The sequence below is a fragment of the Onychostruthus taczanowskii genome, unplaced genomic scaffold, assembly GCF_017590055.1.
Source record: "Onychostruthus taczanowskii isolate IOZ18803 unplaced genomic scaffold, ASM1759005v1 scaffold40, whole genome shotgun sequence".
In the NCBI taxonomy this organism is placed as follows: Eukaryota; Metazoa; Chordata; class Aves; order Passeriformes; family Passeridae; genus Onychostruthus; species Onychostruthus taczanowskii.
The window spans coordinates 1,873,297-2,017,030 of NW_024501460.1; the positions used below are offsets into that span (position 1 = coordinate 1,873,297).

A 143,734-nucleotide genomic window follows, 5' to 3' on the forward strand; every position below is an offset into this window, starting at 1 on the left:
GGGGGGTACCACCAACCCTGGTGTCACCCTGGCCACTTCAGCCACCCCTGCTCAAGACAAGGGATATTTTTGGTCCCTGCTCAGAGCAAACACTGTGGATTTAGCCCCTCTCAGGGAGGAGGTAGAGCTGATGGCAGCCTGTTCTCTCCAGAGTAATTGACTAAAATTAATTAAATGAACACAGATCAATTAGCAGTACCATCTTCCTGAAGCCAGCTGTTGTGTGACCTGTCCATGGCTGGGATGCTCTCCATTTCCCTTGGGAAAATAATGCATTTCTCCTCCAGAGTGACCTGATGTGTTTATCAGGTGAGGGGAAGGATTATTTGAAGGAGGCCAGTGCTTAGGTGAAATCACTCTGGTAGGCTGCATAAAGAACTTTAAAGCACACACTCCTGAAGCAAAGCAAATTTCCTGCAAAATTTCCTGCAGTGCTTCTGGCAGTAAACAGGTTGTTAAATGCTCCTGGGTGTTACTCCTCATTATTTTTGCCATCAGTGTGAAGGTGCATCACTTGTGCAGTTGAAGGCAGCATACAGGTGAGGCAGGGGAGAGCTGTGCACAGCTGGGAAGGGGCTGATGGCTCTCTCCAGGCTGGGGCTGGCTGTGTCCCACCCTCCACAGCCTCAGGCTGGTGAGTGTGGCTGCCATGGGACACCTGACCCATGAGGGAGCAGCAAGTGGACCCCAGTGACAGCAAGAGTGTGGCACCTGTTTGAGGTGCAGATGGGCTTCCTGCCCTGCCTTGTGGGTTTGAAGTGTTTTGCCACTGCAGGCAGCAAAACCACAATTTCATAAAAATGGAAGGAAGGGAGATAAGGGATAAAACCCACCCTGGCTGGTTGGTTCTCAGTAGAGACCTGCCCTGAAAAAGGAACCAGCTAAACCCAACCAATCAAAATTGTGAAATTCTAAGTCCAGGCTGAGCTGCTTTTCAGTGTTTGCTGGCATGCTAGGGGGTGGGGAACAAAGAGAGATCCTGGAGCTGCCACTGTCTGGCTCTCAGAGGAAAATACTGATCTAAGCATATTCAATGTAGTTTGTATTTTCCCTAATGTGACTGTATTTTATATACAAGGATATACACTATATTTTAAGAAAACATATCTCTGAAGAGAATTAAAAAAACATTTACTTAACAAATCATGTTTGTTTCTCAAATAAGTCTGATCTAAGGCAAGGAACCATACATATTTAAACCTGGAAGCTGTTTTTCTATGTATGATTAACACTGATTTCTAATGTATACGGTGTCACTTCTCCAGCTTGCTGCAATCTGCTTCATAACTTATAAGGGAAATTTCAGTGCTCTCTACTGGGCTGTGACAGAGACAAAGGAAATTTTAGAGGACAAATGAAGGATGCTCTTGAAAACCAGGGCTGTTAATTGGTACTATGTTCTGTATTGATCTCACTCTGCTCCTGAATTTGACTGAGATTCTGTAACCCCAGCTCAGGCAGGTTGCCATTAAAGAGTTTTTTCTGCATTAAACCAGCAGTATTAAACCCTCAGAGGTTCTCATATCCACCTTCTGAAGCACCAGAGATGTCCATCCAACAGACTTGCTTTCATTCCATTGCCTGCCATAAAAACTCAGGAATTTGCCCATCCAGCTGCTCTCTTAAAAATTAGCCAGCATTCCCTGAAAAAACCCACCCATATGGCTTGCAAAGCATCACTTAGTCTTTTTGCACTGTTATGCTTCATTCTGCAGAATTGCTGATGGTGTTGTAGCTTCAAGTTTCTCCACATTAATTGCAATGATATTTTTCAGTCTTTTCCTGCCAGCCAAGCTGCTGGCTTTTTATCACACGTGTTCCAGAAAGAAGCAGTGCATTGCTGTCAGCTGGCTCCCGTCTGTTTTGCCATGGAGGGAAGGGTGAGGTGCACAGGACTTCTGCAACTGAACAGAGAAAAAAATATGATACATGGGTTATATTAAAGTAAATGATATGTAGGAGCTTAAAATCCCACTAACCAAACCCAGGAGCCTCTTTTTATACAATATTGAATGGAGTAGAAATTGTTTCTATCCCTACTGCTGGGCTAAGACTGACTCCAGACTTCCACCTTCCTGTGCTTCATAGGTGAATTAGAGATAAAAATGCCAGATTTCTATATAAAGTGCTTTGGAGCCTGCTGATGAAAAACATTCTTTGTGGTGATGTGCCCTATGGGCACATAAGAATTATTTCTGTGGAGTGAAAAGGCACTAATAGATATGTAACAAATAGGTGATGTTGCAGTCAGAGGTAAGTAGAGATCAACAGAGCTCCCACTGCTTTGGCTGAAAAGAGGCACCACATGCAGCCTGTTGGAGCCCAGCCTGCACACAGATGAGTTATGGATACAGGGATGTGCAGGGATGTCTTTCAGCAGGGACAGAGAAGCCTTTGATATTTGCAGATAAAGGAAGATCCATGTGGAGGGACGTCACGTTTCTCCCTAGGAGATTCTGGGTACAAAAATGCCCACATGTGTGACAAAATGCCTCCCAGTTCCTGGAAGGCCATGGGTGTGTGCTGTACAGATGGTTTTTTGTGCTGGGCACCAGCAAATTTTGAACCTGTGGTGATGCTGTGCCCACACATGTGAAAGGCTGTGTTTACTGGGCATCCAGTGGACGCCTGGTCTGCCAGACAACCAATAAGATGACCCTGGATGAAAGTAAAAAACAAAAAATCAAATGCTGACTTGGCATAGTGTGCGTGCAAAGGCAACAGGAGATACCTAGGCACCTTATCTGTGGCTCCTCTTCTCCTGCACCTACATGGCTCTTGGTGCCTTCTGGGCTCGCTCCTCCCCAAGGAAAGTTTTGTTTTGTGTGTATGAGTTGCCCAACTGAAAAAAACACACTATTTTGGGCTTCCAGTCAAGGGAAGAGCTGCATGGCTAAACCTCTGCTGGGGGTTTGGGAGACTTCGTGGGCTGCTCCTCAGATGGGCGTGCAGAAAGCATTACAGGCAGGGCCATGGCTGTGTGGGCTCACAGCTGTCCCCAGGCTGGTGACCCAGCTCTCACACAGCCCTATGGCACCACTGCCAGGCCATCACCACTGGCACTCACCCTACTCATGAAGGGCATGAACCCTGGTCCCCGCTTTGCCTCTCAGCAGCTCTGTCATGGCAAAGAGTTGGGTTTTGACTTTGGGGGGAAGGGATGAGAGCAATTACCAGGTGTGAGGTTATCTCCAGCTCCTTTACATGGAAGTGCTGTAGGGAGCTCCTTGCAGATCAAGGGAAGAGAGATACATTAGGGAGGGAGGCTTACCAAAATACTCTGCAGTCCAGCTCACTGGCAGCAAACATTGTACAAGCCTCTTTCCAGGGGAGTTGCAGGGAGTCCAGCTTTGTTTGGAAGGAAGAAAGGTTTGACAGGACTTGTGTGATGGATAGTGTGGAAAGTTCCCAGGGAGCAATTAAAAAGGGTAAGGGCAGGCAGACTCTTCTAGCATTTTTCCATTGCCACTTGGGTAACTGGAAGAGCTACTTTTGAAACTCTGAGGAAACCATAAATTCCTGGAGAGAGGCAAGATGCTCCAAATATTTTTTTCCTGACAAAAACTGTTCTAAGTTTTGCTCCCTGCAAACAAAAAGTGAGCAAATGCCAAACCAGTCATCCAAGTAACTGTACAGTTCAGTGCTTGTTTTGTGCTGTCTCTTTTGGGCGCCTCTTCTAAACTGAGGGTTTTTTTTCAAATCCTCTTCTTTCCCTGTCTAGCTTGACATTTCTTTAGAACATCTTCATATTCACTTTGTAAGGCAACAAATTCTGCTTCTCTGTTCTATTTTGTCTCTCCCCTTCCCTTGTGTCTTCTGAGAAGAGCACAGAGACATTTCTTCCACATATTAAGCAGATATTCCTGCACCAGTAATTTCTGTTTTGTCTCAGGCAATCCATCAATCTTGTGTGATTAAAAGGTAATGTCTGTATGAGGCTTGTATCTCTTTCTACTGATAAGATATTTCTATACCAATATATTGGGCGAGGCAAACTTCTTCCAGCTATGAATATGAAATTAATGTAAAAAAACTATCAATTTGAACCAGACTTCCAGAAGTCAGTTGAAGGAACACTAAACAGTTACATGCAGGAACCTGCCAGGATCACTGTTTTGCAATGCAAACTGAAATTTTATTAATTTGGCAGCTTTTTGACTAGAAATCACAGGAGAGTTTTGAGAATCATGAGCGGAAATCAGGGAATTTTTTGCTTTTAAAGCTCTTTAAAACTCAGTGGTGCTTCTCTTCCCCTGGAGGTTTACGAGCATGCAGCAAGTTCTGTGTTTAATAAAGAAAGCAAGCACAGCAGAAAGACTGAAAATATTTTCCAGGGGTGGTGGGGCTCAATTTTCATGTGACAACAGACTAGAAAATGTGGTTTCTGGAAATAAAGTCTTCAGCATCTTGGTCTGCATAGTCCAAATCCACAATCATGTATCTTGCTTTGTCCAGTGCTGAGGTCTAATTTAGAAGCACTTCACAATGTCAAGCACTGAACATGGCCTGACTGACACCTCTGGAAATCTTGGCCTCCCTTGAGAGGGATCTCTCTGGAGGTTGGACAGCCTGGCCAGAAGAGTTTAAATTCCCTCCAGTGGTAGGAAGGTAGGCAATGCATATGAATGGTGTGGAAGAAAAGGTTGCATGGTATGAATAATCTACTTCTCCTGGTGGAAACAGGATGGTTGTAATCAACACGTTACAAAAAACCAGAGAAACATCTTTCTTGAAAATTATCAACATATGCCATCTGTGTGACAAGTCTAACTCAAGAGCAATAAATTTGGAGTAAGTCAGGAGTGTTAAGGATGCCTTGGAAGCTTCTTGGTGTTAATGAAGGTTTCACTGGGAATTAAGGCTTTAAAACTGTGCTTTTCTACCAGGTGTGGGAATGCAAAATTAATGCAGATGCAGTAACCATGGCTCAGTGGAGAGGCTGTGGGCTGGAACGCAGATCTGGTTTCTGTTTTGGGATGTGCTATTGTGACATAGAAAAATACTTTATATTAGATTTAGGAAAGTTTAATATTTTTGGCAGTCACAAATCCAGTTTTACCCTTCTGTGCTCCCAACCTTTCTCTACAGTTAGTTTTCCAGTTGTTTTCCAGGGTCAAAGCTTTTTACCCTCCAGTCTGGAAGCTACTAACAGTCTGCAAGATATCAGAAAGTGATTTGTGGGAAGTGCCATAGTTTAAAAACAAAATTAAAATATTGCCAAAGGCATCATGAACAGTCAGAATGGGGAAAATACAAATACTGAACATCCCGAGTTGTATTTGGCTGCAAAAAGAACCTGTTGTGATAGTGTCTGCACAGAACAGCCTCTCGATTTGTTTCCTAAAAGATGTAAGTTGCTCAGGGTTTGGGAAGCATCACTTTCAGAGGATGCCTTTGTCACTGTCATGCCCAAACTTGTGTTTTTCAACCTGTTCTGTGTTTGGAGTCAAAATGCATCTCACCTCCCCTGGCAGCAAATCTGGAGGTGAAAGTATGTTCCCTTTTATGCATGAACTCTGTAGTTAAGGCATTAGTTCAAGCTGTAGAAGAACTGAATTCCAACCCCCCATCTGCCTTGAGGGAATGTGAAATCCCATCTCTGACCTTTTGGAAAGCTGTTCTTGCATTCAGGCTCCCAGCAGCTCTCAGTCTCTCCCTCCTACTTCCTAGGGAGTACTTCCATCCTTCCTAAGCCAGGTGTGACCTTGCAGCTCACAAGAGAAGGTCCTTGCTTGTGAGGAGGTGGGCACACCTGAGGTTCAGTGTTTGCTCAGACTAAAAGCTCAGCATTTCAGTAACATATGTGCTAACAATGCTCTAAAGAAAGGCAGAGCATGGAAATGGGGAGCCAAGGCATGAAGTGAACTGGGACAACCACTTTTGGAAGTGATAACCAAGCATTCTTCACTTGGAGTCTTTATTGCAAGCGAAGAAAGTGTATTTCCTGTATTTCTGTTTCTTCTTTAGCTTGGTCAAAAACTTGTTTATTAGAACTGAGAAATTAATTACAGCTTAAAAAGATCTGTAAACTTATTTTTCCTATGCACCAGTCCTCAAATCAGCTGAGACATCAGGACTAAGATCTACTCATTCCAGGCTGTTTAAGCACTAATTAGCAGTTATTTCATAAGCATCAGTTTTCTTTGTATGATAATACAGTCAATTTTAAATCCAAAATGTATTTTGACATCTTCTTCTTTCATATTCCAATTTTTTGATATGACTTTATTTGATAACAGAAAGCAATCCTGCCTTTTGGTATTTTATTATAGCCTAATTTCTATCCAAAGGCAATTCAGCATAACTACTAAGAAATGAAATTTAATTACCTTGTAAGTAGAAAACATAATTTACCCTATTCTAATATAATAAAAGGTAAACATTAAGCATTTTAAAGGTAAAAACATAAGCATTTGAATAAAAATGTCATTTGTTTCAGTATTTGAGCATATACATATCACATTTTGAGTTAACAAAACAAGAAAGTATGAAAGACAGCAAAAGTCTTCAGGTGCTGTGGAAGAAATCTCAGTGGATCACCAACTACTAAGCATCATCTGCTCTTTGGAAAAATGATTAAATGCAAATTCAAAACAGGAACAAAACCTGATAACATTAGCCGAGTTCACTTGCTTTCTCCTTTAAGTGACAGTTAAAATATATTGTTTGAATCCCACACACATGAATCACTCCGCCCAAGCTCATTTTTCACAACAGGAGGCGGCGAGTTTTCGTGCCTCTGCGGTGCGGGAGGAGGAGGAAGGCGGCAGGCTGCTGCCGTGTCACTGCTGCCTGCGCTTCGCTTCGCCTCCCCTCGCTCCCGGCCCTCCCTCACAAACAGCTTCCAGAAAATGCACTTGTCTCACCTTGCTCTCTATTGCCTTTCCCAGGAGCAAGGCACTGGTGTTTTCTACCTTTCACCTCTCCAAACACACCTCTCCCTGCCCTTGTCCTGTTTATGCTTCCCACGCGTCTTTGGTGATGGACAGGTACCTCTGAAACCATCACGTAGGTCTGACCACAAATGCTTGAAGCAACCTGAGATTTCCATGGAGAGGCAAGTTCCAACAGGTCAGATTTCTAGGACACACAGGAAACTGGGACCTAGTGCATCTGAAGGGAGAAAACCAGAGAGATGGGGTTTGGCATCCTGGGGAGTTAGGAGATGAAAAGTAAAGCAGCCTTGATATGATGGTTCACCCCAGGGCGAGAGGCTGTTCACTGTGCTGCTGCTTACCTGGGATTTATCCACTTCTTTCTTCCAGCCCTTCTGTCTGACTCTCAGAGTCACTCCACCATTGCACATCCTGCCCACATTTTGTACTAAACCAGCCCAGCCCAAACGCAGCATAACTCCCCTGGATGCCTGTGGGAGAGTTTCAAAATGCCACCAAACCACTCACTGCAATTATACCTCCTTCCAGGAATAGGAAGTGAGCTCTGGGGCATTTCCAAGGGCAGCCACGTCTTTCTGCTGGTACATTGCTGTGCATGCAGGTTACCAAATTCCCTAATACCAGCTGTTGTCTCTGAATTATTCCAAGACTGTTTGCCATTCCTTTTGGATTGTGTTGTTTTGTTTTGGTCTTGTGTTGTTTTTGTTTGTTTTTTTTTTAAATAAACATTCTGAGTGTAGCGTGCTGGCAGGCATCAATATTCAGATCAAATACCACTGTGTGATGTGCTGCCTGGGGGATAAAGAGAAACAGGAGATGACATTGGGTGCTGCTAAAACTTGTTATCTACTGCTTAGCTCCACTGCAATCCTGGTGGCAGAGAACTGACTGAAGGCAGGTTTGTCTGCCTTGACTGAAAGGCATAACTGTAGGATTCTAAAGCCTTGTGACCATGCATATTTTGGGAGTTTAATGCAGAGAAGAGCAGGATTTGCACCCACGTGAAACTGCTTTGAATCTAGGCTTAGGGCATTTTCTGTGAGAAAAGAGTTGATATTTCCTCCTCCTTAATTGTCATGAAAATGAGTCACAACTTAATTCTGGACCATTTTCTATGCCAGATTAACAGCACAGTGATTCTTTGTTCAGATATCTGAAATGATAAAAACAATGCAAGGATGAGAAATCAAATTTCAGTGCTTAAATCACAGAGATTCTCCTTCCCTCAGTTGGTATCTGAAATGTCTGCATTTTTCAAGTGCGAAATTAATGAAAGAAAATGTGAGCATCTCTCCTTTTGAGATGAGCATGATTTCACTGCAAGTGCTTCATGCATATTTTTGACTTGCCTTTGAGCCTTGCCCAGTCACAAAGTTCACTACACTGGAAAGTATTTCTCTGTGCAATCAAACCTGGTTAAGTCTAAAGTCTGAGGGTAAAGGCTCTAACCTGGATTTCTAAAATGATTTGCAAATGTGATTAAAACCAGCCTAGTTTTTCATGGTAAATTATGAAAATTATGCATCTGACAGAGATATTAACCTGAGCACTGCCAGTGATTGCATTGCTGTATTCAGCACTCTCCTTTGTCTTTTGTTAGAACAATAGGAGCACAGTCACACATTTGACAGTGTCCCACATAGGGTCTATGTGGGACACAGCCCGATGTGTACTGCACTAGATTCGTGATTCCATACTGTCCTTAATAAAGCTGCCCTACTTTCCTTGTTGCTGTGGTTTTCTAATATTAGAAGTGCTGAGTGCTATCACGTAGCCTTATTAATATTAAAAAAAAAATATTCTCCTCTTACTGAGAGATCCTCATTCATCCACTTTTGGTCATTTGTCCTACACTGAAAGGTGGTGTGTCCTTAAGCATTAGAAGACACATACACAGCTGGAACATTATCCTGTGCACTACAGGTGAGACATGGCACAACTGGAAGTTCCCTGCCACAGCCTTCATTTGGATGCAAAATTATGAAGTCCTTTCATGAGGGTTTATTTAATAAACCACAGTTGCTGCACCAGTTTCTAAAATGCTAGGTATCCATTTTATTCTTAATGATTAATGCCTGAAGCCTGATGATGATATATATAGTTATCTGAAGTATTAAAATACTTTTGAAGAAACATTCTTCTCTTAAATAAAGTTCCTTTGAAGGACATCTTTTAATTGCAAGATGAAGATTAAGCCTCTCTTAAATATTAACAGGGAATTCTGGTGTGGAAATTTTATCTGTTTATCTTGAATTGGGAGTCAGTCTCTAGCAGCTGTGATTTCAAAGACCATCTCAAAGGCATAACCTCATTAAAATAGGTGCCTGGCTGCCTGCCTCGATTTGCAGATTTCATGAGAGTCACTCTCTCCTATTCATTTTGATGGCGATGATTCAGGCCTGGATATCAGAAATCATTTTACCATTGTATTTGTTTGGGCACACGAGGGCAGGACCTGTTCTGAACGAGGCAGAGACAGGGCAAGACAGAAAGAGGAAGAGGAAGCAATTAAGCCTGATTTTAAGAAGGAAGTCTCCAGCTTTGAAAAAGCCAAGAAATAACCTTTGGCTCTTAGGAGAGAGAGAATAGAAAAACCATCTGATGGTTTCTTTGTTATCAGGAAACTGGTGCTCCAAGTTTCTGATTCCCTGAAACACTTGACAGTGCACTGCCCTCACCCCATTGTGGATGGGGACCCAAGGGACCCCAGGAATGGACAGGCTTTCCTCCCCTGACCAGCAGACATTGCTGCTTTCCTGAGGATGACAATGCTCAACTTCTTCACTGCAAGCATTGCAAAGGTTCAATATTTGCCTGGATTGAAGAAAGAACCTCCAGAAATAACACAAAAGAATAGGTTTACTATTGCAGATAAAGGAGAAATAGCAAAGAGCCAACAGCTTATAAACTGGACTGGACTGAATTTACCCTTTGTGTAATTAAACAAGACACGACTGGCCATTATTGATTTAATGAAGCAAGGTCACAGAGCAGGTAATGCAGGCCAGACTTCAACATAATAACATCAGTACAGCTGGCAAATCTAAGGCCTGAGATTTAACAGTTTTACAGTCTTAAAGAGAGTGATTTTAAGGGAGCAATAGCTGTGCAGAGGCACACCAATATCTGAAAATGTCTGAAAGCAAACTGCACTAACCTTGCTTGTGCTACAATCCTAGCATGGACCTAGCTAATGGGTTTTCTCTATTTTATTTTCTCAATGCATAAAAAAGAAAGTTAATGAACTTGCTTTTTTTTTTTTTTCAGATTAAAAATAACCGCAGTACCAATCCAGAGCTCCGATTCCTTGTGCCATAAATTGAAAATTGAAATGGAAACAAATGAGAAAGGCTGCCTAGGATCATAGGATCATACTTCAGGCTGGCAGGGAGCTCAGTAGATAATGCAGTAAATACCACTGCCTCAGTACATTTCCCTTCCTAGCAGGGAAAGAGAAGGCTGGCATTTCATTGTGTCCAGGAAGCTAAGGAATCCAGACCTTTGGACAGATTACAGGAAAAGTGCAAGTTTCAGTACTGAATATCATTAAAATATATGTATGTAAAGATCAGCAGCAGGACAGAAGCCTTTATTAGATGAGAGCACTCTCCAGAGGCAATTAGTTGCGTTAATCTGTTTCCAAGAAAGAGATTGGGATTCAGTATCAGCACCTGGGATTCAGTATCTTTCTAGTAAGCAGAGGATATGGGCTTGCTTCAGCAGGTGGACAGACATTCCTTCCTACTCTGCCTGAATTACCAAGCTTTTGTTAAACAGCAGCAGGTTTTCCATTGTGAAATGGAACTGATTTGCAGCACCCTGGAAGGCTGTACAAGTTTGCAGTATTTAGCATACCTGACAATTAAAAATTATTCATGCAACAGATACATTTTCCTTTAAAACCTGTTCCATTGCTCTTTCCATTAAGGTTTCTTGCAAGTCACATTGAAATCCCAACTACTTTCTGAAACAGGACAGTTAAGGAGGGATTCCAGCATGGAGCAGTCTTGAGTTACACTCCTTGGCCACTTTTCTTAGAGCACAAGAGCTCTTTATTCCAGTGTGTAGGAAATTGAGCAAGGCAGGCTGGAAAATGGCATGGCTGAGCACAGATCTGCTCCTCACACTGAGGAGTGAGAAAGAAATGCGCAAGCAGTGGAAGCAGTGGCAGGTGACCTGGTGGAAGAGTACAGGGATAGGGTTTGTATGTGTAGGGATGGGGTCAGGAAAGCCAAGGCAAAGCTGGAACAGGACTTGGCGAGGGATGTGAGGAATAACAAGAAGGGATTCAATAAGTACTTAGGGCAGAAAATAAAGGCTAAGAAGAGTGTATCCCCCTTACAAGCAAGAGGGGTGAGTTGGTGGCAAGTGATATGGAGAAGGCTGGGGTACTCAATGAATTCTTTACCTCAGCTTTCACTGGCAGTCAGGCTTCCTGATCCTCTCAGTGGGTACGGGGGAAGCGGAGTCCCTTCCACTGTAGGCAAAGAGCAGATTCAGGTTCACTTGATGAAGCTGAATAATCATAAGTCTGTGGGATTGGATGAAATGCATCCCAGGGTCCTGAGGGAACTGACTGCTGTCACTCTCCATCACATCTGAAAGGTCACAACAGTCAGATGAAGTTCCTGGTAACTGGATAAAGGGAAAGATTGCTCCAATTTTTAAAAAGGTGAGGATGGAGGATCTAGGAAACAACAGAGTGGTGGTCCTCACCCTCATGCATTGAAGATCAAGGAGTGGATTCTCCTAGAAGATATGCTAAGGCATATGGTGCAGGGCCAGAGGAGGCTATGAAGATAATGAGAGGGCTGGAGCACCTCTCCTGTGAAGACAAGACTCAGAGAGCTGGAGTTGATCAGCCTGGAGAAGAGAAGGCTTCAGCAAGACCTCTTTGCAGCCTTCTGTTGCATTAAGGGGGTTTATAAAAATAAAGGGAGAGGGACTTTTTCCATGGGTAAAGAATGATAGCAAAAGGAGCAATGCTTTTAAATTGAAAAAGGGCAGGTTTAGATTAAGTATCAGGAAGAAATTTTTTACTGTTAGGGTGGTGAGGCACTGGAACAGGTTGCCCAGGGAAGCTGTGGCTGCCCCATCCCTGGAGGTGTTGAGGCTGGGTTGGATTGGGCTTTGAGCAACCTCATGTGGTGGAAGGTGTCCCTGCCCATGGCAGGGGTGTTGGAACTAGATGCCCTTTAAGGTGCCTTCCAAGCCAAACCATTTTATGATTCCATGACTTCATGATAAAATAGGGCTTTCTAAGAAACTGAACCCTTTGAAATCCCACCCTGCATGGCCAGTCTTAGACATCTAGAAATCACAACACATGCTCGCTTTCATCCACTCCAGCATGAGTTATAAAGTGATGAGTCTCTGCTATTTTCATCCCAAAGTAACATCTCAGATGCCCTGCAAGCAATGTGCAATGTAATATTGCTAAAGTAGTAACCATTTCAGCTGCAGATTACAGCTATTTGCACAGCACTTAACAAGTGTGGTATGACACAAACTACTGCTTAGGCTCCAAACCATTTTTCAGAATTAAGAATTTCTATATGACTCATTCCCACTGTTGGTTTTTTTCCCCCAGTTAAGTACTAATATGACAATCCCCTTCTCCGTGGATCTACTTATATAGTTGAACAACCACGGATTTGCTAAGGTGGCTTAGGGAGTTTTAGCTATTGCTGCCCAGTCCACGGAATTTTTCCAGGGCTTCTGGAGGCCTGGAAGAAGCCCAGGCAAGGCAGTAAATGGATCACGCACATAAAGTTAAATATGCTGTGGGCAGGAATCATGCCTCCTCTGCAGGCCAGTACCTGGTGCTGTGCTCTAGGTCTGTCTCAGGAGTGGCTAGTTTGCTGAAGGAATGGCAAGGATTTCATACGCAGGTACGTAGCAACACATCTGATGATGCAGTGCTTGCATGTTTGCTGGCTCCTGCATCCACCCATGTTTCTGTCAGGAGGGAATGACTGATGTGAGCTTTAAGCACCAATTACACCATCATGGCTCCTGGCTGCACCCATGTAGGTGTGTGTCTACTCCCTGCTTTCATCAGTGATCCATGTACATCTCTGCTAACAGGTTCTCCACCTGCTTCCTCATGTTATTGAACTGTGATAGACAGGAGCTTAGAAAAGCCAGCCAGACCAGAACTGTAAATGTGTACCAGCTCAGTGTCCCATTTTGGGTGCCTAGTTGTCCTCAAGCACCCAAAGAGACCCAACAGAGAACAAAAGAGAACATTACGCTTATTCTCTCTGAGCCTTAATTTGTCCACATGTAAAGTGAGAATACACATTCTTGTCTTCATGGGATGGCACAGGTTATCAAAGAGTGGAAATTGTGCTTGTTTAGATCCTCTTCTGTGCCTTACTGAACAGAACAGCAATGCGCTCACAACTATTCTGTTGATGATGTGGTTTCTTGAAGCTTTGGTGGCTTCCTCACAGCCCAACCACACTTGGCAAACACATCTTCTAAATAAAAGCTCTGAAAAGTGGGAAGGAATAAATGTAAAAATCATACTGAAAAGGCTCAGAGACCCCAGGCATGGTCACAGTTCTCACTGATCAGAACAGAAAAGGGCTGAATGTATTATTAACCCTTTGCTAGCAATGTGGTCTGCTCTAGTTTTTTCTGTTGCAATGTTAGACCATTTAATACTAAAAATGTTAAAGCAATTTCTGCCTTCAGAACTCGGAGTGGGAACTTCTGTGGATTCTCAGTGGAAATGCATTCAAAGAGACGCTAAAACAAACTTGCTCTTCACAAGAACAAATTCCTGTCAACTTGGGAAACTGCCAGTTGTGTGGCATTAGATGTAAAAGAGGACTTGAGCAATTCATCTCAGACATCCTTTCTCATGCTGCGCATTGAAGCTGATGAGTGGATGAGTCAGTACAGCTGAGTAGGAGAACCAGACAGGTTTGAATCACCACTTTTTCACCATCTCTGAAGCAATACTATTTCCATACAAATAATTTCAACCTCAGAGTTATAAAAGAAGCCCAGTAGTGGTGATCACTAACCTCATACCAGAGAAGGAATTGACTAGTTGATGAAAATTCACAGCTGTTTCATGTTTAAAGACACTGGTCTATGTAAAAGGAAATGAGCTAATTAATTTTAAAATCCTGGAAATGGAGAAGTATCTGAAGAGACAGCAAGCTGCATTTCAGCGTTTCTCTGAAGCTATGTCTTATTCAGTTCTTTCCCTTCTTGTTCAGATGGATGTATGAAAGTTTTGAGAAACACAGCTGAGGAGTCTGACTGGATAAATATTTAAAAACCCAAGACAGAACAGATCTTTAAGCACAGAGAAGCAAAAAAGAAGCAGTGTGGGTTCCTGGTACTCCATCAGGTGGATCTTATATTTGTCTTGAGTTGGGCAGACTCTGGAATTGAAAACTCTGCAATAGTTGGGAAGATGCGTTCACACATTTGGAAAGTAAATGGAGAATGTTTATTGACTAAGTGCTATGTGTATGTGTGAGACCACCAACTTTCTGCACTTTACTTATGCTAACAGATAATGCTTATTCAATGCTTGATTGATTTTTATGCCTTTTATTTATACTCTTTAATCTAGTACTTTCAACCTAAAACTACCTTAATAATAATAAAACTAAATACAAAAGCTAAATAAAACATTTCTTTAGATAGTTAAGTAGAACAGTTTTTAATTTTTGCAAACAACTGTATGAGAATTCTGTAGAAGTGTAATTGAGCTGGAATTTCTCACAAAAAGTTGGTAATATACCTATTACAGCCATTGTACAGTGTAGAGACCTGAAGCCACAAAACTCAGCTGAAATAAGTAAAAGAAATAGAATTGTAACTGCCACATTTTATTAGTTTCCTGCAGGATTCATTACAGAACTTAGAAACAGACAAAGGATGTATGAGACTTTCATGGTTTTGTTTCTTTTTCTATGTGCAACTTTATTCTAATAACTTCCTTCTGTTTCCAGAAGAAAAATCAAGAATGAACAAAATCACTGTCTCTGTGTGAGAAATCTCTGGGTGTGTGTCTTCACTGAAGGAAGTTTTAGCAACCTTAAGAACAAAATGCTGGCACTCTTGACAAGTTTGACATGTTTAGAAGTGTGAAGGTATGACATATGGAGTACAAGAGGCTTTGTAGTTCAATACACTCAACCCAGGGAGCCTTGGTCCTGGTTAGACAGAATCTTCAGTGTGAGGCACTTAGTTGTTGTCTTGATCTCTTTTGTTTTGCACAAAAAAAAAAAAAAAGTCTAGCCCAGATTTCTGATTTCAAGTCAGAAGTAACTGTAAGCGTCAGTGATGTGGATTTGAGCAAAGATTCTGCTTTCACTCATGTTTGCAGTTGCCTACAGCGTAGTGAGGACATGGTCTGTATCCTGAAAGGCCAATTGTCCTTCACTGCCTTCCCTCAGTCCTTCTGGGTGCTCATGAGGACAGGCAAGTGTGGCAATAGGTGACCCTATTTCACACAACTAATTGAGAAAGGTTTGACCCTGCTCAATACAATCAGTTTGCAGTATGTCCCCAAATGTCCCTGCAAAAAAATGAGGGGGAGCATGGGGCTGCTGCAGATGTGATAATTCAGGTTACTCACAGGCTGACTTGGCTGCTGGAATGATGAGGGTCGGGTACCATCTGCATCTACCCAGATTAAAGCTTCAAAGTTATGTTAACTTAAATGGAGAAAATAAATTAAAAAGTAAAGCAAGGAAAATTTCTTTCTAGGGAAATAGTGTGTGGGTGAGGATCTGTAGGGATGCAGATTCCCCAGGCAGGTGCAAAGGAGAGCTGCTTTTTATTGCAAAAACCAGGCCTTTTTAAGCAGTCAGGCCTTTCTCAATTACACAGCTTTAAACCATAACAAACATAATTCAACCAACCACCATACACCAAGATATGAACACATGATGGTTATAGAACTTGTTTTTCTACCCCTAATTCAGCTGAGTCTCTTTGCCATAGTCCTTTTCTGCTTAGCCAAAGTAATTGGCCTGAGCCATGATTTTACTAGGCCTTCCTTTTGTAAAGTTTTACTTATTGCTAACAACAGTGAACATAGCAGAATGCATTAATTTCATTGCCTAATGTAATAATTTCATTGCCTAGGCCTCCATTCCCATTTTGAATATGTTACTGGATATTTCCCAAAACCAGGACCTTACATAGAACTTCATAAAGTGGCTGGTGCCTACTAAAACAAAAGCTATATATTGACTAAATAGGCACATAGCATCTACTTCTCTTCAACCATCACATATTTAGCCTGTTACTGTAACCTAGCTTCTTTTCCAGGTTTTTTTATTGTGCACAGATAAGCAATTAAGGCATATATTTCAAATTCTCATCCTGGGAACAACCCCTATCAGCAGGTTTGAATGTTTGATGGAGAGCCCAAAAGCAGTCTTTATATTGTAAAGAAAAGTAATATCCCTGTGGTTCTCTGACAAATAGATCTGGATTGTATTTCTATTGTCAGAAGCCAAAGACATCCACCTCCTTCACTTCAGTGCTAATAGTGCATGGAAAACAAAATATGCTTAACTTGCATCAAGCCTCTCAGTGTCTTAGCTTTTTGTAATAATGAAGTGATGTGAGATGGTGGCAGGAAAAAAAATCACCCTACCTCTTTACAGAGTATGACAGAAGAGTGCTGCCTTCCAAGCATGGTTTTTTGGAACACTTGTGGATTATATTTCCAACATTGTCCCTGGCACATTTCCAGGAGTCTCACATAGGAAAGATTTTTAATTTCTTTTGTCTTACTTTCCTTTTCCCTTTACTTTCTTCTCATTTCTTCCTCCCTTTCCTTCCTTCCCCTTCTCTTCCTTTCTCTTAGGAACTGGTAAAGAAAATAATAAGTGGGAAAACATCTTTATTCTTATCCTCTAATTGGAAGTAGGATGCTTTGTCGTTTTTCTGTCAAAGAGCCAGACAGGCAGCGAGGTAACTGTGTGGCACTCACAAGAGCTGCTGTGCTCTTGTGCCAGCCGATCTGTGCGCACAGCAGGGCAGAGATTCCCCTCTGTGGGAACGAGGTCTGCACAGACCTGCATGAGGCCAATGGGCACACAGTCCTCACCTGCTCCCAGGACCACCTGGCAGCCTCCAGGTTGGTAGGAGGGTGGCTCTGGAGGCACAGCTTTCAGCCCAGACAGGGATGAGCAGGAGCTGGCACAGGGCACCATGCCAGCAGTGCTGGAAGGTTTTCTCTTCTGGAAAGGGAGATTTACAAGGGCATATAGTCATAGGACAAGGGGCAATGGTTTTAAATTGAGAGAAGGTGGGTTTAGATTTGACATTAGGAAGAAATTCTGTGCTATGAGAGTGGTGAGGCACTGGAACAGGTTGCCCAGAGAAGTTGTGGCTGTCCCCTCCCTGGAGGCGTTCAAGGCTGGGTTGGATGAGGCATTGAGCAACCTCATGCGGTGGAAGGTGTCCTTGCCCATGGCAGGGTGACTGGAACTAGATGCTCTTTAAGGTCCTTTACAACCAAAGCCATTCTATGATTTTATGATTCTATGATTCGATGTGTTGCAAGCTTCGTACCTGCTTATGAAATCCCTGACACGCCTTCAGCAAACCCAGCATTCCTGAGACAGACCTAGAGCGCAGCACTAAGTATTGGGTCTGCAAAGAACCCATGATTCCTGCCCACAAGAAATTTAACTTTACGTGCCTTGTCAGTTTACTGCCTTGCCTGGGCTTCTTCCAGGCCTCCAGACACTCTGGACAAATGCTGTGCACTGAGCAACAGTAGCTAAAGCTGCCTAAGCTGCCTTAGCAAATTCGTGGGTTTTGAACTGTGTTAAGTAGATCCATGGAGAAGGGGATTGTCATATTGACGCTTTGCTAGGAAAAAAAAAGGGAGAACCGATGTCCCAGTAAAGCTGAAGAGTCTTGATATTTCTAAGGGAAGTGAATGAACAACAGTCCAGTGTGCCATGGGTGATGAAGGTATTGGCTGGGCATCCCGGGCGAGTGGATGTGGTGGGAAGCACAGGTAATGGAGCTGGAATCCGACCCCGTGCACGGCACTTTTGGGGTTCAGGGCAGCTCCCCTCATGCTCTGGGACATCTCTGTTCTGGAGGACCGTCCCGGGAGGAGACAGAGGCAGGGCGATGGGCACAACCAGCTCACGCCAGTCTGCCGCTGCTGCTCTCCCAGCACTCCTGTGCTTTCACTGGGTCGCGACTCCGACGACTCCCCATCACCACGACCCCTCAGAGGCTCTCCCGTGGGAGAAGAGGTGGGGGAAGGAAGGAAGTCTCCGGAGATGCCGCGATACCGACCCTCCAGGCGGACAGCAAACCCCGGCGGTGCCGCGGAGCGGACCTGTGGGCGATGTCTGCACCGCGTCCCCGCATCCCGGGCCGCTCCGCTCCGCTCCGCGCGGCCGGCCGGGCGGCGGGCGGCCGCCAATGGCGCGGCGGGGGCGGTGCGGGCGGTGCAGGAACACCCGGGAGGTGACAGCGACGCGCCGCCCTCCCGGCGGCGAGCGGGCGCCGGCGAACATGGCAGAGGAGCGGCGCTGAGCCCGCGCCGCCGCCCGGGGAAGGGCGGTCGCCCCTGCGCGCCCCGCGTCCGCCGAAGGGAGCGCAGCGCCGGCGCCTCCGCGGGGCTCTGTGTGATGGTGGGGGCATGGCGGGGCAGCCGGCGGCCGCGGCGCTGCTGAGGCGGGGGGCGGCTGGTCCCGGCCCCGGCGGCGGCAGCAGCAGTAGCAGTGTCGAGCGGGGGCTGCCTCCCTCTCCCCGCTGAGAGAAGGAGGGAGCGCCTCGCCTCGCCGTGCCGCCCGCCGCGCCGCCGCCATGCTGCCCGGGGTGGGGGTGTTCGGCACCGGGCTGACGGCGCGGGTGATCGTGCCGCTGCTGAAGGCGGAGGGCTTCGCCGTGAAGGCGCTGTGGGGCCGCACGCCCGAGGAGGCGGAGGAGCTGGCCAAGGAGATGAGCGTCCCCTTCTACACCAGCCGCATCGACGAGGTGCTGCTGCACCAGGACGTCGACCTGGTCTGCGTCAACCTGCCGCCGCCGCTCACCCGGCAGGTCGCCGTCAAGACCCTGGGTGAGTGCGGCCGGCCGGGGGGCGACCCCGCCTCGGGCTCGGGATTCGCGCTCGCCTCGGGCTGAATGGAATTGAACCTCCCCCCTCGGCGCGGAGTTTTGCCTTCGCTTTACTCTTCAGCCCTCTTCCCCGTGCCCCGTGTCTCCGGAGAGGGGCTGGCCGAGCCGCGGGTGCAGGCCGAGGACCGGAGGGGCGCGGGGGATGGCGCTGCGGCAGCTCGGTGTGACATCCCGTATCTCCGGTCCTCGCCGCGAGGTCCCTCGACACCGGGGACCCGCCCCTCCGCGATGCTCGGTCAAGCCTATGCAGAGCCGGGCCTGACACCCGAGGGTGCGGGAGGAGGGAGCAGGTGTCACCCGTGTCGTGGTAAAAAGGAGAAAGTCGCGGTAAAAGGGAGGAAATAACCATCCCGCCCGCCGGTTCCCATCCCCGCCTGGCCCATGGGAACGGGGATCCGAGCATCGCGCCCGCGCTGCTCGGGGTGCGCGGATGTCCCCGGGACCCCAGCTGCGAACCAGAGAGGGAGGCAGGAAGCGGTGACAGCAGAGGAAACGCTTAGCGAAGCTCACGTACAAAGGGAAGGAGGGACTGAAAAAGTAGGCATGCACTGTGGTGAGCTGCTCTGGTTTCAGGCGTGCAGAAGCGGGCCGCATCTCGCTTTCTCCTCTGTGAGCGCAAGTCTGGGCTTTACTCTTCCAGCTTCGGGATCTCTGGTCCTCGGACAATGGCTTTCCGATGGATTTAAGTGGAAGCACCCTGTGCAGCAAGGCAATCTTAATTTGTCCCCTCAAATATAAGAGACAAAAGGTGAAAATGAGAGGAAAAAGCCGTGAGGTGGTGTGAGCCAGGGTGATTGCTATTGCTCTCAGCCTCATAAACGTGTGTGGTGTGTCGTAGTGTTAAATTGCTACTAGCATACTCATTAGAATTAGTCACCATTCAAATGCTGCTAATATCACAGCCAGCTAGTGTTTTCAACATTTGAAATTATGCAATTAAGGAAATTAAGTCAGTACCTAAAGAAAAAATCCTGCCTCAAGTACAGTGTAGGCATTTGTCTGGAATCTTTGCTCAGTGTTACTTTCTGTACTCAGAAATGCTTGTTCTTTGAGTCAGAACATTTGCTTTTCTTTTATAATACACTTGACTTTTTCCTGAAGATGCTATGCTTGCACCAGAAGCCTGACTTGCTTGCCAGAATGACATGTGAATGAATTTGTAATATAGAAGTCCGTATCCCACTAAACACTATAAAGGACAGTATAAGGTAACAAGGTTTCACATTTGACACACATTAATTTGGCAACAGTTGTGTCAGTTTTCCTGTGACACACTCTTCCTGCAGGTGTTGCTCATGGAAGTGTCCAGGCTTGCCTTGTGCTCTTAGAGGTAGAGTCCCATGAGATTTCAGGCAGACACAAGGCATCTGTTAGAAGAACAGCATTTCTGAAATAATAAAGAAACACAGTTGGTGTGCTTTCTCGCAGAGGGCCAGACACATATCTAGCATGATAATGTAATAATGTTTTGTCCTTCTCCGAATATTTGCAGATTAAATAAGAAAAAAAAAAGTCTGGTCTCAAACATGAGTTGAATTTATGAATGGTTCTATGAATTGATGTAGCTGAGATGTTAATGGTAACTTGCTGATGCAATCTGCGAGCAACAGACTAGAGCAGAAAAAAGGTGTTTTCTCCCTGTTTATTAGAACATCACCATTCTTGGTTCCCTTTCACCTCTAGTTAAAGGGTTTCCTCCCTTTCCCCAGCAGGTGTTATTTGTATGTTGTAGGGATAATAAAGTTTGTGTGAAAAATGCATGGAATGGTCATTAAACAGGAACTAAACAGGTTACAAGATGATAATGTGCAACATCTGATAATTTTTTTAATAGTGTTTTACTTAAAAGATTATTACAGAAATAACTCCTCTCACAGTTATCTCAGAGGTAAATTTTCTTAATTTTTTTTTAATACAGACATTAAGTCTGTAACAATGAAAGTTCTTGCAAGGCGTGAACAGGGAGCTAGAGCAGCAGTTCCCAAACTGCTGAGAGGAATATCTCTCTGCTGGCAGCTCTGTCTCCTGGTCCTGCTTGCCCTTCATGGCTTGGGAACTGCTGTGCCCTGGAGTGATTATTTTGCTTTAATCAATGGATTTTCTGGTTTGTGGGAGAGACTGCAATTAAGTGGGAGGTTCAGAAGTCTGTGGTAAAGAGGGGCAATGTGTAGACTGAGGAAAGCAAACGATGGAAAAACATTCCTTACTCTTGAAATCTCACACAAAACTATTATGTAGCAGCTAGTGATAGGACATAGATGGGGATACCAGAGGCTTTACAGATGGAGATTTCAGGAGGTCTAAACATGATGTCCTGCATTGCAGTAGAAGAAGTTGAGATATCATGAGTTGCTTGTTAGTAACACGAGTATCTGGCTTCTCTATTACAGAATGAATGTCTGGCCTGGGAAGAGACAGGGACCAACTTTTCTTTGGTACACACGTTTTATTTTAAATGGTCTTGTTTCCCAAAGCTGCATTCTCATTTGGTGAAGTTTCATTATTAAAAAGTGAAAGCCCAAGGAAGCAGTTGGTGGTGTTTCCATCGTCCATCTGGAGCTGAGTTTACCCTGTGAATTTGCAGCACATTAAGTCTTGTCTGGCCTATTCCTGATGCAGACTCCAGAGGTGAAGGTGGGGTGAGACAGGTGTCCCCACAGCTGTGTTTAACTCTGGCCACTCGGCAGGAAGGATTCAGTTGTTTTGTTTTCACTCGTGCACCTGACATGTAGATGAATTGCTGCTTGAAATGTGTTTTTGGCACAGCGGCCCATCAACTTCTGTTCAAACAGAAATGTATGAATACAGTCCCAGCTGAGGAAGTCCCCAAATGGTGGCTTCCTGGCAGCTGTCGAGGGGAGAAAATGGGAGAAATAAAGCTTCACACTTGTCCTATTAGCTTTTCCTATAAACCTCAGCTGCCCATCACTATTAGAAATAGGTTCCTGAGCTGCATCTGACTCTATGGTAGTTTTTTTAGGAGTAGGATCAATGTTGGGCAAGTCTTTGGAACCAACTGAGAAGTCAAGAGAGAATTGGAAAGCAGGCTGATTTGAACAGTGACCAAAAGCACAAATAAAACCCGTGGTGTTTTATGTGAAATATGCTGATGGCCTCTGTCATTTCTGGATACAAAGAATCAAATTCCTTGTTTGCTTCTACAAAATGGGCCTGATTGACCCTTTCCCTTTCTTGCCCCTGGTCTGTCCTGCTCACTTAGGAGCTCTTTTTACTATTGCTTTATATTTGCTCCCTGGAGCATAATACAAAACTGATGTCCTGACTGACTTGCTGCTTGGTGGTCAAGAAAGATCCGTGGATGAATATTAAGGTAAGCATTGAGAATAAAGCTGCTGTTGAATAGGGGTGGTTTCCCTTCTCACTGAACTGGAACATTCAGTGTGTTTGCTAGGAGTTGTCCTCTTTTCCCCTCCCTGTATGCTTCAGTAGTACAGTTGTATCCCAAGCCTGATCAGGAGGGGAGATGTGTTTGCATAGAAGAATGAAATATGTCACATGTTGAGTGCCTATTTGTGCCCAGCATCAGAAGAGCTGCTAGTGCAGACAGTATGATATGAGCCTCCACTTAGTTCAAAACTGTCAGCCCATGACTTTTCCCAGTGTAATCCCTCCTCAGTCAATTAGATATGACATTCATCAGATCCTGACTGAAACACTTGCTTTGTGAGACTGAGTAGCTGCCACATCAGGTGAAGTGATTTACTGCCTGTGGTTCTGAGAAGACCTTGGTGACATTTCATCTTGAAGGCACAGATGTTTCTGTGTGCCTGGTCCTGTTGGTGTTTGCCTCAAGTCAGCTTGGATAAAGAGAACTTATTCCTGAGCTCCACATGCAGTGTTTCTGGGGAGCAAATGTTTTGCTTTTGAGAAGACTCAAGTACCAGATGTTTAGCATATCTCTGGAGATGTTATCCTCCATTCTATTTACAGTTGTTTTGCTTACTCTTTCATCCCAAGTTAAGGACAGGAACACTGAGCCGTGTGTTGAGTATTTACTGCATGTGTTTGCAGCCATGTCTATGTAGTATTTGTTTTTAAAATGTTTATGTTGTAGTAGCACATGGTAGGAGTCCATACTGCCTAGGGACTACACAGAGTATGATTTTCCCAGCCCTCCAGAAGCTGCTCCTCTTAAGGAGCACTTAAAGTTTTTTGCTGATTGGTAGTTCTTCTATACTTGATCGTGGTCATGAGGGAGCATCTTTATTTAGAGGGGAACATAAATAGTACTGCTCAGATCCTTACCTTCCCACCCCTTCACAGGAAGCACTGGCACCACACAGGCGTGCAGTATAGGCCTGCTGTCCAAAATGTGTTTGTGAGAACTCCTTGTTAAAGCACTGACAATATTGTTGCTGCATCTATCTCTGAGGTGGGAGGAACACCAAGTTGCAGTGAAGTGATTTACAGGTCTGATGCAAACTCTAATTAATTTCTACATTCCTCTGCATCCATGCAAATCAAGCAGAAGTTAGGGTTGTAGCAGTGGATAAAACTCGGTCCAGCATTTATAAAGCATTAGGATTCTTGGGGAAGAGATGCCCTATTAAGGGAAAACATTATCATGACTATTTATTATTAATAGCAATGTAATTTCTGTCCTGCAATGCTGAGTTTAAATTTGACCTAAGAGCAGTGACTTTCAGCAGAACAGCTCTTTTCAGCTCCTGTGCTTGGAAGGCAGATGACTTTGCGGCATATTAAATGTGAATTATGGTCATCTTAGTGCGAAAGGAGTCAGATGAAGAGCTGTCTATCTTTAATCAGCAGAGCTAGCAAAGGCTGTGATGCCTTTATTTCACATTTATTCTAAAGGCAGTCCAAAGAGCCTGTGGGCAGTCGGCTGGATGTCATCTTTCTACTCAAGTGATGAAGGTATACCACAGAAAATGGCATCTAACTCTTCCATTGACCTTTTTCTTTCAGTACAGCAGACCTTTAATGCCAGTATTATTCCTGTAAAATTCCTTCAGAGATATTTGGCCTCTGAGACAGTTGAGGTAAAAAGACCAGTGTTCAGGTTTAAAAAAAAAAAAAAACCTAATAAAAATAATAATCAAAAACTGGAAACCCCCCCACCTCTTGTTTCCTTCATGACCTTCAAATCAAAGTCATGTTTTCAGTTTTTCACAGTTGCTCTCTTCTGTGGGGAAGTAGCCACCAGTTCTGTTGTTACACTCTAGGTGGTTTGGGAGCCCAGAATGGACCAGACTTGGAATACTGGGACACTGAGCTCATGCTATGATGACACACTCAATTTTGCCTAGCCTAAAAAAAGCCAGTTGTGATGGAAGAGGTTGTTTCAAACAGTGCTAGATTTGGAGATCCTACTGCAATCCTGTGTCCAGTCAGGTCAGTGTATGTTGCTGCATTTTTTCCCTATTTAAGCAAGAGTGCTTGGCCTTGGGGATCCCAGGATGCTGTCTCCAGACCAGTGTGGGCAACTGAAGTGCGTTGGGCTGGATCTCCTCAGGATGCCTGCAGGTGTGGCCTTGGCCTATTCAGCTGGAGGAGGTCAGATGTGGAAAGCAGCATCTCTCGAGTTTGGTAGGTTACTGTCTGCGGTCAGATTTCACTGTGCACCGTAGGTGACTTGGTTGAAACAAATGGCAGCCCAAGCCCTCAGCAGCCCTGCTTCTCCCCGTGGTTTAAATGGCAAAATGTGCCAGAGCAAAGATACCCTTCTTCCATCTGCTTCACTGCTGGGGGCTTGGACCTTTGACATGGTGAAGTGAAGAAAATGAGAGCAATGCTGACCTCTGCCAGTGTTTGATTTGATCCGTCATGCTTTGTTAGGCAGAGCCCATAGTCAGGGGTAATACTTGGAAGAGAAATCTTCCTTTTAATATATGTGTCAGGGCTGCTGCTGTCTGTTTTTCTTTTTTTGGTTAATCTTTATGTAGGCAAGTCCTTATGACCTTTATCATTTCAGTGTGCTTTGAACACTATTTTGTGCTATTCTGCTCTTGCACTGTGTTAGCAGTGGTGGTAAATGCAGCTTTTTTTTAAAAATTTTTTTTCTTTACTGTCTCTGGTGCTGGAAAAATTCATCTGTTCAAAGACTGGTACACAACAACACACCAGGGCTGTGTCCAGCACAGATTCTCCCTGGCACCCTTGTCAGTGCTAACAGTGACAAACCAGCATTACCAGCACAATAATACCTTGATTTGGTGTTACAAACAGGTAAGAGGTAAGTAGCTCTCTGGGATGTGGCTTCTAGCATGGCTGAGGAAGACTTGACTAGTGTGAGTTAAGTAAAAAAGAGCTGGAAGTAGCAAAATATCTCCCATGAATGAAGTGAGTATTGGTGCTGAAGCTGTAGACTGCATGTCTAGCCTTGTGGCTGTGCTAATGAGAGTCTCTTTCTGTTTTTCACTTGATGGCACAGTTTGTACAGTGGATATCACATAGACAATACCTTGTGCAGCTGGTTTTTTTTGTTTTTGGTTAAAGTGGCACATCTGTGCTGTTGCACAAACAGAAAATGTGCTGCATAGTTTGATTCTATGAGAAGATGAGAGAAGGTATTGATAAAAGGCGTGTTTATACTGCTAGAGCTGTGCCCAGGTTAAGTATTGTAATTATTTAACTTGTAGAGTAAATTATTGCATTCTGCTAACATGGGAAACATCAGTGACAGATTTTATTTTTATTGTTGTTATTCTTTCTTGCATTGCTTTGTGCCTTCATTCTTAACAGACAGTGGCTACTTTGATGGCCTACTGTGGTACTGGGCTGTCTGATCCCTCTGTGACTTTGTATTGTTGCTTGGTTTTAGGAAGGACTTGAGTTGCTGAGTGTTCAGTTGCGCAGGTAGGTAAAAGGAAGGACTTGCAAACTGCTTTTGTTATTCCAGATTAATATTAAATAATAAAGGAAGAATATGTAGATAAATGCAGAGAAGGGAAAATACGTTGAACAAATAAAAATGACTAGATTTTCAAGCTTTCCATAGTTGCTTCTTTTCTCTCTTTTGTTTGTTTATTTGTTTTTTTTTTCTTAAAAGCCCTCTCATGCCTGAGATTGACAGTACGTGACCGAGGTTTGCTGTATGCTCCAGACAAGGATAGCTGAGCACAACCCCTGATGGAGGCAGGGTAAAAGCTCTGCAAGATACTAAACATGTTGTCCTATCTGCTTTTGTTTGAAAACTAGGTAAATTGTGTTGGAGCATATTGCAGCTTACTGTCCTTTTCTTCATATGTGCAGCAGATTTTGCCCACGGTGCTGTAGTGATGGCAGAGCACCAACAGTGAAAAAGGAGTTAAATTTCAAGGATGGCCAAGATGGGTGTTTTTCACACTGCAGTGCAACAACCCTCTCCACTGTTAATATCTGTTGGTCACAGCACTATTTCTTGTAGCTATGAATTGTTCTTGTTGCTTCAAACTGCTGAAGCCGAAGTGTTTACCCTACTGCTTTTTGTTTATTTTCCATGTAATAAACTCTGAGCTCCTAAGAGTGAGCTAAGTCAGTGACTTCATTTGCAAGGTCAGCATGCGTGCAGGTAACAAAACCACACTCCTTTAAAAAAATTATTTCAAGTCCTAAGTCTTGATTTAAACAAATTTATTTAAATGGCTATATAATTAAAGAAGGACAATTCCTTGTGTAGGTTTCCTAAATTGATTTAGGGCTTGGTCTGCATGTAGATTTTTGTACCAGTATAATTTTGACTGCAAGGAGTAGATTTCTTTAATGCAGTAATTGCTGTGTGGTCATTAGAAGTCCAGCTGGTGTGACTTGGCACGAGCACTGTTCTGCCAGCACAGTGGCACCTGTCTGTGGTACAGGTTATTCCTGCTCCTGTGCAGGCATAAGTGGTCAGTTGCACACATCTTTTGAGTGTTCAGCTGGCGTGGTGTATGTGTGTTGCAGGTATAGTCCAGCTTTGGCTGTGTTGTTATGGCTGTGCTCTGCATAAAGGTGGATCACATACTCATTGAAGTGGTTTATGGTTGTGGACACTGTGAGGAGTTCGGTTCAGCTTTTGGGTCACTGTGAGTTTGGAGACCTTTGAACAAAAGTCTCCAAAAGGTCTCCAAAATTCTTGTTCAGGAGGTGGCTGTGCTGAAAATGTGGTGAAGAGCAGGGGAGGATGAACCTTGCTGCCCTGCACCGCTGGTGGTGACCACCCGTGTCAGAGAAGGCTCATCCACCTGGCAAGTGTAAGTGTAATTGTCCTTGGCTGCTGTGCATGCCTGGGATAGCTGCACTTCCAGATGGTGCAACTGGAATCCAAGATATCATAAACACCAGATCTTATTAATACACAGGTTTGACTTGCAGAGTAACAGGAGTTACAGGGAATTGTGGAGGATGAGAGATTATCCCTTCTCCTTTGGAAATAGACCATAGCATGCTTTGTTTTAGTATAGCCAGGGCTAATGATAAAAGTTTGGTTTTTATTTGGCCTAACGTTTGAGTATGAGCATGGTGAAGAGCACAGAAAATGTGAACATGGTGTGAGGAACTTGCTTGGTAGTGATGTAAGAGTAAACATAGTGATTTAACACCGGGAGTAAAATTGCTTCTGTCATTTGCTGCTGTACTAGAGTTTATCTCAGGGTGAAAACTGGTGCCTTCAATTCCATCACAGCAGCAGTCACAGCTTTAGTGAAGCAGATGGAAGTGAAAAAAAGGCAGCACCTTTGTTTTGCATTCTGATGTTTCCATGGCTTTTATCAGCAATAAAGACCCTTGTTTTGGCACTTCCTTGCAGTGAATGTTTGGCTGTCTTCAGCTATTCCAACTGGCAATTTTTTGCCAGGAAATGCCCAGAAGGGAGGGCATGGTTGAATTAAACACTGTTTCTAGGGTACTGGGCTTCACATGGCTAATGAGACGCTTTAATATAGAGAGCTTTTCAAAATCCAAATGGAGTCAAGCAAGGAAAGAGAACTATAAAATAGTAATTACCCTTGCTGTGCTGGAGTGATGTTGCTTAAAAATGTGGAACCAAGGGCTGGGCTCAGTACTCCAAATTCTGTCTCTTGGTGTCTGTACATATAGTTTCATATATGTATAAAAATCTAAAAAACCCTGTTAAAGTGAAAAATATATAAATTAAAAATTCCTGGAAGTCCCTCCCCTTCCTTCACTTCCTCAGCCCATAAAAGACAATGCAACTGTTAGTGTTTCATGTGGGGATAGGAAAGGGGAGAGAAAATAGCTGGGAGAACATCTGAAACAATTGCAGCTAAGCTTGTGTGCATCAAAATGAATTCCAGAAATGTTTGCCCGAAAGTTGTATGTAAAAGCTTTGATTCTGATCGTGCTTGCTCCACTGTAAATGCAATTAAAACCCTGCTGGATGAAAATAAATAGTTGAAATATATGATCACATTATTGAGAGCACATTGTGGCCCAAAAGAAAAACCAAGTGTGCCTCAGGGAGAGGGGCCTGGCCTTGCAGATCTGTGTCCTCTCAGCAAAGACATCTCTGTCAATTTAGGAAATGATTGATGGGAGTCTTGGGACACAATTCTGCAAACCTTTTATTACAAGTAGTCTTCTTGAAGACAAAAATCACTGATTCCTTATAGACAATATTTGTAAGGCACAGTAATTATGTAGGTAGGAATTTGCTTGCAAACTACTTTTTTCATCAAAAAGTCTGAAGATATAGCTATGTCTCTGTGTTCTATAGCTCTATATAGTTGTGTTTCTATAGCATATTATGGCAGCATGCCTGCAGGAATGAAAAGTAAGATGGAAAATATTCGGAGCAGAGGTGCATAGATACCTTAGCCATAGCCTACAAAAACCTATCACTCAATGAGTGTGACAGAGCTTGCAGAACTCTTGTGGCTTGCTGCTTGCCTTGAAGGAACTTGACAGTTTAGTGCTAGGAAAGAGGCTTTGTGGTTAAACAGTATGAGATGCTTTGATAAAGACTTTCTTCTCAGGCAGAGTGCTAAGCAGCACTCCCTGAGAGTAGTTTGTGGATACAGTGTTACCCGAATGCATGAGAAGGTGTCCTGAATTTTAAATTCATGTTGCTGAAGAATTCTGTTTAAAAATCGGTGTCATGAGATGCTTGTTTTGCAGGGGTGACATCTTTGCTAAACTAGCCAAAGTATGTGTGGACATGGCCTGTGACTGTTGGTGTAGCCTGGGAGAACCATGGACCTGAAATGTGATTCTGAACATAATTTTTACTCTGCCACATAGCCATTAGGAAGAAATACTTTGACGCACTGTATGCCTGAAATGAGGAAATTGTGTTCACAAGCCATCTTGCTTCTGTCTCATGAATGCTGTTCTGTTTGCTTGTGAGATTTGATGCTGTCTAGCAGACTTATTTATGCCTTTGATTATAGTGCTGTCTCTCAGCTTGTCATATAAATTTAATTGTGATGGTACTGTGGTTGTCGTCGTTTGAAATTACAGATTTGTTCACGTAGGCAAAGGTGATCCTTCACAAGGCCTGATGATGTGCACAGATGTTTTAGCAGCTGCTGAGACCACACCTGCCTTCCATCTATGTGCAGAGGGACCTGACCCCTTACATGTCAGATGGGGATAAAATTGTTCCACTGTACCCTTGCTGTGTGTTTGGTGAGATCCTGTTTGCTCTGAGCAAGAGTGGTCTGATGAGAATTAAGCCTCAGAACTGCTGTCCTGAGCTTCCATTCTCTGTAACATGGGTTGTGTGTTTTAATTGGATTGCACTTACCTGCCTTCCTGAAGGTGAAGGGGTATAGGGAAATGAAGAGACTGGCTGAATTTTGTGTGGAAGCTGGTGGCAGGGGCAGAAGGTGAGGCCTCTGAGGTCTGCTCTTCTCTCTCACTGTGGGACCTGCTGCGGCTGAATGCTGCTCATGGATGATCATCGCAGGAAGCACATCTGAGCTGCTGGAGGAGGACCAGTCACTGTCACTCTGGCTGGGGCTTTTCCCTGGATGGTTGTGCAGGGACTTTAAAATCAGGGTGGGAAGAGAGGGCTGGGGAGGGTGCAGAGTAACCTGGTTCACAGTGCAGATTAACCTATACTGCTACTCTTGTTGGTGTCCCTTTTTGATGTATACTGGGCAGCTCGTCAAGGAATTGCAAGGACTGCTTGAGGCACTGAATGTTTTGTGGGCTATTAATATCAGTAATCAGCTTTCCAGTGTTGGAGCTTTATCTAACAGATACTAAAAAAAAAATCTTAATAAGACAGTTTACTATGAGCAATGATGGCTCAGCAGCTGGGAGACTTGTGTATTTATTTTTAATGAAGTATGGAGTTTCTCTTTAGTATTTGTTATGGCTCTCTGCACACTGGGAACCCCCTTTCTTTAGGAAATGGGCAGGGCCTTTTTGGGCTGACTGGAGTAACTTGTTTTGGAAGATAGAGAGAAGCATACATGTCTGTAACGTTGGTTGCAAATACAACCTCGAGCATCAGCTCAAGCTGATATGAGCAAGTTCAGATGTGCAGCTGCTGTTAGAACAGGAAGCACATCTGACACCAGTCACTGTCACTCTGGCTGGGGCTTTTCCCTGGATGGTTGTGCAGGGACTTTAAAATCAGGGTGGGAAGAGAGGGCTGGGGAGGGTGCAGAGTAACCTGGTTCACAGTGCAGATTAACCTTTACTGCTACTCTTGTTGGTGTCCCTTTTTGATGTATACTGGGCAGCTCGTCAAGGAATTGCAAGGACTGTTTGAGGCACTGAATGTTTTGTGGGCTATTAATATCAGTAATCAGCTTTCCAGTGTTGGAGCTTTATCTAACAGATACTAAAAAAAAAATCTTAATAAGACAGTTTACTATGAGCAATGATGGCTCAGCAGCTGGGAGACTTGTGTATTTATTTTTAATGAAGTATGGAGTTTCTCTTTAGTATTTGTTATGGCTCTCTGCACACTGGGAACCCCCTTTCTTTAGGAAATGGGCAGGGCCTTTTTGGGCTGACTGGAGTAACTGTTGTTTTGGAAGATAGAGAGAAGCATACATGTCTGTAACGTTGGTTGCAAATACAACCTCGAGCATCAGCTCAAGCTGATATGAGCAAGTTCAGATGTGCAGCTGCTGTTAGAAGTGCTTGAATGAAATATCAAAAAATATCTGTAATTTCATATCTGGGCATTTTGTCAGCCTGTAGAGTGCTTGGCCTCTTGCATTGTGCAGAATCATTTGATAGTGCTGGGTGAAATTGAGTAGGGTGCTGGTAGATGCTGGAGCTGCATGTACTATTCCCTGGGCTCACAGGGAATTTGCACTAGATGGAATTGCACTGTACAGAATCATGAATGATGTCTTTCTAGTAGATATGAGTGTTAGTGCTTTTCAATGCGGTGGTAAATAAATAAATAGGCATTAGTAAACATTTCCTTTCCTTGGTGCCCAACAGAAAACTGTGGGATGATGCTCTAACTGCTAAATCAGGTTTTGGCAAATAATTTAAGGCTTTCTTCAAGAGTCTTAAATGTCATGCAACAAGTGAATTATTAATTGGCCTTGTGTGTTCTTTAGGTTAATGACAAAGCACTGGATTTTGAGGCTTTTGCTTACTTTGGGGAGGAGTTACTTTTACATTTCTTTATTGAAAAGTCTACATCAAAGAATTAACAGCAGAGAAGTACACGAAACTGGTTTTCTACTCCTAGAGAGTATTGGTTTTACTTGCACTGCAGCTCTGGACCAGGATGATGGACACATCTAGGTTTTGATGAGTGTATTTCTGGTCTTAGTACATTAGCCTGCATTCCATGTGGTACTTGCAGCTAGGAAGTCTGTAGGAAACAAGCAGATCATATGGACTATGCTCTCCTGAATGCAATGAGATGTATTCTTCATCTCTGTGTGAAAAATATCTAGAACAAACTTCAGATGGGATTGTGCTGTAACAATAGGCTCGTGAAATTGCTGCAACTGTTGCTGCAGGAAAAAATAAGAGTGTCACATTCTTCCAGTCCTGCCAGGAAAAAAAAAAAAAAAAAATTGTAAATTAGTATTGTTCACAGAATATATATCTGTAGTAATAAGATCACCTTGGCAGTCTGTCTGTTTCTCATAATCTGTTCTTTTGTTCCCAGGTTGGTCTAGCATCATAAAGTCTGCCAGAGCCTGAAACTAGTTTTAGGGAAGTCAGTGTGGGTGATTGTGCTGCTTCAATTTTCTTGTAGCAAACAGTGGGAGTAGTTTCTTCATTGGGGAAAAAAAAATTAAGATATGGTCAGAGAGGAAGAGAAGTCAGAAAATTAGTCTTAGACTGGGACAAACTCTGTAACTCTGGTAGGAGAATTGTGTAGCATGAGCCTCTGTTGTGATTTAATGCAGCTGTACTGTCCCAGTCTCTAAACCTGTCATTTACGAGATTGTGAGAGATTAATTGATCGGGACAATAGGTAGGATATTAATTAAAATGCCGTGCATGATGTGGGGAACATAAAGCCGTATGTGCTTTAAATAGAGAAATTGGCGAATATATAATCCAAAATGCCTGGAATTATCAGTTTTGGTCTTGTTTCTTATTCTTTTGGATGTTCAAGTAACTGTAAATTGCTTCACAGGGCACAAGATAGTGAAAATTTAGGTATTTATGCTTAAATGTTCATTTTGGTAGGATTAAAGTGATTTCAACCGGCCTGTTTATTTTCAGATATGGAAACCAGAAAAAAAAAGCCTGTGTGGAGCAATCTGAGATTAACCTCTACATTTCCTAGAATTTCATCTCTTTTTTCATGTCGATATCCCCCTGTGCTCATGTAACTCAGTTTCTTTCCCACAAAAATATGGATGCAGTCATTCTTTATTCCTCCTTGGGATTAGAGGTGGAGCAGGTGAAGAACACTGAACAGTTGGGGATGGGACTCCTGTGTGTCTCTGGTTCTCAGTTTTGCAGATCCTATAGCCTTTAACACATCTGTGGCATTCCTTTTTTCCTGTTCTTATTACATGTCCCATGAGAAGTTTTACAATGCTGGGAAAACTCTCACCTCTGTTGGTAGCTGCAGGTGTTGGAGCCCGTTCATCTGAAGCACATCAACAGCAGTGAGTGATCACAGGCAGAAGAAGCTTGCAGAGCTCTTATTCCAGACTGCCTCAGGACAGCAGTGGGTGTTCTGGGTTAAAGTGGGAGAAGGGGGTTATTCACCTGGGTTGGACCCCTGGGCAGCTCGTCCCTCTCTCTATTTGTGTAAAGCAGTGGAACAGATGCAATTGTCCCCTAGGCAGTGGGTTTGTTAGGCATCAGTGCAGAGGTGTCTTTCACTTGGTGAGAGGCTAACTGTGAAAATTCAAGCAGAATTGCATTCAAGGTTAAATGCTAAAAGATTCACAGCCCTGAAGATCTCGCTGTCTCTGAAATCTTTGGCCATTCAAAATCTTCCAGACTTTGCTCCTGAGAGCTTGATCAGGAGTGCATCAGGCGTGACCCTAATGGAACTTCCACATGCCTGAAGCCCAAAGACTCGAAAGCCTTCTGATCTGCTATTGGCAAAAAGTCATCTGTTTGAAGTCTCTTTCTGTTTAGCAGTTGTTGTTTTGTCCAAAATTCCAAAGTAACTGGTCTTCTACTGAAAACAGCATTAAAAGAGATGGAAAGCCAAACCCAGTTGCTTGCATTGTTTCAGCATTTCCGTGGGATTGAAAGAAGCGGCCAAACCAAGTTGTTTTTCTGTACATACAAATACTTTTTTTTTTTCCTACTGCAAAGCTTGTTTTATGGCTGATGCCTTCTTGCCAGGTTTTATCTCAGAGGAGTAAAAAGCTGTAAATACTGGGAGTGGGATAAAGAGAATGGAATTTGTGATGGAAATGTGCAGTGAGCCATAGTTGGGCCACACTGCCACTGCTATCTCCACAGCAGCAAATTTGAGTCAGATCAGAGAATATTGTATTTCTTTCTGCATGGCTGACTTTCTTACATTTGGTGGCCTGTGTTTGGCTTTGTTACCTTTGTTTGGAAAGAATGCCAAAAAAAGATGAGAGTTATGAGGGGTGGGGAGTAGCATGGGCTGTTGAGGTTAAAGTCCTGTATTAGGAGTAGAAACCACCTAAGTCTTCCTTCTGCCCTCTTTGCAGGAGGCAGACATTTGCTGCAGGTTCCCTGAATGTCACAGCAACGTGGCAAGCCATGCCCAGCCTTGTGGGAAGTGGTGGAAAGGCTTAGCAGTGTTCTTTGGCATTTCTTGTCTTTGAAAACGCACTGCTTGAAAACTTCAGATAACATTTGCCTGGAAGAGGAGGATGTGTTTCAGTCAAATGATAAGAGGGGAGGGGCTGCTCTCAGGGCAGAGTGGGAGACACCTCCCTTGTTAGAAACGGGAAAAATAGATGAAAACACAGAATGGAAAGGCACCCTGTCATGCTGACAAATTTGGCCTGAGAAAGCCAGCTGAATAAAGGCTGGCAGGGAGGGGATGGGAGACTGTTGGAGCAGTAGGGAGCAAGTGTCAGTGCAGCAGGCTGTGTGCTTCTGGGACGAGGCTCGAAAAAATGGAAGGGGAAAGAGGGTGTAGCTCTTTTTTACTTTGAAATTCCCTTGTCTGCCCTCCCTCTTGCCTGGGAGCTGTTCCCTGTCTCCCTCCCTCCCACTACAGGCTGTGGGCTGCTTGCCTGGAAAGGGCTGTGCACCAGTTGCCCCTAGGATGTGCTGCAGGGGCTCATGTGGTGGTGGTGGTCCCCTGACAGTGAGATGCAGCTGGGAGCAGAGGGCTGGAGCAGGACCTGAAGTGGGGTTTGCATTACTCTGGGAAAGGGTAAACTGAGAGGGAGGAAGACATCATTGACCTCAATGAGAACCGTCACACGTCTCCGATACGAAGATGCAGTGAATTAATGAACCTTCGCTGGAAGTGAAAATGCTAGCCGTATGCTTTGGTGGTGAAAAAGGTTAAACCAAGTGCGTTACCTTTACTTTCTTTGCTTCAAGTTCTCTTGAACTTTCCAGAGAAAGACTCTGTAAAGGCTCTCTCCCTGTGGAGATGAACTTCAAAGATCAAGACTACTGAGTGGAGGAATAAAGCAACCTGTCTGGCACTGAAAACTCCCCACTGAGGTACCAAGAACTGTTCTGGTCAGGCAGAAAACGCTTTGGGCACCAAGTGCAGCAGGTTACTAATGACATCACTGTGATGTTGAAGAATGGAAAGTTAGCCTTCCTTTAAGAAGATCAGGAAGGCAAAGAGGAGCCAGACACAATTAGAAATTCTTGTTTATTAAACAGAGGTGATGAATAGGTATTTCAGCATCAATAAGCCATGAGACATTTGATAAGAGCTTGTTGAGTAATTCCAGAAGTTTTTGCCAAATAGGGTAAGGTCTGTTTGAAGTGACCTGGCACGTGTCTGTGTGTGCCACAGCCTCCGTACTTTCAGGTATATGAGCTGTCCCCCAAGATGATTGCTGGAATGTGCTGTGGGCAGATGGCCAGTGTCACCTAACCTGAACTCAACCTGTGTGTAGAAAATGGGTTAAAAAGTCTGTAAATATTTCAACTTGAATTTTTTTTTTTTTTTTTTTTTTAGGAGGGCTTCCAGATCAATGCTTTTCTTCATGTTCTGGAAAGGGAACAGCACTGGTCCAAGCTCCATCAGAGCTTGCTCTTGGTTGCTACTTTTAGCTCTGTGTCACAACCCTGCCATCTACCTTGTTTTGTTGAAGCCACCCAGCTCCTCATAGCGAGGGCCTGTAAAGATCTGTGTGTTAACCTGGCCTGTGCTATGATGCTGCTGATTTGGCAGTGGTTCCCATGCAGTGTATTTCAGGTTTGCTGCAAGCTTTACAGTTAGGTGGGCTCAAACTTATTTGCTGTTTTTTGAATAAAGTTAAATGCCCCAATGATGCTGTTAGCCCTGCAGCTTTCTTCATTGAGACACTTTCCTAGTGCATGCAGTACTTGAGTATTCTCCAGGCAGCTCCAGCTAGTAGCTTGTAGGCAAGAAATTGCTTGTGGGTGTCTTCAGATTGATCTGTGGTTCAGTCATGCCCAGTGTAGAGAGAGAGCAAACAAAGTGCTGTCCCTTTCTCACTAGGTTCACAGCCTCTAGTGGCACATATTTAAACACTGGGCTTGGAAGGGGGAGCTCAGAGAGCTGTTACTGTGACTTGCTTGACTTGGCCCCGTGAACAGCTCCTAGCCTTTTCCTAACATGGGTATGTCTACAGTATGCATGACTTTGTATAGTTGAGCTATGTTTTTCTCCTCCTGGCTCCTCTTTATGCAAGTTTTTCTCATGTGAAATATTTTGGATTAGATGAGGCTTACAAGGAGGAGTTGACATTACATTTCAAGGTTTGCTTCTGCTATTGCACTGGCATACTGACATCATATCCCCTGGGGTCAAACCTCTGGGATGAGAGCCAGTATTTAAAAAGATTTTTTTGCAGGGTGGAGGAATAGCTTGTAGTTTCACCCCCTATGAGTTTGACCTCTCCCTCTTACGCTGCTTGTTCATTTTTTCAGATTCCACCTCTACAACAAGTAAGAAAAGACTCTATTAGCCCTTTCTGTGATAATTCGTGCTTAACCATCTGCTTAGGAGGCACCGATGATACTGCATGCAGCTTGATCTCCTCCTGACTCATTTCTGAATTGCTGGTACATCCCTGTATGCTGTTAAGCCATCTTTGAAGCTTGCTGTGTTGCAGCAGCATACATGAGGGGTAAATCTACTGAAGTCAGCCAAGTGGTACCAGCGTGAAACTGGAGTGACCAGAAAATCATGTCTCCTTTCTTCTGGATTATGTATAGCAGAGAGGGGTGAAAGCTTCAAGTGAGCAGAGAAAATTTTGAAAGCAGCTTTTTGATTTCCCTACCAAAGAGTCTGGCCAAGTATGCTGAAAGTAATTCTGGAGACCACAGGCCGATTTGAAGTGGATCCCTGGAGCTGCATAAACAGACAGTGCATTATTCATGAGGTAACTGAGCCTTTGCCCTGCTCCAGCAGCCTGGGACAAGCAGAAATGTGCTTGCTTCCTTCACCTGGTTGACTGGCCCTCTGGGAAGGCTCTTTGCAGAGTGGAGTGGAGAGCAGAGAAGGCTGCTGATACAATTAGGCTGATTTTCACTGTGGCTTAGGAGCAGTGATGGGAAGCCCATATGAATTAACTTCCTACTTGTTAGTGCTGTGTTTGTCAGACAGCAGTCAGTGGGGATCAGAAGTCTGGGGTGCACAAAAATGGTGCAGGAGGGAAAGACTGCCTAGGTACCAGTGTACCTGTGTGCTAGCTCCATGGGCTCAAGCATATCCCATCCTTGTTCCTCTTGCACTCGTTTGCAGAAAACAAAAATAACAGTCACGTTCATTAGAAGCTGTTGAATGTGACCTCCTTCAGTGTATTTCGGAATCATAATCTTGTAGGAAGCATACCTCACCCAGCAGGAATTCAGCAAATCCAATAACAGGCTTATGATGCTGGATCTGGCATGAGAGATTTTGGCTCAGCTGACCATAAACTGACTGGAGAGCAGAAGGGGCTGCCCTTGTTTGTACCCACAGCTATGATGTTCATGTGGGATGTGTTGGTGGGAGAACTGGGTGGTGAGTGTGGTTTCTCCATGAAACATCTTGTCACAGGGAAGCTAAGTAGACACAGAAACATGGATGTGGAGCAGTTGAAGTGGCAACAGAAAAAGGAATCTGGTTGGTGGCTATTGCCCTTTTCCTTCATGCTATGTTTGTCAGTCTTGCAAGTTCCACGTCTGACTACTACCTTAGTAGCTTCTCTCCTCTCTGATTTTATTCTAGGCACAATGCTAAAATGACATTTTGCTCCTCTCCCATCCTCCACTGCTTACTTTGCCATCTAAGTGCTGATCTCCAACAGTTGTAACATTAATGTGCCATGAGCGAAACCTACTAAAATACCATGATCTGACAGGGAGCAGATGAATGTTGTCATTTGAATGTATTCTGTATTCTATTTATGTGTGTAGTGGTGGATATTTTAGTTGGTACAGATGTGCAATAATGTTTTTAGTCCCAGGACCGCACTCTCTTGTAATAGTCACAGATCATTGGAAAAAAATAAAGGTGTTCAGAGAGTGGGATAGCATAATCATATGATTCCATAGTCATACAATTCCATAATCATACTGGAAGAACAGGTCTTGTATCTTTGGAATAAGCTGCTGTGGATTCACCATGAAAACAACCACTTAGGTTTGGGTTTGTCTCTGACAGACCAACTCTCTTACTGTGTCATATGTTCTTAGCCATTTGAGACAGACAGAACTGTTGAGGTCACCTAACTAATCTCCTGGACAGAGAAGAGTTTTTTTCTACAGCATATTTTTGTGATATGTCTAATCTTAAATATTTTCCTTTATGGGGATTCCATCACAATGATCTCTCTGCTGAAAAAGGTACTTTTTAGTCAGGCTATACTGTCCTTTATTAATTTAATCACATTGTTTCCATGTAACTCCAGTTTTTAATACCTTGATGAGTTTTCTTCAATCCTTGTTGTTCCATTCTTTGAATTCACTTATACCTGTACTTCTGAATTGATGTCATATTGTCTGTTGGTGTGATTGAGGAAATTACCTCAGTTTACTAATGCCTCACGTAATCTATTGAACTGCATTCAGATGCCGTTAAAATGGGCTGGGGGTTAGACCACTGTGACAGAAAAGGTCGGAGCTAAATAATCCCCCAGATCAGTTTCCAACTGAAACCATATCCCAGTGGTGTAGTAAAAAGCAAAAATAATGCTGTGGTCACAGTCCATCTTCTGGTGTGTGGTCAGATGACCCACGAGAGCATCTAAACTATTTAAGGCCTGCGGAATCAATGCTGAATGTGTAAGCAGTCACTGCTGTAGAGCTGTGTGGATCAGAGAAACATGCACAAGAAAATTGTGTTTTCCCACACCTTTTGCACTGGCTGTTACCAGGGGGTTGTGTTTTCCCTCTATACCCCTCCGAGTGGTCTGCAGGATGTGCTTGCTGTGCTTTCACACTGCTCTGCTCTCTGTGGAGGCAGGCTGCACAAGGGTGTTGGGTCTGATGTGCCTGTCCATCTCGGCCGTGTCAGATAGGTGGGTACACAGTGACTGAGATTTTTCTTTTCAGGCTCTTCAGTGAGCAGCTCAGTCTATTCATTGCAAGCCTGCCAGCAGCTCTTGCCATTCAAGTGGGTGATGTTCTAGCAGCATCTCAGAGCTGGCAGAAAAGAGCGATGATCAGATGCAGCCAGTTAAAAAAAGTAAGCATATGCTTCACAGGAACATTTGTTCTGTGTGCCTGAGCTGAAGATGGAATTTCATAGCGTCAAGGCAGAACAGTCTCACAGGGGGAATAATGGCCTTTTGGGAAGCCTACTTAAATATTAGATGGACTGAGATGACATGTCAGCTCTGCATTAAGAAGGTCAAGGATTTTGCTGCATCAGGAAACCCAGAGGGGGACACAGCCTGCTGAGCACAGAGGTCTTGTTAGTGAATGTGCTGTGGGTGTTACGGAAGCATAACTGGAGAGGATGGGATTATGTTAAACATTAGAATGGTAGTGTTAGACCCTGGGGATTTGTAGGTTTACTCCCCAGATTGAATCAACACATTATAAAATATGTGTAAAGTTGTAGCTGAGGTGATACCTGATGATGGGAGAGGTTCCCTGAAAGGAGTTCCCCCTTGCATGTTGAGTTTTGAGGGACAGTTTCTTCTGTCTCTTTCAGGTGCTATGGGAAGCCAGTCTCATAACATAATGAAGTTAGGTTACCCAGCCTGACTCAATGCCTTCAGTCATCTTCTCAGAAGAATGGCTGAGAGCTGCATGAGGATGGAAGCTGAAACCCCCATTCTCTTGGGCATTTGGCCTGTTCTGGGTTGGATGCACTGGTGTGAATGCTGTGGAAGAAATTGTGGTTGCTCTTCTGTTCAGGAGCACGTACAAGTCTCTGGAGATGTCAGTCTCGTGCTTCCACCAGCTTTACATTCACAGAATGTGTGGCACATTAAACCTGTCTGGTTCATACAGAAACTCATGTATAATTCACAGTTTTTGTAAATATGTCAGTTTAATGCTTCTCTGCACCTATCAGCAAAGCTCTGTCTTCCATGGGTTAGTCAGACCTGACAGCTTCTGAAACTGGACCCTGAATTGTGTGACAAATGGTGCTGAACTCTGAATACTGCTGAATAACAACTAATTTCAAATTCAGAAAAAACGTTCTTACAGTCAAACCCATTTATTGAAGTTCCTCATTGTCTCCTTAGGGCAGTTTTAAGACTTCATCCTTCTTATGATGGAGGAACCCTTTACTCTCTTAGTAGAGCAAGACTGTACCAGCAGTAACCAAGCTTTGATTGTTCTTCCCTGGACACATTCTACCAGCATCAAGAAATGTAACATAATGCAGCTGTTGGTCATCTTAGAGTTCTTTCAGATACTTATTTGTAGTTTAATTCATACAATATTTTCTTGTAGACTGTAGCTCCTAAATAAGAGTCACTTGCTAACCTGTGACAGAAATAGCCACAGGCTTTTGGTGACTGGTGTGATGCGTGCCTACTTCTTATTAACTGGATTGCCTGTATTCCCATGGATAAATTGAGTTGTGCTTTTGTAAAGCCTGTGAGAATGCATGATTTTGTATGTTTGGTGCAAGCCCTCCTTGTAAGTGACAAGACTGCTCTCTTAGGTACTCCATAGTAAGGAACAGCTTGGTTTAGTCACTGCTCCTCGGAAAAAATTCCAAAACACACTACATGCACTATGAAAATAATGTTAAATAACAACGTGTTTTATTGTGGCTCAGTCAGAGATGCTGAGAATTTTAGGAGCTGTTGCATGGTAAATTGTTAAAACACATTGCTCTGCAGGATGCTAATGTAACCTGGACTGAAGCCAAAGTCTGTACGAGTCTAAATGAGTTAGTTGTCCAGGGAATTAGCCTGCTGTGGACTGGGTCCTTCGGATGAGATTTTCAGAAGCAGTCAGCAGTGCTCAACTCCATGACCCTAACTTCAGTGGGAGTGGAGAGCCCAATGCTGACTTTTCCTGCTGTTAAATCCTACTGGATTTAACATCATCTTTGAGTGACTCAAAGGCACTGAAGGGAGGAAAAATAATCTGCATTTTCCAGTCAGATACGGTATAAATTCTCTCAAGAACTGGTTTTACAAGTGACTGTACAAGTTAAAAAGCTCACTTTACCACATGGTCAATATAAGTTATTTTCCTACACACAAATGAGTCAAACCTAGGGCAGTAAAAGGTGTGAGTCTGCATTGCTAAACAGCTTTTTGGTGGGAACTGGGACCCCTCTTCGGGAAATTTAATGTGCATCCATGTGAAGGGAGCTAGAGCAAGAGGCTTTAACATCTGAAAGCCCTCCCAGGGCACATCTTAAACTTTACTTGTTTTCCTGAGCTCTGGTTTCTTATCCAGTTTCATGCTGTCAGTTATCACATTTAACAAGCTAGTGGAAGTTGTGTGGCTACCTTCCTACTCTGTTGGAGGGTGTCTTGGTAATTCTTTATTCTCTCTTGAATTACTGTAATTCCTCTCTTTGGGAAACAAACCAAAACCTATCTGTAATAAAAACAAGAGCAAGTCTTCCTGCAAATACAACAGCACCAAAGCTGGCTGCTCTTTGCCACTGAGGCTATCTGACCCAAGCAGCCTTTCCCCTATCACCTTCAAAGCCCTTCATTTAAGGGAAGGGAGTGATTACTGAATCATTAAGGATAATGGCTATTTACTTTTAGAAACAATGGGCTTCATGAAGCACAAAAAGTAGCCTGATTTTTAGAAGTGCATTTGTCTTGGAGAAAACTAGCTGAGTTTTGGGGTGGAAGTGCGTACATTTTAATGAGGTGGCAAAAAGTGACCTTTTGTTCTGAGGTAAATCACAATTTTTTTTTTTTTTATCTTGAGGACTGACATCCTCAAGCACGGACCCAAGCTTGGAAATGTCAGGCTGAAAAACAATACTAACATTTAAAGTAAAGAGCACAGAATTTAAAACTTTATAGTGAGTAGAAGCTGTCAGAGTTATCTGACACCTTGCTAGGAGTTCCTGTTTTTTACCTTGTATGTTTTTACCTCTGTATGTTAACATACAAATTTGCTCTGTCTGCAGTAGGATTCTGCCATGTAATCATCAACATATGGAAAATTGTTCCTATTTGGTAGAATCACAGAATGGTGTGGGTTGGAATGGACCTTTAGATCTCAGCTAGTCCAACCCTCCTGCCATGGCAGGGGCACATTCCACTATGTCAGTTTGCTCAAAACACCTACCTGGCCTCTAACACTTCCATTGATGGCATACCCACATTTAGGCATTTAGTCACGTCTGCTGAGATTACAGTGTAATTAAAATGTGCTGAGGCAAGGGTAATAGAGAGGGTATTACTGTGCTAATTAGCATATTATTGTAAAATAAGGGATACTGCTGGATTTTCTTTGTGATCTAGGTTGAATTACAAACTGGAGGTAGTGGTGATGGGGTAGCAAAATTTATTTCCTTCCAGTTTTTCTCATAGTCCTTCCAGTTCCTGTGAATCTGGAGCTTGAAAGATGTGAGTGTTACCTACAGCCTGGGCTGAAACAGTGACTCCTGCTCTGTTATAATTAATTTTGACATTTATATGGATTCATTTCTCAGGACGTGTAGTCTTAGATTCACTCCTGACTTGAAGAGTGGGAATAAATGCCTCTGCAGACACAGCTGAAGAGTGTTTGGCCTTTCAGAAGAGATCCTGACAGTGTGCTTGACAGTGGTGCAGATGTGCATGGTAGAGACTTTAAATGCAGGATCCTGCTGCTGTTCATGATGATTGCTGTGAAATTAATCACTAACAGCTGCATGTTAACCTAATGAAGAAATACTAATAACAGACTGCACAATGGCAAGGAGATAAATAACACAGGATTACCAAAACTGGGAGAAAAAACCCAACAGGGTTTTTGAGCTTATGCAGATGGTTCTTCATAGACAAGTGACTTGTGAAAATCTTAGGTGAAAGAGCCCTAAAGGTGGAGGTAATCAGAGTAACCCAGATCCTATGTGCATTTGATAAATAGTGTTGGCTGTACCTTTCACTTTGGTAATTGATGTTTGCAGGTTTAAGCCCTTTGCATTTTATGAACCCTAAGTACCCATGCACGCTTTCTTCCTGTGGAGAGCTCCAGCAGCATTTCTTGTCAGGGACAGACAGATATGCTATCATTGCCTTCTGCTGAGCCACTACTGGGGTACACAAACCCTAGTAAATGATAAAATGTGAAATTTGGGATCAGTGTTTGAAGACAAAGTCTCCACCAGTCCCAGTATTGAATTCTGTAGGGCAGCTTGTGATTGGATTTTTTATTATTAGACTCCTTGCTTATTCAAAGTTTTTACATAAAATACCCAGTGATTTCACTGGTAGAATATGAGGATATGAATCTTATTTATGCTACTGCATTCCCTCCTATGGTAAAAATACTTTAAAATGCTCTGTAATAAGCATATAAATATTTTAAAGTGGTTTTGAACTTAAGGGAATGTAGTGAAGTGACCTCTGTGCTCTTAAGAATCAGACTCTATTATGCCTGAAGGGGATTGTTCTATTGGCATCTGATAATATGCTCCAATTTATAGGGAATCTGTTTTTCAGTGAGCATTGCAGTCTTAACTCGGTCAGCTGGCTGAACTTTTGGTATAGGGACAAGGTCATCATTCAGTGCTTGTAGCCTGAACAAGTAAAGCTTCTCCACTTCTGCTGCTGTCTTTGCCCTGCAGGAGACACATGAAAGACTTTGGCAGAGCCTCTTTTAAATTTTTTTTTCAGTTCCATTTTAGATCATTTCAGCATTTGTTGCCCTTTCTGCTGTTGCTTAGATCAAGTGGCATTATGTGATCCAACTTGTCTTCGTACAGTGGATGAACTTCTGTCACATGTGTGATATCTCCCACATTCTAATGGGATAATGACCTTCAGAAAGTAAATGCTTATTATTTCCTGGTTAATCACAAGAATTAGATGCTTAATAACATGTATACTGACAGTTTCATTTCACACATACGTTCCTAAGGGCTTCATGCTAAATCAAAGAAGTGATTCTAAAGTATATAATGGCTAATTTGTCTCACAAAAAAAGCATTTTTATAACAAAGTAGTAACTTTGTGATCTTTCTTTAGAAAATACAAATAAGTATGTGTATATAAAAAGGAGGAGCATCACCCTTTAAGAATTGCTTTCAGCTTTTGGTTAAATTTTAAGCTGTTTTACTGCAAATGCTTTGTTTTATAGGCAGTGTGCAGTCATGGTGCTTACAGGTGATTTAAGGTATATAGAAAGGCAAAATATCTTTTATCTGATGGACTGATGAAATTTGAGAAAAACTCCAAGCTTTCAAGCACACAAACATTTATATTTTTGAGATTTTTGTTGTTGTTTTTGTGTTTTGAGATTTTTGAGATTTTTGTTGTTGCTTTTGTGTTTTGTGGGGTTTTTGAGTGTTACAGGAGTCTTAGTGAGTGAGACAGACACGCTAAACTTCTGCAGACTTTCTGTTCTTTAGTTTAATTTTGCGTTCTGGCAGTGAACCATTCTAAAACTCTTTCCACTTCACTGGTGCATGCTGGAAATTGTAATGAAGAGCTTATGTAGTTTTGAGCAGACACTGCAGTAAAATTCCCTTCTGACCCTTTTTGCCTTTCAGGCTTTTGCCAATCCTGCCAAGTCACCTAAAATGCTGGATTAAAAATATGTCGCAGAGTCAGAGCTGGTTAATCTGTGCTTGGTTTATATGTCTGGACAAGCAAAAGGTTCTCATTGGTGATTTGGATATGCTTCTTGCCATTGCCTTATTTTAGGGCCTTCTTGTACTATAGATTTGGTGACATATGGTTGTGGTTCCATGCCTTCAACACACACAGAAGACAAGATTTTTTTCAGGCAGGAGACATAGCTTTCCATCTCAAGCATTCGAGACCACAGCAGCTGAGGGCTCAGGCTTTCAATTAAGAAAGGTGAAAGCACAGCAATAACAAGAACAAAACCAGGGTGAGAGTTGTATTTTCCTGCCTGGAAACTCAAAACTGCCCCCAGATACAAAGATGAGTGGTTGGTGCCCTGCATGCCCTAACCGAGCCAGGCTGATGATTAGCAGCAGTGAAGCTGCAGTAGCACAGACATCAGCACACCCTGTGCAAAGTCACCAGGCATCCTCTGGTCTGTGAAACTCCGTGCTGCTGTGGTTTCACTGCTTTTGCTGCTAGAGAAAAACTCACTCAAGTGTGTCAGCACGTGCAGCAGTCATACTGTGCTGGCAGGGTAGACATGAGCTCGGAAAGCGGTCTGATGCTGTCTGCAGCGGTGTAAGGGAAACACCAAGCATGACTCCTGTGACTTGGAGGGGGACTTTTTACAAGGGCAGGTAGTGACAGAACTAGGGGCTGTGCTTTAAACTGAAAGAGGATGTGTTATTAGATATTAAGAAAAAATTCTTTACTGTGAGGGTGCTGAGGTACTGGAACAGGTTACCCAGAGAAATTGTGGATGCCCCATCCCTTGAAATGTTCAAGGGCCAGACTGGATGGTGCTTTGAGCAACCTGATGTAGTGGAAGGGGTCCCTGCCCATGGCAGACAGGTTGGAGCTAGATGGTCCTTAAGGTCCTTTGCAACCCAAATTGTTCTATGGTTCTGTGACTCCAGAATGTGTTACAACATCTGACCTTCAAAATGGGGACAAAACTTAAAATAAGGTAGATTAAAGGTAGGAATATCCATGTAGGCTTTCTTGATTGTTCTCATTCACGGTGGTGATTCCATATGATGATATTGTATATGAGTTTATGAGTGACTGAATGGGCTAAACTCAGGCTTGGCTTTCACTTGTTAAGCTATGCTGAAATAGTTACAAGAACAGAAATAGTAGTGCTGTAGCTGTTTAGTTATAAAGGTGGTTTACACCAGTGTAGTTTCTTCCTTTAAGAAGAGTGGAATAAGCTATCCTAAAATAAAGCATGATACAGATAAAACTGTTTCTACAACAGACAACCTAGAGAATCTGTGAGTATTTGGGAAACATTTTAAGAATTAGTCAAGGATTTAGACCAATTTTTTTCCCCATTCTGTGGGTGGCTAATAAACTGAAATAGTATTTCTCCTCTAAAGTATTTATCTTTAAAATTCCAGACTTACATTCAAATAGCTAAAGTAGTGGTGTGTTTTGTTCACTCACTTCTATCACTTGACTGTTTTGGTACACAGAGTACTTGTATCCAGAACAAGTGAAGATGCATGTGACCATATATTAGATCTGCACATGGAACATACATACAACATATTGTCATTTTACATATTATAATACCATAGGCCATATTTGGTGCATGAGCAAGACTGTACTGTGCTAGGCATTGTATCAACACAGAGCAGAAAGCTGATTCTGTCTGAAAGCTTTCCATCTTTTCAGAAATCGGTATGGACGGTACATAAGGGAGTGCGGAGAAGGCAAGGGCATGATATTTTTCTGAAGCCAGATGTCAGTTCTGACACAGAAAAGTTGACACAGAAAATAAAGTGCAGGAGAGAAGCACTAGCAATGGGAAAGGCAGGATGAAGGAAAGCATGAAAGGATTTGTTGTAAAACCAGATATTTGGGTGATAGCGGAAGCCTTCAGAGAGTGATCAGAAGCAGGAATCAATGGCTCAGCAGTGAGGAATGACAGAAAGGATGAGGGTAAGAGATAAGGAAGGCTTGAAACCAAACATAAATTTGATGCAAGAATGCATCTCTGAGGGAGAGCTGGTGATAGTAGCAGGTTTGGGCTGTGATATTTGCCAAAGCCATTTGGGTGGAAGAGAGCAAGCTTCTCCTTATCAGGACTGGAGGAAATGATGTTGGAGTTGCTGAGATGTTCGGTGCCGGATGCCTGAGAAAGGAAGAACTGTACAAACACTGTGTGAAAAATACATTCAGGATGTGCTGTCTACCCCTCTGTGTTAACACAGGTGAAAATAGTATGTGAATTTAAAGTGAGTTTTCTGTTACTAACTACACTGCTTGCAGGTAGCTCTGTTTGGGAACAACAGACCCATTTTTCTATTTAGCTTAACGCTTTTCAAGTGAAACTGCAGAGAGGCATGTTTCTGGTCTGGAAGAAAAGTATCCTCCTTCAGAGAACTGAGGAAATCAGGAGAGGCTATTAGGATAAGCTCTGTCTCAGCAAGAGCTTCAGCGTAATCCAGATCTGCAGTGCATATCCAAGCTGACAGCTAATGGTACAGGGATGAGCTATGTTGTCCTTAGGCAAGAGGAGGCAAAATAAGCTTTCCCTTTTACTATGTTGTACTTGAGCTGAAGGCTAGATACTGTGGATGTGCTGTCCAAAAGACAGGCCAGGCATTTACTGAGTGCTGAAAGGGAGTAGCCTGGGAGTAGTCATACATTAGTGTGTCATCAGTTCGGATACAGTTGAAACTGTAGGTAAAATTTTCCAGGGCTAAGATGAAGAGGTAGAAAAGAAAATCTAGTCAGAGTATTGTATGTAACAAAACCACAGAACATGGGAGAGAGTGTTGAGGAGAGCATGAGTAAAGCAGGAGAAGTAAGGTTTGGACAGAGTTATAAAATTATGGCTTTTACATGTCCTGAGAGACAGCATGAGCAATTGTATTAGTACTGTTGTAGGAGTGTAAGGTCACATTAGTGATGCTGCATGCTATATGGTTAATACTGCTGTAATGTTTGTGTGATAAGGAGTATCAGCAATCAGTGGTTATATTAGCAGTCTAATCTTGGCAAACAATTGAATTAACATCGTGTGTGAGAGTAATGAGACACGAACCTTATGCAGTGATTGATTGCTCAGTGCCTGCACTACTGCTCAGTTAGGGAAAAGTGCAGGGCTTTTTTTCTGGTGCTGTGAAGGATTTCAGCTGTAATCAATGGGAATTTCTGCCCTCAAGAACCAAGCAATGTAGCACTCTTTTGTTACACTGTGATTGCATTAAATATTAAACTTCCCAAGAAATGAACAATCTGTTAGTCAAATATAAACTATAAACATGGCATGAATTCACTATTCTGTTTGTCTGTTTCATTCAAAGCAGGTGTAAAGCTCCTGCCATTTTGGTGGGATAGCAGTTTGTACTGTGCTTCATCTCTGTGCTGGTACACACAGCAGCACAGAGTTTGGTGTAGACAGATATGGTTGAGTTCCAGAAAAAAAGGCTGGAGCAGAAACAGAGGCTTGTGCACAAGCAGAATCTCATCTCAGATGAACCTGTGTTTTCTACTGGTTTTTGCCTCGACTTTGCAAGAGTGATCAAGATCTGTTGAATACCCAGTGAGGAATGCTAGTGCCAACTTGCCTTACTGCTGTTTCTAATGGACTTGGTGTAATCCAGTGCAATCACTGGCACTTGGAAGGTATGACAAGTTCATTCTTATTTTCCTTCCTATTTTTAATAATCTTTGCCCTATTCTTCCTCAGCTTGCTACATCAGATGGGTTGTAGTCATAGGGCTTCTGGCTATGTTCTCCCAGAATTCTAGTTCTGTTTTTAAAGGTAAAAAGACAGACATTCAACCACTTCTCTTTCTCTTTAATGGAGAAGTGTTCTCTTTTCTGAGCAGAAAGGTTTGTGGTGCTTTCTGGAAACATTCAGACTGAGTTCACAAGACTTACTTCTGGGAGCTTCTTCAGCCGCTGGATCTCCTGTGCCTTTGTAAATCTTACAGAAAATATTTCTAATCTACCGCTTATCACAGAAATTCCTGAGCTGTCAAGAAGCAGAATCAATTTGCTTTGGGAAAGCAGTTATTGATCCAGAAAAGCAGAATAATTGCAACAAGCAGTAATTAGCGAAATCAGATTTCACTCTACATTAACTGCCCTTGCATATTTATTACACTGCAGTTGTTGGCTCTTTCCCACATAATTTTGTCACTGTTCTCTCATTAATAAAACGGTTTCAAATCCATTGGTAACAAACTGGTCAAGTCATTACATTTCAGTTTCCATTCCTCAGTCTTGCTTTGCAGAGCCATGGTAATTCGCTGTTAGTTTGTTTTGCCAAAGCTTTTGCAAAACTTTGGCAGCGGTTCCCACAGACTGTGGTAGTGGCACCATGCTGCATCCCAAGATTTTCTGAGTCACGTTAAGATTCAGGAAACAACCATATAAATAGAGCTCTCCAAATAGTACCTTTACATCATCATCATGTGTTTCCAGTCAGAGGATAAATACTTCCTCATTCTAGTGATGATATCACTTTTCCAGACCCTCTGTAAAACTAAATATAGTCATAGAAAGTGTCTCTGCACTTACCAACTTAAGTGGTTGAGTCATTTAGGACCCTGGAGAATCAGAGACGATGTGCTGTGTCATATATCACTGACAGTAATACAGGGTGGCTTCAGTGTCATTAGTAAAAAAGTGAGATGTGGTCTTGATTCCAGAATCTAAGTCTGGAGGTCAGTGGTTCATTATGTACAGACTGGCTTTGCACAGTGATTCTCTTTGTCCATCCAGTTGATCCTTAGACTTACAAAATGCTCTCCATCAATGGGACATCTGGGTACCTGACACCTGGAGAAAGTTGCAGATCCCCAGGCAGCTTCTTGGCACTGCTGGTAATCAAGAAAAGCTAAGGTTACAAGCTAAGCTTCACTGTCAGTAGCATTCCCTTTGAAGGGACTAGTGAGGAAGAAGAGGCATCCTTTGGGCTTGATTTTGAGGACTGCTGAGCCTGTGAAGTCATTTCATCACTCAAAACTCTGGAAGCAACTGTGCTGCTGGCTTCCGTGGTCAACTGTCAAATCAGAATCATCAAAATTGATGGCCAGTCCTGAAAGTCTTGACTTCAGATGTTCTCTTCCGCTTAAAAAGAGACACTGGGTAAATAGTATTACAGACAGAATAAAATCTGATCAGGAATTTGGACCCTATGCAAAAGTCAGTAGCTTTAAATAGGTCAAAAGCACTAATGAAGAGTTATGTCAGTGAGCAAATCTCCTAACAGCTAACTCTTCCAGGGTTGTAACTGCTCATTCCCCTGCCTTTTATCTTCTTTTCCTACTGACTTTGGTGGTGTCAGGCTAGCTGTTCTTGCAGTGCAGTTCAACATTGGAAGGCAAGCAGTAATCGCTCTACATAGACATCACTTCAGCCTGAAGGGATGGTTCCCTTCCAAGTTTTGGATGTAGAAATACAAAGAGAACAGGATTGTTCAGGCCTGGCATTTGCCAGATGACCAAGAGAGCTGATATCTGGAGAGATCAAAGCTCTGCAGGACTGACAGCACTGCCACCAAAGCCTGGGGAGGAAGGCCATGCTCCACACTGGACTTTTAACTGAGTTGAGAAAGAATGTGAGGACAGTTTTTTCACTTTAAAAGGAGGAGAGGGTTAAAAAGGACTTCCAATTTGGGCACAAAATCATCAGGCTAGCCTAATCAGCATACTTGGTTTTGTGTTGATATCCGGAATGCTTTTCTGCTCTGCTGCCTTTTCACAAAAATACTGCTGTTTGAGGCACTAGGAAAAAATAAAGGCATGCCAGGTGAGCAAAGAGCATGTTTCCTTGTCATATGCTTTCCAAATAGGAATGTCAGGATCTCTCTTTATATCTGGCTTTCCACAGATTTCTAAATGGTACTTAACTGCAATATTTTTGACTCGTGTTCTGAGAGAATTAAATCCTTTTTTGAAAAAGGAGGAAGTCGTACGAAGCTTCAAGAAGACTTGGGAGAAAAGTACAGCTCTAAATCCACCTTTGAGCCTCAAAAGGAGCACCTTTTCATTCTAGGATGCCTTGCAGTCCTTTGAGACAGTGGATTCCAAAAGTAGGCAGAATCCCAGATGTGTCTGGGAGGAGTAGTTATCTGGGAGTCTAGCTGATATTTGCGACAGTGAGCTGGGCAGAGTGTGATATAGCACCAAATGCAAGTCTTCTAATCAAAAGATTTGGAGAAACCCACTGCCCTAAGGCTTTTTTTTTTAATGCCAGAGTGTTGTATTCTTTTATAGTCATATGCTCAGATAATCTGATTGTACAGAAATGGAAGGCTGCTTGTGAAGTTTTGCACCTTAGCTTGTAAGGACAAATATTTGTGGGACAGACAACTTGCAGGTGCTGCTTAAGTCTTCAGAATCATGGAATTGTTTAGTTTGGAAAAGATGTTTTAAGATCGTTGAGCCCAGCCATTAACTAAGCACTGCCAGTTCCACCACCAAACTGTGTCCCTAAGTGCCATGTCTACAAATCCTAAAAATCTCCAGAGATGGTGACTCAACCACATCTGTGAACAGCCTGTCCCAGTGCTTGAAACACTTTTGGTGAAGAAATTTTGTCCTAATTTCCAGTCTAAACCTACCCTGAGGCAATTTGAGGCCATTTCCTCGTGTCCTTTTTAGCAAGAACCAAATGCATCCTGAAGTTACAATTTGTGCTTCAGTGATTTCCATCCAGAATCCCTGTTACAATTCATTTGGATCTGGCAAATACGTGTTAGGTAAAGCATATGTTCTGATTTATCATGGTATTTCTGATCTCTGATGATTTGTTTTCCACACACAGTGGGGGCTCAATCACCAATTTCATAAATGTTTTGGCTTTTCAGTGCTGAAAGGTGCCTCTTTGTCAAGCAGCACAAAGAAGTGCTGCCTGTGCTAGCTGAGCCAAGGGAGGGAGTTGTACTCTTGCTGTCATTATGAGGAAGTTTGTAGGTGGTAATTTTCCAAACCAGAATTTGGCACCATAAAACTAATATATTTTTTCTCTGGAACAAAAAGACTATAGCTGTTACTGGGCATAGTGATTTATCTCTCTGAGACCCAGCAGGAAGCAAGTTGGGAAAAAACAAACAGCAATATCTGCCCATAGTTAGCTCTTGCTTACAGAAGCCTCACCAGTGTTTGTGTGTTATCTCGGTGTTGCAAGGAGAGTGTCCTTCTCCCCAGCCTTCAGGTTACTCTCCCTCTATCAGTAACCAGTCTTTGTGCTGCCTGAAGAGATCTGCTGTGTGTGAGCCATCAGCTTAACACTCCAGGCACAGAGAGGCTGGAAAAGCTTCTTGTGAATTGCCAAGAAATACTGTGCTATAGGGACAACAGAGGGAAGTTAATGTTAGTGTAAATTCAGCATTGATGTGTTCAGCTCAGTCTCGAAGGGAAGAAATGTTCCTTGTTTCCTTGCTGGTGCCCTTGCCCTCTGACCCAGGGGATGCCATGACTGAGGGCTGCTCTGCGCTGATGTCTGATCTGTGTCCAGAAGGGATTCGAGGAGGATGGCATTAATTTCCTCTATCTCATTAAGCTAAATCAGGCTGTGCTTACAGCTTTTGCATTTCAGCACGTGGCATTCCCCTGGTACATACCTTCTCTCTTTCCAAGACACCTCGTGAAAGGAGACAGCATCTGGCATGAGCTCAGGGAATACGAACATTTAAGATTCTTATAGTTAGTCCTGTTTCTGTTGGTGTTTGTTTGTTCTTTCGAAGCTTTTGTAGGATACAGGGACTGGCAGGATGTGGAAGCATATGATGTGATCAGCCCTGGATTACGCTATCTATTGTAAAGTGTTTCAGCCTTGAGTGACATTAATTCTCTTGCCTCCCCTGGCTGTAAGGAGCAGGGAGTTTTGCCACAGACCAGACCAGATTCAGGTCAATGATCTAAACAAGTCTGTCACTTATTTTCCTGTAGCATCCATGGGCACCTATCAAGGCCAAATTAAGGGTATTTAAAGGGTGTAATATGTACATATGCACATGTATCTTCCTCTGAGGGTTTTTGACCGTATTGGGCACAGACACAGGCCAGGAGGAATTGTGAGTTAAACAAAATTGCTTAAATTTTAACAAGGAAACACATATCCTGATGCTGGAAGAAGGAAATACCAGGAAACTTCCCAGCCATTTTTATGGCAGAGTTTTATCATTGCAGCATTTTTGGGGCAGTGCATTTGAGAGAGTCTATGGAGTGGAGCACTACTAAACTGCTTACCACCTCATATCCATGCAGACAGTATGTGCTAAATCATCAGGAAATATCTTCTGCCTGTATTTCCAGCTGGAGCAGCATCAGCATGAGCCCTGTGTGCTTCCAGGAAGAGTCTGTTGCAAGCAAACCACAGCTAGAAGAAGAAAACAGCTAAAGAGCCCCTTTCTCCTTGCAGTTTTTGGGGAAAATCTTTGTTTAGACAAAGGGAACAGCCATTAGTGCCTGGAAGGATTAAGGCTTCCTGCTGAGATGTAAATCACGTTTGATTCTGTCTGGAAGATACATTATGGGAACAGAAACAAATGACTGAAGAAGTTGTGGGATGGGAACAGTAATTGGTGACAGCCTTCACCTGGTATAGGAGAATAGTGGTCTGAAAGGAAGAAGTTTCTGGTCCTGTTTCTGAAGGGGTGTGATCTCCTTGCACTTAACTCAGGTTGGAAAAAACAAGTTAAAAGCCTTGCCCTTGGCTGGCATTTTTGGGTCACCGACTATTACACATGCACTGTGTTAGCACACAGGAGTCCAGGGCGTACCCTGTAAATATGGAACAAGAGAGTAGCTCCCTTGTCAGATGGCTCACAGCCTTATTTTTCGTGTTTCTGTGTTGTTTTTAAGATGACTTTCTTGCCAGTGGTGTTGTATGAAAATCCTGTGCAAACGTTGGGGACACATACCTGCAATGGGCTGAGATGCATAAACAGCAAATGGGAGGAGCAATGAGGGGGTAAAATTTTCTAGTTTTTCTTGCTTTCTTTTCCTCCTGTCCCAAGCAGAGCACAGAATGTTTCAGCTATGGATGATGATGACAGTAGTGAGTCACCACTTCTTCAGGCAGATGTGGAAACTTCCCACATGACGGAATTTCTAAAAGGAGCTGTCCTGCCAGAGGCCCGTTGGTGGCAGAAGCTGCCATTTGGGACAGGATATTTTTGGTAAGCACGAGCACCTGTGGTGCTGGCTCCCTGGACGGGCTGGGCTGATGCTGCATGGCCATTCCTAATCCTTAATGTAGTGAGTGCAGTAGTGACATCAGTGAAGTCAGAGTAGCTGGGCATATTCCGCTCAGGTGGCAGGTAGTTGATACATATCCAGGTCCCTAAGGAGACCTGTACCCTTGCTGCTCCCTGTGATGGAGTCTGTGTAAATCAGGAGTAATCCCAAGGAAGTAATTGGCAGTTTCCTGGTGTCCATGGATTCTAAGGGGCTAATTGCAAAAGGTGTTTGCATATTAAATTGCTCTTGAAGGGAATGGCCTTATTCTTGTCACCTGTTGCCAGGGAAGGTGCAGTTGTGTGACCAAGGAGACAGTAAAGGAAAGGGACTTGATCTTGGACTTGTACTGTGAGTGCCAGACTTCTTGAAACATCAGTGCTTTACAAAAGAATCTTACTGTCTTTACAAATGGAATTGAGCTGCCTAAGGGATGTTTTGGCTATGTAGCAAGTTACAAACTTTCCTAACTTCAGGGCAGGACTCTGTCCTGGTTTTAGGAATGTTCCCACACAACAGCTGCTGGCTCCACTTTAAATAACCTTCTCTATTCCCTGAAATGAGATGTTTCTTTATTCATTTTTATCATAACCCATGAAAAAAAAGCTGCAAGCCAATAAACCACAGAGGCTTAAGATGCTTCAGACCAGGATGAATCAGAATTTTCAAGTTTCGTAGATCATGCTCTTTTCACTGACTCAGAAGTTTGTCTCATCCTTTCCTGAGGCTCAGGATTTGGCAGTAAAGTTTGTCATTGTGATCAGTGTTTCACATGAATGTTCGTGTGACCAAATGACGTGGAGCTGAAGTTTCAAGATCAAAAACCAAGAAATAAGACTCAAAGTCATTCCCACCCCCCCCAACTAATATTTAACTTGACTGGAGTCACCTGGAGTCTTGCTGACCTATTTCTGTGCTCCTAACAGTGTGCTAAAAGATTAGATGCAGGTAAAAGATAGAATAAGAGCCAACTAAATTCTCCCTGCCACTGGTGTCAGTCATCACTAGATAACCACTAAACAGAAAGTAGTTCCTTTAAAAGATGGAAAATGCTGGGTTCATACAGTGCATGTACAGAGGCTTTGCATGATAGATAATCCTTACAGTAGAAAAGCCACAGTGATGGAGTCAGCAAGGGAGCTACCCCTCCCCATCCTGTGACATCTGTTGAAGTCCCATCTCAGTGCCCTTCTGCTCTTTTTTTTGTTCAGATCATGTGAGCTCCAGGCCTGGCAGGCATGTTTGTAATTAATGTTTCCAGCATCACCCTGATGCTGCTTGCTGTGCCATGGCGAATGTGTGTTCCCATGAAGCTGGGATGCCACGTGGGCTGCTCAAGGGTAGTGCTGAATTTTCACCAGGCTGCTGCATTATAAGCTGGTCTCTGTGCAGAGTAATAAAACCAAGCCTTGCTAGAGAAATGGATGAGCTGGGATTCTTAGGATAAAAGCAGGTTTGAAGAAGGAAGAGCACCGGCCTGCCAGGTTGATCCATGAAGGGAGTTTCCAGGAGTCTTAATGCTGTGAAAAGTGAAATAACTTCAAATATATGGTTCTATAAAATTGTGCTTATGTGCCAGAGAAGTAATTCCCCTGGGACAGCGTAAAGGAAGAAAATGTTTACAGCCTTCCTATTTAGTAGGCTTCATGAATTTTGGCTGCTGCCTCTTTTGGATGCCCATTCATTACCAGAGCCTGTTACAGCACTCGGAGCTTCAAGTGAGGCAATGGGCACTGTGGAAATCAATCCGCAATCAGGCGAAAAGGATGAGGGACATACCCATTGGGTCACACCAATGTTCATATCTGGCTCTGGATTCTTCTTCATCAGTGCCCAGAAGATGTGCTGATCAGGTAGAGCATGGGAGGCTGGCCCTTGCAGTCTGCAGTCTGCTCCCTTGTACATTCCTGCATCCACCATTCTTGTATTGGGGGTATTAGGAGGAGCATCATTGCCTGTTCCCTGTACTGTTTGTTTATGGACCTATTGTGCCTGGATTTGTCTAATCCCTTTTTGAACATGCTGATACTGTCTGCCTGTGGCAGATGTTCCAGGTCATCACTGTGGCAACAAATTCCAGAAATTCACTACTGTCTCACTAGAAATATATCTTCTTTTATTAATTTTAAATTATTTCCTGCTAGTTTCAGTGAATGCCTCCCACAGCTAATAATACTGAATTTAGTTTAAAACAGTTCTATAAGTACCTTGTCCACAGGTACGTAATTTTGTAAACGTTGATCATATTTCCCATCAGACTTTTTAAGCTGAAAACTCACGGACTTTCCAGTCCCTCTTGGTAAAGCAGCTCCTCTGTTCCCTTAAGCATTGTGCTTGCCTGTATGTGTACCTTTTCCCTGCCCACTTTGTTCTTTAAATGCAGAAACCAGAAATTCCCCCAGCGCTCAGGATGCCTTTGTGCAGATTGAACTTGGGAGATGGAACCATAGACCTGCAGCATTCACTGCACACAAGAACTATTACAGATGCCAGTTTGAAAATTTACTGTGCATAGAGATGGGAAATATGTTTGTAAAACACCGTTACAAAATGCTGTTATTATTTCATATTTGATGTTAAGTACTGTAAATATTCATGGCACTTCTCAGAAAAACAGAGGTGGGGTGGGTTGGAATAACACGGTACTACGTCACGCTTTGTGAACAGAATGGTTTACCACATGGTCCCAGCCCTGCACGCATTTCCAGCTGTAGTGTTGCCAGGAACAATCACATGAATTTGCAGGAACTGTTCGTGGCAGCAAGCAGCACTGTGGCCTCTGAACCCGTGATGCCTGGGTGTGTAGGTACATACATATGTGCATATATAGGCAAGGGCCTTTTTTAAGCCTCATTTTATTTTTCCAATATAAATGTCAGTGCCTTAAAAATGCAGAATGAAGGTTGGCTGAATTGTATAGAATGACTACAGGAATTTCCCCTTTGTCTACATAGCTTACTGAGGCAATATTTTACACAGTCTAAGGTTAGTAATGGATCTGAAGGTCCCTAAAAATCCTTACCCATATGGTCAAGCTTAAATCTGGTGATCTGTTTTGTAGTGAGAATTTTTGTTTGCCAGGCTTTGTTGTGTGGTTGTTGCCTGCATGTGAAGGGTTCACCCTGAGGAGGTGACTGTGTAGTAACAAGGAGTGCATTTTTTGGCATTGCCCACTGCAACAGTGAAGGAATATCCCGTGTTCTTGCTGTGTTATCAGCTTTGTGTGATTTTTAACCACTTTATACTCTAAATGTTGTTTTTATGCTTTCAACCTGGTTAGCTGTATCTTGGTTTTGGTAGATGCTTTCTTGAAAGCCTTAGAGACCAGTGCTCTTGTCAGAGATCAGAGAAGTTTTACCTTATTGGTCCATGCTCCAAGGATATTCATGGGTATATTAGGTTTGATTTACTAATAGGCAGGGAAAAAACTGAAAGAATCATTACTTGTTGGCTTTCACAGTCCTTTGTGCATAAGGTGAAGTGACAATATCCATAAATTTGAATTTCATTTTATGTGATGGTAACAGGAAAACTAATTTACAGTCAGCATTTTGTCAACTAAGCTTTGTCTTATGAATCTGATTTCATAAGATTCAGTGTTTTCACTGATTTCAGTGTTAAAAGAAAAAAAAAAAACCCAAAACATTTTCTAGTATAAATATGGTTTACTTTGGCATCTCTTTCCTTCATTTTTCTGCCTTTTCCCTCTTCATTATGAATTATAATCCATACAAAATCTAGAATGGCTTTATGGTACAACTGTACTCCACATATAAGCAGTTTGGCTGCCTTCCCAAAATGGCACATTTCAACTGTGACTGCCATAAAAGCTACTTGCAAGGATTCTAACCATACTGATCTGTTTCAGTCAGCTTCATTATATTTTTAAGTCAGGTCACATTCAAGAATATTTCTGGCCCCTGGCTACACAGTACAGTAACACTTTGAAATTTCATCTCTTGGGATATCAGCTGTCATTTTTGAGTCATTGAGAAATGTGTTTGATGGTACCTAGCCAGTCCTTGGTGAAACATTTGCTCCTAGGACCATCTGCCCCTTTAATAGAGTTGTCATTTCAGCATCGCTTTAATTTCTGCAGCAGCTGCCCATTGATAATAAGTCAGATGTGGGGATGTCGCAGAGGGGAACAGCAGAGCCTGACTGCAGTGCTGTTGTTGCCTTCAGCTCACTCTGTCAGAACATCATTTCCCCAATTAATGAAATCCCCGTTGCATGTTCTGACAGATCCATCCTTCAGATTTCTTCTTGATCCGTCTCCAGGCAGAGAGGCGAGTCATGCGGCAGCTCAGACCAGATGCCTTTTTCATGGCCTCCACTTGCAGTGAGCATCTTTCTGTGCCTGCTGAGCTGTGTTTTTAGCTTGGCTCGGCTAACTCAAATTAAAACATTGGCAAAGATACGGGAATTTGCTGTTTCACATGGATTAGCATTTTTAAGTTCTTTTTTTAGGCTTGAGCTTGAACTGATAATCTCTGTTTATTCTTAGACTTGACAGACATCTGCTTTCCAGCTGTCCAAATGAGCATCCTACAGAACCCCTGCAGTTTGTAGCACCCCAACACTACTGAGCCCTGCAGTGACTCCCACAGGGCACGAGGGACTGGCAGTAATGCTGTGTGCTTTGGGACACAGGCATCTTGTTCAGCCTAAGTGAAAAACCTTTGCTTTTTAAAACAGGCCCGGTGTGAGTGACTTCCAACAGTGTTTCTCTTACAAGTGTCCTCTGTTAGCAGGGACAAACGTGCCAAATGAGGTGTTATGAAATAATGCAGTGTAGGAAGGGTCATTCCAATAGTTTGCCCATTACTCTGAGATCTGGGAGAAGCAAATTAACTTTTCTGTTTTGCTACTGATTTTCTGCCTCCCTTTTTAGTGGAGGCCTGTCTTAATCGATTAACTTTAGACAGTCTCTGTTTAGACGTCTGGTCTAAAAGTTACTTATCTAATGCTGGCTGGTAACCACAATGCTCTGTAAATGGTAGAAAGACAGGCACCGTCTCAAAATGTGTGCCTAAGTTAGTTAAGTAAATAGCCTTGTGGTGATGTGTATTTATGTCTGTTGGGAAGTCACAGATTGTTATTTTAGACTAGATGCTTAACTTCGTGATGATAGAAAGGAGCAGAAATGAATCCAGGGCTTGTAGTCTCTCTGTGCCTCTTTTCACAGGCTGTAGAAATCATTAATGATTATCTGGTGTTTCACAGGATGTTGTGGTTGGTAAAGATGAAAGTGCCCAGAGATTTTATAAGTAACTAAGTTACGCAAAAGGGAAATGTGTCCCTGTGTAGGCAGAGGTGACCTAAATAAAGTGACAGTAGCTTCTTTTGAATAGGAAATATAAAAAGAGGACTTTTATCATCTTCCTAAATAGCTAGCCTTATGAAATATATAAAGCCAAAAGCATAAGCAGCTTTTGTGACAATCTTGGATCCATCTTCTGCTCCTCTACACTTGAAGTCTTTCATAGATGTTCACATTTCTGTACATACACTGTCTGTTCACAAATCCTCTACCTTCACTCAGGTGTTGGGAGTGAATGAATTCCTTTTTTTTTCTTTCTTTTTTTTTTCTTCTGTTCTTTCCCTTCTCTGATGTGAGTGCTGGTTTTGGGGACTAAGAGGATAAATTTCAACAGCAGAGTCTCTTGATTCTCTGATGGGTAATTTAGTTGCAGACAGACTCCAGATATCACTTTCTTTGATTTCTCTTTTTCTTTCTGTTCTTCTGTACAGGCACGTGGACGGCTGTGAGGAGCTCTGTGCACATTGTTGTGTTGCTTTTCCCAGGACTTCTGTCTGTTCTTTGGGCCTCTTGCTCATCTTTCAGGCAGAAAAAGGTTAGCAATTGCTTTTATGGTTGGACAAGTCGTTGAGTATCAGCAGAACAGACTGCTAGGTAGAGGTGCCACGTTCTTCTGATCCTTTTGGCATTGTAAGAACCCTTCCTGTGAGAGAATCTCACACCCTGCTTTTCTGGAGTTTGTGGAAAAGACACTGTCGTCCTCTGTCTTCTGGGAGCATGGTCAAATTCATTGTGCTCCACTGTCAGGGGAGTCTCCCTGGCTGGAGCTGGCTGCATGAGCAGAGGATGAGTTGCCCCATGGGACACCGAGCACTTGGTGCATTCTGCACGGTGGTGGGAGTCGTGAGGCTCTCAGGATTTGTGTTTGGTCTCCCTCAGCCCACCAGGGGAGCAATGAAGGTGTACCCCACCAGGTGGTTTAGCTCAATACCCATCACTGAAAGGAGTTAGAAGGCATGACAGCATTGCCTCATGGGTTTTGGCTATGTGTTTCATGCCACCTGGAAAGGCTTCAAGGAAGTTGCAGTCCACGATCCCTCACATGCCAGGTGAGACCTGCTTGGTTACAATTACTTGGTTTTTCCTTCTAGATCAGATTCATGTTTTTTAGCACAAACTGACCCTCTAGAGCCAGACGCTGTATTCATTAACACCCCTGAGGAACTGTTTGAAAACAAATTCACCAGTCTGTTTATTTTAGTGTGAGATACAGTGTGTAAATGATGAATGGGTTTTTGCTCACATTATCCACTTTCATCACAAAAATTATTCTGTTAAAAATTTCCTGATTGGCTATAAAAGCCACCAAAGACTTTAGAAGACACACAAAGGCAAATACACATTAGAGCTCTAATCCCAGCAAGACATGATTCATGGCTAATAGGGACTGCTGAAAACATTTTCCCACTCCTTTGTGCCTGCACTTAGTGAGGAAACTGGGGAATGGAGTAAAGACTTAAATGCTTTTCCCTAGAAACGTGCTATGCTGGCTTTCAGTTGTTGTCACAACCAATACATCACTTCCCACCAGGCAGTTTGCATACCCTGCTGTCCTTGATCCCCTCAGCAGTACTGCCTTCCTCACCGTGAGCAGGACATGTGGCACTCCTGGTGGCACATCCCCACCACGTGCTGTGTGACGGGAAGAGCCTTTTCCTTGTAGGTGCACATTGTGCTGGTGTTGCAAGGGCTGCCTGTAGGGAGGGTGGCAGATGTTGTGGCACTGCCACAGCTGGGGTTGTTTTGAAGCTGTGTGCAGTGCATGTGAGACCTTTGCGGGTGTCCGGCTGTTGGGTGTTTTGCGCTTCGTCTTCCTCTAGGGAGCTGCCCCTTGCAAAACAAAACCCTGTGGCACGCCAGGGGAGTTGACAGTCTGGTGTGAGTTGAAGAAAGCCCAATGTTTTTTTAACTTGTTTCCCCTTTGCATCTCGCTCAGACCCACACGCAAAGGTACATGAAGGGACACTCTGAGCTCCTTTTGTCATTAAATTTTCAGATTATGACCTGGTCTGATCTGAGGCTGTGTGCCTGTACCTCCACCATGTTTACCCGTTTCACTCCATTTCGTTATAGCAGTGCTGAGTCTTTATCTGGGGCATGGAGCTGGTGGATGTGGACTCTGAGCCCTGAGATATGCTCCCGTTTCTCTGACTGAATGCTCACGGATCTCACATTTTGGCATCTGTCCGCAGATTGAAGCCCTTTCTGGCCTGCTGTGACCCTGTAATTGCATAAATCAGCCCTAGCATTTGGCTTCTAATTGTCATTTTTTGTTTTATTGTGTATTGTATTCCTAAAATTGTGATGTGTAAGGAGACAAGAGTTCCTGAAAGAGGATTTAGGTCAAGCTGAAAAAAATCTCTGTTAAATAACATTGGGGTTTTTAAAAATATATAACTGGGACTCTTTTTGAAGTAGTTTTTTAAATATGTAGTGACACTTTTTCTTCTTTAGCTCAAGGGTCAGTGTCTCGTGTCCGACAACGGTGTGGGTTCCCTTGCCAGCCTACAGAGGTTGCCAATTGTTTCTTTTCATTGTACTAGGCTTGGCTTTCCACTGTGTCTGTAAGCAGGGCTTGACTATTGTATCCAGATGATGGTCGAGCGCCCCGCAGCTAGACACTGCTCACTGACTTCCTCTAACAAGCTTTGCTGGCTGGGATACTCTAAAGCCCTTCTTGCATTACTCAGGATGGGTCAGGGAAAGGCCGTATGTTGGCACAGTTTTTTGTTTCCTGCTTATATATTTTCTCTGCTCACTACCTTGTATATTACTCAGCTTCTCTGCAATCTGAAATTAAATCCCTTCCTGGTCAGAATAACTGCATTTTCTAGAAAAGAGTGTCTTAGGGAAAAAAAAAAATACAGAGAATTGAACCTCTGAAGCTTTCTCCTGCTGAAACTTGTTTGCAGGTTGTTCACAAGCTGTTGTGAAATGGGAGCTTTATCACCCCTCCTGTGCTATTCTGTTAGTTTCTTTAGTCCCTGATTCATGTTTTCAATGGCTAAACCTTAGAGATTTGAATGAATGAAACTTTACTAAAAAATCTGCCATATAACTCAATAGCAGACTCAGAAATATTTTATCCTAAATATTCTCAATAGGATTGGCAAAAAAACCAAAACAACAAAAATCAACAAAACCCCCCAAAATAAATAAACCTACCTCCCCCCCCCCCCCAAAAAAAAAGGAAAAAACCACTCCAAAATCTTGTAGGCGATACTGTAAATGTATTTAATTGTAAGTTGAAATAATTTCTAGGATCTGTGCTTTCAAGATGTTATGTCCTGTCTCCAGTGTCAGTCACAGATGTGGAATACAGCTTTTGCAGTGTAGACACCAGCCTCACTGGTTTTAAGGGTCCAACATGAAAAATAGCCCAGTGTAACGATTTATTGTGACCATTTGGGTTTCATGTAGTTAAAACCTGCCTAGAAACCCAGCATGATATCAGTGATAATTTATTGCATGCCAAGACAGGATTTAATTGCATGCTTGACAGGATCTGGCTTCCAAGACAAACCAATATTTGAAGCACCTTCTCAAGGTGGGCCAGGCATATTTGGGTGCTCCTCAAGAGTCTCCCTCACCTGTCTCCTCTGGGCCTCTCAGACATTCAGATGGCAGAGAGTCAAGCTGCCCTTTCTCAGTGCTGTGTTCACTAATGCAGGGGGAAAGCTTAGTCCCCTTTCTACAGCCACATTTGTATGCACTGAAGTGGTCAGTGAAGGCTTTAGCCCGTCTCGACTGGCTGCACAGAAGCTGTGCACAGCCAAAATTCACATTTGTATGCGTCGGGTTTCTCCTTACTGTCACTTCTTTTTGATCCCACTGTGAACTGACAGTAGAGAGGGGCAAACGGGGACAAGCAGTTCTTGCAGAGGGAAGTGAAGAGAAGAAGCTGGGAGCGATTTTGTGTGGAAAATTAAATTAAGCCCTAGTGAGGCAAGTGGAGCAGGGCCTTGTCCAAGGTGGAGGAAGGCATCCTCTCCTGCTCCCCTGCTTCTGCGACACTTGGGAATCATGTTCTTTCCCAAGGACATTTTGAGCAAGTTATGCCAGGGTCATCTTCCTTGTGAGCTTCAGTGGAAATGTCAGATGAGTTGCAGTGGGAAATGAATAGCCACAGAGGAGAGAGGGGCTGCCCAGCTCCCTTTGCTAAAACTGCCTGATCCTATTGAAATGTTTTATAGGGAGACAAAGCCAGCATGACAGACAGGACTTAATTGCATAATTCCTTTGGGGGAATCAAGAAGTGCTTCCTGTGCAGGTCTACTCCCCTAAAGGGACTGCAGATTGATGGCTGAGAAGCCTTAGCCAAACTCAGCCAGTGGGAAGTCATATTGTTCAGGGAGGCAGTCAAAGTCATTTCAGTTTTAATTGGATATGGCAATTCCTCTTCCTTTCCTAGGCAGCATCAGGGGCTCCTGCCCTTGCAGCCTGGCCATGTGGGTGTTTCGTGGTTGACACAGATACTGGCACTCACACCCCAGTGTCATCAGCGTGTGTGGAAGCATTCCTGCAGCAAAGCCATGCCAGGCTGCCTGTGCCTGCCTTGCTAATGTGATCACCCTTGTGTAATCCAGGTGTACCCCATACTCCTCCGGCTGCTCTATGGTGAGGTCTTTTCCAGCCAGTTGCAGCAACTGGAGGTGAATGTGTGTGCTGCACAGGCCCTTCACAAAAGAGTTGGAGGTTGGTTTGCTGCCTTTGCTGTTTTGGCTCAGGAGCCAGCGGAGTTCAGACTCTAACTGGTGTCACCAGCTGTTATGTCCCATGGCATGCTTCCACGCCTGAGTGAACAGGGTTTTCTTGGCAGAGGGGGAGAGGTCTGAGATGAAAAGTGCTTGCAGTATGCAATGGAGGCACCTGCAGCTGCCTCCTTGGACAACTGAAGACATGCACTCTGGAGTTTTGACATCCTGCTGGGAGTGGTGGGGTGTGCTGGATTCACACCTGTTAGATTATCAGAAAAGCTTGTCCTGTTGTACTTCTGGAGAGCAAGGATAGCAGTTGCCTTCGCCCTTGCACAAGAGCATCTCTGTATAAAGCTGGCTGGAGATGGGCAGGACCAAGTCCTTGCAGAGACCTTTTCTGTAACCACAGTCAATAAAATTAATATTTTTTTTTAGGCAGAAACCACCAACATACATTCTTGAATATTCACTGTAGAGAAAGTAGTAACATTCTGATCTGCTGTTTTAGCTGGAGGGAATAAACCAGTCTGTCTAGCAATTAGAAAAGAAAGCTGAAAGATTCTGTGTTTTCATACAGTTAGATGGCAGAATTGGATAGAGAGCTCTGTGCTCTTCGTTTCCACAGCCACCCTCTGTCCTCTGTATGGGATCCCCTCCAAAAACCCTGTGCTTGGCAGGACAGCACAAACAATTGAATTAAAAAATCACATAACTTTAAAATTTTGCCAAGCTAAGGTAGCAGCAACTTGGCTGTTTACATATCTGCATGGGAGTAGTCACTAATCACAGTGAGCATGAGTTTCATGTGTTTCCTCCTAGGAAGGGCTGTTTTCATACTAGTAATTGCTTCCATATGAGAGTCGGAGGTGTGTTGCTCTGCTCTTGTCTCTGTGAAAGGATGTGCTGGAAAGCTGAGCCTGTGGTGGATACTTGCTGTGAATTACAGGTCTTGTTTGCATCCTTTTAGCTTTTTTCAATGGCTAGTGAAAATGTCCAAGGCTTTTTGAGAGAAAAAAAAATCCTATTAGGTTACAGGTGTTATTAAACTTCTACTTCTCTCTAGTCAATCCTTTCTTCACTTTATCTTGTGTAGTATTGTCACCTTTTTTCCTAGCTTCGTACAATAATGCCAGAAATCAGAAAGCCGACTTCTTTCTTGCCTTCTTCCCTTCTCTGAAACTAATGTTTCATTGCCTACCCTCAGATTTTCAGGGCAGCTGACTGAACTAAGGACCAGATGTGTTGTGGCCCGGTACTTTGTCTGGATGTGTTCGCTGCTTGCAGTGCCCTGAAGGGTTCTTTGCATGGCAGTGAAAACTCCTCAGTAACATAGTGAACACACACACAGGGAATGTTTGTTTTCTGGAAATTAAGGGGTGCACTAGAGTCTTTTCTGACACAGAAACTAAAGAGCAAGAGATGAGCTGGGATATGGCATTACTTCCCCTCAATATTGTGAACCGGTGACCAGATTTCTGTGTTTTGTCAATTCTCTCTGTGGAAAGGACAATTTTAGATGAGCCAAACCAAAGATGACAACAACAGAAGCTATGAACCATACAGTTGGAGAACAAAATATTCTCTGTAGACTTAGGAGAGCTAGTTTTGTTGCAAACAAGCAGCACAAATTTTTTCAAAAGGATAACCCAACTGGATGTGACTCAGAAGAGAACCATCCAAATTTCTCTGAAGCCCAGTTCCTTTCTGGTGTCACTGAGCCAACTGAAACCTGCTGTATTGTGAAAACACTGGCATCAGCACAGGCGTGCGCTTTGTTCACCCTTGAATATTGTAGCATTAAAAATAAGTTTTTTAAAGGAAAGCCACACCTATAGCATAACAGTATTGTTAAGGCTTGTCCAAGGTAAAGCAGTTTGTATTGCTGTGATGACATTCCCTACAAAACTCCTCTGTCAAATGTGCTGCTGTAGTGCAAAACAGCTTGCAAGCAGAGAGGCTGTTCCGGCATGTAGCCACATTTTATGTCCTGTCATACCTCAAGGACAAATACAAGCTGCACAGTTTAGAAAAAGCATTTTTGAAGCTAAACACATTTGCAGTGAACAAAAAACTCACTTAAGGAATCTAAATATGCAGGCAGCTTACAAAATTCATGCAGGATTTTTGCAGCACATACAAGAAATCTTTAAAGACTGAGCAATATCTTGTCTCCTGGTACTCCGGAGTTTCTGGAGATGTGAGCAGCTTGCTACAGCCTCTGCTGCAGCACTCTGCCCCAGCCCTGGCAGCAGGACACTCTCAGATCCAGTAAGTCATGTCTCTCGCAAGGTAGCAGTGCTGTGCCAAGGTACATCAGCTGTATTTCCCTGTGGCAAAGACTCATCCAGCTACAGATAGACTACAAGGTCTGTCTGACCTTGCCCATACATTCCTAAATCACCCTTAAGAAAATAGGAGGCCTGTGTGCAGATGCTTCCTCAAAGAAAGGGAAGGAAGGGATACGTACATTCTGTGTACATCTTGTGCCGACGTGTCCTTGGAAGGTAAGGATGCGTTCAGTAGGACAGCTGAGGTGTCCATGCCATGGGAAACTAACTTTGACTTGTTTGGGCACTTCCCTTGCTTTCTGCCTCAGGGCAAGTCCAGCTGTTATAATGTCCTTGACAGAAACACATAGGAGTGTGGGACAATGCAGCGTTTGGTAGGACATGCTTATTTTGCAATAGAAACACCTCTTCAGCACATGCTGCTACTTGTAAAAAGTTTGCTCATAGGCTGAATAAACCTGGGAAACTAAAGTACTCATGATGAGGACAGCCTCTGGTGCAGGGTATGGTGATGTGAGCATCTAGCATGTGCCTGGAGTTTGAGGCTGGCTGCTGGCCTCTGCTTTTGCCCTGGCCAGCATGCTGGAAGGGCCCTGAGGAGAGTCAGTGGTCTTGTCAAGAATGGTTCTGGTGACGGTGACACTTCATGACTGGCATCTAGAGGCAGGGTGAGCCTCTCATTTCACCCAGGCCACCACATTTTTGTCAGGCCTAACGACATGCAGTTGGCCATGACTGAGATGAATTTGGGCTTGGGGGAGGAACACATTACTGCAGCAGTTCTCTGAGCCACCGAGTGCCCTGCGGTGCTGCAGTCGGACCAGGCTTACCTCCCCAGAAATCACAAAGAGTTGTTTTGGCATCCCCCTCTTGCTGCACTGAGTCACGGGGGTGAGTCTCCGCAGGCACTGAGTTGCCTGTGGAAAAATGATCCTTTCCCAGATTTGGCTCTCTGTTCATTTCTAGTTAGGTGGGGTAAATATTAACCCTTAGCTTAGCTCTCTGCAGGGCTTGTATGACTAAGTGGCATATTTCCACGTGGGCCTGTTGCTGCTGATGGGTATAACCACAGCCAGGTGGTGTTCCTACCATGATTTTAGGGAGTGCTCTTGTCTCAGCACCCTCCTCGTTTTTTTTCTACCTGTTGGAAAATGCCCAGAGATGAATCTAGCCTAAAGCTGGCATTTTCCCTTGCCTGCAAGGCACCCATTGTCAGGTGTGTGAAAGCAGGAAAACAAGAGCCTGGCAGTTTTGCTACACAACAAATCTCTGCCCTCAGGCAGTCCAACAAACACTCCTATAGCTGAGGTTTGGTCTTTTCACTTTCAGCTAAAGTTGAGATACTCCAACAATCTTCGAAGAGCAGATATGGTGCTTGTTTTAAAGAAAAGAGTAAATCATGGCAAAATTGGATGTAAAAGCTAAAAGGATGGTGTAATGTAACCTTTCTGCATCTTCCTCTGTTACTAGTGAGGAAGGGGTTAGATAGATAGGTAGATAGATAAGATGACTGCTTTTGCCACTTTGGCAATATCTGTACCAGGAGAAGTCATCAAACTTCTTGACTCCTCTTTCCTCTGTCTTTGCAGTGTGAGGGTAAAAGCTGCTCGGCTTTGTTGAGCGCTTTGAGATCTGAGAGTGAACCATAAGTGACTGGTGGCAGCTTTCAATAATACTGTGATTACCTGTTAGTAATCCTTGTTCCTCCAAAGGGATAATCTGACTACCAGTGTTTTCTGTGGTGGGTGCAGGTACAAGCTCATAGCTTATTTGAAAGGAGGTAATGACACTGAAGGGTCAAAAAGCTCATCTCTCAAATGTCCTAGGGAGCATTTTTTTGGCATGTGGGGATTCCCAGGTCAAATTTAAATAGACTGGTGTCATAAATGAAAGGGAAAATAAGAGGTTGGTTTTAATAAATTTTCCCCATTCCTAAGCAGCAACAAATAGATGGATTTGGAATCAACCCCTTGCCACACCACACGTGTGGCACCCTTCTGTGGCTGTCCAGGAGGATCCTCTCCAGTGGCACAATGAGTGTGTGATCCTTGGCCAGAGTCCAGAGCAAAGCTCTTGTTCAAATCCACCCACACACACTCATGTTCAGGTTTCAGACTGGAAACTTCATCCAGACTGAAGCACATGACAAATAATGCAGAGCTCCCAATGAGCTGTACGTCCTGCCTGCAAATTAGCCCTGGTGTGAGATGTGGGACATGATGGTTTATATACAGAGTTGTAGTAGTGTGGCTTCCCATGTGGCTGGTTATACTGGAATAAAGATGACCTATTGAAATGAACCAAAAAACCTATAACATGTTTTTAATCAGGAAAACCATGTGTGTACTCGGGGGTGGGGATGGTATATTTCTTAATGAATGGTTATGAAATAATAATGAACTCTGTGTAGATGGGGCATAAAAATCCAGAGAATTCCAGGATAACTTTCAGTCTGTACTTATTGAAGTGTCTTTTGGGCTATTAAAACCCTGGGCTATATTAAATGATTTTAAATGTACAAGCTTGTTACCGTGAAGCCACTTGAGATATTGTACAATGTGACTGCAGATATATGCAAATTGGCATAATTTCCATTTGACATATGCACTGTAATTATTGAAAGCTTTTTTCCAAATTTATTTCTCATGTCTGCTGTAGTTAATTCACTATCTCCTTTTAACACTAGCAATTATAATTATTTGCCAAGAGCAAATCCTTGCTAACAAAAATCCAGTTTTCTCTAGCCTGCAGCTTTTCCTTTGAATTCATGATGAGGTACTGTTAATCAGAGGAACCAGTGCTGGCCTCTGAGTATCCAGCAGGGCAGGAAAACACTGCTGTCAGAAAAAGAAATGCAATTAATTAGCCTAAGCTTCTTTCTAGCATCCCAACCCAGCACCTCCTGGGCTGCCATTTTTGAGCGAAGAGGTGCTCTGTGAGATCAGAGTTAGCATCTCAGTAGAACTTATATTGAAAACTGTCTGTGAGACATTGTGAGATTTCTCCTCACAAGTTCTTGCTCATTCTTCTCTTGTAGGGGCTACAGGTAGAAAATAGCATATATTTGGGGAAAACAGTGTTTTTAGGTTGAAAAATAAGCTTTCTAGGGTTGTTTTGCATAGGAATCTGAGCCAAATCTGTGAGTGAAAATGGAACAGTTGAAGAGCTTTGGGATTCTAGCTGCATACTGTTGTTCAGAAATAAAGCAATTCTTATTCCCTTGAAAATGCCTCGTCCTTTGTGCCCTCCTTTCCCTTGGAGATCAGTGTGTTATGCAGCTTCTGAAAGGAAACGCAAGTGCAAGAGCTGTCTAAGAATTGCTGACCTACTTTACAGGTGTTTTATTCTTCATTGAATCAAAAATGTACCTGCAACAGTATAGATGGATGAAAATTACATTTCTTTCACTCACTGTGGCACAGGTCAAGTGCAGGAGAGCTCTACCCTTGAAGTTTCTACCCCTGGAATATTACTTCAGGTTCTCCTGGGGCTTCAAAGGGAGGGATGAGGTCCTAACATAGCTTTGCAGTGAGCTGAGAACAACATAAGGTAAGGCAACCTGGGCTGCCCTTCTGCCACAGCAGTAGGTGGGCACAGTGAGAGGAACTGCCCATGTTGACCTGTCTTTCCAGCCCGGGTATCTGGGATGCAGATGATAAAACAAAGCCTGCTGTGAATAGGGGCTCATTTTCCATTGTACGCTTGTGGAACACCTGGCACAAGAGGGTCCTGGGATTACAATATAAATGCAACAAAATCAGGCATTGGGGCTGATGAAGAACACAGCAGATTGGGCTGCCATAATTAACTATATCCAGCTTAATGAACATAATGGGGAAGTGTTTTCGGTGTTGATCTGTTTTCCAGCAGTTTTTCAGTGGTGGGGAAAGGTTTCCAGTGTCCTTTAGAGCAAGTGGAAAAGCATAATAAAGTATGACTTCAGCCGCTACTGTGCCATTGGTGCATCTTGTCTGGTGCACACTTAGCCAGTGTGAGTGTGAATGGCATTTTCCAAAAACTTTTGGGAAGGTTAGTTTACAGATTGACTGCAGGCAGGACGATCTGGCATCCAGGCAGATTGCACCCGATGAGTTACTGCTCTCTGAGTCAGCTGGTTGGGCTGCTGCTGAGTCCTTGGCTCTTGTGTAAGCTCTGCAGCCTGGGGAGTAATTAATCAGACCTCCATCATTCTTATGGACCCAGGGTTGGAGCCAGGGAAGCATGATGTCAGCGTCTCACATAGGCAGAATTGCTGATTCATTTGATTCATTCTTGCTGCTGCTTTTCAGAATGGGTTTATGGCTCCTCTTTAGCGGCACTTAGCGCTCACTGACAGGAATATAAAATACTACCCAAGAAAGCACACCAATTCTAAGATGACTGCCTTGAGGGGAGCACTTAATAATTTATTTAGAAGTTTCTCTAAGGACCTGAGAATCATAAAATATTGTTGGATGAGAAGTTAACAAAAGTACCGTTAGTTTAAATCCCCATTTGCTTGTCATCTGTTCACTGTTCTATTGACCAGGTTGCTCGAAGAGCCAGACCAATGGCCAGTGTGACTGCTTTAATTCATGGGATTACAGCTGAAGTAAATTTGGCTTCAAGTTTGCTAAGGCCTGATGCCAGCTCCCTGGAAAACTCTGTTACCAGAATTCTCACTAACTTCAGAATGGGAGTGGGGCTGGACTGAAGGAACCCAGCTTGGTTATGGGTAGGGTAGAACTGCACTACTCAACACCGACTCGGAGAAATGGGGGTCCTCTATAAGAATGCATTTTGTCTTAAAAGGATCCCAACAAAGGGATTTCATTTTGGTCAGGATTTTGATTTAGCTGTCTTGATTCTTCTTACGTGGGCCAAGCTACATTTATTTTCTTAGCCTGTGTCTTCTGTGGTCCTGATCCTTGATGTTGTTGGCAAGACATAAAAACCATCTCTGGTCTGAGCAGAGGACTGACTTAGACTGTGAAGAGGAAATGAGAAGCCATGAAGAATCCATGCCATGGGCTCACCTATAAACAGGCTTAGGCAAGCTCTGATGAGCTAGGCAGGTGGGAGAATATTGTCCTGCAGATTCACTGTTTTGTGTATGGTTTTGTAGTCTCCCAGGTCCTGGGGAAGGGGCACACCAGAAATGAACAGATGGGAAAGGCAGCCTTGAGCCCTCTGGGTGAGGTTGGGGAGGCTGGACCAACTGCCTGGTTTCATCATGACACCTTTTGTGGCACAGCTTTTCCTCTCAGCTGCAGCCTTTCCTGAGGGCAGAGCAGTCATGCCAGCCTCTCCAGCTCTGCTGCCGCTGCCCCTCAGTGAGCAGAGAGAGCACCTGCTGACACAATAGTAGGAAACCACTGACAGAACATTCTCTCCAAAATGCATTGTGAACCCAGTGTTTGTCCATTCCTGCCTTACATGCTGGAAAATCCAGTTCCACTGCTAGGCACAGCCTTACGGGCTCTAGTAGGGTTTGCCTAGTGATTATAAAAGATGTTTTCAATTTTTGCACCTGCGTATGTGAAAGAGAAAATGTGACCACAGGGTGCACACAGGGACACACAGGGTGTTTGTGCACTCACTACGGAATGAAAGGAATGGCACTGCTCACCTCCACCTGCCATGTACCTTATCTGTGTGTGTGTGAAAGGGACTCTCCTGCTCCTTGGCATGTGTCTGTGTCTATGTGCTTCTGTACTGAAGTCAAAATTTTGTGGGCACAGTTTTCAAATGAGCCCAGTTATGTTAGAGTGTCCCAGTCCGTAGCTGGGTGCTTTGGTATCTGTAGTCAATACAGTATTTGGGAACATAAGCAATGATCTTAGAATTTATTTTAACCACTCATATCAGAAAATTAGGTCAAGTGCATGCTCCATTCATCCAGCACTGCAGGGATGACACACATTTTCTTCAGCACAGCAGTCCTTCAGACTTCACTGGGCAGGAGAAGAATGAGAAATACCCCAGCTGAAAATATTGCAGAGATAAGATAAGGAAAAACATTTGCAGTAGGGTCTGGGCTAAGTGGGTAGTGAAGCTGATGCTTCATACAGTTGTCACACAGAAGGGATCATACTGGAAACTTCAGTGCTTCTCCTGCAAAGAGATTGCATGGCTGGATGTTTACTGAAGAAAATCCTGAAGTATAAAGTGCAGGGGGAGTACTGGTGCTGCTCTGCATAGTGATGCCATGGGAGATGCAGATAGGGATCTGACACTGCTACTTGTAGGCCCAGTGCGGTTTTTTTTACTGTCCCTGTCACTTGGCTGATGAGATGTAATTTTTCAATGTTTGTAAAGCTTCATGAATCCTTTACAAATAAGTGCATTAACTACTCACCAGCTGTAGTCTGATGTTTATCTTCTGTCAGTTTTTTATTTAGTACCGGACTACAGCTTGCTAGTTTTACTGGGGTAGAAAGGGTAGGCAAGAGATACATAAAAAAAAAATTAACTCTAATTAACAGACATAAATTTCTCTGACTCAGGAAGCGTGGACAATTCTGTGATGGAAAAGCAAGCCAAAAGAAAATTGAACTGCCTGATTTCCTAATCCTCCCAAAGCCTTTACAACAGCTGGGCATTTAGTTGTTGTCAGCCAACACAAAAAGAAACATATTTAAATACAGATAACAATGCCTCAGGAGAATAGCGATTGATCATAGACTGTGATTGCTCTGTGACTTCTTTTCTGGGGAAGAGAAAGGTATTATAATGTACTGGACTGATGACATGCACTTTGCACTAGAAGTTGAATAAAGGAAATGAGAGTAGTTGGAAGAAATAAATGACCAAACAGAGATTTACACTGAATCCTAAACTCACTTTAGTCCTAAAACAGTTAAAATCCCCTTGGAATCAATGAGTGCTTGCTTGAATAAGGTCTAAGTAGAATGTCTGGGGGATTTTTTTTCCTCAGCCTATCTGAATACTTAGTGCAGGTCTTTTGATTTTTTTCCCTATATGGGGAAGTACTCAGCAGGAATGTGATCATGCTGTTTTGATGGGGATTTGAAGATAAAAGAATCAAACAGAAATTTGGGAAAGCCAGCATGGTTTGTCCCATATACTTTTTCCTAAGCATGTATGAGAGCATGGAAAGCACCCAAGTAGGGCTCAGGGAATGTAAGTCTGAGCATGTTTCAGATGCCTGAACAGATAATCTCAAGCCGAGACCCCTGAAGCATTTCCCTGTGGTGTGCACAAAAAGCTGGTTTGTCAAGGTGTATTTGCACCTCCTCTAGATTTCCCAGCAGTTAAAGGTTTTAAGTAGTTAAAAAATTACTAAGTGCTTCATTTATTTCAGGTTCCAGTGCTGTTATTTGCATAAATGCCTACATAGAAGAGATGAGAATGACATGCTAGGTGGGCTATAAACAAGGAATCAAGGTCTAGCCTGTGTTAGGAAAGAGTTAGAGAATTTTGCTTTGCCTTCCAAAATGTGCTGGCATACACAGGAGTGCAGGTCTTGCTTGCTTGGCTTGCTCTTAAGCACACTGCCCATGGACTGAGTGATGCAGAAACTATAGTGCCAAATCAAAGGCCCCAGCTTGACAAAGTAACAGAATAAACACTCAGAAATTTTTAAGGACTTATTAGGAAAGTTACCTTCAAGTCAGCACATGTGAACTTTGCAGAAGAGGTTCTATATCATGGAATCTTAGAATACCTCAAGTTGAAAGGGACCCATAAGGAACATTGAGTCCAAATCCTTGCTCCTTGCTGGACTACCTGAAACTTTCCTATGAAGCAAATGTGAGTCCAGTGTCAAGCATGGAAGAAATGCCATCTATTTCAAATGCCAGGAACACTGCCACAGCAACATTTATATCTGCTGTAATATATGCAGAGACATGGCCCCAGTCCATAACCCTAATGACTACCTCCATGCAAATAAAATTAATGTAATATTAGCACATAATGAAAATTGATATCATCATTACAGTCTTCTCTCATCCTGATGAACTGTCCTGGTTCTGCTTAGGTGGCACTTCCTTACCTGCAGGCATCATTATAATCTTTCTGGAGTCAGCAGGGGTATTTTCCCAGCCGAGGCACCATATCTCAGGAGCTATGTACAAAAGAACCCAGAATAACTTTTTTTTTTTTTTTTTTTTTTTTTTTTTTTTTTTTTTTTTTTTTTTTTTCAAGAAAGGCAATTCCTTGTTTTTCTGTTTGTTGGAAGGGGTTTACAGACTGCTAGCCCCACTGCAATCACTGGTGTGAGCTCCCAGCTCATGGCAACCCTCTTACCTCTGGAGCCTGACTGCAGTTGTGGCACTGCACGTGTGAGCTGCGTGTGTCTCGTTAGTGAGTGACACCTACACTGTCACTGGAGATGATGCTCATAAGTCAGCTGCAGCAAGGTGGCCTTGCAGGTTTTCGTCTCATCATGCACACAGTTGCTTAAGTGAAGTTTGGTTTAGCCTGTGATTACAGGGCAGCCAAGGCAGGGACACTCACAAACAGCTTTTCTTCCCCAGTGTATTTGAATGTTTAAGTTTTGTTTTCAAAGGAGTTGTGTGAAAGATAAATTATATCAGTGAGGATAAACCAGCATAAAAACTGGAATCAGTGTGATGGACCAAAGCTATAAATGAACTGAGGCCGTGCTTTAGGGATGTACAGTTCACGTATGTGTATTTTTACTGTAGAGATATTTCTCATCCAATATTTGTGAAGTGTAATTTGTCCCAGTTGATGTAGAATTTAACAGTGCACATGTTCTTTAACTTGATAATATTTTGATGCAGAAGAAGAGGTGTAGGGTTTGTAAAATCTGTGTAAACCATTGGTTTGCTGGGGCCAAATGAGCTGTTGCTATCAGCAGGGCAGTGTATTACTGCCTGTGTGCATTCGCTGTCTGTTCCAGTCGCAAAGGAAAACACGTTCCTTCAGTCACTGTTATTTTCCTTCACACTTAGAGCGGACTAGGAATACACACATGGCCTGTTAATACAAATCAGATCGTGAGCTGTGATTCACTATGTTGTAGTAACTTGATTTTTTGCCACAGATATCCATATCTGTGGTTAACAAAGATTGTCTTGGCCAATGTTAGAGCTGTGACTAAAGCCAATCTTGTTAGACATTCATCATCCAGATTTATTTCCTTGTCAAAAGGTTTCTTAAATAAGGCTTCTTCGAAGAAACATTGTCATGCTATCAATTTTCCTTGGCAGATATACTGATTGAAATAAATGTATTTTTTCATGCCACTCAAGAACTGAATGAAAGATCATGCACCAAATACAATAAATGTAACTATTGTTTTTATTGTTACTATGATCATTACTATATCACAAGATTGATGGCAGCAGCATCTCATAAGAGCAGAGACACATCTACATATTAATAAAAATCCTACTCCCATGTGAAAAGGTTTTCAAATCACCTGAGTGATTGTTTTTTTGAGATGGCCCAGACATCATTCCTTATTTCCCAGAACGGAACAGCCTTCTATCCAGTTTTCCACTCTTCCTGCACATCTATTATTTTGTGAGGGATTCAAAAGCTTTTAGCCACTGTGCAGCATGTGATTCACACATCTCCACATGTAATGCATCAGAAAATAGTATCAGCCCCATAGAATAGCCTGTCCCAGTATTGCATTTCTCTAGGCTAATGTACTGTTGGGCAACAGGTTCATTCACATATCATAGTTTAACACAGATACTTTTTCTTAATTGTCCCTTCTTCCTGTCCAGTCTTTGGGTAGAGAAGGGTGCTACATTTTCTCTGAAATCTGTTTCTTTCTCCTCCATTATTTCTTTCTTTTGCAGAAAAGATGCTAGCAGAGTGTACAAAAAATTGGACTGAAGGTGATCCTTTCAGGATGAGCCTCCAAAGAGTGGGGATGTTGCTGATACCATTAGGGCTGGCTGTGTAGCTCCTGGAGTGGCAGGAGCACCTCTGGGTTTTTGCACCAGCCCCTTGCAGTGCCTTTCTTTCCACCTTGGGAGTGTTTTTACTTCCAGCTCCCTCTCCTTTCCCTTTCTTCATTTACTCAGCCACTTCCTGCTTTTCTCTGCTGGATTTCTGCCGATGCTTGCTCATCTGGAGTGACTGCAGTGGCTGCCTTGGATTCCGTAGGGAGCCCCAGGAGGGACGAAGGACTATGGACTTCACCCGGGTCTTCCTCATGCCCATTTTGTCAGTCCCTTTCCATTGCTCCAACATGCAGATGGGTTTGTATCAATGAGCGCGATATCCCTCCTGTCCTTACAGCAGTTTTGTGTCAACAGAGCCAAAATGAAGGCAGCACTTCTTGCAAAGATGCCTGTTTGGAAGCTGTGCCTGGGATCTGGGCGTTGTCTGCTCCTGACAGACAGGGACCATGGTAGCCTTGTAGTCATCAACTGCAGCTAAGGGAGGAAGGATGCCTTTGCAGAGCTCTAGTAAAGAGAGGGCACTGCTCTCCAAATAATACTGCAGAGACTGAGGAGCAGATCAGAGAACTGTGATTTATAGTGCCAGAGGTTTATGGCTCTCTGTGCATGCAGCAGGCTAAACTGGCTGTATCACTGCTTATCTCTGAGCTACCCCAGCTATCTAAACTTAAAATGAGTGGCTGTATGAGCTTCTGGTTTTGAATTCTGTATCTGTGTACAATTTCCAAAGAGATGGTCTCAGTTTGTGTCTCTCAGATCTGCTAGAAATATCAAATAGTACCAAATGGTTGGCTCCAGCTTTATACAAAAGGGACCATGACTGTGTGGTTATCATGAAGACACTTTTGAAACGGAAGAAATAATGTCACCTTCTTTTATGGCTGTGTGTCTCCTTTGTAGTCAATGGCTCACTATGATTACAGCTCAGATCTCTTAAATAGTCTTCTGGATTTTCCAGGGAGTGATGAACTTAGAAAGAAAAGAGAACTTCATTACCAGCCTCTGATTTTCTTCAGACTGTTTAAATATTTTGAATGAGTTGATAAGATAACTGAGAAAGTTTTTTTACAGGTCCTGGCAAAATTAAGCCTCCAAATGTTGTATTTTTTGCAAATTCCAAAGAAAGGGATAGAAGGGAATGGTTCAAATAACTGTGAGGATTTCCGAGGTCCTTGTTACGTAAAATATGCAGCTCTCTCTACTGATACACAGTTGGTATCAAAGATCAGTTTGACTGTAGGGAACTGCAGGCTGGCTCCAGGTGCCTTACTTAATTTCTAAGATGGTTTCTGTGCACAACCCCAGAGTTGACAATGTGTGTACATGTGTGCAGAAGAACAAACTGCTGGGTATCAATTATTTAAATGAAAAGTAGTGTATTTTGATTTAAGCTATTTATTTTGACCATGGTTTCTGATAAACTCCCAGGGAAAGGTCTTCCTCTGATTGTGCATAGGATCCAAAGGCAGCAGGAGCAGCTGCAATGGTGAAAATCTGAGAAGAAAAACTTGCCCATATTTATTGTATGCTTATTAATGATAGTGTGGATTGTTACCATTTGGAATATAGTTTTGTTTAGTTTATTTTTTAAAAAAAAAGTGTTTGAAAAATATACTATAATAAGTATAAGTCATCCATTTGAAATAACCTGGTAAGCATGCTCTTTTCACCACTCCAGTATTTTCTGAAACCCTCAGACTGTCCTTTGAATGTTGACAGTTCCTCTTTGCTTTTAGAAAGATTTTATTGCTTTCTTTTTTTCTGATAACAAATTTAGCTCAGTTCACCAAAACCTTATTTTTTATTTCTCTCTCTCTCACTCCCTCATCCTGACAAACAGCAATAGGTAGCAATTGCTAACTAATGAATCTTTCTTGTGCCACTGAAGGATTTGATTATATGCTCAGACTCCAAATAGAGCCCTTTTTGATTTTCTTGTGAATAGGAAGAAGAGAAAATATTGTATTGGGGCCTCATGTTTTAAGCAGAACATATAGAGAACTAGTCTTACTTCAGTTCAGAGACAGACAATTGGTTTTTTTAATTAGTTGGAGGTTTTTATATGTGAAAATATTTCTCTCCTTATTTGAAACAATCACAGCAGATGGGGAAAAAAAGCTGACATTGAAGGTTTCAGAATTGATGATGCCTGTGCTGGTTACAGCCATTCTACCTTTCCTGTGCTGTGAGTTCTGCTCGTTTTCAGCTGTGCAGCAGAGGGATGATACAGGGACAAAGAAACTTGGCTGCTGGTAGCCAAGCAGCTTGAAAGGTGCTTGGTCTATAAAATGAAGAGATGCAAATTCCAGGAACTGCAGCATCAGTAGTTAAATTCTTACTGTAGCTCCTCACTCTTTCCCTACACTTACATGGAAAAAAATGCAAATACTACTGCCCTGGACTCTTATCTACTCGCCGCTCGCTTCTGGGCTTATCTCCAATTCACATGGACTTCCCGTTTTTTAAATGAAGACTGAGGATTGCAAATAAATCACATGGCTTCCTGACAGAATTAAATATTGTTAGGTGGGTGACAAGCCATTAGAGCATGGTTATGATTTGACTTTCCAACAGAAAGTGCTAGAGAGATCTTCACTTGAATGGTAGCACAGACAATTTTTTTCTAATTGCTCAGCTGCTTCTATAGAGTCGTTTAGACATCTGCTTCTTCGAAGAAGATCAGTGTTCTTTAATAACCTTCTTAAAAAAGGCAGACTGGTACCAAAGTTAAGGTTTGGCTTGAGGGATGCTCTTTATGAGCCTTGGTAGGAGATGTGTTTCCCACCTTCAGCTTTGGACTTGGCCTGGCCAGGAGTGAGCCTTCCCCAATGCTGGCACCACTCTCTAGAGCAGAGCCAAGCTGGGAGGCTGGAGTGAAGCCTGTGTGGAGCCCTCAAAAAGATTAACATGTATTTAAAATATTTGTCTTTGTCATTTTACCTGAGAAGTCAAGAAATCAATGCTCATTAGTTGCCTGGTTAAGAACAGTAGCACTGTATACCAGATTTCTTGATGCTGATGGAAGGGGTGTGTATTCTTTCATAGTTTGAGATTTATCCAACTATGGTGCTTATCAGCATAGACAGATATATTTCACTTTCTTGCTGAAACAAGCTGGCTGCATTTCCCTGCTTTTATGTAATTAATGAAGTTTTTGCTGTCTGTTGTGGTGCGATTTTCAAAGACATGTGAAACAGCAAAACATGCTGGTAGAATGGCAAACAGTAACAATTCAACCTTTCTTAGAGTCTTGTCCAAAAGTGGAGAGGATTAGTCCACAGCCCCAGACTAGAGGAGAAGGGGGTCAGTTCCCAGAGAAGCCCCCTGCAGCACCTGCAGTCAGAGCATGCCATCCCATGGGATTTAGTGTTGGGAAGGGAGATTTTCCTTGCACACTGCTCTCTGTTCTGCCTGGTGCTGCTATAGAGAATGGCTGAAAGGGAAGGTGCTTTTTCTTCCTTCTCCTTTTGAGAAGGGAGTGGAGGGAAGAGAGCAGAAAAATGGTGTTTTTATCTGCTTTTTTCTCATTCTGGTTGCATAAACACACCAGAGTATTTCTCTAAATTGAATTAAGCAAACATTTCATGTTCTCTCCCTACTTCCAGAAAGCTAATGTGGCTGCTTGCAGATTTGCAGCTACAGAGGAGACAAAGATCTGTAGTGCACACAGACTCAAGTGCTGAGCAGTGTTATGCTGAAAGAGCTGCACAAGCTTTAATAGCATATAAAATGTTTCTGGGCATCAAGCAGTAATCTGTTTAAATCCCTGACAGGGATGAGAGAACAGCACGTATTATCAGCATATGCACAGAGACAGAAAGTCTCTCAGAACATTTGCATTTTGGATTTGCTGAAATTAGGAGGTTTCAACCTTTCCAAAAAGGTTGAAATGGTGGAAGGGGTAATTTTAAGACTTCAGTTTCTCCCTGTCCCCTTATAAATATTTAGGGCTCTTCTCTTTCCTCTGCACATGTGCCTCAGTTACACTGATCCCACTGGCAATTTCTTTCGAATGTATGGAATGTAAAAACCCATACGCTTCTCTTTCATATTAATAATCATAATTTCATTCTCAGATGTTGACAATCCCAAGTATTCCTTGCCTCACATGGTGAAGGACTGACCCCCACCGTGCATGGCACAGAACACTCAGCAAAAAGATTGTCCCCAGGCTGCAATTCCTCATGAACACAGATCCTTTTCCTAGCAAGCACATGTGTGGAGCTGCATATCTTGAGACACAGTGCTGGGACAGACCTCAGATAAAATGTGAAAGGCGTCTGTGAGGCAGAATGATGCAAACTGAACTGGAGCAGAATGTGATGCTTTTGTGGATCAGTGGTGAGCAGGCAAATAATGAGGTAGTATATATTGGTTCTTTGTGGGGAAAATTGCTATATCAGGAAGGTTTGACTCTAGGGATGTTTTCTCTATGATTTCCCTTATTTTGGTAACCAATCTGCCAGACTAAAATCTCTCTGCAAAGAGTCTGTGTAACTCAAGGACTATTACATTAGTGATTTGTATCAAGTGGCATAGCTAGAGCTGCCAGTTAGAGGATACAGGGCCAGGTGGATGAATGCTTTCTCCAATATCAAACAGATGCAGCAAAAAATTATTCAGGGGCAGGAAAAGAAGTCTATTAGTTGACATTATTGAAAATGTCAACTCAGTCAGCAATAGCTATCTGTAAAGATGAGAGAGAAAAGTAAGAAGAGAAGACTATGGCCACTGAATAGAAGATTCTTGCCTAATTTAAGAGGAAAAATGAGTATGTCTCTACTTATCTGATTAAGGAGAAGGTAAACAGGAGCAAGTTGAAGAAAGATCTTTCCCTTTTTGTCTGTTAACTGGATGTGACTGCCACTTCAGCAATGACAGCCCTCCCTCCCTCCAGTTTCAGCTACTCAAATAGCAGCAGACAAAGACTGGGAATAGGTAGTGTGGATAAGCTGGTTATTGAAGGTTTGGACTGTGACCCTCTTCTTCTTCCAGTCAGGCTGTTAAATATTCATGTAAGTGGGCTCAGATAGATCCCTGCCATCTGTCTGTACTTATATGACTTCATCCAAACAGCTCCAAAACATGTAAAATTTTATACTCGGAACAGCTCTTAAAAGAAAAAGAGATTTGTTTAAAACTACCTGAAGGGAACAGGAATAAAAATACAATGTGATTTAGCAAGTAAATTTATTCATCTGGACTCCATCAGCAAGGTCTCAAATTCAGCTCTTTTAAGAGCCAGGCCCAGCTGTAGCCCAAGGCTCTCCAGGTAAAGGTCATATTTAGTGTCATAGTTTATATCCAAAGTGTTCCACAGCTCACCTGCTTATTGATCATTAAGCATAAAAAAAGTCTGTATGCAACTAAGAAGAAACTGGAGATTATGTCACTATATGTGTGTGTGGGTACAGAATGAAAGTGTTTGAGGAGAGGAAATCAGTAATAAACCCATTTTTTAGCCTGCACTGCATTCAGTTGCACACCTTGATGACCAGATAAAAGGGGACTGTCATGCAAGCTTCAGTAAACAGTGTGCCATATGGACAATTCCACGAGGGAACAGATTGTCACAGCTACATTTGACCTGTTTTAGAGCAGTCATGACTCTCCCTTGGCACCATGGATGTGCTGCTGACATTTCAGCAGAACTGCTTCAAAAAACACTTGAGTGCCACTGTCAGAATAGTGGGGCATTTTATGTGTGAGAAGCAATTTCTTCATTTTAAATTAAGCAGCAAGCCCAGTGCTTCTCCCCTCAGAGCCTCTTAAAACAGTCTGAGCAGGAAAGAATACTGAGACAAGAATACAAGACAAAGCCAGGCTTTTCAGTGTACCTGTGTTAAGTTACTGAATACATGCACTTGTGTCATTCATACCCTTCAGGGATTTGAATCTGAACCTCAGATTCAGCTCACAGAAACCCCTGCATGGGCTGCTTGTCACAGAAGAGATGTCTGTGAGATGGCTGAGGTGGGTGATTGGTTTCATACCTGCTCCCAGAAGGGAGCTTATTTTTTTCTGTTCAGGCTCTCACCTTTGAGCTCTTTTTAGACAGGAGTGCATTTTGAAAATAAAAAGGAACACATTTTCATTGTGGTGCTTAAAAAATTCTTACATGTCTTTTGGAAGCATGCCAGAGTGGGTCTTTGTGCCTTGAAAACATTTCAATATGGTGTTATTCTTTTAAGGTCTTTCTCCTTGGCTTAGTCTTTAAGAATAGCCTTGAGGCTTTCAGCTTACTCCATTGATAAAACTTTATTAATGATTTTTTTTTCACTATTTCAGGCATTGGGAAAAATGTCATCTGTGACCGAACGGCGACTCCCCTGGATGCCTTCAGGATGATGACTGCGGCTCATTATTACCCAAAGCTCATGAGCATCATGGGGAACGTTTTGCGCTTCCTGCCTGCTTTCGTGAAGATGAAGCAGCTGATCCAGGAGGGTTACGTGGGGGAGCTGCTGGTGTGCGAGGTGCAGGTCCACAGCGGGAGCCTGCTGGGCAAGAAGTACAACTGGAGCTGTGATGACCTGATGGGAGGCGGGGGCTTGCACTCAGTCGGCACCTACATCATCGACCTGCTGACCTTCCTCACCAGCCAGAAGGCCGTGAAGGTGCACGGGTTGCTCAAGACCTTTGTGAAGCAGACGGACCACATCAAGGGCATCCGGCAGATCACCAGCGATGACTTCTGCACGTTTCAGATGGTCCTGGAAGGGGGAGTGTGCTGCACGGTGACGCTCAACTTCAACATCCCGGGCGAGTTCAAACAGGACATCATCGTGGTGGGCTCGGCGGGACGGCTCATTGTGATAGGCACCGACCTCTATGGACAGAGCAACAGCTCTCCTCAGCGGGAGCTCCTGCTGAAGGACTCCACACCAGTCAGCAACTCCTTGCTTCCAGAGAAAGCCTTCAGTGACATCCCATCCCCCTACCTGCGGGGCACCATTAAGATGGTCCAGGCTGTCCGGCAGGCCTTTGAGGACCAGGACGACAGGAGGACCTGGGACGGGAGGCCCCTTACGATGGCTGCCACTTTTGACGACTGTCTGTACGCCCTGTGTGTGGTGGACACCATTAAAAAGTCAAACCAGCTGGGGGAGTGGCAGAACATTTCAATCATGACTGAGGAGCCAGAACTGAGCCCGGCATACTTGATCAGTGAAGCCATGCGGAAGAGCAGGATGTCTCTGTACTGCTAGCTCCTCTGAGCTCCTAGGAATGAATAGGAACCAGACAGCTCTTGAAGGAGATGGTAATTCAGCCCCTGTGAAGGGCTTGGGTATCTTAGATGAGGATTGCAGGAGAAGGAAATACAGTGTCTGGATCAATTAAATCTGTTGGCAGCTAAATGCCAAACTGATGTGGTCCTTCAAAATGCCCAAAACAGACAGGAGACTTAAGAGCTGATAAACTTAACTGTTTTAATAACAGTATTAGCTGGCTGATTGCAAAGATATATCACAGACTCATCCCCTGCTTGCAGGTGCTTTAGATTATCCAATTGTGTTTACTGTGAAAGGTTGGGAAGATCCCTTTAGATTTTCCTTACCTACCAGAGGGCTGTGAAGGTACTGTCATGTCGTTAAATTTTCTGTAGTGTCTGACATGAATGGTTCCTACCATGACAGCTGACACCACCATGTTGTATTACTACACCTCCAACCAACACACAGAATAACAGGACTTGATGTGAAAGTGTTGCAGGATTCAGAAAATCTTGGCAGTTCACTTTTCATACAGCCTATTAGGAGCTTCTCTGTGTTGGTTTAGTAGTTGTTTTTTGATTTGTTTGGTTTTGGTTTTTTGTTTTGTTAGGGTTTTTTTGAAGCACAATTAAATAGGAAAATGTGTGGCTTTTAAAACAAAGCAGTCCTCAACCACAGTGCATATGCCCGGGTATTTGGGGAGGGAGGATCTTCTGTGAGCTCCTGGTAAGTGTCAGTGTTATGGGTTTTCCGATTAAAATGGGTGATGGAAAACCTTTATGGATGGCAGGTGGCACGGCCCAGTAATGATAATGGGGTTTCTTATACAGCCGAACTCAGGCTAGTCTTACAAAGATTTGCACAAAATTTCCTGTGTTTGGGACTGACTTTTTAGTGAATTCATCATGCATTTTGGTTTTAGGTGGGAAATACTAGGAATGTAACCCAAAACCGTACAATGTTTAGATGAACGGTGTTCTTTCAAACCACTGTGAACTCACATTGAGAGATGCACACCAACAAGTAATTTCACATCCCTCAACCCAGAAGTGCTCACCTCCACCAAGTGGTAAGTGTGAGTGAAAAACAAAAGAGATGAGAAAATTTCCCATCTATTTACAAGGAAAAAAAATTACATAGGACCCCCAGCCTTTTCACCTCCTTAAAGTGGCCAGCTACTGGTACTATGTTAATCATTCCCTGTCACCAGTGCAGGGGTGGACAAACTCTTTTGCTATGTTTGTCCTGTTCTTCTTATTAATATTTTAGATTGCAGTCTTGAAATAATTATTCTTTTGAGAATATCTTCTTGAAAGAATATAATGAAAAGGCACATGATTTATCCCAGTAAATAGGGATACTGTTTTTCTGTGTAAAGCTGCTCCAGTGCTGATGTGTTTACAGCGCTAGGTCTTTAGATAGTAAAAAAGTAGAACACAAGCATATAGCACTAAATCATATTAAACTTGAGAAAAACCTTTTCAGGGTTTTTTGTTAATTTTGACTAGGGGAAGTAAGAGAACATTGGGGTGAGCAGTAAATATAAAGAGAAAATACATTTTTGAAGAGGAGGGCATCAATAGTGTTGTTCATCTTATCTGGCTTTAGTCAGCTCAGATCAGCAAAAAAACCTGCAGTCAATACAGAGAGAGCTCTCCAAAGGCTGACTCAGTTCACCCTTGCATTAATATAGAAAGAGGTGCCCACTGGAAATGCCTGTCTTCCTCCTTTGCAGAGGATTTTGGCTTCTAAATTTTGGTGTGGCTGAAGTTAGGAAACTTGTCTCCCAGCCCAAAATTATTCATGTGTGCTTAATATTTCAAGAGCATATATATGACCTTTCGTGAAATAGTCCCCAAAGTGTGGTAGTGTGACTGATGAAGGAATAATGTAACACTGCAAAACCGCACCCAAGGGGAGAATTGTTTCTATCCATGTTGTTCTGCCAGTTCTAGCAACTCTCTCTGGGGCTGTTTCGGCTAAAACCTTGGGCAATGCTTCATCATTCTTTCTTGGAAGCAGCCCTTGACAAGTTTGGTTGTTTTTCTTTAAAATGGGTTCCTCTGAGAATTCTAGAGGTAGTATCTGTGCCAATAGGAATTTCCCATTTCAACTGTTATGTTATATACCATGCTATCCAGTTCCTGCCCTGAAAAGTAAGTAACACAGAAGAGAGAATTTGATAAAGAAATCACCTGTCTCATGAAAAATAGAATTACCCCCAAGGGGATCAAGAGAGTTTTCATACGGTGAAGCAAAACCCATTTACTGAAAAGAGTGGCTAGTCATGAATGCAAGCCTGGTGGATAATTAACCATGTCTAGTTAAACATCATCCAAAAGTGGAACCAAACATGGACCAAAATGTTTGTGAATCTTGCTTCTCAATGGTTTGGTGATTGTGCTGGAGTTGCTGTTCTTGTCTTTGTCCTTCTTTATGGTTTACAAATGTTGGCCGTGTTTCCTCTCTGTGTTTTCTTCTTTTCCCTGTCTTTCTGGGTTTTGTGATGCCACTTAGAATTCCTTCCCCTGCCCCTGCAGTGAACAGGTGAGACACAGTGAGTAAGGATACTACTGAGCTCAAACTTTCTGCCCCAGACACAAAGGTTTGGGTGACAGGCATCATCCATCCTCCGTGCAGACCTACTGATGCAGCAGAAAGAAAATCCAATGCTTTGGTTACACAGACATCTGATGCTGCTGTTCATACTGGCTTGCAAATGGGTTGAATCTTGTATAGCTCCTTGTGCTGGCCCAGTGAGAGCAGGGACAGGGTGGGACCTCCTCTTTCTAATACAGAGATGCTACATTTATGTTACCTAACTGGAATGGCAGCATACATTCAGGATTATGCAGCAGTTTTTTCCATTCTCTAGGAGGTGAAGGTGCTGCAGTGTCAAGTGTAAACATACTAAACTTCCACCTGGCTTGGAGGATGAAAGAATTGGTGTATTTATTGAATTAGTATTGTTTCAAACAATACAAATTGTTTGTATAGTTTCTGACAAATAGTTTCTTTATAGTCTGGGATTTTTCTTGGCAGCATCCAGCCCTCTGCTCCTTTGGTACAGTTGAAAGTACATTGAATTTGCCCTAAATAGCCTCTGGAGTTCAAGTTGGGTTTAGGAATTTGGGCAGCAGATAGCAGAGATGTACTTGATTGAACACAGAAGCAGTACCAACGCAGGAAACACGTATTTGGAATTGCACTTTTAATGCTGTGCCACAAGGTTTGAGATGAATGCTGCTAAATTGGTGCAGGCCTAGGAGCCAAACTGCAGCTACTGCTGGAATTTACAGTATCCCCCAAATGAACTTATTCATACACTAGATAAGAAATTTCATTCCTCTTTCCCAGGACTGCTGTTGGAGAGGCTCTTTCTTTTGCCATCAACCTGTGCACATGGGATACCGATTGTTATGGTCTGTTGCCAAAGACAGAAAGAGCCAAAGGGTGAACTTTGCTGCTCTGCAGGGCTCTGTTCCAGTGCTGGGACAGTCAGCTGGGAGAGGGTGTCTTGTCTTATTTCCCATTGGAATTGCATTGGGATTCACACCAGGGGTGGAGCAACCCTGCGCTGTGTGACAGCAGGGCACAACTGAACTCCTTAAATGTGCCCAGAGGGAGGGTGGTGATTGTAGGGAGCCCCAGGAAGGTGTCTGCAGGCTGGTACCTCTGTGCCTGCCCTGCAGGGAGGATATGCTGGTGGTGTGGAGGGTGAGAGCTGCACTTCCTGAGCGTGACAGCAGCAGCCTTGCTCCACCTCTGTGTGTGGGAGCCCAAGAAGGGTCCCTGCCCTTGGGGAAGCAGAATCTGTCCCGTACTCCAGCTGGATAGGCACATCCTCAGTGCTGATCTCAGTGGAGTCCTACATGGAAGTGTAAGAACTCTGCAGGAGCTTGGGCTTTCCTACATCTAGTACCATGCATGTGGTAAATCCATAGTACTTCAGCTGTGCAGTGAGAAAATACCAAGTAGAGACGATGGGACCTTGCCCATGCAGCCAACACAGCAGAGAACTGGGCCATGCCTTGATGAGTTTCAGCTCAGGATGGGCTGCTCTGGAGCTCATCCTTTGCTTTGGCTGGAAGTACGAGAATTCCCTGCCCAGCCAGCATCAGGCAATCAGAGGCACTATCCACTTCGTACTGTGTTCCCTTCTTTTCCATAACTTTCAAAAAAGTGACTGTACAAGTGAACAGCTGTCCTGGAAGTTCAGCCATTCAAAAAAAGGAGGCTTTTCTGCTGCATTGTGGTCAAAGCACAATGACAGTTCAATTTCTTGTTTAGTTTTTTGTCCATACAAATGTGGAATAGACCCAGACAATTTAAAATTACTCACATTCTACCAAGAAAAGGCATATTTTATTTACTGGGTAAAGGTAAACATAGTATCTTGATGTTGTTTCTGCAGAGATTCATAATGAGTGATGACAGAACTTCTTGTTGCTGGGAATTTTTTTATTTGACTTTTATTTATGTCCTTCAGCATAAAATATCACTCATTATGAAGTCTATTCACTGCTAAGTTCTGTATTTACAAGCCAGAGTTGTGGCTTTGTGCACATACTCCACACTGGTTTGGTGTTCCAGTGGCCCAGTGATGTACCCTTAGTATTTATGAAACACAACACTGGACTTTCGACCTCTGCAGTGATCTCTGGGTATCTGGAGCTAGTTGTGAAATGGCAGGATTATTCAGGACAGCAGTTCATTTTTGTTGTTGTTGTTGAAGTTGTTACTTGTGGGGGGCAAAGTTTGTAAATTTTAGAGATGAAGTGTGACTGAATAATACTTGGCAGTCTTATCTGCTTTAAAATTTCCTCTTTCTTGAGCTGCTGGGTGAAGTCTGTCCAATAAAAATAATTTCCCCTTAACTCCCCACTTCCATTTGCTCATGAAAAGAAGAAATTTTTAAGTAAATGGGACTACACATAATGCTGCATTCATGAACTGATGTCAAAACCTCATGACTTAATGAGTGTATGAAGCCACAGTCCAAACAAGTAATGTCTTTTTTGAAGCTGCCAGATCGAGGCCTTGGGGTTGGGGAAAGAAGGGTATCGGCACAGGTCAGACTGAAATAGCTTTTATTCAGCATTTTGAATAAAATGAATAAACAGAATGGCTATGGTCAATCCAAAACTGAACACATGTTTGTATAAGGGTATTTATTTGCATTTTTTAATTTATTTTGGGATTGAGTTCCATTTTTAAAGAATGCTGTTTTGAAATGAAAGATTTTTTAAACCTTTTATTATATTTTGGCAGTGTGAAATTAATTGTTTGGGGCTGGGTGTGGGTTTTTTTGTTTTGTTTTTTTTTTTTTTAATCCATACTTTAAAAATCTCATCCATTTGGTTTAAGGATGTTCAGTGAATTCAGCTGCCCTTGGGCAGGTTTAGCTCTGAAGCTGGACCCTCACAGTATCTTACAGTTACCCCACTTTTAACATCTGAATTTGGCCTTCTGAGTTTCCTTTGTGTCTTCTTGTGGCAGTGGGAAAACTGATTCATTCCATGCAGTTGGCAACAGATCATCAAGACACTTTTTGCAGCAATGCCAGCCATTGTCTTTAAAAGCACTTAACTCTATTGACTTGTTTACCTTGGTTATTTATGACCTTCCAGCCATGTGCTGTCCATTATTTGTTTTCCTTTTTTTTTATATCAGCCATTGGACTCACTTCCCTGCCCTCTTTGTTTCTCATTCCATTGCAAACCTGGAGGTGAGCCTCCCTCGTTACCCACTGAGCTCCTGCTCAGTCTGTGTTACATATGGCATACAGGGTGGCTAACTACAACCTGAAGTGACTTCTAGTACAGTCCATTACGGGATAGGTGACCACCACAACTGCTCGAGTACGGGGCCAGCCAGGGCAGGAATCAAAGCTCCCTGCTGTGCTGTGCTTCACGAGGAGCAGCACTCACTGTTTCTCTCCCACTGGTTTGCTTTTATTTGATTTTGAAACTGAGAAAATGTTCAGTTTGTTGCTGTGTCAATATTAAGTATATATTTATTGTTTTTCAGACATACATACATATATATAAATGCTATATATATATATATATATATAATGTCAACGCATGGACATATGTACAGTAGATATTTTAAAGAGCTATTTATCAAGAAAAGTAAGTGTTATAAGTAAACAGAGTTTATATTTTATATATTATGTAGATAGCAAAAAAAAAAAAAAGTGGTTAAATTATACTAGGACTTTTGGGGGTGGGGTTGGAGAAATGGGCAAGGACTGGTTCTAGCATTTTAAACAGCCAAACTACTTTGTACGGAAGCTGCCTGCTGTGCCTCTCGGCTGCAACATCTGTTTGTTTCTTCTTTTAGAAGATGATGTGCATTGTTACTTTTACATTGCTTGGGGAATGTAGTTAGTTTATTCTCAGACAACTGGTATGTGCTGCTTAAAACATGGTTTCCTGCTGTTCTGCATACTTGCATTGATGAAATAAAAGGATCTTAACTGGCAAATAAAGATGTAAAAGGTTGTGATCCCAGCTGTCTGTGGTCTTTCCCCACACCTGTATATTGGGGGGCATGTGTGTGTGTAATAACCATCACCTCTGCCTGGTTTCAGGCCTCCCTGTTAAGTTCAGCATATCAGAGTAAAACACATGGGCTTTGTGCTTGGAGTGGGGATTTTGATGGAGGGAGAGGAAGAATGAAGTTTAACACTGAAGTAACACTCATTGAAGATTTTATGTATGGCAAAGATTGAACTAGTGCCTGTTGGGGGCATGTGACTCGAGGGAACAGCTGCTTTTGTTGCCAAAGGATGCAAGTAAGTCCAATGCCACGGCAAAATTGGGACTCCCCCCCCCGCTGCTGCCTAGAGATCCTTTTTCCAGATCTCTTTCTTCTGGATCCTTTCACTCCTTCTTTTTCCACCACAGCCTGGAGATCCTCTTCCTACCTGACCACTGGTACTGTGGAATATTTTTGCCTTCCCAGTCCCCAGCTCCCTCCAGTGACTTCTCCATGCTTACCTCCATCCTTGCTCCAATCTGCCAGGAGCTGTCTGCTGGTCTGGTGCTCCTTTTCTCCCCTGTATGTGGGCATATCTGAATTCTTGTAAGGATCTTCTTATTCCAGCCCCTCTGTTGCTGAACAAAACCTCGCTTGGGTAAGAAGGAGAAGAAATTCTGGGATTTGAGGGAAGATTTACTGCCTCTGTGATTGATGTGTAAAAAGCATAGAGCATTTCCTACATAGCCTTTTAGAGCAGAGCACACAGAAAGATGCTGGATTCTCCTTGCGTCAGTGCACACTCCATTCCCAAGCACTATGACAGTATGTAAATCTGAGGCATAGTCTGTGAAGGGATGGGAAATCATCATCAGTTACAATGCACACTACATTCAGATCACATAAGCTTGTAAACTGTATATTTTTCATCTATATAAAAATTTACAGAGTTGGTATATTTTTAATAAAATTTACAGTGGGGTTTCATCACAGAAATGTAAAATGTTAGCAACTTCTATTACTACCACTGGAATTATCATACTGTAAATATGTACTGATATTTATATGCACCTAAAATACTCTTTAGCAGTTTTAATACACATAATTTTCTTAGTCTGAAGAGAAGAAAAGACAAGGAAGCATCAGTGCCCAGTTCTTCAGGAATTACAGTATAATGTTTGCCTTGTCCTCATGAGGAAATGTGGTATAACCTTGCTCAGGTTTTCAGATCACCATCCCCAACCATCAATTAGGCACTGAATTAGAACAGGGCCAAATTTCGTGGTATATCCTTTCCCATCAACTTCAGAATAAAACAAGGCCTACTTGTCTTTAAAAGGCTAAAACGTAAAAATCTCTGGAAAACAGCACCTGGGGGAGCAATTACTGTGAAACAGTGTTGGAGGTACAGTGGGGTTATTAGTACCGTGTTCCAGTGCACAATATATAACTGTACAGGTAAGTGAAAATGCAAAAGCAAGTATAAACAAACATTGCACACTAATGAGGCTGCACAAGTGCTAAGATAAACATTTCCAAACCTGTGTCAGCACGCTGAGACACTGAAGTATAGATTCATGAACCCAAGTGAAACTTCCGCTTTTAAAACAAACTGCAAAAGCATAGGTGAGGGGGAAGACCTCTTGCCGTTTTCCCTAGTTTTTGAAGAACCAAGGCTTCCACAATTTACCCTGGCCTGTCCTGCTGTTTTCTGGAGTCCCTATTGATTACCAGCTACGCAGTAAAAACAATGGGTGGCTTGTAGCCATAAATATTAATCAGAAGAATGTTAAATGCATTGCATTGTTCTCTTTGGCAACGAAGAGTTTGCTGGGGCAGGGGTTATTAAAACATGCTGCTGTGCCAAAGAGAAGATGCACTTAATGCCTTTGCTATTTATTCCCCTTGGGCAGTGGAAAGCTGTGGAGGTCTTTTGTGAGGCCAATGGAAAGTCTGTGTTTCAGAGCTGACACAGGTGATGCCCAGCACAATAGGGCTTTACCCCAGCACAGCTCCAACGGGGTGACACAGCACGGCTCTTCCTAGGGCAGCCTTTCCTGGGATGGAGGCTGGGAGAAGGTGCCTCTCTGCTCAATCTGCTGGGGCCCATGTTTTTGTGCTGGTCACAGCTGCAGTCACCATGTTCAACATGGAAGGCAGAAATTTCCACCAGGCATCCCCAGCAGGCTGCCCTTGGAGTCACCAGACTTGTCACCTGTCCCATAGCACTGGCCTAGTCCAAGCTAAAACCCATGTTCTGCACATAATGCCTTTTCCAATGAATTTTCCCCTTGGGAGTGCTCCAACTACTGCATTTAGCACCACAAACCTTGGTGGTGTGCACCACATCTTTGCTTTAAAATTAATCATTGCAGCTCCACAAACAATTCTTGAGGGGTGAGGCAGGGCTGCTGCCAAGCTTGGGGCAGCACTCCTACTTGTTCCTGCCTTCCCTAGGTACAGGCACTAGGGAGAATATGCGTGGCCACCTGGTTAACACAGTCATGGATTTAGCTGAAAACTAAAATTGTGAGGTTTTTATTAGGTTAGTTTTCAGGCAAAACAATTCCCTGGTCTGAGTCATTGTCAACAGAAATTTATGCCAAATCACTCTAGTTCTGCTGACTGCTAGAAATGTGCTTTTTTCATCAGATCAAAGAGTTGGTAGAGTAACTACAGAATAATAAACATGTCCAAAATAAAAGCTAATAGAAGAAAAAAAGTTTAAGTTCTGCATGTCCCTACAAAAGGATTTACATGTAAGCAAGTGTTTCTGCAATGGCCTCTCCTCCAGGCATGGAGATGGTGTATATACCGATTCTAGAGAAATTCTAGGCTGTTTCACAGCCTTCTCCAGTCTGTTCTAATAACTCTGCCTTTCACAGTTAATCACATCTTGCAGACTAAAGACTTTTGCAGATTATCAGATCCTATCCAGGCAATGAAAACAGACTCTGAATGCAACCAGCATTGTCACTTGTGCAAGTAAGTTTTACATGGTGTTGCAGCCAAACCTGGAGAAGATGAGACCCACTTTTCAGACTTTGAGAAGGCAGAGATAGTTGGAAATGGAAATGGTGCTTGACAGGCTTCTTTACTTTCCCAGTGCTATCCCTAAATTGCTAGATTTTATGTTTTAACACTCCTTTTCAGTGGTGCTAGCTATGCATCTTATGGAAGTACCTGTGATGAAAAATGCCTTCCTAGTTGTGACAAGCTCTCCAGCTCAAGAAGGAAGGTAATCAGAATGTCAGATAAGGTAATCAGGATCAGGATAAAAAGCAGATTCAGAAGAAACCAGAACTTTCCTGGGCTCTGATGATTGACTCTATTCTGTTAATTATTAGAAACATCCCAAGCATGATTTCTGGCTTAGATCAACTTATATTTGTCTAGATCCTTTCTGTGGCAGTATTAGGAAGTTAGTACACAGCAGACATGATTCCCACTAAGCAAACTGCTTGAAACCACCCTCTTTTTTGGTGATTATGAAATTAAAAATGGGCATTCTGTGCCAATAGGCCTTCGTGGCAGAGGGTGGGCCTCGGTGCTTCCTCTGCTGCTGTGGATGCAGCTGAGTGTTGAGGACTGGCAGAATAGAAGGATGTTGGGATTATGAAACTTGTGTGTTAAGAAATGAGTCTGTCTGTGTTGGAGTGTGAGGAAATGCAGGTATAAACTGTGTTCTTTCAACACAACATTTTTTGTTTAAATGGGATTATTTTTTCCATTCACTTTTCTATGTCTTTTGCATGCAGTTCTATGGACAGCATAAACAACTTTCTGGGAGATGTCCTGCCCTTTTGGCTTACAGACCTTGATACCTGGAATTAATTCCTGTGTAGGCCTACTGCAGGACCATAGCCTCTGTGAAGAAGAAAGGAGTCACTTGCTGAATTGACAAAGCTCCCAGCCATCCACCCATGTTTGGCAAACTTTGTCCGTATGTCTGTACTGCATCACACATATGAAGTGTCTTATTAACAAATCCCCTCGAAGTGAGCTGTTGTGATTATTCTCATTTTGCAGCTGGCAAGGTGAAAGCAGAAGTGAAATTGGTGAGATCACTCTCTAACGATTTTTTTTTTTTACTTGTAACTTCTAACCTGTTTTTAAGGCCGATTTTGGTAGGATTTTCCTCCTTTTATGGATGAAGTGGTCAGAACTATTTAGCTTTATAAAATTATTTTTATATTCTTTTCCTTTACTGTGAGGATGGTGAGACACTGGCACAGGTTGCCCAGAGACGTTGTGGATGCCCCATCCCTATCACTATGCACGGCTAGGTTGGATGGGATATGGAGCAACCTGTTCTAGTGTAAGGTGTCCCTGCCCATGGCAGGGAGTTGGAATAAAATGGTCTTTCAGGTCCCTTCCAACCCAAACCATTCTATGAGTCTATGATTTTAACACCAGTACTGGAAGATTTGAAATTACAGTTAATATTTCTGTTTATAACAGGATCTCCTTGGCTTCACAAAGAAGGTAGATACCATTACCTTCACTTTGTCCTTTGAAAATTGGAGATGAATGGCAACCCATGCTGCTCAAGGCCACGCAGAACAAGTCTATGACAGCCAGATCCACATCCTGCTGCTTTAATTTCTAGTTCCCTTTAAATAGTTCTCAAACCTAATATAATTCTCATTCATTATAATTAATATAATAAGTAATATATAATTAATGCCTAATATGCTGTTGCAGCTTGTGAATACCAAATAAGCTGGGGCTGGCTGCACAGTCTGTGTTCAAATTACTCTATTTAGAACAGTGCTAGCAGCACCAAAGCCTACACCAGCAGCTTCACAGCTATGTGAATACATGTCGTGCAGTTCCATCTATGGAGAGGAAGGTGAGACTGCACTCTCCATGAATTGATTTTAAAACCAAGCTGATAAAATTAGCACCAGATCCATGTGCTGACCAGAAAATCACTAGAATAACCAATCAGGTAGCACAAAGCTGCACTTCCTGCTATGTTTTGAGAAAGGGTGTTATAGCAGTGTATCTGCCTGCACCCTATAGCTCACAATGCTCAACTTGACAAGGATTTCTGGCCTCAAATGCTTCAGGAAACATTGCTTTCAATTCCCAACAGCAAGTTCTAAATGATAATGGCTGCAAATCATTGCTTGTAGAGGCAGATGACAATCATCCTGGCGTAATTCTGAAATTGGTGGGGTAAATTGTCCTGTGATTTTTACAACTTTGCATTAAAGCAGGATATTGACAGTACCTCTAAAAAGCACAGGAATGCAGGACTAGAAGGCTGACAGAAAATCACCATCAGTAGAGAGGGGGAGACTACTTTGTCCTGTCACAAAATAAACAGCTGTTCACCATTCCAGTTTTGCAGCTTGTCTTCATATATTAAAATAAGCCTGCGAACCATGACTGATATAATTTTAGTCATTAATTAGTTGCTGCTCAATCCTTTATGGATGCTCTAGCAAAGCCCTCTGAGCTTCACTGAGATCCAAAGCCTTCTTGTGCACAGGGCTGCCCTCACCCTGGGCAGGCCAGCCTCCTGAAAGAAAATGATTAAGTGACAAATTATTCTTTGGAGGTACAAGTGCTGTGTCTGCTGGGTTGCTTTGGTTGGATCCAATCCTTTCACCCTTCCATCAGTGGTCCCAGTGAAACTGCTGGGTTGGACTCCTGCCTTTGAGCCTAGGCAGCAGGGTAGAGCTAGGAATTTGTTTCTATGGCCAAACGTGCTGGCAGCTACTTGGGTGCTGTTCTTGGCACAGGTTGTGGCCAAGGAGGGTAGAAATGGGGTGCAAAGCTTAATCATAAAATAGTTTGGGTTGGAAGGGACCTGTAAAGCTCATCTAGACCAATTCTCCCACAAAGAGCAGGGACACCTTCGACTAGATCAGGTAACTCAGCCCTCCATCCAACCTGACAATCAGTGTTTTCAGAGATGGGGCATCCACTGTAATCAGGGATACTTGGCTGAGTGAGGAAAACAGAGTCTAATTACCACATGCAGCTTGTGACCTTGAACTGGCTTCTGGGCATGTTTGTGGTACAAAGAGAAACATTGCAAAGACTGAAACCCATTCCTAATTTCTACTTGGTTTTGCATTTTGTTGCAGATATTATGTTGTATAATTTTGCCTCACCTCTAACCGTATATAGGGATCATAATAACTATACCTCATCCAAATGCCACAACTCTTGATTAGGCTGCTCAAGATGTCTTATTTAATTTTCCCACTGTCCTTAAACAGACCAACCTTTGTCTCATTGTCACCTCATTGTCTGTTCTCAATTAAAGAGTAACAAACCTGAGATAATGTTATTTGGAACTGTTTATTAGTTACTGTGTAGTGCCCCAAATGTGCCATGCTCAGTGACAGCACAAAGCATGTGTTTGGTGCTATTTAAAAACTTCAGGCAAAAATGTCAGTCTTAACACAGCTACTAATCAGGTTGGTAGAAGAATAATTAGGGCACAGCTGAGGTTACACAACAAATCAAAGTTATGACTAGAATCCAGAAGACATCATCCTAAAAAAATCGCTAACATAATCTTAAAAAAACCCCAATCTTTACATCTGGAGCAAGCAGCAGCAGTTGGTTATTTCCTTCCTAATTGTCTTGCAGTTTTTGTATATCTTTGCAGACAAAACCTTGCCACCTCTGAAGAACACTCTTTCTTTAGCAGGATGAGAAAACACAGAAGTAGGACACATTTGAACTCAGATTTCCAAGTTCAGCCGCTCCTCTTGCTATTTTCAGCCCCATAAGTCTTCTCCTTGCTGTCATGTGGGGATGCCTGCTCATGATTACAGGGACAGTGTTTGGTCTGCTTGGAGACAGACTTGCCTGTTGTGCCTCCATGCTAAAATGAAAGGCTGAATTCCCCTTTGATGCCAAACAGCTTTATAATTTTTTTACCTTGGAGTGTTATATTTTTTCCATCTGACTTCAACAAGGAATTAAGTTGTGAACATTAATAGTGTCAACATTTGCATTCTTCTCTCAGGTAGAATGTAAACAGCAGGTGATGCTGTTTTGGCCAGGAAATGGGGCCTAGCTTTTCCACATCTGCCAATCTTCATAATGAAAAGGTTATGTGAATGTATAAGTAAATTGTCCTTTCCATTAACACAGCCCTCGTCTCCATCTGGAAATATTCATGCTTCTGAAAAAACATGAGATGATATCTTAGAAAAGCTGAAATGACCCAATTTGTAACTTCTTTCCTGAGCATCAATCATTTCTTATTATGACAGGAACAAGGGATGTTGTATTAGCAAGCTGGAATCACTGAATCTGATACACTGTGAAGATATTATCAGACAAGTCCCTTTTTTTTTTTTTTTGTTTTGTTTTTTTTTAAGTACATAGTCCATCAGTTTAGAGGAAATGAAACCCACATAAAAAATTAACTTGTTTTCTGTACATTACATCCTTGTGTCATAAAGCCATACAAATATGGACCTCCATGGTGTGTGAAATTGACATTTCATTGCTTTGCATTTTCCCCTTTTTTTGAGAAATTCACATAACGAGGTGTGCTTCTGATCTGTAATTCTGATTCATTGATAGGTCAGCCACACAGGACAGACTAAACTGACTTTCCAAGAGCAGCACATCGTTCACAGAAAATGAATGCAGCTTTAACAGCAAAAGCATTCATGAAGAAACACAGGCACAATGCAGTTTATATTTTGCAATAAAATACGTTAACAATGCCTGTTTGGCTTCCTTCTCCTGTGACCCTTTATGTCAGTGAGTAATTCACTTGAGCAATACAAAGATATCAGTACAAAATGCAAGCACATTAATACTCATAGTCACAGATAAAAGCAAGAGATGCAGTATGCTAGCAGGGTACTAATTCGTTTGGCTCTGCTATCTCAGATAATCCCTAGCCAATTCCAAATCTGCTTCCCTTTTATCTTTTATGTGTGCTACCTTTTCTGATGTTATTACAGTTTAAAAGAATTAAATGTTTAGGCTATCATGGTTTGGATAAATGCCTAGTTACGTATTATTGATTAAAGATGTACTAATCAATTTTATTATAAGCACAGTCCTCCACTTGGCTGATTGACACTAGCAGCTACAATGATTAAATTCTGCTTTCATTTTCAGTGGCAAGAAAGAGATTCTGTCAATAGGAATGAAGATACTTTATGTCCTTAGACAAGGCAAAATAAGGTTATTATTCAGTTTATGAAAATACAAAATGTTTAAAATTAAATATTTAAGTCATGAGTCACTTGTGTGCTTTACAACATTGAGTTACAGCATATAGAGTCACTTGGCAAGTGCAGGTGGATGTAGAAGTGCAGTTAAAGGATAAAAAGGCTGTTAGAGTAAGAAAGTCCAACTCAAAAAATAGGTTAGTCATCTTTGGTTTGCTGTGAATGTGTCACCACATAGTAATAGTTGTAGTCAATAGCAGTTCATGCTCCACCTACGCTTTTAATTTCATTTGTGTTTTGAAAAATCTCAAATTAAATTGTTTAATTCATTTCCCACTGACCTAAATAATTATGTAATATTTACAACTGATCTCACTATAACCTCTTATGTTAGAAACAGGCACCATTAAGAAAATCTCTGTGTATAAGAAGCTTTCTATATATGGAGTTTAGAATCTCTACTAGGGAAAGAACATTAATTTTATTGTTTTTCAGGACAGGTGTTGATTTTATGCTGTATTTTTATGCAGATAAATTTTTCAGAATCTAATTTTGTTTAGGCATTTTACCAATGGCATACCATTCTGTTAACATTCTGTATCTCCTGTACTGTAAATTAGTGCTAAAATAAATTGTGTTAGCTTCAGGCTTCTTCAGAGCACCACTATAGCTATGTAATAAGCCTTGACAAGGGCAGAAATGAATGACTGAAAATTACATGAGGTTTAATTTCGGTAGCTGTTTCCTGAACCGTGTGATACTGGTCAGCTCCCAACACCACCGAACAGCTCTCATCCCGAGATAAGTGCCACCTATCGACAAAAGCTGTATTTGAGCTGAGGAAGCCCCAAGTGACCAAAGGTGGAACCAGCCTGCCACCTGCTGCTGAGCGGAATTATTCCAAGATTTGCTAGGACTTGCACACACCCTACAAAAAACACATTCCTGTGTGAGCTGGGTTTGACAAAAGCCTTGCCCATTTCTGCAAGAGTGTGCTTTTCTCTGGCTATTTCGAAAGTGTGGGGCAAGATTAAAATAATGGGATGTTCTGTGCATTTGAAAATAAGCTCCATAAGCTCAGCGGCTGCCTTGTCTTCTCTCTCTGGCACTGGGGAGGCCACAGCTCGAGGGCTGTGCCCAGTCCTGGGACCCTCAATTCAAGAGTGATGCTGAGGTGCTGAAGCAGGTCCAGAGAAGGGCAACAAAGCTGGGGAAAGGTCTGGAGCACAAGTCCTGTGGGGAGCAGCTGAGGGAGATGTGGGTGTTTAACCTAGAGAAAAGGAGGCTCAGGGGAAACTTAACACTCTCTACAATTGCCTGAAAGGAGGCTGTGGCCTCCTAAATAGGGGTCAGCCTCCTCTCCCGAGTTTCAGGTTGGACATAAGGAAGAATTTCTTCACAGAAAGGGTGCCTAAACATTGGAACGGGCTGCCCAGAGAGGTGGTGGAGTCACTGTCCCTGGAAGTGTTTAAGGAAAGGCTGAACTTGGCACTCTGGTCTAAGCTGACAAGGTGGTGTTTGATCAAAGGTTGGACTCGATGATCTCAAAGGTCTTTTCCAACCTAATTGACTCTGTGATTCTAGCACTTCAAAATCTGCTGCAGTTAATTCAGGCACTCAATGGCCTCGTTCAAGTTTCTACTCCTGGAAAGGGGCTCTGAGCAGAAAACTCCACTCCTGGGGCGAGCAGCTGTCCAGGCTTTGCAATAGCACAGAGGCAAGGTCCTAGACACAAACATCACCAACAACTACAGAAGTACCCTAACCCCAAACCAAAATCACACTACTAGTTTGATGTCCCACAGATTTGGCAACACAGGTTAATTTTTGAGGCTTTCGGCAGCGCGACGTAGGTCCTTTATCTGTTTTGATGGGCGGGATATTTAGCACCCAGTACTTTGATCACAAGCGCCTGAGTAAATCTCTGTTTTGCGAAATGCACTTCGCTTCCCAGAGGTGTCTCTAAGTAACTCGTCCTTGGAGTCACGGCGGATGAGGCCCAAAGCGCCGAGCACACCCATCGTCACAGCAAACAACGCGGGCAGCCCTCAGCGCACCCCCGCCACGCGGGGAGCCGGCTCTGAGGGACGGATGCCCTCTGAGGGCAGAGGCATGGAGCTGAGGGGTGGCGCGGAGTACAGGACGGGTGCGTGATGAACCGGGCGACCCCGAGAGGCTGCGGGACGCCCACAGCAAAAACCACGATCCCCGGGCGTCCCCCGCTCGGCAGCCGCCGCGCTCCGCCCGCCGCCCGGGCGGCACGGGCCCGCGCATGCGCCGCGCTCGGGCCGCGCCCGCCTGCCCGTGGAGCCCGGGGGGCGGCGGGGGGAGCCCCGCACGGCCCGAATTCCCGGGGTGCTGTGATCCCGTGCCCAAATGTGCCCTTGTTTTCCTCTGGGACTGTGACGGAGGCTGGGAATTGAGCCCCGAGGTACGGCCGGGTGGGGGGAGCCTCCGGCAGGGCCTGCGAGGCAGGGGTGCTCGGTCGGGGGCAGAGCGCGGTGGCTCCGCGCCCTGGGCCTGTGCGGCGCTGCTGCCTCACCTGGAGTGACACTCATTGATACCGGGAAAGCAGCTATTTTGGACGAAAATGCTGTAATTAAGGATAGGACGAGTTAATTGCACACTTCTGTACAGCACACTTCTAATGAGCTGGCTAAGGATTTGTTTTCCCCCTTTTTCCAGTTTATTGAAGACGGGTGTAAAGATTGCAATACTGGTCATTTGCATAACGTGAAAATACAAATCCTGAGTTGTGAGGGAGGAAACCAACTATCTTCCTTCTTTTACTACTGAATAAATAAAATGTACTGCTGTTATTCTGCTAGTTTAAAATTATTAAAATAGTATTCCTGGCTAATAGGTCCTGCTGTTATTTTTCAAATTATGTTTAACGTTCCTGTCCTGTTTCTTGTCATTTTTCCGCAAATGGTATGGGCTAGATGTGTTTTGTTGGTTTTTGGTTTCTTTTTGCTGTTTTTCTAAATAACACTTACTAAATTCAGCTTTTAAAAATTTGAAAATGTAAATGAAAATCTGAAAGTTTTCAAAAGTAGTTGAGTGCCTATGACGTCTGAAGTCTGCTTTTAGGCATGGCTGCGATGCAAACAGTGAGCACTGTGATCAGTGGACCCTTAAATGCACCATACATGAATATCGCAGTCATTTTCTTAAGGATAGTACAGGACTGGAATGTGTTGCAAGTAATATTTATTTCTTTTTTTCTCTGGTTTTGAAATAATATTTGGCCTATCTCAGAAAGGACTAATTCAGTCGTTTGCTGGTTTGTATTTTGCTGTTTGGTCTTGGCCCTGATCTTACAAAGCACTAAAACCAGACATAATTTGAAACACAAACAGGCCTTCTGGATATGCAAATTTAAATGTGTGCACTCTCTGTAAAATTGTGGTCTTTGTTTATATCTGTACGTGCTTTGCTCCTGATGTGTACTTTGGTTCTGCAAGGAAAATAGAATTTAACTATAAAAGCTTCTCAATGCATCATTCACCGCTCTTGAGTCAGAAATAAATTCTTTCTCTTAAAGTATTGCTGCTGTCACTGGATGTAAAAGTTAAGATTGTTCTTAGTCCTTGGAGTTAGGAAACAGAACTTTCTCATGTTTGCAAGCCCGCAGAGGAGAGAGAATTGATAGTTAGAGGGTTGAGCTGAATTGAAATGTCATTTACAGTTGTTATGATACACAGAGCACTAACTGGAATTTACCTTTGCTTCCACTACAGGGATGAGACATTTATTTTGTTTTAGTGCTGGCATAACAAGCTCAAGGCTGTGGCTGTTAGAGCAGCTCGTAACAACATGAGCGTTTAATTGGTATCTGCAACTTAAGAAACCTACATACCCAGCCTTACTCTTCCCTGTCACCCCTGTGCCACTGAGGCCAACTCTGGCTTGTCCTTGCTTCTGATTACCTTGGCTGGTGAGTAAGAAACCTAATAATTTTACTTATGTGGGCAATAGTTCTGCTTGAGTAGGGTTTTTGTAGTCAAAATTTTGTCAGACTTGTAACTGTATTTTTTGTGTTTGTTTTGAAGTACAGGGAATAACATAAAATACTTAAGTGTTTCTCTAGCAATTAAAAAAAACCAAACAATTTTTTGGAATTTAGCATAATATACTATGTGAATAATTTTTTTAAAATCCCTTAATTTTGTTTGTAAAATTGGTGTCTTTAGATCTTGTTCAGAATAAATTACGTTTATAATTCTTTATGTTAGTATTTGGCAAAAAAAATCTTGGAAGATTTTAATATTCTGTAGGGTTTATTAATACTGTAGAGACATAGGCGGTAAACTTATACCAGTGTGCAAAATTACTTGACCCTAAAGCAATAGGAATGTATTCTTGTAGGTCTGCAGAGGAATTCTTTGTTTCTCCAGGAGGAGTCAGTCATGGCTGATGACTCTCAGAGGAACTTCCGCTCAGTGTATTATGAGAAAGTGGGGTTTCGTGGAGTTGAAGAAAAGAAGTCGCTGGAAATTCTGTTAAAGGATGATCGTTTGGGCAAGTTGATTTCACTGTTTGCTCTATTTCTTGGTGATTAGGGGCTGGGGAGGGAGTAATAGAAAATGTTTACCTGCTGTGCTTAATTCTTATTTAAGTTTTGCATCTTTTGCCAATAATCCCTCAGTTAGTGCTAGCAGACCTTTGATTTTCAAAGATCTGGAAATCTGATTTTAAAAACTATTAAAGATTTGTCAGCTTGCTTATTTATACTTCTTTCTGTCTTTCATTCTCTGTGCCCAAGAAACTGCAAGATTTTTAGGGAAAGCAGTTTTAATCTGAGAATGCATCGCCTCATGCTGTCAATTCCATCTAACTTCAAAGCAATGAAGATGTTATTGCTGTTGGTCCCTGAGGAGTGCCACATCTCTGGCAGAACAGAAAGATTAATGTTGTCCCTTTAAAAAAGGCCTTAATTGTTTTGACAGAGACATGCTTTACAAAAGGCCTGTAAAAATGGTCCAGTTTTCCTCCTGATGAAACCTGGAGTAGTTTTACTGTAAATCAGGCCAACATGAAAGCAGTGAAAGCATTTGTTGATAATACGCGGTGAAATAGGGAATTTCAGTCTGCAACTAAAGTTTGTCATACTTAGCTGGGTTAGAGATGCAAACCTATTTATAACCACATTTAAATTTGTCCTGAATTTCTTTTCACTTCATTTCTTTACAGATATCGAGAAGCTTTGCACATTTAGTCAAAGGTTTCCTCTTCCATCCATGTATCGTATACTGGTGTGGAAAGTGCTTCTAGGTATGAATTATAACATGGAATGTAGAATGTAGGAAGGTGCAATTTTTTATCCTTTTTATTTGTTGTTGTTTTTTTGTTTGGTTGGTTGGTTTTTTTGGTTTTTTTTTTTTGAAGAAGTAATGACAGGATTATTCTGTATTACGTTGCCTACTGATTATATATTTAGCCAACTTTTGTATCCCCCTTGGATGCACAATGGCAATTATAAAACAAGTTTTTGAGAACTTTGCTGAAATGTGTCTAGGAGAGTATGTTTCTGTATTTAACTTTGTAACCCTATCCAAGTACATTTATGAAATGAATTTGAAATGTCAATTATAAGAAGTCATCGATATCTGATAAGATACTCAGTTGTGCTCCTGAAATAACAGACAATTAAGTTGAAGTAAAGTTGTGATTAGTTTTAAACTGAGTGAAGCATTTAGTACATGATTATTCTAAAGAGAAGCTTTGTGTTCTGCAGAATATTGTTTTCCTATGGTTTTTGCTGCTGGCTTTGAATTGTATTTTCCATTGAAGAAGATACAAGGCTGAAGACAAGTTAATGGTATCCCCAGAAACTGTAAAAACCATAAATAGATTATATTTTCCTAGAAGTGCGCTAGTCAGATGACTAATTAAAAAGTACTAATGACTTTGCTCTAACTGGTCAAGTACATTGGTTGACTAGATGCAAGATAATGTCCACTTGGAGACAAGAGGGGTTTAAAAAAATCTTAATTTTTTAATTCATTTTTCCCCTTCCAGTTTTTACATTTTGAAAGTTTTCATATTCCTGATTGTGTGGATTTGTAAGCCATTTTTTGGCAAAGGTAGTAAATAAACAGTGCACAGAAGGGGTAAGATCTAATTCAAAAGCTTGAAGTTCTTGGCATTGAACTTACAGAGTAGTCCTATTTGATAAAAGGCTCAGCCATTAAAAATATTACTGTACCCTGGGCACTAGTGAAGTAGTCAGCATCCTTTAAAATATCAGTAGTGGGAAATATAGCATAGGAATTTTGGACAAGCAACTCAGTACAGAATCCTTCAGCCAACACTATAATAGCAAAAACGTCACTGCAAAATTGTGGCTCACTGCAGAGCCAGGTCTTGGGCTGTTTTAATAAAGGGTCTGTGAATCATACAATAACACAAAACCCCTTCTGAATCAACTGCTTGGAAGATTATACTGGTTCTAAAAAGTATTTTGTATTTTAAACCCAGAGTGATTAATTTCACCGCATGAAGTTGTTTCGGGGGAGGTTTAGGTTGGGTTTCAGAATAAGGGGCGATTGGGCACTGGAACAGGCTTCCCAGGAAGTGGTCACAGCACCAAGCCTGACAGAGTTCAAGAAGTGAGCTCTGCTCTCAGGCACGTGGTGTGATGCTTTGGAGTGGTCTTGTGCAGGGCCAGGAGGGGGACTCAGTGGTCCTTGTGGGTCCCTTCAAACTCGTGATTTCTGTGATTTCAAGTAATCACTGTCATTCTGTGACATGCCTTGGATGAATAGAGGTTCAGGGACTTTTCTTACACTGCATTTCAGTGTAGCAGTTGTTAGAAAAGCTGGTATTGAGAAGGGCAGTGCAAAATATCTCCCCCTGAACGGTCGGAACCACAGCCCAGTCTTTTTCTGGTGGGACGTGTCGTGTGACTTCTAAATAATGTTAATAATTTAAGAAAAGGAAGTCAGTCCTGTCAGCAGAACTCTCTCAGACATGTAATAAGGCTTGCTGATGTCCCAGGTTGCGTGGTGTGTCAGCAATGCCTCTGTTACCTTCCTGTTCAAGGATGACTCATGATGGTTTCCAGGCACCCCTCTGTTGTTTCAGCTTCGTTTTCCCTGCCTAAGGTTGTCCTCTGTGTTTGAGGAGAGCAGTTGGCAGTATGTACATACAGTTATGATGTTGACTCTCTTTTGGCATATCGTGAAAAATGTCTTGCTTTCTTCCAGCTTTTGAAATGCAGGCAGGTTTGCAGCTGGAAAAGAAAAGATAATTTTCTGTCTGATGTGCTTGTTGTTCAACTCAGCCATTTCATGGTTTAACACTTGGCAGGGATATTTTTTTTTCTTTAAATGAGTGGTAAAAGGAGCAGGTAGCTTGTTTCAGAGCTGACTTTTGAAGAATACTTTGTTCTCATAGGCTTCTACACTGGGAAAAATTCTGCTCCCCTAGCGATAGGGAAATAGCATTTTTTTGCCTAGGTGTATGTATACATTTATTTCTGTTGAAGTCTGTGACAGTTCTGTTGTAAAAATCAGTGCATGGCAAGACCCTTGAGTAAGGGGAATTGATTCAATGGATTGCTTTTGATTTTGCATGTTATTTTAGGGAGATTTAATCTGGTACAATGAGTAGACTTTTCTGGCAGTAAAGTAATTAATACTGCAGTGGACAGTATATTGACATTAGTTAGTTGCATGTATATATTCTCTGTCATCAGAGTGACAAAGTGTAAAATTTGAGAAAATGAACAGCTAATATATATAAAAATCACTCTACACTGACTTAGTTTTCAAAATAAATGGAAGCTGGGCACAAATATACACCTAGTACTGTACTGAAAACTAGACAGATAAAAGTAACAAGTAAGACTCCTCTTTTACAATTGCTTATATTTTTTCTTTTAATTTAAAAAATATAATTTTTTTTAATTTTTTTTTTTTTTTTAGGAATTATTCCTCCTCACCACGAATCTCATGCTTTGGTGATGAAGTACCGGAAGGAGCAGTACTGGGATATTCACCACGCTCTTCGTGTGATTCGCTTTATTAATGATTCTACCCCACAGGTTGATGTTTTCCTCCGCATACATCAACTGGAATCAGGAAAATTGCCTCGAAACGTAGCTTTTCCATTGGTCAGTGGTGTTTCAACAGTCTTTTAAAGACAGTACTTTATTGAACTTGAAACTATAAACCAGTGGGAAACTGAACTGTTGGTCACCCCACAAATGCTTATAGATAGACCAAGTAAGGTGAATGCAAAACAGAAGTACGAGTATAAAATAAAGAATTTTAGTCAAAGTGCTTTTCTCTTTTCCTTCCCCTAAGTACTTAGGTAAGACTTTATGTCTTAAAATCTCTTTTGTGCATTTTTCCTGATACGTTTCAAGCCTTTTGTACTCCGGGGCACTTCAGTTTCTTTTTAGCACTGACATGAAAATGACATCACCTCATTGTAGCTCATAGGTTCTTACGTTCCTGGAACAGGGGTAATCCAGAGCCTGTACAAGCAGTGATTTAATGCAAGTTGCAGCAAATACTTAAATCACTTGTTTTTAAATCTAGACTTCAGTGTACTGTCCTCCTTTTTTTCTTAGTCTGAATTGACCTGGGCTTCTGTCAGGTAATGCACAAACTCTGCTGTTCACAGTGTACACCCATATGGTTAAACAAGGCTGTGCTGTGATGGTAAATTAGTACTGTGATGGTAAAAACAATGTGTGGTTCTTTCTTTTTTCCATGACATAGGAGATGAGGAATGGAGCCACAGAGCTTATTAAGTGTATTTTGTCCTGTAGTTAGTTTATCTGTATTCACTCTAGCCCAGCTTAATTTGTAATTTTTCATCTGTAATCATGAATTTTGACTAAGTACTTAAAGAAAAGTTCCAAATAAAAAAAGTTGAAGTTAATACGGAAAATTCAGTAATATTTAGAATTGGAGGATTACCTGCAGCATTCTCTTGTCAGAGGAGGGAATGTTTTCATACCCTTATCGTTTCCTAGGAATGTGGCCATCCTATCCTGCAGATTTCCAGTAGAGAAATTTCCTTGATCTTGGCATGTGATGCAGTGGGCTGAAAATTCCTCCCTTCTAGAGCAGTGTTGCCTTCTGAGCAAGTGTTTTGTCGGTGCATCTCAGAGCTGTTCTCAGCACTGTGGTGAGGTTTCATAGCGATGGTGTTTAGCAGAGCCCCAGTCATTGGCCTGTAACTCAGGTTTGTTTTGCTGTTGCAGAAAGCATTTGTTCTCTTTTCAGTGCAGTCACTTTCCCCTTAAACTTACGAGAGGTTACTCTTGTTGGTAATGCAGGTGTTTTATTGTAGAGGCAGAGGGAGATGAAGAGATGTCAGATTGATCTAAATATTTTGAAATGTTTGAGTAACAATCGGAAGTCTGCTGAGTGTTTTGTGCATTTGAATGCAGAGAGTTCAGGTAAGGATACATGTGTATTGGAGCAGTCTATGTGGCAGAGATGTATCCCAGTAGTATTTAGGACCTTCTATACACTGAAGCATGTTTTGGTTTTAAAAGCAAGACAAGTCTTACTTGCTCTGTTTTAATAGATATCTGTCATCATCGTGCAGCTGCTGCCCGATCTCTTGTTTAGTAACATCAGAACAGCTTTTCATGTATGTTGATTCCTGTTTTTTTCCCAGAGCAGAGCAAAGGAATATAAGAATAATTTAAATTAGCATAGTCCAGTACTTCTCTGTAGATCACTTCTTTTGCTTTGTTTTTCAGGAACCTGAAGATGAAGTGTTTCTTGCTATTGCTAGAGCAATGGAGGAAATGGTAGAGGATCCTATAGAGTGCTATTGGCTTGTCAGTTGCTTTGTGAATCAGCTGAACAGCAAGCACAGAGATTCGTTACAACAGCTGGTAAGGAAAAAGGAATTTTTTTTTCTTTTTGCAAGGAGAAGCAGTCATAGAAAGCATTAACACAGGGAGACAACTGGAGAATCAGAAGTGACAGTCTTGGATTCTGTTCCACCAGCTATTTTGAGAATAGGGGAGGAGTGCTTTTTGCATTGTGATTGTGCTGCCCTGTCTAATGTAACATTAGAAATGGTTTTTGTTTGCTATGTGGTAATTTTCAATTACCTTTTTTACCTAAAGGTTACATTGTATCTAGTTGAATTATTTGTCTCGCAAATTGGTCACTTAGAAGTTTTCTTTAAACAATTAAAAATGTCAAAAGTGAAGAACATCTTGATGTACATCTGCTACTGTTTAGGCTGCATTTCTGGCATTCATGTGGTACTCATTGGATGACAGACAAAGCACAGTTTTGCTTTATAAGTGGAGCAGAGTACTCAATCTTCAGAAAAATAGTATGCTGCAGATCAAGTTATAATAAAAAATGGAGTAGATTTTTGTAACACTGACAATTTAAACGCTATCACAGAATATTAATTTTGAATGTCTCTCTTCCTGATTTATAAAATGAAAGTTTGATTTTAATGTGTACTTACCAAAATTATGAAAGTTCTTGTAATTCATCAAATAGCTGTAACAGATAAGGACCTTTTAGTTAACAATATCCTAAAAAGTAAAAATATCGAGTACATGTGCACCAGCAATTGCTGAATAGAAATTTGCTGGGGAAAATTATGCCTGCCCTTGTTAGTTCTTTTGGAACTAAGAAATAATTTTTAAACCTACCTCCTGTTTCTGTGGGTGGTACATTCAACTATACCAGTTCAAAGGAGAAAGGAATATTTTTAAAGTGTGTGATCGCACGATGTGGTGTAAAGAGTGCCAAGTGTCTGCCTCCCTAATTTTTTTTTTTTTTTAACACAATCAATGTGCCAAGACTCAGTAGGTGAGAATATTGGCAAAGGAAGTGTTTTCTGCCTTTAGCAGTTGAAGTCCTTAGCAGTTTGCCTAACTATGACAAAGCATAAAGGTAGTAAAGAATTTATGAAAATGCGTATTGTGATACATTAAAATCTAAACAAGATGGAAAAATTATCCACATGTTTATGCCTTAAATACTTAGGGTTTTTAAACAATAAATCAGTGTCCAGTTTTTAATGTGTTGCTCAGGGATTTGCTCTCAGAATTGATTTTTTGGGTTTTGCTGCATTGTGTGTAGATATTTCTTGATGTGTGCTAAGGCAATTCGGTTTGGGGTGAATGAAACTCAATTTTACTTGGAAGGTAGCAGTAATTAGTGCATGTTAAATCTCTACATTGCTTGAAGCTCTGAAACACCTCCTTACATTAGGGAATACTGCATATCTTGGAAGTTCTGCTAGTGGTCAGCAATTTCAGGAAGCTGAGGTTGTTTCTTGAATTAAGTTCATGATTAGTTAATTGTGAAAGTCGGTAACACCTGTATTTTGTAGCAACTAAAAGAATGAAGGTACATTATTTTGTTACATTGCTCCAGTTGAATTGTTGAAACAGTGCTTGTCTTACAGTGTGCATTAACTATGAAGGTATTCTGGTGTGAGTTACCTAAAATTTTCTGATTCTTTCTCAGCCAAAAATTTTGGAGCAGTATTTGAACATTGAAGATAACAGACTACTGATGCACCTGAAGGCATGTGCTGCAATGAGCAAACTCCCCTATGATCTTTGGTTTAAAAAGTGTTTTGCAGGATGTTTACCTGAGTCCAGTTTACAGAGGCAAGTTCTTTTTCTTTTCTTTCTGTTTGTAACTGCATAGTAATTTCAGCTTTCTGTCATCACTAGCAGGCAAAGAGCTTTCCATACTTTATCTGTAAGATTATGGTATTAGCTTTATTGCTAACTTAAAAATGGTAAAATTGGAATTAATTCCCCTTTTTACTGATGCAAGATAATCAGTCTCTGTGTGATTGTGTCACCCACTGAAAATAAAAAGGATGGAGCTAAGTATACCAGCTGATTCTGTTGGACACTTAGTGCCTCCTAGGATGCAGAACTCCAAACCCTCTGTCAGTGTTACATAGCTGAATGGTAGTCAGTTTTTGGGCTTTTTGACAAAAATCTGTGCTTAGGGAGTGATTGTAGTATTGTATTAGTGTTAGATGAAAAAGATTTTGGGAATGTGTATGGGTTTTGGCTGGGATAGAGTTAGATTTCTTCAGAGCTGGTATAGGGCTGTGTTTTGGAACACAGGGATGTTTTAGTTCCTGCAGAGCAGCCCTTGCATGGCATCATTCTGCTCCTCACCAGCAAGGAGGCTGGGGGTGCACAAGAACACGGCTGGGAGGGGACACAGCCAGGGCAGCTGACTCCAGCTGGCCCAAGGGATATTCCATTCTGTGTGCAGTCATGCTCAGCAGTTAAGCTGAGGAGGAGGATGGCAGGTGGGAGCATTTGCCTGGGGACTTGCTGGCCATCGGTCGGGGTGGTGGGCAACTGTTCTCAGTTGCATCACTTGTCTCAGGTTTTATTTTCCTCTCTTTGTTATGTTTTTCTTCTCTTCCTTAGAATTTTTTGGAAATTATTACTTCTTTCTAATTATGAAACTTTTTTTCTCCACCCACAAATTTGTTTCTTACTTCTACCTTTGCAATTTTTCCCCCCTCCCACTGGTGGAGGTAGCAAATGAGTGGCTGTCTGCTGCTCAGTTGCTGGCTGGGGTTAAACCATGACAGAATGTTTATTTTAAAAAGTACTAGGGCAAGTTGAATATTACAAAGTTAATGAAATTATGGATTATATTAGGATTCTACAGTTACAAATAAGTTGTTGAGCTTTTAAAAGGGAAAAATTCTTGTGCATGACACTTCACTGGAGGGCTTTTGAAATGAAGCTTGTATGATTTCCCTAATTCTGCTGCCTGAGAACCCTTGGAAAGCAGGAAATTCAAGCTCAATGTAGAGAAACATCTTTCTGCATTAACCAGAGTTGCTGATAGCTGAACAGGACGTGGCACAGAGAAAATAATGGTGTCATTTTCAGCTGTCTGAAAACTTTGAGAAGTAATAATGTTCAAGGGAAACTTTACTTTGAGGTAATCTCAGGACGTCAGTGGCTAAAATAGGAACCTAGCATGGAAACAGTGCTTTGTAAATTGCTTTGTAGAAAATGCTTTTATGGTGGTAAAGTTGGTAATAATCTGAATAGTGGATGCACTGTTTGTTTATCTGGTGCTTCTTGTTCTGTGGAGGAAAGTGGAAAATGGCTGTTCTTAAAAATGTTTTATTTACCCTGACAAGAATAAGGAGATTTCAGGGAACAAGCTGTAAGATTAGAAATCGTGCTCTCTGCTCTTGTTGGACCATGGTCTTTGAGATTCTGTAGGTTTTTTTGTTGCCAAGGTTTATGTTTGAGAGGAAAAACCATTTTGTGAAGGATTGAGACCTTTAGGTGCAACAGGGCTATTGTTACATGGCAAGTTCTTCTCATCAAACACCTATAAGGCTACAAAGTAGTCTTGTCTGCTTAGTGATTGTGTGATGTGGTGATTGAAAGCTTTTACTGCTTCTGTGACTGCAGAAATTATGTAAGCATGCATAGTATAGAGTGTTTATTACGGTTTAGAGCTCATGTTTTGCTACTGGATCTTATGGCTGTGGACAAGAGCTGAGGGAGGAATTTGTATCAGAGCAGATTTGCTCTTGGAAGATGAAGGGTTTTTTAAAAATTCCTGTTGAAAATTGAAACTTGAATGGAGCTGTGTCATCCTGATGGTTTAAAAGGAAAAATCTAGATGAAGAATTTTGATTTCATATTTCATCTTGCAAGAATATTTGGCTTCAAATGTCTACCATTTTGAATTAGTTTTATTTACATGAAATATTTTTGCCTAATCAGTATGCATCTTTAACATTTCCATATGCTGTTTTACCGTAATGAAATAGAATATTTTGATTACCTGAAATTTCTAATACTTTTTTCCCCCTGGAAAACATCAAAATTCTGGCTTTTTATATCACTCTGGAATAAAAACAAATTCCAGTGTTGGTACTTCTGACGGCACAACAATCCCTTTTCCTAGCAATTCTTGTGGGAACATGATGAAAGTGCACTTTTTCTTGGCAGTTTAGGTTTGTGAATTATTCAGTTGTAATCATAATGGCCTTATTCGCTGAGGAAATAACATACTTCATGGGTAGTGTGTGACAGATGAACTTAATTAATGCTTGGAGGTTCAGTTTGGATTAGGATCTAGAAGCCCCAGTGCTTATCTGAAATGCGTCCAAATGTCAGTGTTGAAACTGCTGAGGTTTGAAGGTCTCCAGTTCTCCTGTGAATTTTACTTACTTTCTTGTCAAGTGAGAGATTATCTGAACACAGTCTTTTATGATTTATTTTCACTTATGATGTAGCACTGCATTTCTCAGAGAGGCTGCTTGCTTTCTATGAACTGTAGTCTTCTCTGTCAAGCAGATAAATCTAAAATTCATGGTTTTGTTTGTTTAGTTTTCTCTAAGGTGTACAAGACTTGCACATGCTGTGCAGAAATTTTACCTCATAATGGTGAGATGAAGTTGCACAATACCAGTACCTGACAGACTCTGCCTTCAGTATAAATACTGTATAAATAGCACACTTCAGGTTACACCATAGGTAAAATTTATGTATCAGTTTAATTTAAGTGGGCTTGGAAAATACATACAGACAGGTTTCACATGGGAACTTTTGCTTTGAGCTTATGCAGTGTCTAATACACTTAGCATATTACATGATGAGCTTCTTAACAAACTTCTTAAAGGTGTCACATTGGTAAAAGGGAGGAGCAGACCATTCCAAAGACTATGTATCCCACCTGGAATATAGACAGAGTGCTTTCTGGAATATGAACCAGCCTGTAGCAGAAGTTTGAGAGGCACAGAAAGGTGTGTTTTCCTCTGAGACAGGGAGAGAGCTGAATCACACCTTTGTTTTCATACTCAGCGCTGCTGTTTTTTTGATTTGTGCAGCAGTGTATTTGCTCATCTGTTTGGTAAGCAAGCCCATGTGTGGAAAGCTTTCCAATGGTGCTGTGAGGGCCCTCAGCTGGAGATGCCTGCTCTTAAACCTTGGGGTCCTGTTTGTGGCTTCAGCTCTACAGGCAAAATGGCCCTTTGGCTTCCAGTTTAATCTGGCATTGTCAGCGCAGATGATCCAGCAGAAGCAGTGCGGCTTTGCAGTTGTAATTGTGAATGAGCCCGGCGTTTTTTATGGCCTAATGATGCCACTCACGTATCAGGCCCCTGCCTAATGTTGTTGGTACTCTGCACTGAAGCCTTGGCATTGGCTGGCCAGTGTTAGGTTATTAGTCTCTGGCAACTTGCTAGTGGCAAAGTATTCCGTCATTCTCCTGAAATCATATGACCTTCAAACTGGCACTACTTCATGTATTAATATAATTCTGTAGTTTTACATCTGTGATGTCCATGCCCTGCATAAATTACATTTAGTTGTAATAATGTAAGTCATTTGTTAATAGAAGCAACAGAAATATGGAAAATGCCTTAATTTTACTGTGGAGCAGGAGGGCATAAAAATGTGCTTGTGGGCTGCTACTACGGAGGAACTTCATTGAGTTTGTCTCACTGAGCTGCTTCCCAGGTCTGCAAATGAATGGGCACAAGGTCATGGTAGATCAGGGTGAGATTTGTGTGAACCTCATCGTGTCCCTCCATGCCCAGTTACCTCTGGAGGGACACCCAGAAGTGCAGGCAGAGGAGAAAGCATTTGATCTTTTTAGATGTCTCTTGTCTGGATGGCTGGAGGACTAGAACCAGGCAATAAGGCTGAGTGTCTTTACCCTGCAGCCTGGGGAGAAACTGTGAGGTTAATGGTAATGTATCAGAGAAAGAGAGAGCAGCAGTGCTGTGATGGCGCTTGTGTATTACTGCACTGTAGTGCCACAGGAACCTCAGAGAGTGCCTGGAGAATGGCATCCCTTCACACACGGGTGCACACGGAGTGTCATATCTTGTCTATAGAAGAGGCTCGGTGAAAAGTAAATGGTTTCATTTGCATAATCCTTGGCATGCTCTTTGCCTTTATAGCTTCCCATTTATTTTTATTTTTCCTTGTGGTTATCAATACTTCTTTGCTGTTCAAGAAACACCTGCAAGAGTGTTCCTGTGGTTAATTGAACGGTTGTGTTTTACAGAGGATGATAGTCACACAAAACAGTGAATTTTGTTCAGGACATGTATTTCTTTTTCTGCATTCCTGTATAGGGCTGTAGGCAGGGTTGCATGATGTTTCTCTTGTACTTTCCCCCTCTCCAGGAGTATCAAAGAATAGGTAAAAAGTTGCAGTAAAGTTGACCTTAAATGATTGCTACTAAAAAAGTGAAAATAGGACACCTGTGTATACACAATGTATAAAGACTGGTGTATTAGAATAGGATCATCAGAAAATGTATTTCCTTGAAACTGCTGTGGTTTCTTTCCACTTTTGACAGTTTATGTTGTTGTTCCTGGCTCTGCTGGTACAGACAAGGTGCTGACTGTTCATCACAGTGTTGCACAGTCATTCCCGATTACTGTCACTGGTGGAGTTGTACTGAGAGTAACAATAGCTGGAAATGTTAAGGGAAAAACACTGCAGCAGACGCAGCTGGTTAGTGCTGACATCTCACTCACATTTCTGTGCACCATCTTCCAAAATTTGTTAAGACACTGGTGATTTAGATACTGCATCTGTTTTGCCATTGTTAAAACATTTGTTCTGGAATCAGACTAAATAATGCAGGAAAACAATAGAGTGTTTTCTGAGCATAGCATGTAACCTAATGTAATTATGGAGACTGAAGTCAGAAGAATTGGAAGCAAAATAATGAAAGGAGACTGGATATTTTATAATAGGATTAGTAAGTTTGTTTTCAAATTAACATGAGCTTTGATATGAACTTTAAAAATTATTTCCTGTTTTTGAGATCTGCTACTCTCTGTAATTGTCACTCGTAATTACAGTTGTGATGCACATGGAACACATGGAGAGGTTTTTCTTGTGTTCTGAACAGATGTGTTTGTGAAGGAAAATGCTGTAGGAGTAAACAGGGGTGACCTGTACAGTGTGGAACAGAGCTGTTGTCTCAGTCTTCTCATATCCTTGCCTAAAGCTTCCTACACCTGACTTCAACAGCAAATATTTGCAGGGATCATTTGTCCTGGGATGCTTGAACCACAAATGAAGCAGTAAGGTTTTGATTTTGGATTGTGTGTTGTTCCTGTCCCTGTGAGGATTATACTAATTGCAAAGGGGAAAGAAATTGGCTGTGCCTTTCCTTCCCCCCCTCCCCCCGTCTAGATCTGTCCATGTGGGTTTTTTGGTTCCTTCTATTTTGAGAATAGTCCTGAGGATCTACACATTTGTGTTTCTCCTTTTTTTGTTTTAAGTTAAAATCTAGTCCTGTGTTTGAGTTTGTGCCTGTTGCCTCAGATCCCTTCATTGGGCATGGTTGGAGAGTGCCTGGCTCCACCCTTTTTGCGCTCTCCATTCCAGTTTAGATTGATGAGATTCTCCAGATCCCTCTCTTCTACAGGTTGATCAGTCCAAGCTCTCTCACCATTCCTCCCCCTTCATCACCTTAATTGCTCTCTTGGCTGGGCTCTCCCCTCTTAATTCCTTGTGTAAAAGTGTGATCCTACACTTCATTTCAGCTGTCAGAGTTCATGTCATGCCTGTGTTGTGCTCTCCTGGCACTCTGGGCTGAAGGGCAAATTCTTCTGAGAGAGGTCATGTAAAAATTGAGTTGTCCCTGGAAGGAGCACACCCATAGATCCAAAGTTGTAGATGGGCTACAGAAGATGTTTTTCAGTTGGTATTACTATATTCAGAAATTACAGAGGACAGTGTGTGATCTTTGTTCCTCCATGTTTTTATTTGGAAGGAGAAATAGTTTGAACAAGTGCCAGAAGGAGCAAGAACTGTAATCCTCAGAAACTCTTTCTGACACAGCTCTTAAAATTCAAGAACTAAAAATAATGTGAGCCCATTAAAGCTGCCGTCTGACAGATGGTTTCACACTTTTTTGTGCAATCTTTTATCCCGAGTCTCTTGAGCTGGGCCTGAGAGAGAGAGCTGCTGGATGAAGGATGATTTCAAATTGTTGCAGGCTAATAGTAGGTTTTGGTAGTGATGATCCATTTTAATATTCATCCAAGTTCTGTTGCTGAAGCCTTTGGACACCTGCCCTTCAGGTTTTACTGAAACTGTGAGATCCACGTATGGTTTCACACGAGAGGTAGGAGTGCCTAGGTATTTCTGAGAGTGTCTGCACAGTGGATTGGATTGGAATACTTAATAGTTGTGCCTTGTGCCTAATTTAAACATCATGGACTATATCCTGCTGATAAATCATATTTGTATCTCATACAGCAATGACCTGCTTGAGATGCGGTAGTTCAGTGTTACATCTCTTTGAATTTTTAGCAGCTTAGCTGATTGAAGAGTACCTTTATTAGGCATGCTAATGAAGTTAATTTTTTTTTTTTTTTTTTCGCACTAGGGAAAATTCTCATCTTTACCTCACACTCTGGTAGCTGTGTAGTCCAGTGGAATAGTTGTTACAGTCCGGGCTATTAAGCCAAGATTTGCATTTTGTACTTGAGCTTGTAAACAGTTCAATTTCTAAACAGCAACAGACCATATCAGTACGTTAGAATTACTGCTTGCCATCCCTCTGCTCTGTACAGATTGAGGAGTTGATAAAATGTCTTCTATTTACCCTGACCCAAATAATTCAATACATTGCTGTTGTTCAGAAAAATATTCTGGATAGAGATGGTTGTACAAAGGCTGTTCTAGCAGAGAAATAAGCAGATAAACACTACAGTGATGATTACTGATTCCTTTTCACTTTCTCATAGGGTTTGGGACAAAGTTATAAGTGGATCTTGCAAGATTCTTGTGTTTGTTGCTGTGGAGATATTATTAACCTTTAAAATGAAGATAATAGCACTGAATTCTGCAGAAAAGATCAGACAGTTTTTGGAAAATGTAAGTACTCTAATTATGCTTTGCATTACCTTTTATAGCTTATAACTGTTTCAGCCCGAATTGCTTGCCTGCTGCAGGTGTACCAAAAGATATTACATTACTGAGAAGAGTGTATCAGTGCCAAGGTGAAGGGAGAATGCTCAGCAATGAGAATAATAACTTTTTCTATCAGGAGTTAAGGCTTCCATAGAATTGAGTGATTTTTAGGCTTGGGGAATGCATTATCTATGTACAGAATTAACATTTCTTGTGATACTAAGGAGTTTTTCTCTGAAAGTAAGTGCAGGTCAGGTTAGGCTAATTTTTCTGGAGGCTTCTTAGAAGGGTTGGTTTCTGGCACCTTTTTTTTGCATCTTGCCTGAATGCAAATCTGTAGACTCAATGTGTGTTTTCTCTTGATGTGAGGAGGGGATCGTGAACCTGACCCTGAGCCTTCCTGATGCTGAATAGTAATGAGGCATCTCAGCAGGGCTGTAGGGTCCCAGTGTAAGCCAGGTGAGTTGTAGGAGTTTGTGGTCATGGATAGGCAGTGTGAGTCATGCCTGGTGTCAGGGATGTGTGAAGTGTGAGGTGCCTGCTGTTTACCAGCATTTTGGAAATGAAGGCTTTTTGTCCAAAACGTGGATGTAATATGGCGTGTGCAGGACAGAGGGATGGAGGGATGAGAGGACAGGGAGATGGGATTCTACTTTCGTTTTCTTTTTTACAAAGGGATAAAATCTGACCTGGAAATTCAAAACCTTTATTTGAAACAAAGCAATCCGAATGGAGTGCTCTGACCAGGCAACTTGCCCCGATCTTTTGCAGATTCCTCAGGACAACACCGACGCCATTGTCAGCAAAGCTGTGGATCTGTGGCGCACGCACTGCGGGACTCCAGCACACTCAGTCTGAGAACTCTCTTGGCTTGTGACTGCTTGGGAAAAAACCTAACTTTAGAAAAGACATTTTACCACCCTTCCCCTATCCTAGTGTGATGTTCTTCATTAACCCTTTTGTGTAAAGATGCTGTTAAAGCATGGTGACCAATATGTAAATATTTTTCAATAAATATAGATGGAATGAAGATACTTAGTGGTGGAGTGATGACATCTGAAGTGTTACCTATTCATCCAGCTACAGTATTTCGGTTGCACAGTGAGCTCTCTTGCTTTTGCAGAAGTAAAATTAACTCTTGAAGCAAGGTAAATAGATTTACTAGTAATTTAAAAATGTTTCAGTATGCCATCTTATACTTGATATAACTAGTTACTACTTGAAGGTAGTGAAGTAGTAAGTAGGTACAGTGAATTTACTAAATGCCAGCCTCCTGGGTGGTGAGCAAGCATGCTTTTATCAATGTAATTGTACTCTTTTAACACTGTAAATTTTCAGATAAATGAAGCTCCCCAAATCTGAGGTACAGGACATCACAATGACCAGGGGTGAAATCCTTTTCTGAAGTGTTTTAAAATTCTTTCTTTTTATCTGTCAGACAGTGGCTGTATCTCCTTTGTTCTTCAAGGAAAATATTCTAGAGAAGTGGATCTGTGCAGGTGTGGAGAAAATCAGTGGGATGATCCAGTGTAATTGAGAATTACAGCCCAGTAATAACCAATGCCTCTGCTGAGTGCTTGGCTCAAAGCTGTTGTAATTTGATTCTTGCTTGGTTTAGATTTCAAAATTAATTCAATGCAGAAATGTAATTCATGGTGTAAGTAAAAGTAGAGTGATTAGCCATAGATAGAGATTTACTGGGGAACTGATCTTTTTCTTGTAGAAGTGTAAAATTCTATTTCTACCTCTTGCATAGACAGGAAATTGTATGCAAAAATGTGTTGCTTAGCTGTTATTTGACTCAAATTGGTGCTTAGTGTGCTGAGTGCCAAGGATGCTCGTTGCACTTGAGAGAGTGTGTTTAGCTTGCACTCGGCGTTGTGCAGACTTGAAATGCTTTAGAAACTTTTGTTTTAAACTGGGTCAGGTTTACCTTGCAGCACATTAAGTGGGAAAGCCTGGGACTTGTCTAGGATTACCCCTAAAATCCTGGGGAGATGATCTCTGCTGCGTGCTGAGACCTTGCTGTTGGTGCTGCTGGAATGCCCCAGTTCAGCCGGTTCAGGAAAAGCATGTTTGTGTCTGCTTTGGAATCCATTGTCGTGCCTGCGCTGTGGTGTGATCCATGGAGTTCACTTTGGATGGACCATTGTTTTCCTAGTGCAGGCACGGGAGCTGGGTAAGGTGCACAGGAAGGACACAAGTTCTGTTAACAACAGCCCTGCACCCTGTAACACTCAGTGCACAAGTGTTTCAAATGATGGCCACGGGTGCAGTGTGAGAGGCTGCCCATGTGAAGGATTTCCCCTGGCTGCACTGCCAATTCACACCCCCCCAGAGGTGTGGGTGCATTACTGGGGCCTTCACACGGCACATTACTTGGTCATTTAAAAACAAGCAGCAATGACACCGAAGGTGTTCAGCTGTTTCAGTCCTGGAAGGGAATCAATAACTCATATTCTGTGAAGAGAGGTGCACTGAATCAGGATTAGAAATGCCAGTCAGTGTTACTGCTTCCAGGCTTGCCTGTGAATGTTCCTCCAATTACTCTTTCCCTGAAGGCTCCAGAAGTCTTTTTTTTTCAATTTAAAGAAGCCTTTCTCTATCAATAGGCAGGCCTGGAGCTGCACAGAAGAGAGAGATCAACTTTTACAGAACCTTTGAAAGGTTGAAGTTGGCAGGAACCTCTGGAGTCCACATGGTCTGACCCCCCTGCCCAAGCAGGACCACCTAGAGCTGGTTGCCCCGGGCCAAGCATGTCTGTGTGGCTTCTGACCGTCACCAAGGAGAGGGAGCCTTAACACCTCTTTGGGCAACCTGTACTTGGTCATCCTCACAGTAAAAAAACTTGGTGTTTTCACATAAACAACAGCAATTTTACTTAAACATCCCATTTTATGTGGGATGGATCTCCAAATGCTGATCCACTGTAATGTCCAGCTGAAGTCTGTGTGTAGCTTTTTCAGTTGTGTGTACCAAGAAGGATCAGGAGTGTTTCTTTATTGCAGAGGTAATTATTTATTGTGGGCTATGCTGAAGAAGGCGCTATGCTCAAGAGAGTGCATAATGCCATGGTGGTTTAATGCCATGCTTCCTTCACCGCTGGTGAGAGGCATTTGTGTGTCTCATAATGGGTCCACTCACAAACTTCAGCTGTGGATTTATGAAGGAATCAGTTTATGCAGAAGATGCCCTGAATTCCCAATAGAGTGGAAGTATGAATCTGGCTCACTTAGGCTTGGTCAGTTTTCAGTGATTGCTCAGTTGCTCATACACCCAGTGGAACATAAAGCTTTAGCTCACTGCCCTGCTTCCCAAGGTAGCAGAATGCCACAACAGGAGCTTCCACTGCTCCCAGCATGTGATGGGCAGGGGAAAGTTCAGGCAAGGTATCTCTAACATCCCAGCCTGGAGCAGAGTCCATTGTTAGAGAAGCCTGGGTCTGTCCCTTCAGACATTGTCACCAGCCTGGGGCTGGTCACCACAAGAATGGTGACCATTCTTGGACCTCTTGAACTAAACCAGTGCAGTAGTTGTGGAGTCCAACTTGACACTTCTAATGGGAAGTCCAAGTTTGGTCATTTATCTACTATGGACTAGTAGTGCCTAACACAGAATGTTTTGAAGTTGCACATAGTTGAGCCTCCCACTGAAGTCTTTGGCTAAGTAAGGTGAGGAAGGGGTTATCTTTGTTATTTGTTCTCTGTTAACCTCTGTGTCATCCAGCAGGAACATAAGAAGTTACCTGATGTTCATTTTTCCCGAGAAGCTTGAAAATTAGGTATTTTTTCTTTATTTACATAATTTCTGCTTGACTGGCTGAGTATGTAACTGCTTGCTGCATACTTGCTTGTTCACTTAGAACCCAACAAGTGTTAGGTTATTGTTTTTTCTTTATCTTTTTCTTCCCCCATAGACAGCACTCAAGCATTCACTTTGGACTTTGGAGAGTGAAAGCTCTCCCCCTCAAGCTTCACCCTGCCAAATATCTTCATGGGCTTTGCAAACAAGAAAAATAAGCTTAATTTGATCCATTTGTCCCCTCAAGCCATGTTTTCTCTCCAGAGAGGTTTAGAGCGGTGCCACATGTCTGTGCTCTCCCGTGCACAAAAGAACTGCACGCACCAGTTCTTTTCCAGCTGATGTCCAAATGTTATGGAAACTCCAGATAAGCAAAGTAATGGCAGATGTCAGAGGATGATGCTTGAAAAGTGAAGAGTGGTTTGGATTTTATTAAGGGTCCTGACTGCATGGAAAGGAAAGCAGGAGAGCATAGAGAGAAAAGTAGCTGAAGTATTCAAAGGCTCACAAAGTAACAGTGATCCAGAGCAGCGTTCTGTGGACAGGAGATCAGCTGTCATCTCCACATGGGACAGCTTCAGCCAAAGAATCTCCTTCTGAACACCACAGCTCCCGTGACACAAATTTAGCTAAAAGCCAAGCTTTTGTTCATTCTGCCACTCGGGGAAGAATTCTGTAGGTAGCTTTGTACCATTTGAAGGCACTGCTGGCCTGAGGGTGCTGTTGCACTGCCTGCACCTTGCCCTGACAGCTGCACCAGAAGCTCCCACTGCTCTGGAGCAGGGCAGTTCTTTGTCCCACACAGACCAGCTCGACTGTGTGACCAGGGCATGGCCACGCTACTGTTTTTGGGCTTGGTTGTCTGGGAACCTTGGTCTGAGGAGCAAAGGGGAGAAATGGAGGTGAGGAAGACGATGGCAAAGCCATCGAGCCCTACACCTGTGCCAAGGGCACTGAGCTCTTAGGCACTGCCAGGCAGCAGAGTGTGTTTGTGCAGGTGTGTCTGTTAAATGGAGAATTGATTTTTTCCCAGCCTCCTCCATTTCCTGCCTACAGATGGCATTGGATTGCAATTTGATTGCCAGTAATTACATGGACTTCACTGAAGACACATACTTAGACACTTCACTTAGACTGGTTTTATGAAATGTTTCCATTAAAACATAACCCATCCCTTCTGTAGAGGTTTCAGTGTAAGAGATTGGACTGTGTTCTCACATTCCCTGTACAACATATTCTCAGCAATAATTTTCTTGTTAAAGCACAGAAATTACTATATGTAACCCAACAATTACATACTGCTGCTATGGAAGCCATAGCTCAATGTGAGGGAAGCGGATCTTTAGTTACAACTTACAATTTTCTTTATTTATCCACATCTCACAGGATAGCCAAAAAACTTGTTGGCCTGTCAGAATGGAAATACATACAAACACACACAAATAAGGATTGTGAGGTAGGTGAAAAGTCACCCAGATGGAAGCAAACAAAAAAAAAAACCCAATACTGATTTCGATCATGTTGTGTTTCCTTACCAGTAAGGGAAAGGAACAGAATTTGGTCAGTTAAAGTAGATGGATCTTTAATTTTTGTGTAATTGGAAGCCTCTGTGTATCAGGGGAGGGGAGCTGCTCCCAGCTGCCATTTATGGTGAGGATGCTGGGTGTCACTCATCTCCTCAGGGTCAGAATGTTTGCACCATCAGTTTTAAAATCTGAAGAGCCTCAGCAGAGGCTTGCAGGAGGCCAGTGAGCCTGTTTGAAGGTATGTACTTATTCTTGTGAAAGCTTTTCCTCCTCTTTTCACTACACAGAGGCTTCAATTTGTCACCCACTGAAGCTACCTGGGGAAGAAGGGTAAAAAAATAGGAATACATGATATGGATGTGCAGGAATGGCCCTTCTGCAGAACAGCAGCAGCACTTGCTGGTGCTGCTTGGTGGCTGCACATTGACTCTGGCAGCTGCCCTGGCAGAGCACAGCCTGCACCAGCAGCGTTGTGGTGACAGATGGGCTTTGGTTGTGGGGTTTTTGGATGCCTGTGTGTGTCTAGTGCAGACTGTTGGATTTGCTCTTCACTTGGGGGGTGCCAGGTACCCCTTCAGCAGCTGAGGTACCGCTTGTTCTTCTTTGCTGAGCTGCACCAGCCCGGCCACGGGGCTTGGGGCTCATCTGGTCTTTCCTATCCATCTGCTCTGGGAAGTCTCCCTTTCCTGCTTTGCTCCCATGGAGACGTGGGAGAGCCTGGCTGGTATCCTTGACAGCCTCCGTGTGTTACGCTGTCAGTCATGGGGGACAGAGGGTGATAAAATACACAGGCACCAGAAAGCTTTTTTTAAATGAATTTTTTTAAGAAACTGCATACATCAGAGACAAACAATAATTTAAATACCATGCAGTTTCAGTATGTACAAAAACTAGGACATAGAGATCAGTTTAATTTTTTCTAGTTATTTACATCATTTTCATACAGCCATAATCTGTTAAATTACAATACTGGAAGATCACGATTGACAGCCACCACACTCACTCCTATACAAAGACAATCTATATACATACACTTGGATATCAACTGGAAAATGCAACTGGTGCAGGAGTAACTGGGACACACAGGAACACAGGGTATGTGCCCGTCACCTCCTCTTTGTTTACAGAAATTTTCCAAGCTCGAGCAGACTGAACACCTGGGAAAAATAATTTGTCCCCTTTTTCTTTCCTGATTTTTTTATTAGCCTAGTCATCTCCCATGGCTATTTATACAAAGTTATTTTATTTGCAGGCACGTTAGGGAGCCCCCATTCATGTATAACTTTGGGTTTCCACCTTGCCCATCTATTTGTATGAGTGCAAGCTTCACTAGACATGTTGGAAGTGCTCCCCCCTCTCTTGGTTTATAGTGTTTGCACTGCACAGGTGGTGCTGTAGAAATAAGGAAGGGTGAGCTTGGTGAGTAGTTGCAGTGATGACAACGCAGTGGTTACACATGTATTAGGATGAGACATTTGTGTAATGGCCTCACTAAATGGTTTCAGGTAACATAAAATAGCTAAAAGTCTATTATGTTCTTTTCCCTGCCTCTTCTTTCTCTTCTGATAATGCCCAGTGTGTTCACTAGGAATTGGCTAGACCCAAAAGTTGGCCTAACCCCTTCCCAGCAAAGCTGCAGCCTGAAGCTTCTTCAGCCTGCAAGTACCCAGCCAGTGGGGTGGAGGGTGGGCAAAAGCCACAATGCCCACATTCCCTCTGAGTCAGAATGGTGTCACCAGGTCCCTGCAACCCTCTGTTGGTGAAGTTGTGCCACTATTGGGCTTCCTCACCATCACTTTTCCCAAACAATCAAAACCTTTTTGTCTAGACGTTTTGGAACTGCTTTTTCAATCCCCACCACCTCCCTAGCCACCCCTTTGTCCCCATTTCTACTTCATTATTCCACAGGCTGCTGAATACAGCAGATGTCAAAATACTTGCACACTTTAAGTATTCAGAATTTGCTAGATACAACAAAAATGCTTCTATTCCTTGATTATTACCTCTGGAGATGGATTACCTCTGGAATAGTCATTTTTGTTCTGTGTTGACTTTTCCATTCTCTAAACCCGGTGTAATTTCTTTATTACCACTATTAATCTCCTTCCAATCAGAACGAGGATGACTCTGCTAATGCAGTGTTAGCAGGAATGCCGTCATTATGTCCTACACATAATCCGGGTCAAAGGAGAAAAATCATGACTGTTTGTTGTTTGGTTTTTTCCCTTTACTGCCAACAGAATCACAGCTCCTTTGCCATGATAGAGATGGCTTTCACAGATCAGAAAACAATTCTCAAGAAACCACATTTATAAAAAAAGGGACCAGCAGTTCCCCAGTCTGTGTGCAACTTTCCAGGGATGCCAGAGGTGGGCATGCACACTGAGGATGCAGTGCTGTGTTCAGGCCCTGACAGGAACGTTCCTGCTGTGGAATGCCTTGACAAAGGTTAACTTTGCAAACTACCCAGACCCACTGAAGCTAAAAGCAGATGAAGTGTCAGTTTGGTGATACTGCAGTGCCAAACACCTTGTATGGCTTCTTTTTCCTCCCCTTCCCCCTTTTCAGGAATAAGCTCTATTTCCGTCTGGGGAGAAATATGGCAATTCTTCCACTTCTGTCTGGTGTCTGCTCAGCTAGGAGTTAAGTAAAAAAACCCAAAATAAATAAGAAAAAAACCCAAAAAACCATGGCTGCATGGAGCTGTCTGGGGACAGCACAAAATCATGGGGCAAGGCTGAGTGTGGGAACTTGCTGAATGGTCAGAAGGGACCTGCCATGGGCTCACCGGGATGAAGGTGCTGGAGAATTTTTGGCCATCAGCCAGGACTTGGCTGTTATGTATCTCAGACAGTACTCAAGGGTTTATTTTGGGTGTCAGACTGGCAGTGTGGGCACTGCTTGGGGCTGTGCCCGCGAGGGACAGTGGCAGTGTCCAGAGTGAACATTCCCCTGGGAACTCCAGCACTAACAATGGACAGACAGCAGCAGCCTGCGACTTCCACCTCCCTCCTCTTAAATTTGTTAATAAAAATTAAACAAACCCTCACCTTTCCCTCCCACTAGCCTACCAAGTCCTGTGATTCCTGTCACCACTGCTCCTTAAACAGCGTCCCTTCCATTTCACAGTGATCCTCTACGCTAGAGATGCCAGGGCAGGTGTGAGATCCATGCTGGGAACACAAGGATTTATAGTTCAAAACAGCTCTGTTCCAGAGCTCTTTGCTAAAACAGTGCAGTCTGTGCAGTTAAAAGCATAAAGGCTTTCTTTCCTTGTTTTAGAGCTCTGATACAGTCTCGTACCTGGTGTGCATACGAATATGAATGAATTTATAAACACAAACTGAGGTTTTCATGTTTCACTACATACATCAGTAGTGAAGGCTTTCACTACTGATGAACTTCTATCTTAAGCAAGTGCAAACTGGTGATACAGGGATCATGGTGTGTTTCCTCAGGAATCATTACCCAGTCTGGGAAGCACCAGAAAGCACCTGGTTTTTACTCTCCTTTGATGTTCCATCCTACAACAGCCAATGCTCATTTAAGAACTAATAATCCACAGCATTGCGAGGATGTGAATATGAATGAATTTATAAACACGAACTGAGGTTTTCATGACAATAACCCCAAAGCAGTGCATTCCTGGCTGGTAGTGCTCTGCCTCTGCTGCACTGAGCTGATAACACTGCACATTGAAGGCTTTCACTACTGATGAACTTCTATCTTAAGCAAGTGCAAACTGGTGATACAGGGATCATGGTGTGTTTCCTCAGGAATCATTACCCAGTCTGGGAAGCACCAGAAAGCACCTGGTTTTTACTCTCCTTTGATGTTCCATCCTACAACAGCCAATGCTCATTTAATAACTAATAATCCACAGCATTGCGAGGATGGCCACGGATGAGAATGAAAAGCTTTTGCTTCTCTCTGCTGGAGGCCCAATCTGCGAGGCACTGAGTGCCACCACCAAGCACAGATGCAGGGCGTCACCCTCGCTGTCGGGGTTTTTGGGGTGGGCTGGGTGCTAGAGCCACTCCATGGGCTACGTGCAGGTCCTTTGGCCGTACTCCTGCATCCAGAGGAGTGAGGTGAGGCCTGAGAAGAGGCAGGAGTGTTGGCACTACACTGCACTGCACTTGAGCATTAAATGCTCAAGTGTGAGAGGCGTCTCAGCCTGCAATCAGTGAAGGGCAATGTAAGCATGGAACAGGGGGAGCTGGACAGAGAGCACAGAAGAGAGGATAGATACATGGAAGACAGTGAGAAAGGAAAAATTAGTAAAAGAATAACAGAAATAACTATTCTGTAGTAAAAAAACTTTGGCCTCTCCGTTTAAACTGTCAAAGGACAATAGCTATTGTGGAAGAAAAGGTGTCCTGGAATAATTATCTGGAACTTCTTACAGTCATGTTGCTGCAGTGCTTTCAGACACTGTCCCAAAACATGGCATAGTAGCATCCTGTAAGAACTTGAAAGGAATCCTGACAATGTCTGCCCCAGCTTGCTGGCATTATGCTAGTTAAGGACTTAATTCTGGAAGGTGATGGCCTAAGTTCAGAAAAGCACTTTATTGTGTTCAGGTTCAATTAAGCCTCTTAGACATATTCTTGAAAGCAGAGAGGCTGTGTGTGCTTCCTTGCTGTAGAGCACACACTTAAGTTGGCAAGTAAACCAGGCCCAGAGTGACCAGCTCTCTGAGCTCTGCTTGGTCAGTTTGTGTGTTAAACCACTATAACAAAAATAAGTTAGAACCAGTAAATTCAGAGCACCTCTGAATTGCTGTCCTTATGCCTCAGCTGTGGGTAGCAGTGACAAGTCCCACCATCCATAAGAATGCCCCAGACTCCTTTTGGTAGGCCAGGTAACACACCTTGTCGTGCTTTGCTCAGTGTGAGTTTAGGATCACTTCTTGAGACACCTGGTAGAGAGACAATAGATATCCTCCATGGAACCTCCCGCCCCTCCTGTTGCGTGTCCCTCTGCAGAGCCGGAGGGGAATCCCAGCCTTTCCTGCTGCCGGGGGCACGTTGGCTCTCACACAGTCACAAGGTTTGGGTGTAAGACAAACTACAAGCGGAGCAGATGCCATGCAGTGACTATGAAGAGATGGGCTTTTGCTTGTGGGTTCTCAGCGTTCTTGTCACTTACTGCTAATGGGCTCACAACCCGGGTTTAGAAAATTGTACTTGAAAGAGATGGAAAACAAACAGTTGCTAGAAGTGAAGCAGCCTTCAGTAGGGAGTCCTGTTCTTCAGAGGATTTTTCTGCTTGGAAGCTGAATTATGTCTACTGACTGGCTGTGAACTTCTCCAGGGAAAGAAATGCCTCTCTAGTCAGATGATATTCACAGATGGGCCAGCCCATGGAGAGTTTCGCTCCTTCACCATCCTCATAAGGTGCTCTCAGCTTGAAAGGGGTGTTTGGTGTAAGTGCTTTAGTGCCATAGGGACTCATCTTTTGGAGACTTCACCCAGGCCAAGTGATTCCCTGAACATCGTCTCAGGGCTCTCTAGGGTTGATGACAGAGGCTTGTCAGGATGAGGGGTGCCTGAAGACAACAATGGTTGCACCACCAGCTGGGCTTGAACACATATGGCAAATCCACATGCCGGGAAAGTCCTATACACAGACGCCAAGTCTTGGCACGATTTCCCACCAGGGGTATTTTCTGTTACTGAAGCTTGAACCAGCAGGTCTGATGATGCTGCAGTACTCATCACATGTAAATACAATTCTCCTTTTTTTTTTAATATTTATTTTTCTACTTTTTTTTTTTCTTTTTTTTTTTTAAAAAGGCAGTTCGGAAGATTTACATTGTACGTAACAGGGAAGTGAATAATACCAGCACTTATGGTTCCTTTTAGTTATGTTTTGAAGATGGCATAGTAGTCAGGTAGAATTGATCTGCTACGGTCTATGAAACCTAATACCCAAGGGGAAAAAAAAAAAAAAAGAGAAACAGTAAGATAATATCCTCACATGTATATTGCACATAAAAAAATTAGGAGAACTAATTGTAACAGTGACACCATTAGGCAGTTCAATTCCTGCAGCATTGACATCAGCCATGCTAGCAAGAGGACCCCAAACAGACAGACACTCACACTTCCTTGGCCCTTGCCAGACTCACAGTTCATAGTCATAAGCTGTTTGCACCAAAATCTACCAGAGACATTCATACACTTCGGGTCCACCCTATGGAATCCCTGAGTGGACAATAGCAGATCAGCTCACCCTCTTCCAGGCCATACAAGGCCTGACTCCACAAAAATTGTGCGGTTTAGGCAAACCTTATACTATTCTGTCAGAAAGATTTACATACAGTTTAACCATGATTATTCCTTAATGTTGGAGGCTAAAGAGACAAATGGAGCTAAAATGGCCACCCTTCCTACAAGGCACCTTGTGTCGGAAGACCTTGGTTTGTCAGATCTGCAAATACACATTTTTTAAGCTTTGATTTTTTACTCTATTATGAATTAATTAATGTGTCCCACTAGTAAAGTGACACATTCTTTGCTCTTGCCACTGCTTAATGACATGAAAAGCTCATTACCTTGCTAATGACTTTAGAATGGTGATTTATTTAAGTTTATTTAAGGGAAATACTCTCTTTTGTTTAAGCATGCTTCCTTCAAGTGCGTTTTCCCAAAGCCACTTGTGGAACCAGCAAATCCTGCTGTTCTTCAGCAAAGCTTATTCCAGTGTCTGTTATATGAGCTGTGGCTCTCAGCCTGGCCCAGAATTACTGAGTCCAAACTGCTCAGTGGTTTTCGGGTAGAAATTTTAAAGGGTCACTGCTTACTCCAACACTGGAAGAGAAGGATAATACTGTGCAGAAATCTGTGAAAGCCAAGCAGCCAGACAGACTTCTGGAAAACTAAACCAGTCTGTGTGTTATGGGATGCTAAAGGCCTCATGGAATTCAACGGAGCTCTCAATGGAGCTTGACTACTTGCAGCAACACCCCCTTTAAAACAGCTTTGTCCTTTCTACATTTGTCACCTTGCCCTGGAGGAGCCAAATGTCCCTCAAAGGCTCAGTCACTGGGGTCAACAGATCTTGGTCAACTGTACATGCTACGGCTTCTCCCAGACCTTGTGGCTCAGGAGCAGCTGGCTTGTCTCTAGCATCACTCCATCACTACAAACCCCAGTGCAACCAGCCTAGCACATGCTAGGATGGAGAAGGGAGATCGTTTCTGCAAGGTAATGTATGCATAATACATGCGGCGAATTTTAATATAATTATTAATTTATACACATAAAAATCTTCTAATACAAAATTTATTTTGCCTTAAGCTTTTCTGTATTTTTCCTAAAAGGACCGCCTGCATTTTTCATGAGCGTGGAACTGATGAACACATTAATACAAGGGCAGCTCCAGTTTCGCACCAGATCTCACTGTCACTTGTCTTCAGTACCCAACACTTGTTTTTAAAGTCTGAAGTGTTGATTTACAAAGACCTAACTTCAGCCCTAACCCATCAGAGAGGACAGTGGCTGGTTTGGGTTCATGGATAATTCATTCAGTCTCTACTTTTAAAACTAAAAAGAAGCCCAAGGTGTAAATAATAGTGCCTCTCTTACAGCCTGGATCTTGCCATGCATCATGCGTGGCCAGGTGTGGAGCACAAGAAGAGAGATCTGTGGGTGGGACTGCGTGGTGTGGAACAGCTGCACACACAGCAGGGCTCAGTGTACACTCACTCAGACTTTGCTACGTGCTCTACAAGGGTTCCCTGTCCTCCTTCTGACACCAACTCCTTTTTAAAACTTTTAATCTCAGAAGAACGGATATGCAGCACGATGATTTAAAAAAACCCCCCAGGTTATACTTCATTAAATGGCACGTGCCTGCATAACTCCACATAATGGGGCAGCACGTGTTTGTCTGTGTGAGTTGCTTTTACAGCCTGTAATTCTAAATGTTGTCTAGACCTCATGGTGTGTTCACTGCATGTTGGAGAAACAGCTGCCAGCTTTGATTTTCTTTTGAAAACAACAGTATTCATTTATAGTCTTAAAAAATTAATCTCTCAGCTTACCTTGTTAGATGCCTACTTAATTCATGAACTTCCATTTCAGAGCTTTTAAATTCATTAAGCTCTTTTCGAATGGCTGCCTGCAAAGGACAAAGAAACTCATAAATGTATAAATGAGAGAGATCAAAATAAGGTCACTTTGTTCTCAAAACAGTATATTAAAAGTAAAGCAGAGAGATAACATTATCAGAGAGACAAAGACAAACACAAAGACTTTAAAATGTGAAAAGGAACAGAGATAAGCATGTTCTAAATCACATAAAGGGAAGAGAGAAATGCTTTGGTGGAATGGCTCAATTTGAAAACATATCACAGACAATGCAGGTACAGAACCCACTTCTGGCTTATTATGTAAACATTTACATGTACAAAATCCAAATTAGCACAAGCATGAGAAAAAAAAAAAATCACTGCAGTTTGTGCAACACTGTGATCTGTTCCAGAGCTGAACTGTGACTAGACCCAACCCAGATCCTGACAGACTTGTGTTTGAGATGTCTTCTGCCCTTATTGGTCCTGAATTTCCTCAGGTGTGGTTACCTAAAGTGACTGATCTTACTTGGGAAGGAAAGAGGCTCCCTGCCCTCTACTCTGCCTCAGTGTGCTGCTCTGCCCTGCTCCTCCCTTCTGACCAAGCTGTACTGTTTATTGAAGTGATTTGGCAGGAAACCTGCCATGGCGTGGTGGTGTTCAGCCTCTGTGGCTTGTCTGTAAGGGGAAAGAAAACCAGGGGGCACTGGCAGGAAGAGAAATACTGAAGAATAAAAAACCAGAGGGGGTGACTTGGAGGGACTCAGCTGCATGGTAGAGATGGTGCTCAGCAGAAATGGCTCAAGTCCCAAGCTCAGGGTCAAGAGCTCTGACAGCTCTGTGATATTTGTTGCTCAGAAGAGGTTTCACTGTGAGCATTTGGAGTGGATGCATGAGGTGTCTGCTGCAGCCAAACCGTCCCATAGGTCCGAGGTGTGTGCACTGCCTTTCTGTGTGATGTTGAAAACATTAGAATCAGAGGTGGAAAGGGGTGCTCCAGTAAGTGGTACTGGTGTCTGTCAGGAATTTTTCTCAGTGAAGGAAATCTAAACCATTATGAGTAGCACAAGCCCAAAACAGGACTTTTGCAACAGCCACTGCTGCAGTCAGCAACTACCTTTGCTTTGACAAACCCTAAGTGATGGATTTTGCAAGTGTTTTTGTACAGAAAAGGCCCTTTTTGCTCCTTCTCCACAGCTTTGGTTTCTTATTTCCCTTAGAAGTGCCTGTCAGGCGCTGCCTCATCCATCAGGACAGAGTGATGGCTATGCAGCAGCTCCTGGTCTGCCTTCAGCAGAGCAATCTGCCACTGAAGTGACTGTGCAGGAGGCCACAGGGGTGGTTGACTCCCACAGGGACTGAGATCTATTCCCCCCTCCATCCCTCATCTGTTGGAGAGACGCAAAAATGCCCTTTTCCTTCCCTGAGAGTCAGACCTGCTAAAGACAAACTCTGACTGAAGGCAGTTCCCTCCACCCAGCACACTGAGCAAGTTTTACTGGCAAACAGAAAAGCCCATTGCTAAAATCTGTTTTTGCAGTAAATCTAGTCAGTGCTGACCAATGAAGACAGCTACTGAATAACAGCTCTGGAAGAAAATAATCCTGTCTGGGATGATGTGGCTTTGTTTCAATTTCTCTGGCTGTTTTTTCCAACACTGGATATAGTGTTGAGGAAAAGCAGGTCACCTGAATGACAGAAATCAGAATACTGCGCACAGCACCCAAAAAATTCCAATCTATCTGCTTCCTTGTGCCCTAAAAGGCATTAATATTAGAATGACAAACACCTCTTCTTCTGCTGGTGCTTTACTGAGAAAATGTTAATTTGAAAGGCTTAACCCTTTTCTCTGACTACTGAACTTGCACATGCATTATAAAAAAAGAAAAAGTGACAAATACTCTGCCTCAGTACTAAACTCTTTACTAGGTTACATTTAATAGTGGTATTTAATGCTTGTTCTTTTCAGAGACATAGGATGAGAGATCAAGTCTCCATGCCCAGCTGAAGTTTCTCCATGCCTTTCATCCCAGACAGGGATCTCTCAAAGGCTGTAGAACCAGTTGGGAGATTTATTCCCTCCCTCATTTAATAATTAAGAGAATAAAGCTAAGTCAGTTGACTAATACATTGTCAAACATGCTTAGCTAAAGGAGAAAAGCTAATTTAACCCAGTACATTATGGACTATGGACAGTCCTGAGGAAGTTTATATTTTTTTTTTCAGATCAGTTTATGCTACATTAACTTCACCAAAGCTAAACTGAAAAAAATCCCTCTACAAGGAGAAGAACAATGTCACAAAACTATACAAGTCCTTTGGTTGAATTTTACAAGTATAATACATATTTTTTGTGAATAAAACCAAAAGCACCATAGATGAGTGGTGTGGCTGGAAACTCTGCTAAAGCTCTAAACATTGGACATCACGCTGAGTAAGTGAGTTCCATGGCAAAGAAGTAGTCAAGGCTTGAATCCAGGTATCTGAAAGTCTTTAAAATTAAAAGGGGATCATAGAGTGACTATAAGATTCATGACTGAATCACTGAGCCTCACAGTCCTCACTTCTTACAATGTTCATAAAATCTTTTAAATATTTTTTCTGAGGTCCCATTAAGACCCTCAGAATGTGACTGATATAATTTGCCAGCAACTTAATCCCTCTGCCATCAATGTCAACACCAGAGACACTATTTAGTGGAAGTTCCACCAGTGCTCAAAGGGTAGTGCCATCAATACCAAAGTGTACCTTTTTTCATCTGCAGGTCTTGTGTGATTTCAGTTCAGTGCTTAAAATACTCTGTGGCAGAAATCCTGAGCAAATATCCCTGTTGTAACACACTAGAGAGAAGTGACTCTGGTTTTGGAGGGATGGAAGTACCTTTGCCAAATTGACCTCCTGGCATTTTCACACCCAAGCCTTCCCTGTCCTGGCACAGCCATTCTGGCACACACTCCCGTCTCACTGCTCTGCTAAGTCTTGCTACAGCTCTCAGCTGGCAGCATCATGTGGTAAGACCAAAAGTGACAAAAAAATAACAGGGCTGTCATCAAGACCTTTCCTCAAGGGGCTTGGGATTCCTTCCCTCCTGGTTTCCATGCATACAGAAACCTTCTTGCCAAAGATTTATGCTCCAAACAAACAAATCAACCAACCTCGTGAATGGGAAAAAAAAAACCATAGGTGTATTGGAAAGGGATGTCAGGTAGATGTTTATTCCTTGACAGCCACGGGATCTGTGGGACCCAAGGGATGCTGTTTTCCATGCCATGCTCTGGCTGTTTAGGCCATGGCTCTCCCAGAGTTGCTCCACTTACTTTGTCGGCGGCTGTGAGTCGTGTCCAGGGTTTGTCCGCCCTCCTGTCGTAGTCCTGCGCGTCTGCCACTTCCACGTAGTCACTGAAGCGGATGAGGATCTTCCTCTCACGTAGCTCTTCTACTGTGGGCCTTTGACTCAGCTGCAGGTTTGAGGAAGGAATGGAAAAAGACATCAGGACTTTGCTTTTTCCCTGCGGAGAGCTGCTTGGGGATTTATTTTACTGCAACCGCTGTTACAGTAATAACAGGGTTTGGACATTCCCAGTGCTTTGTTTTTGTCTGCCTTTCAAAGAATTGCTACCTGGGAAATGCCCTCTTTTTATAAGACCTTGAATATAATCTCATCTTGCTGCCAGAGCAGCCCACTGTTCTTTGGGAAGCTGCTGTGGCTGGAGACCCCAATTCCCAGCTGAGGTTGATCACCCTTGGCAGAAATGAGATGTAAGGCAAGAAAGTTTCCTAGTGCACTGATGTCCCAGAAAGAGACAAAGATCACAACACTACTCTAAAATGACCTGCACAGGCTGTGCACTTTCCAGCCTTCTGCTGCTGTTGTCTGTACTTTTGCACTGTCTGGGAAGAGTCAGGCCAAGGCATGGAGTGGCTTCTGCCCTGAATTACATGCAAGAGGTGAAATCCAACTTTCTTTACCATTCTGATATTCTGCAGACCTGTCCTTACCTCCAGAAAAGGCAGGCAGAATGATTAGTGCTCATTTAACTTTTAACTGTATCTATTGAGAGCTGTGGTTTGTATCACAGCATATTTGATTATTAAAATCTTATGTTGCATACTACAAGCCAAAAGAAATGGCAGTGGTGGATTGTATCATGTCATGAAAGCATCTTCATTGTTTCAAGCATTTCTTTCAAATTCCACAGCAGAATAGGCAGCCACAGCGAAAAACTCCTCTTAAATTGGTGTCCCGATACGCACGTGTTGCACAGCCAGTTACATGGGCAGGGACAGCAGTTGGCTTTCAGGGATCAATTCTCCTTGGATGCACAGCATGCTGGTGAATGTCAAAAGCAATTACTCAATCGTTTCTGAAGGTGCTACATAAATGTGTGCATGTGCTGTAGATTAGCTGAAAAGTTTCACTGTTAGAGCAGAACATTTGTAACCAGGATACATCAGGAAAAATAATATCCTGATAACAATTGCCTACAGTGTATCATGCTCTTCCCACTCACTAGAAATAGATGTCTTTAAAATACTTTACCCTTGTGAAGGGTGAAGGCTCTAAATATTTAATAAAATGCTAGAGATTCTATTCTGCAACATTATTTATGCCCCTGAATCCACCTTTCTTCCAAATGAAGTATCTCAGTTTCCTGCATTTCATCTTCCAGGGAGAATTAAGCTTTAAAACAGCCAGGTTACAAAGTGAAGGGTGAAAAATCCCTTCTTTCTTCAGCACTTGGGTGGAGCTCCACTGCCTTATTCTGGATCTGGCTGTAAGCCTGTGTGCTTGCTCTTGGTATGGTCGGTTGTCTTCCTCTTCTCTGTTTAGAAAAGATGATTGTGATAGGAGGCAGCAGTGGGGCTGCTTTCCTTACACCAGCATCCCTGAGCATGCACATACAAATCGGGTTCGAACACCTCATGTGGAGAGTCTGCAGAGCAGCACTAATGTCCTGCCTGTGAGATGCTCAAGAGAACAGGAATGAGGATGGAAAAAAGATGCACTGACTCTTATGCCAGTGCTTCTGCTGTGAAAGAGTCCTGAAATCCATGGCTGGTCTCACATAGTTCATGTGTAGCCATAAATCTACATATATTTCCATATATAAATACATGCACACAAAATATATTCGGTACATTAAACCAAAGTGCCAATCTGATCATGCTAAGTGTAAGGAGAGAGAAAACCACGCTAAGTCATTTTCTAAAAGCTATTAATTAAGGGCTACATTATTTGAATGGTTAACAACATTCTCTGCCTTCTTCTCATAGCATTGCAGAGATTTCTTGTGACCTTCTAGGTGTGAGAGTCTTGCAGCATGTTTGGACTGCCCAGAGCTCCCTTAACTCTTGAATAGCTGGGGAACCAGCTTTGCAGGACAGACTGTAAGCAGCCCCACTGCAGGTATCAGTTCCATGTGTGTCCACACTCAGGGCACAGCTCCTCTGAGATCTCACCTTGCAGTTTATTTTTATGACCTGTGAGCTGTGGTCTCTTGGGTCTAAACTGCTTAATGCTACAGAGTCCTTATCAAGCAGCACCTGAGAATGAGCTCTTCTAACAGTCAGAAAGACTAGGGCACATTCAAAAATTACAGGACAAGGACATGGCCAAAGGCACCATGCAATTGTCTGCACAAGGTGTAGTGCTCCAATCAGGGAGAAAGGGTTCTTACTGATCCTTTTTAATTTGCTTCAGGTAATGTTGAAGGGATGTATGTGCATGAGTGTGTCTGGACTTTTTCTGCGTGCACTACCTGGGCATTTACATTTCCATTTACCTATTTGTGAAGATCTGGGAGCTGAGGGAGCAGGGTAATTCTGTGGTGAGTGACTAATTATATGAGTGTGAACCAGGGTAAAATTCCCTTTCAAAATAAATGGATTTGTATTAATGCAGGAGCAGTAAATGAGGACAGGACCTCTCAAGCCTTGTTGCAGGAGGTCAAATTCTCTTCTGTATATTCTGGAGCGCCGTGGATATAAATGGGCATTTCCCAGGCTTTGATACTAAGGCAATTTGAAAGGGAAGGTTTAACACACCCCCCTTGGTCTGTGGCATGTGAAACAAAGCAAACCCAAGCACTCCTACCAGGTAAAGTGGAGAGGGACTTACTGTTTCCAGTCTGGTCTTGGGATTCAGTCAAATGCAAAATGCTGAGTTTGCCCCACTTCAGTCACAAAAAAGCTTATCTTAGCATGTCATCATTGCCTGCTCTGTTTCCTCATTAAAATATTACAGTTGTAATTTAAAGAAGAAAACAAGCTGAAAAATTACAAACCCGAAGCAGCAGCACCCCTCCCCCTCCTTTACTCCCCACCTTCTGCAGTAAAGACTTAGGAGCAGGATGTGATGGAAATGCCCTGAAGACCTTTCCTTCTGACTATAAATGCAGTTTATCCAAATTAGCCGGTAACCTTTTCTTCTTCTCTGACCTTTCTCCTCCCTGCTGCCTCTCTCTCACCTCTCTCTGATGAGTCCCACCTCTCTCAAGAGTTCATTATTTTCAACAGCCTTTGCTGATGCAAGCCAGTGAAGGTCAGTTAAAGAAAAGCTTGAACATCTTCAAGCAGGGGAGATATTTCCCAGAGAGGCACCAGTGAACAGAGCATTTAAATTGGACTGGCGCAAGAATTCAACAGGAGCAAAGATTTCAGATTATGGCACGGATTTTAAGAAACAGCCACACCTCTTCAATTTGATAGTCCGTATTACAGCTCTGAAGAGATTTCCTTTTGAAGCTAGACCTCTGAGAAAAATAAGCTATTGGCAGTGGGGGGATAGGAAGCAGTAAACAGCTCTGGGGATTGGGAAGGATGGTGCCATTTAAGAGAAGAGAAGGTAGGAAAAGAAGAGTTCTATTCCACTTTGCAAGTGATTTGTAACATGTTCTGTTAATCCAGGCTACAATTCTCCCTCTGTAATGGAAGTCCTCAGGGGACATTCAGGCTTGTGTTAATTGCCTTGGTTCTTGGCCAAGTTTGTCATGGTTCAGAGAAGATATGTTAGTAGTAATTCGTGGGGGCCCACATCTCCCTGTGGACGTGACCCATCTGCAACACTTCCAGAGGGCTTCTGCACGTTAATAGTCTTTGAATAGGCTGGAGGTCAAGACCAGTGCTCAGAGAAAAAACCTTCCTAATCCACACGTCCCTCCACTCAAGTGATGCAAGTCCGCATGCCCAAAGGCGCTCGGTGGGCCTGAGAGGCAGGGAGAGAGAGGACGGGGGGCTGGGCATCTCAGGTGACAGGCAAACATGCTTCCACTCTCCTTCCATGGGCAGCAGGGACACGAGCTGCTGAGACACTTAGGCAACAGCATGTCCTTCATTTTGTTATTTGAATGGTAGTATTCCTCACCCCAGTTAATGTGGAACTAGATGAGTCGGAGAGGATGGAAAATGCTAAAAGGGGCAGCTCATTATAGGTCACCTGATTTCTTTATAATGTTGTTTTTTTAGAAATTGCCTGTCCAGATGATGAATTCAACTAGATATTTATTGCTGACTTTAATAAGGCATCTAGACCTAGAAAGGTAATCTTACTTATTACAGCATGTCATGTTACAACTTATCATCATAACACTGTAACAAAATGTCAATGCTGACGGAATTTTAAGAGCAGCTTTTTTATGGATGGAGTGGGTCCTTCCCTTGGAATTGGAATGTTGCCACCAAAAAAACGGGACAGTAGCAGTTTCTGTACTGCAAGGTCAAAAGTCTCATCAGTGGCTTCTACAGAACCCACTTTCCTTCTTTTATCCCAACTACACACGTTTCCAAAAGAGGTAACATGGCAGAGGTTCCTCATGTTGAATTTACCCTGCAAGCACATGTGTGCTTGAAAACTCAGTGCAAACAGAAAGGGCTGCTGGGCAACACACTTGCTGTGCTCAGTTTAACTTCTGCTTGATCTGGGGTTTAAAATCCTTTGGTACTAAGACTTCAGTACAAACCGGCAGAAGGAGCTTGCCACTCTGCTGAAAACACAACGACACATCTGGGACAGGCTCATGAAACACACAGCTGGGGAATAACAAGTATTTTTGCAGGATTCACTCAGTGGTTGGTATTTCTAGTTGTTATCTAAAACACTCTCACACATTATTCACTTCTTTTCTCCAGTGGTTTCTGAGCTTTTATGATGGTATATTTGGTAGGTGAGGACAAAACCTGTTGTTAGATCAGCCCTGAAATTCTTTCATTAAAATTACATATGTCACTAGAACAATTTACAACAATTTAAAAAGATGATCCAAATCAAACAATGTTAAGTCGTGTTGGTATCCACCTCAGAAATGTGGGGGAGAAAAATCTTTACTGGAGAGGAAACCAGAAAAAAGACTAAAAGTTATATGACCAGGAACAGGGTTGTGAGCATTAAAGAGCCAAATGCCAGGGCCCTGGACTGATGCAGCTTTCCCTGTTGTTCCCACGTAAAAGTGCAAACAAGACAAAGCAAGAAATCTCCCAGAAAACTGCCGAGGTTTTGGGGAGCAGACACTGGTGTGAAGCAGTGGCAGCCTGGGTGCTTTAGCTGAGCTGTGGCCTCTGCCTGTGACAGATGATTCCTGTGCTCTGCACCTTTCCTACAGGAAAAGGATGGCAAGGATGGGAACCGTGTGGTGATGGCACCGGCTCAATCAGCAAGCCCTCACTTCTTAGGCGGCACAATGGGCATGGGGAGCTTTGCTCTGTATCTATTACAGCTGCTCCTCATGGCATCAAGCTCTGCTCTGGATTCCTGCACGTGTTTACCCTTCAGTGTACAGAGAAACTGAAAGCCTGGTAAAATGGTATTTCCAGCCTTTGCACAGAGCCTCAATCCCATGAAACATCTGCAATGCAGTTAGGATCTTTTCTTTCAGGCAGTGCTAAGAGGGAATGCAAAATCATCCCTGTCATTGTGGTGAGGAATAGAAGTGTTTTACAAACAATATTATGGCTCTCTAGCTCCTGCAGACAACAACACTATCCCCGCACTGGTGACCAAGAATTCTACCTATTTACATGAACTGAGAATAAGGCATGAGATTTTAAAGTGTGGCAGAAAGCAATTCAGTTCTCAGAGTGTAACCTTTCCACAAATACTTAGAGACTCTTCCTTGTTATTATTTATACCATGGAAGCTGTGATCACATAGGTCAAAAAAACTAAGCCATCTAAAATTGTACAGAAGGGGAATGGTGCTGCTTTACAAGTATGTGAGTTTTTAGAGGGCTTTCTTTACCCTTGGAGATAGAAAATATGTCAGTGCTGAAAGAAAGTTAATCTGCAATAGCAGGATGGATTGTTCACTGTATATGTTTGGGCATCCATAGACATTTATGCCAGCTGCAAAACTGAATGGGTACAACTGAAATGACTGTTCTTCAGTTTTAAGAGTAAATGACTTTTGAATCAAGCAATGCTGTTTTGTTTGTCCTTCCCTGCCAATACAAGATTGTTTTTTGCACTATATGCTTTTTCATAACTGCTTGTCTCTATTTAGCTTAAATGCCTCAATTGACAACCTCCCTTTCCAGAAAATGTTTAGCTTCCAGTTTTATGAGGGTCTTTTTTTTGGTGGAATTTTCAAATCAGCATTGCTTTAACTTTGCTCTCTGTAATGGCTACAGAACCCATTACATTTACAAGAAGCACTGGTCCTTGTAAATGCTGATCTTTATCCTTCACTGTTCAAAACTCCTTCAGTTATGAAGACTAGATCTTTTTTCCTGTTTGAAATGTTACCAGCAGTAGCCTGCAAAGTGGTTTCCTTTGCTCTCTGTGGACTTACACCCTGCAGCATTGCTGATTTCTTTTAAAGAGTTTTTGGTAAGACTTGTTTCACACTCTATTTTTGAAAAGGTTCTGAAGAAAAGGAAAAAGACAAACAACTGTGCAGTAGGGAGAAAGTTACAGTAGTGTCATAATAGGATCAAAGTTGCTTCTCACCTTACGTGTTAATCTTCTCTTAATCTCTCGTTTTTCCTCCTGCTCCTCTTGCTCATTCCGGGCTGTAAAAGATTTACAAGGATCTCAGACTGTGGACTTATCAGGCATGCACCAATTGCAACAAAATAAGCCTTTCCATCAGTAAGTGTATGAATGTTTCAGGACCTCTCTGATGCACAGTATGTCCCTCTGGGGCTGGTGAACGTCCCCGACCCGTAGCTACTGCGCTTCTTCACACGCTTCATAAAACATCTACAGCTTCCTTCCTTTCCCTGTGTTGGCACCTCTTCATGTGTGTCACTTTCCAGAAGGGCTGGGCAGCAAGCCAGCTCTTCAAAAAATGTTATCTCCCTGCCCACAGGCCTGGTGGCCTCAGGGGGCTCAGCTACGATATGGCCGGATTCTGCAAGGTCAGTGGTTGGAAAAGAAACACATGCAGTTTTTTTCCATCTGCAGAATAATTTATTGCAGCTACTTTTTGGAGATAATAGAAAAAACCCTTTGGAATAGAGGTGCCATGCAAATCATGCAACTTCCCATGGCATGCAGAGTTAAGGAGGGTGTGTTCCATCATGAGCCTTCAAAGTATCACACTGGAGCATAAAAGCTCATCCTAGGTCAATTAACTTTCAACATTAAGCCAAAAGATCATGTGCTACAAGTTCTTACCAGGGCATGCCTCAACTCTTCTCCCTCAAGAGCTCAATCACATTTGAGTACACTAACTCTTCTTCAGCTTAGGACCAGGCTGTCATGCATTGTCTTTGTATTGACCTTTACCAAAAGTAACTAAAATCTCAGGCTTCCAAGTATTCAGCTTCTCAATCAGTTAGGATCTGTCTCCACTGCTTCACTGATGGCTGAAATGCTCTTTATTCCAATCATGCCAGCACATAACAGGTTAGAGCAAACACAACTCATCACCTTTTTTAGTAAGTACTCTGCGCCCCTGCTGGGATCCAGTTTTTGTTCAGCTAGGACTAGCTGAGGCAGGAATAACTCTCTGCAGGGGACATTTTGGACCTCAAAGGCCAACTGAGGATAGGTGCCTTGATTTAAATCGTTAAACTTTGGACTGCACTAATCTCAAGGGGGCATCCCGCGTTCCTCTCTGCTGATCCTGCAGATGGAGCAGGCACCTCCTGCAGAGCAGCACTAACAACCCACCAGCCGTAGCTTCTTCAGCTGTGAGAGCACAAGCCAGCACTCTCACTAGAAAAGTGGGGCTTTCCCCACACAGCAATGAGACCTAAGGTTTAGAGCCCACAGACGCCTCTGAGCAGGTGAGGAGGGCTAGGCTGGAATCCAGGTTTCTCACTGCTCAGGACAGACAGTGCTATCACAACTGCTCACTGACTTCAGCAGGACTGGGAAATCTCCACTGAAGTGGACAAAGAACCTGTCGATGTTATGATGTTTCACACTACACTTCTGATCTTTAAGTGCCATTTTACCAAGAATACTTCTTATATTTTCAGAAGGAAGGAAACCAGCAGGGGACTAAAAAGACCACAAGACAGCAGGGAGTCACAACTGTCTTTTTAAGCAATCACTGGAGTACCTACACTGATAAATGTAGTTTTCCTCTTTCAATGGTGCCTGTCCCTACTGGGGTGGATACTCTTCTAGCAATTGATCCCCTAGCAATTTTCTTCTTCTCTTTGTGTCTCAAATTTGGAGGAGTTGGTCCTGAAAATGCTTGCTTTCAGATACAGCACTAACTAAACAGAATCACACAGAGTCAGGGTAGAACTGCAAGCAGCCAAGGAGTTATGTATAAAACTTAGTAATGGCTATTCATTTTTGTCCTTGGCATCTGATGTTTTTCTCCTCCCCTCACTCTCAGCCCAGCCACCCACTTTCAGAGACAGCCAGGCAGGCTTAAGACTTCAGGCAGGTTAAAGCTGGAAAACAGGAATACATTCTCCTTCAAAACTAGAAAGTGACTTTGTTTTAGCCTATTTCTTTGAAGTTAAGTCATGCCAATCTTGTGAAGCTACAGAACTGATGCTTTATTTTATCTTATGTGCTCAGGAGATTCTCTGTTTCTCTAAACCTGTGTGTCAGGGTGATGTAGGTGCAATTTTCACACCTGATTTCTGTGCCAGTGTGAAATGTCCTCCAGTACAGTTTGAGGCATTCAGAACCCACCTAACCATATTTTTTGTGAGGAATTTATACAACCCTGAATGTGCCAGGTTGACAACTGATCACTTGTACCCACCTGTGAAGTGGCACAGGGGTGGTGTGTGACAGGGGATCGAGGAATCTTTCCCTATATACTTGGACAGCAAGTATAGCTGCAAAGTGTTCTTTAGTCTTCAAATTAACCCTGCAGGCCTGAACTCTTCCAACTACATGCCCTTGATGTAAAAATGAGTCAGTGAATGGGGTACACTTCAGTGAAGGAGACCCTACAAGAACCAGGTGTCTCTGCTGTCTCCTTGCTGTGGCTGCTGTGATTTCACTGTTGCCATCAGCAAGTCGCAGAACTTGGCAATGGATGCTTTGCCCTTGTAAAGATAACTCATAATTATTGCAGTAGCACAGACCTAGGAAGCACTCAATTCATGTATAAAGACTGGCTGTCCAACCACATTTTGCCTCATTTTTTCCCATCAGCATGGGCAATAGTGCAGTTACACGTGTAACAGGAACATCATGGTACCAGACACTTTCATCAGGGAGATTTCACCTCTAACTGCAGAGAAAATCCTGTTTAGTCTGCTTGAGAGTGTGGTAGGTTTTCTTTTGTGTTTGTGCCTGCTCTGGGCTGGGCTTTTGCAAATTGCTTGACCTGCTCATGCAGAGAATTTATAGTCTTTTTATTAGCACTTCCTGAGTCTCTCTCTACACTCCATTATATTTATTATAATGCTGCTTCTCAGAATTCTAGAGAAATGACACAAAATGATGTACAAATCAGAAGATATTTATATTTACTTGTTTAAGTGTAGAGTATGTTTATGTTTTCTTTTTTAAATTATGGAACAAATTTAATTTTTTTCTTTCCTGCTGTGGTTCACCAAAAGTTGGAATGCCTTGGAAATACCACATTACTCTTTCCTGTAATTATGAAGCTGTTCATTTACCAAGACACACATGTTTGGGGCAGATTTGTGCTAAAGCAAGCTAAAAAAAAACCATTTAGGAAATACAATGTGGTTCTGGAATCAGGGTAATATTTTCAAACATCCATGTCATTTAAGAGCCTTTATTCAATTAAAAAAGAAACTGATGTTACTCAAGGGGTAACTCCTCTGAAATGTAAGACACCTTTAGGACGCTCTGTGACTGCTGTGCTCGGCAATGTGACCTTTAGGAATGTCTGCAAGGCACCCAGCGTTGGAGATGCTGCTCTCTGCTGATGCTGGTTCAAAGCAGGTGCCCAAGACGCCAGGGCAGTGTTTGCTGGTCATGCACCAGTGCCAGGGGGTGCCTGATGTGTGTTTGTTCAGAGGTCCCAGGACGACAACGTGAGCTGCCAGAAAACTGGCCTTGCCGCTCTGTGCCTGAGCCT

At 42.7% G+C, this 143,734-nt stretch overlaps 3 protein-coding genes across 4 annotated transcripts in view; 2 read left to right on the plus strand and 1 right to left on the minus strand.

Moving 5' to 3' along the window:
- Nucleotides 1-18,404: 18,404 nt before the first annotated feature.
- On the plus strand, nt 18,405-89,841 carry GFOD1 (glucose-fructose oxidoreductase domain containing 1). The gene is made up of 2 exons (XM_041413160.1): nt 18,405-18,966; nt 82,406-89,841. The coding sequence occupies exons 1-2, from the start codon at nt 18,714-18,716 to the stop codon at nt 83,323-83,325; spliced, it is 1,173 nt and encodes a 390-aa protein (XP_041269094.1). The 5' UTR covers nt 18,405-18,713; the 3' UTR covers nt 83,326-89,841.
- A 10,436-nt stretch (nt 89,842-100,277) lies between these two features.
- Nucleotides 100,278-117,905, plus strand: LOC121340427 (TBC1 domain family member 7). 2 transcript variants are annotated; one of them, XM_041413166.1, is made up of 9 exons: nt 100,278-100,404; nt 101,714-101,910; nt 102,342-102,494; nt 103,167-103,247; nt 105,902-106,089; nt 107,698-107,835; nt 109,442-109,587; nt 116,706-116,835; nt 117,643-117,905. In XM_041413166.1, exons 3-9 carry the CDS (start codon nt 102,383-102,385, stop codon nt 117,727-117,729), a joined length of 882 nt encoding a protein of 293 aa, XP_041269100.1. In that variant the 5' UTR covers nt 100,278-100,404; nt 101,714-101,910; nt 102,342-102,382; the 3' UTR covers nt 117,730-117,905. The 2 variants fall into 2 exon arrangements, with proteins under 2 accessions (XP_041269100.1, XP_041269099.1); XM_041413165.1 differs by having other exon boundaries at nt 102,371-102,494.
- Nucleotides 117,906-127,992: 10,087 nt separating this feature from the next.
- The window catches only part of PHACTR1 (phosphatase and actin regulator 1), a 294,715-nt gene continuing 278,973 nt past the window's right edge, over nt 127,993-143,734 (minus strand). Inside the window, exons 13-16 of the mRNA XM_041413189.1 lie at nt 140,215-140,276; nt 133,593-133,733; nt 130,249-130,325; nt 127,993-128,124 (exon numbers count right to left, since the gene is read on the minus strand). Of these exons, the coding sequence (XP_041269123.1) occupies nt 128,109-128,124; nt 130,249-130,325; nt 133,593-133,733; nt 140,215-140,276 (296 nt within the window). The 3' untranslated portion in view covers nt 127,993-128,108. The remainder of the gene's footprint in view (nt 128,125-130,248; nt 130,326-133,592; nt 133,734-140,214; nt 140,277-143,734) is intronic.

What these genes read in the sequence shown, in the direction of transcription:
- GFOD1 (XM_041413160.1), top strand. Translation starts at nt 18,714, where the DNA reads ATGCTGCCCGGGGTGGGGGTGTTCGGCACCGGGCTGACGGCGCGGGTG. An exon ending in GGTCGCCGTCAAGACCCTGG is followed by an intron (nt 18,967 to 82,405) that starts GTGAGTGCGGCC and finishes TCACTATTTCAG; the next exon opens with GCATTGGGAAAAATGTCATC.
- LOC121340427 (XM_041413166.1), top strand. Translation starts at nt 102,383, where the DNA reads ATGGCTGATGACTCTCAGAGGAACTTCCGCTCAGTGTATTATGAGAAA. An exon ending in GTTAAAGGATGATCGTTTGG is followed by an intron (nt 102,495 to 103,166) that starts GCAAGTTGATTT and finishes ATTTCTTTACAG; the next exon opens with ATATCGAGAAGCTTTGCACA. An exon ending in GAGATTCGTTACAACAGCTG is followed by an intron (nt 107,836 to 109,441) that starts GTAAGGAAAAAG and finishes ATTCTTTCTCAG; the next exon opens with CCAAAAATTTTGGAGCAGTA.